The sequence below is a fragment of the Pogonomyrmex barbatus genome, unplaced genomic scaffold (assembly GCF_055798465.1).
Source record: "Pogonomyrmex barbatus isolate J1 unplaced genomic scaffold, ASM5579846v1 scaffold17, whole genome shotgun sequence".
Classification (NCBI taxonomy): domain Eukaryota; kingdom Metazoa; phylum Arthropoda; class Insecta; order Hymenoptera; family Formicidae; genus Pogonomyrmex; species Pogonomyrmex barbatus.
The window spans coordinates 7,067,303-7,169,877 of NW_028297113.1; the positions used below are offsets into that span (position 1 = coordinate 7,067,303).

The 102,575-nt window shown below is 37.0% G+C and overlaps 17 protein-coding genes and 2 long non-coding RNA genes across 43 annotated transcripts; 10 read left to right on the forward strand and 9 right to left on the reverse strand.

The window, feature by feature from the left end:
• Positions 1 to 16,812: 16,812 nt before the first annotated feature.
• LOC105431150 (putative glutathione-specific gamma-glutamylcyclotransferase 2) lies at positions 16,813 to 22,375 on the reverse strand. Of its 2 annotated transcripts, XM_025219161.2 has the most exons (5): positions 21,974 to 22,375; positions 21,180 to 21,854; positions 18,661 to 18,696; positions 18,295 to 18,557; positions 16,813 to 18,169 (listed from the first exon to the last, which is right to left on the reverse strand). In XM_025219161.2, the coding sequence occupies exons 2-5, from the start codon at positions 21,336 to 21,338 to the stop codon at positions 17,908 to 17,910; spliced, it is 720 nt and encodes a 239-aa protein (XP_025074946.2). In that variant the 5' UTR covers positions 21,339 to 21,854; positions 21,974 to 22,375; the 3' UTR covers positions 16,813 to 17,907. The 2 variants fall into 2 exon arrangements, with proteins under 2 accessions (XP_025074946.2, XP_011643471.2); XM_011645169.3 differs by having other exon boundaries at positions 21,180 to 22,375.
• A 297-nt stretch (positions 22,376 to 22,672) lies between these two features.
• Positions 22,673 to 24,400, reverse strand: LOC105431157 (hsp70-binding protein 1). Its single transcript, XM_011645182.3, has 5 exons — positions 24,209 to 24,400; positions 23,891 to 24,125; positions 23,414 to 23,816; positions 23,106 to 23,343; positions 22,673 to 23,023 (listed from the first exon to the last, which is right to left on the reverse strand). Exons 1-5 carry the CDS (start codon positions 24,250 to 24,252, stop codon positions 22,813 to 22,815), a joined length of 1,131 nt encoding a protein of 376 aa, XP_011643484.2. The 5' UTR covers positions 24,253 to 24,400; the 3' UTR covers positions 22,673 to 22,812.
• Positions 24,401 to 24,903: 503 nt separating this feature from the next.
• LOC105431163 (transcription initiation factor TFIID subunit 10) lies at positions 24,904 to 25,922 on the reverse strand. Its single transcript, XM_011645195.2, has 3 exons — positions 25,786 to 25,922; positions 25,599 to 25,663; positions 24,904 to 25,477 (listed from the first exon to the last, which is right to left on the reverse strand). The coding sequence occupies exons 1-3, from the start codon at positions 25,900 to 25,902 to the stop codon at positions 25,276 to 25,278; spliced, it is 384 nt and encodes a 127-aa protein (XP_011643497.1). The 5' UTR covers positions 25,903 to 25,922; the 3' UTR covers positions 24,904 to 25,275.
• Positions 25,923 to 25,997: 75 nt separating this feature from the next.
• LOC105422578 (histone acetyltransferase KAT2A-like) lies at positions 25,998 to 29,550 on the forward strand. Of its 4 annotated transcripts, none has more exons than XM_089074272.1 (5): positions 25,998 to 26,139; positions 26,516 to 27,487; positions 27,573 to 28,136; positions 28,225 to 28,946; positions 29,104 to 29,550. In XM_089074272.1, the coding sequence occupies exons 2-5, from the start codon at positions 26,517 to 26,519 to the stop codon at positions 29,295 to 29,297; spliced, it is 2,451 nt and encodes an 816-aa protein (XP_088930398.1). In that variant the 5' UTR covers positions 25,998 to 26,139; position 26,516; the 3' UTR covers positions 29,298 to 29,550. The 4 variants fall into 4 exon arrangements, with proteins under 4 accessions (XP_088930398.1, XP_088930397.1, XP_088930399.1 ...); XM_089074271.1 differs by having other exon boundaries at positions 26,117 to 26,256; XM_089074273.1 differs by lacking the exon at positions 25,998 to 26,139 and adding an exon at positions 26,270 to 26,473 and having other exon boundaries at positions 26,563 to 27,487.
• LOC148937099 (uncharacterized) lies at positions 29,338 to 38,603 on the reverse strand. Of its 7 annotated transcripts, none has more exons than XM_089074287.1 (5): positions 37,825 to 38,603; positions 30,544 to 30,965; positions 30,345 to 30,380; positions 30,107 to 30,283; positions 29,338 to 29,779 (listed from the first exon to the last, which is right to left on the reverse strand). In XM_089074287.1, the coding sequence occupies exons 2-5, from the start codon at positions 30,961 to 30,963 to the stop codon at positions 29,639 to 29,641; spliced, it is 774 nt and encodes a 257-aa protein (XP_088930413.1). In that variant the 5' UTR covers positions 30,964 to 30,965; positions 37,825 to 38,603; the 3' UTR covers positions 29,338 to 29,638. The 7 variants fall into 7 exon arrangements, 3 of the variants coding, with proteins under 3 accessions (XP_088930413.1, XP_088930412.1, XP_088930411.1); XM_089074286.1 differs by having other exon boundaries at positions 37,729 to 38,603; XM_089074285.1 differs by lacking the exon at positions 37,825 to 38,603 and adding an exon at positions 31,556 to 31,892.
• On the forward strand, positions 32,149 to 35,658 carry LOC105430936 (farnesyl pyrophosphate synthase-like). Its single transcript, XM_089074280.1, has 7 exons — positions 32,149 to 32,804; positions 33,858 to 34,017; positions 34,100 to 34,240; positions 34,423 to 34,620; positions 34,712 to 34,873; positions 34,952 to 35,155; positions 35,245 to 35,658. The coding sequence occupies exons 1-7, from the start codon at positions 32,656 to 32,658 to the stop codon at positions 35,443 to 35,445; spliced, it is 1,215 nt and encodes a 404-aa protein (XP_088930406.1). The 5' UTR covers positions 32,149 to 32,655; the 3' UTR covers positions 35,446 to 35,658.
• A 210-nt stretch (positions 38,604 to 38,813) lies between the features above and the next one.
• Positions 38,814 to 43,977, forward strand: LOC105433826 (histone acetyltransferase KAT2A-like). The gene is made up of 5 exons (XM_025220020.2): positions 38,814 to 39,164; positions 39,273 to 40,244; positions 40,342 to 40,902; positions 40,985 to 41,709; positions 41,833 to 43,977. Exons 1-5 carry the CDS (start codon positions 39,151 to 39,153, stop codon positions 42,024 to 42,026), a joined length of 2,466 nt encoding a protein of 821 aa, XP_025075805.2. The 5' UTR covers positions 38,814 to 39,150; the 3' UTR covers positions 42,027 to 43,977.
• A 145-nt stretch (positions 43,978 to 44,122) lies between these two features.
• On the forward strand, positions 44,123 to 46,637 carry LOC105433827 (actin 403). The gene is made up of 4 exons (XM_011649279.3): positions 44,123 to 44,358; positions 44,445 to 44,823; positions 44,946 to 45,181; positions 45,638 to 46,637. Exons 1-4 carry the CDS (start codon positions 44,233 to 44,235, stop codon positions 46,025 to 46,027), a joined length of 1,131 nt encoding a protein of 376 aa, XP_011647581.1. The 5' UTR covers positions 44,123 to 44,232; the 3' UTR covers positions 46,028 to 46,637.
• A 1,331-nt stretch (positions 46,638 to 47,968) lies between these two features.
• LOC105433828 (uncharacterized) lies at positions 47,969 to 53,536 on the reverse strand. The gene is made up of 4 exons (XM_011649280.3): positions 51,640 to 53,536; positions 49,012 to 49,748; positions 48,716 to 48,934; positions 47,969 to 48,640 (listed from the first exon to the last, which is right to left on the reverse strand). Exons 1-4 carry the CDS (start codon positions 53,164 to 53,166, stop codon positions 48,541 to 48,543), a joined length of 2,583 nt encoding a protein of 860 aa, XP_011647582.2. The 5' UTR covers positions 53,167 to 53,536; the 3' UTR covers positions 47,969 to 48,540.
• Positions 53,537 to 53,751: 215 nt separating this feature from the next.
• Positions 53,752 to 61,479, forward strand: LOC148937100 (uncharacterized). The gene is made up of 2 exons (XR_016138696.1): positions 53,752 to 53,891; positions 61,176 to 61,479. It is a non-coding gene; the product is annotated as an uncharacterized LOC148937100 (long non-coding RNA).
• Positions 54,189 to 77,353, reverse strand: LOC105433830 (solute carrier family 2, facilitated glucose transporter member 1). Of its 4 annotated transcripts, XM_011649282.3 has the most exons (8): positions 71,534 to 71,692; positions 69,223 to 69,256; positions 68,702 to 68,761; positions 68,300 to 68,323; positions 57,761 to 57,859; positions 57,074 to 57,638; positions 56,410 to 56,810; positions 54,189 to 56,336 (listed from the first exon to the last, which is right to left on the reverse strand). In XM_011649282.3, the coding sequence occupies exons 2-8, from the start codon at positions 69,244 to 69,246 to the stop codon at positions 55,989 to 55,991; spliced, it is 1,521 nt and encodes a 506-aa protein (XP_011647584.2). In that variant the 5' UTR covers positions 69,247 to 69,256; positions 71,534 to 71,692; the 3' UTR covers positions 54,189 to 55,988. The 4 variants fall into 4 exon arrangements, with proteins under 4 accessions (XP_011647584.2, XP_025075806.2, XP_011647586.2 ...); XM_025220021.2 differs by lacking the exons at positions 68,300 to 68,323; positions 68,702 to 68,761; positions 69,223 to 69,256; positions 71,534 to 71,692 and adding exons at positions 75,703 to 75,891; positions 76,887 to 77,353; XM_011649284.3 differs by lacking the exons at positions 68,300 to 68,323; positions 68,702 to 68,761; positions 69,223 to 69,256; positions 71,534 to 71,692 and adding an exon at positions 65,132 to 66,696.
• Positions 77,354 to 78,141: 788 nt separating this feature from the next.
• LOC105433834 (GTP-binding protein 10 homolog) lies at positions 78,142 to 79,967 on the forward strand. 2 transcript variants are annotated; one of them, XM_089074283.1, is made up of 5 exons: positions 78,142 to 78,312; positions 78,375 to 78,511; positions 78,595 to 78,898; positions 78,978 to 79,196; positions 79,316 to 79,967. In XM_089074283.1, exons 2-5 carry the CDS (start codon positions 78,473 to 78,475, stop codon positions 79,918 to 79,920), a joined length of 1,167 nt encoding a protein of 388 aa, XP_088930409.1. In that variant the 5' UTR covers positions 78,142 to 78,312; positions 78,375 to 78,472; the 3' UTR covers positions 79,921 to 79,967. The 2 variants fall into 2 exon arrangements, with proteins under 2 accessions (XP_088930409.1, XP_011647595.2); XM_011649293.2 differs by lacking the exon at positions 78,142 to 78,312 and having other exon boundaries at positions 78,621 to 78,898.
• On the reverse strand, positions 79,968 to 82,256 carry Tcs4 (Threonyl-carbamoyl synthesis 4). Of its 3 annotated transcripts, none has more exons than XM_089074275.1 (6): positions 82,160 to 82,256; positions 81,557 to 81,712; positions 81,024 to 81,282; positions 80,821 to 80,949; positions 80,361 to 80,714; positions 79,968 to 80,278 (listed from the first exon to the last, which is right to left on the reverse strand). In XM_089074275.1, the coding sequence occupies exons 1-6, from the start codon at positions 82,249 to 82,251 to the stop codon at positions 79,985 to 79,987; spliced, it is 1,284 nt and encodes a 427-aa protein (XP_088930401.1). In that variant the 5' UTR covers positions 82,252 to 82,256; the 3' UTR covers positions 79,968 to 79,984. The 3 variants fall into 3 exon arrangements, with proteins under 3 accessions (XP_088930401.1, XP_025075808.2, XP_088930402.1); XM_025220023.2 differs by lacking the exon at positions 82,160 to 82,256 and adding an exon at positions 81,942 to 82,083; XM_089074276.1 differs by lacking the exons at positions 81,557 to 81,712; positions 82,160 to 82,256 and adding an exon at positions 81,942 to 82,083.
• Positions 82,257 to 82,368: 112 nt separating this feature from the next.
• On the forward strand, positions 82,369 to 85,042 carry Lkb1 (Lkb1/serine/threonine kinase 11). Of its 2 annotated transcripts, none has more exons than XM_011649285.3 (6): positions 82,369 to 82,712; positions 82,876 to 82,996; positions 83,405 to 83,590; positions 83,816 to 83,952; positions 84,028 to 84,371; positions 84,533 to 85,042. In XM_011649285.3, the coding sequence occupies exons 1-6, from the start codon at positions 82,369 to 82,371 to the stop codon at positions 84,697 to 84,699; spliced, it is 1,299 nt and encodes a 432-aa protein (XP_011647587.1). In that variant the 3' UTR covers positions 84,700 to 85,042. The 2 variants fall into 2 exon arrangements, with proteins under 2 accessions (XP_011647587.1, XP_011647588.1); XM_011649286.3 differs by having other exon boundaries at positions 84,536 to 85,042.
• A 178-nt stretch (positions 85,043 to 85,220) lies between these two features.
• Positions 85,221 to 86,383, forward strand: mRpL20 (mitochondrial ribosomal protein L20). Its single transcript, XM_011649294.3, has 3 exons — positions 85,221 to 85,785; positions 85,910 to 86,020; positions 86,117 to 86,383. The coding sequence occupies exons 1-3, from the start codon at positions 85,699 to 85,701 to the stop codon at positions 86,363 to 86,365; spliced, it is 447 nt and encodes a 148-aa protein (XP_011647596.1). The 5' UTR covers positions 85,221 to 85,698; the 3' UTR covers positions 86,366 to 86,383.
• Positions 86,384 to 86,389: 6 nt separating this feature from the next.
• On the reverse strand, positions 86,390 to 89,208 carry Tpi (triose phosphate isomerase). 2 transcript variants are annotated; one of them, XM_011649301.3, is made up of 4 exons: positions 89,085 to 89,208; positions 87,989 to 88,147; positions 87,325 to 87,578; positions 86,390 to 87,193 (listed from the first exon to the last, which is right to left on the reverse strand). In XM_011649301.3, exons 1-4 carry the CDS (start codon positions 89,176 to 89,178, stop codon positions 86,813 to 86,815), a joined length of 888 nt encoding a protein of 295 aa, XP_011647603.3. In that variant the 5' UTR covers positions 89,179 to 89,208; the 3' UTR covers positions 86,390 to 86,812. The 2 variants fall into 2 exon arrangements, with proteins under 2 accessions (XP_011647603.3, XP_011647604.1); XM_011649302.3 differs by lacking the exon at positions 89,085 to 89,208 and adding an exon at positions 88,227 to 88,406.
• On the forward strand, positions 88,666 to 90,535 carry LOC105433836 (INO80 complex subunit C). Of its 6 annotated transcripts, none has more exons than XM_089074290.1 (4): positions 88,666 to 88,903; positions 89,484 to 89,664; positions 89,871 to 89,938; positions 90,078 to 90,535. In XM_089074290.1, exons 1-4 carry the CDS (start codon positions 88,871 to 88,873, stop codon positions 90,207 to 90,209), a joined length of 414 nt encoding a protein of 137 aa, XP_088930416.1. In that variant the 5' UTR covers positions 88,666 to 88,870; the 3' UTR covers positions 90,210 to 90,535. The 6 variants fall into 6 exon arrangements, with proteins under 6 accessions (XP_088930416.1, XP_011647602.2, XP_088930420.1 ...); XM_011649300.3 differs by having other exon boundaries at positions 89,559 to 89,664; XM_089074294.1 differs by lacking the exon at positions 88,666 to 88,903 and adding an exon at positions 89,043 to 89,066.
• On the reverse strand, positions 90,533 to 92,774 carry p23 (cytosolic prostaglandin E synthase). 2 transcript variants are annotated; one of them, XM_089074289.1, is made up of 4 exons: positions 92,616 to 92,774; positions 91,142 to 91,511; positions 90,886 to 91,041; positions 90,533 to 90,821 (listed from the first exon to the last, which is right to left on the reverse strand). In XM_089074289.1, the coding sequence occupies exons 1-3, from the start codon at positions 92,759 to 92,761 to the stop codon at positions 90,916 to 90,918; spliced, it is 642 nt and encodes a 213-aa protein (XP_088930415.1). In that variant the 5' UTR covers positions 92,762 to 92,774; the 3' UTR covers positions 90,533 to 90,821; positions 90,886 to 90,915. The 2 variants fall into 2 exon arrangements, with proteins under 2 accessions (XP_088930415.1, XP_011647605.2); XM_011649303.3 differs by having other exon boundaries at positions 90,533 to 91,041.
• A 1,108-nt stretch (positions 92,775 to 93,882) lies between these two features.
• LOC148937101 (uncharacterized) lies at positions 93,883 to 99,620 on the forward strand. The gene is made up of 2 exons (XR_016138695.1): positions 93,883 to 95,147; positions 98,321 to 99,620. It is a non-coding gene; the product is annotated as an uncharacterized LOC148937101 (long non-coding RNA).
• The last annotated feature ends 2,955 nt before the right edge of the window (positions 99,621 to 102,575 follow it).

Below are 102,575 nucleotides of genomic sequence, written 5' to 3' on the forward strand. Positions count from 1 at the left end.
AAATTGAGAAAACGATGTTGCGGGAGGGAAAAAAAAAATGAAAAATGTATTGGTGAAAGGGCGATACGGAGCTTTCCGAAAAATTGTCTCCCTCACGAGCGACCTCTCGTTCGCGATGCTCGCCATTCTCCCGACGATTCAACTTAAAAGACAAAACTCCGGATATATCGTATAACGGGGAATATAAGATATTCGCGTCATCGCGAGTTAGCGTCTCGGGTCCATTTCAATCGGCGCGTGCATAATACGTCGGGATTGACGACTTCCTCGTGTCTCTCTCTGATATCATCCCGCGGCGCCTCGTCTCATCTGTTTTTACAGTTATTCGCATTACAATCTCGCATACAGTACAATAAAATCGTAATCGCGGTTTAGTCGATGTTTATTATATCCGCGACTTCTCCGTCCCCTTCCCCCCCCCCTCCCTCTCCCTCTTTCCTTCTCTCTTCTTCTCCGTTTCTTTCCGCGCGCGCGGATATTGATTTCGCGGCTTTTACCCGCGAAACGACGCAAAGTACGCGCGCTACGTCCGCTAATCCCGCCGTTATCGAAATTACTTCTATAAATTAACATAATCCCCACGGCCGTTGGGAATCGCGCGTGCTGTTACGGGGTCGCGGCTCCCGGGACCTCTCGCGCCGCCACCGCTTTTTCCGAAGCGAGAAACCAGCCCCGACCCGACGAGATGTGGTACTTCGCTACCTTCTGACCTCTCTATACCTCCGCCGTGCGCGAGAAGGAAAGTCGATTTTCCTCCTGCCTCTCCTTGTCCGCTTCGTTTCGTACGTCTCGCGAGCACAAGCGGTTATTAAGTTTAGATTCCCGTATATGCGCCTACCTGCACGAAGAAATCATGGGTACGAAGGCAAAACTCACATTCTCCAACTTTTTACAAATATCCCTCTTGCTGGTTGAAAGAAGCAGTCCCATTCTATACTATCCACGTGTACTTATTAATTAGATGGAAGTATATAATTCAAATTTTGCATTATTAGCCGTTTTTAATTTGCAAATAAAATTATAAATAATAATTAAAGTGATATTTACGTCGTCTGTTAATAATAATCGTTACGCGGCATATCGAAGACGAACATGTGGTGTTTGAAACAGGGAGGAATGAATCTTTTTTACCCTTTGTGATATAACGGGAAACGATAATCTATTAATAATTCCCCTTTTATACAACTAATAGTATAAGAAGTGGACAAAGAGTGGACCGATACATTACGCTCGTAATATCTTCTTTGTGTTATTCGTATCCGTATAATTTATAAAATAGTTGTATACCTAGCCGGAAATTAGATTTTTCCTCGAGCCGAGGATTTACATCGCGGAATATACTACGCAACTTCCGCGGGGCTATCGTCGCGAATATATCTTCTCTCGTTTATCTGGGTTCCCCGTTAATTAATGTCGACGACACGCGCGAAGTTTCTCTCGCGCGCGATGCTTCTCTCGGATCGGATCAGGAAGAAAGACCGCAGCATCTTCCCCGTCGACAGAGGCCGAGGGTATATACGGGTATACGAAACGGTACGGCACGGTACGTTCACCAATGACCGAGTGGCACGGATCCTCTCCCGCATCCTTTTCTCTCCTCTCTCCCCCCCCTCTCTCTCTCTCTCTCTCTCATCTCCGCAAGTCGTGCACGTGAGATGGGACGTGTGTTGTACGCGCGTGTACGCGTGTGTACACTTGTGCGAATGCACGACGAAAGACGCGCGTCCGCAGGTTCCGTGTATACCGGGTACAGCAGGAGCTTATCCCAACGTTAGGAATCGCCGCCGTCGCCGTCGTCGTCGTCGGACGATATATTTATTAATAGTCGTCGCTTTGACGACGAGATTCTCTTTATCGGACCGACGATGGGAGTCGGGCTCGTCTCTCAGTGACGATGATCGAGGGTGAATTATGTGGACGCTCAGTGGACGTAAAGTGTTCGAGATATACAGGTACAGGTTCTTTCTTTGTGCACCGAAAAAAAAAGAGGACGGTAATTTTGATTGATCCAATATCGTACCGTTATATTATTCGCCTTATATTTGTACTTATCAGACAAGTTTTTCTAGAATATAATTTAAATTCCAAGAGTTTTAAGAGGCAGAATAAAGATGTGGTAAAAATAGTCATAAAAGTATAAAAGCATGCCTTTCGGCGGATCAATTCTCCAAGACACATGTCAGAAGTTGAAATATATATATAGATTTCCAAACGTAGATCTAAAAGAACATTACGATCATTTAGTCGGTAATATATTTGTTTGTTCCTTATTTAGAAACATAAAGAAATTTAATCTTTATTATCCGAGATCTGGACCTCGTACGTTTTTATGTGTGTCTTAAAAGAACTGAGAAAGAAAATTTTGGAGAATCCCTTCTAACGCAGCGAAGGAAGAGAAATATAAAAGGGTTAACGAAACAAGGACGGGAAGTACGTGGTCGGGAACGTAAACAGGGATGACTAGGTCAGGGCCTAATCGGAATACCATGGCCCATCTGTCCCATCGATTCCGGAAGTGTCAGTCGGCACATCACGACCTCTTTTAACTGCTGATTATCTTTTAGAATCGGTCGATCGCATACTTAAATTATATTGTGGTTCGAAGATGACATAAGATGACTAAATTTAAAGAGAGAAACTAAACTTGTGTAGATAACGTAAGTAAATAAGGAGGTGTATGATGACAAATGTTAAAGGATAAAGAAGGAATTTAGAATTTTTACAGTAGCGACTGATCGACTTATTTTTTTTCTTCTGTCGCGCGTTTCCGTATAGAGGTCTTTATATATATATATCCATTCTCAATTTCTTTATGTATGAAACGATATTACCGATATCTTAAGCTAACTGAGCGTAGGAAGATGATCCGGATGATCGCTTGTATGGTGTCGAGTAGCTGATATCGTCAGAGGTTTAATTATTAAGACGCCTCATTGCTTTATCGCATTTACCTTATCGCGTTATCGCTTCTTGATGTTTACAATGACTCGTTGAGACAAGTTTCGTTTACTAAATTTATTGATTTTAACAATATATTTTATGTTATGTGGAACAGCCTCCGATATCTGTTAAATTTTTGAGATCGAAATAGTTGCAGATTATTTGTTTAAAAATATATACAGCGGCTCTTTGTGGAACAATTCTCTAAACTTGGAAAATTATATTTCATTAAATTTTGTAATCCATTCGATATCTTTCAAAAAAATAATTAAATTTCAATGTTTAACGATTTGTCTTGCGTGTACATAAGATATAAGTAAAAAAAAAGAATATATGAAGTCTATACGGAACGTAATACAAGTTTCCTTCTGTTCATTCTGTTTTATTCATTGAGATGGATATTTCGTATAAATGGCGATGCGATTCACAGTAGAGTCGCATTCGCGGAAACCAAACGGAATTCCACTTGCATTGCGTTACGCCGCATTCTCTTTGATCGGAGCCTCCTTGTACTTTCTAATTATGCTCTCGCTTCTTGGGCGCGCGTAGGTGCTCCGGTAACGAATCGCCGGCGATAACACGGCCCATGATTTTTTTCGTAACGCCATTCTCTCCAAAGTCCGCTTTTTTTTCAACGCCACTTTCGCATTTACGATCTCATTACAGTTCCCGCGAATGCAGCCACCCCCCCCCCCCCCACTTCGCTTATCATGACTCATTAATCCCGTGATTCCACCGAGATCTCCGTGAGTACCTACCTTCATCGCGGTATTATTAAGTTATTCGTAAGTAATATTACGTTATTCGAAAGTACGTTACGTCGAAATTATATGTCGTGAAATATTCTAGGCGCATGTAAAAATCCTTCATATTCCTTCGCAAAATCAACTAGATGTTAGAAACTGAAAAGAGAAATAGTCGCTATTCGAACCTGACGATTCGAACTGAAATTCAAGACCGTAAATAAAAATTTCTTATTATTAAAATTTTACGTGTAGCAATCTCTAATGATATAACAATGGAGATTAAGATTATATCAAGGTTGTTTTACCACGGTCTTCAGTTTATTGCTATAGTCCGAGTGTCCATCGCGCCGGAACTGGTTGCGGAATCGGCCATGCCTGTTACATGAATAAACTATCGTCACGTCGCTGCGTTACGTAAGAAACGCGCAGTCGCCAATGCATAGGACGCGCGGGATCGTCGTGCAGGGCACGTCGATGACTATTTCAAAGACAGTGACGACGATGATGATGATGATGCAGCGACGGTGAAGGTGAGACGAGATGACTACGTTGCCTTAACAGGATCCGTGAAATAAACCGAAAAATCACGCATTACATTACCTCGAGTCGCAATTAAGTTACCTTACGACTCATCTCGTGACATCATTATAAATTATTTCTCTCAAGTCTGCAAAGTGCGGCTTATTAATTTTTTTTTTTTTTTTTTTTTAATTGACTCCTTCATAGTTTCATCTTTCGCTTTTGCTTAAGCTTAAGACCAAATCCCCGATTCGATTACGATTTCCGTGGATATTAATTCCGATTTTCGATTGTGAATCGAGATTTGGATTCGAAGTGACGACTCGAACGAGTCTAGTCGTCGACGCCGATGCCGAGGGTGGGCGCGCGCGAGGAACTCGCTGCCACGTCGTAACTCTCCACCTTCGACAGCGCCGTTATTGTTCGCGACTTTGCCTCCCGATCGATTCCTCGTGCAGAGTAATCGTCCGATTGTGACGACAACGAGCGGGCGACGATTCATCTATCACGAGTCCTCTCTCTCTCGTGAATTCACGCCGCACATATCTCAACTTTATGTTTCGCACGAATTATACGTTAGCTTTAGAAAAATGTGTGTTACTTACTCTCGTTTAAAGAAATTTAAGAAAATTCTAATGCTTAAACGAATTAGAGAATTATAAGCCTAAAGAGAATTCACTCTCGCACTTCTTGTCGAAGACAACTTTATTCCAAATGACCATATGACCGATAAATCCCATCCCGGCCATCAATCTTCCGTAAAGAATATTTCGCTCATCTCGTAGGCTTTTCCATTAGTCGCAGCGCCGTAAATCTCGTTTGCGAAATCATTAGCATGCGTATATGTAAGAGATTCGATCTATCCGCTCAGGGACAACAATCGATTTTTATCTTCGATCTCCGCCGAGTCGCCTCGCGGTTTTTCCTCTCACGGTGGAAATCGATGATACGTAAAGGCGCGTCCTTCGCCGTAAATGCGAACAATATCGCGGGTGACGTCGCCAGTATCTCTCTCTCTCTCTCTCTCTCTCTCTCTCTCTCTCTCTCTCTCTCTCTCTCTCTCTCTCTCTCTCTCTCTCTCTCTCTCTCTCTCTCTCTCTCTCTCTCTCTCTCTCTCTCTCTCTCTCTTCCCGCGTTCTCCCGCCTGCATTAAAGACTACGCTCATATTTATCCCACTCTCATTGTGTCCGCACGTTGCAATTTTCTTTCTCCCCACGGCGATTTTCCTTTTTGCCATCCACTGTCGCGTAAGCACAAGCGCGACGAGTTCATCCGGCTATTTTCCTTGGAAAACGCCGCGAGCGAATTTCTTCGCTACGCCGCGTATCTCCACTTCGGTCTTCTTGCCGTAATTTTATTTGTCCGTTCGTTTCATATCTTTTTACAGCTGTTGGAAATTACGGAGCGAAATAAGCGTAAACACGATTATCCATTCCACTTGTCATTTTATCTTGGATATTAGAAAGCGGAATACTCGCAAACTCCCAGGACCGAGTGGAGAATAATAATAATAATAATAATGATTATCAGCAGCTCGTCGATTCACGGTTCCCACTCGGATTGATTCAACGGCACTCCGAGTGGGCAGCGGAAAAATGCGGGTGCTTTATGTAACTCTTTATTAAACGAGGCACTGTCTCGCGGCGGCAAGACCTCCCATTAAACGGTCTCTATTAATAAATAACGGGCAACGTTTTCCCTTGATAATTCGCTTCGTCGCGAATTAACACGGTTAAATTTCGCCAATCGCCAGGCATCACCGATCTACCGTCTCTCTTTCTCCCTCGTTCTCGCTCTCGATCTGGTGAAATCTCGGCTGGTAGCCGTCTCTCGACGGCCGTCTCTCGAACAAAGTAATCCGGAGGTTGTCTGCTTTGAAACAGAAGAATTCATCTGACTAACTCTGTGACCCCCCGCGCTGTAGAGAGAGAGCAGACCCGGATTTCCCATTAGGCTAATCATTAGGCTCCACGGGCGCACGATCCTAGAGCATACATCTAATCTTCGTGAATACGTCGATTAAAGACGAAATTGCCCGTCCCGCGAGACACGACCGGGTTTTTATTCTAACGAAAATCTGTATCCCAGAACGGGAGCGCGTCACGCGTGACAATTTCATTCCGCACTTAGCGCTAGCTCCTGCGCGTCTCCTTTTTCACGCCCTTAAAATAAAATCACATCCTGGAACAGATCTTGGAAAAAACGAAAGTGTTGAAAAAAATTGTAGACCGCGGCAGCCTACTACAAGCGGGAAGCGCCTCGCCGCTTATTTTGTTGTTGCCCCGAGATTTCGCGCGCTTCGGCATCCGAGATTCACCTGTTTACCGAGAAACATCTGTTTGGCCCTTTCGGGCGCGAAGGGATCCCAACACCCGTCCGTCCGTCCGTCCGTCCGTCCGTCCATCCGACTGTGCATGCGAAATCACGTATCGAGGGGAAGCATCTACTTTGCGTAAGAAGAAAAATGAGGAATCAGGGGCACGGAGATCCCGCCGGTGCGGGATTCCTAATATAATAATTGGTGATGCGTGTATAGGGCACTTCGCCTCTCGTCCGCCTCTCATGTATAGCGAGGGACGTCTATCAGACGCCGAGAGAATTTAAACGCCGGAAGAAGAAGGAGGAGTATATCCCATATAGCCGCTTAGATTTAATCGCACCAATTGGGAGAAAACCTGGAACCTGATTCTGCGCGACTCCTCGAATCCTGCATTCTCGCAGAAGTGGAGGTCATTGGTTCAAAAGGCGGACGGGCATCCGGTTAATCGAGAGAGATATTTATCAACTGTAGCTGTACAGATTTTCAATAATAGGAATTCTTCACAAAATCACAGAAACAATCAAATCTGTCTGATAAATCTGTTTATAAAACATTTAGAGACGCGCACAATTTTATTTACGCGGACAAATATTTTACTTTTCTTCGCTGTTATTTTTGTCCACTTACGATTTGTATATTTCAAGAAAAAAATCTACATCGAGCAAGAAAGTCTTTATTCGACGAAAGTCTCTCTCACACGCGATCGTTTACCTTCCCCGTCTGTCCTTCTATCCCTATTTAAGAAATATCTTCATCGATCGAAGGAAGGGATTCGAAAGGATTAAGGAGATATAATAGTCGTAAATTCTCGCTCCCCTTGCCGATTTCGACGCTGTCGCAATAACATTTCGATACGAATGAGCTCGTCGTCGTCGTCGTCGTCGTCGTCGTCGTCGCGTGAAAGTTGTTCACTTCCTTCTCAACTATCGTTCTCCAACACCGACATCGCCGTCGCGTATTCACCACTACGTTCGCACGAAACGAGAGTATCGGTCGCACGAAGCGACCGCGTTATCCCTGCATTAGACTCCTTCGATTTGCCAAAGGCCGGAATAGAACTACCACCGGCACCGATCAACGGCCGACACGACCGTGCTTAGAAAGCCCGGCTGCAGATCCAAGCCGTAACCTTAGGGCCTAGGCCAATCCGTGACCATGTCACCTCTGTCTTGCGCCGCTCACGTTAATCTTCCCATCTGTGGTCGTCTTTTTCAAGAAAGATCGCACCTTGATCTCTTCTTAGACGAGCGGTTTAGCGGTTATTTGCGGATACATAGCCGGTATATATATTTATTTCCAATGTCGCAATATTTATCCAATAAACAGCTTATAATGAAACGTTTTTATGACGAATCGCATCAAATGGAATTATATTTTTTAATTGTGTTACATTTAAAAGAATTTTATCATGTACAATTGTACATGTTAGGTCACGATTGATTATTTAAAAATAATATAATATTTTGATAAGAGAATTTATCGCATCCTTCCAAGCATCCTTCCAAGTTTTCCTGGGAAAGAAGCTTAATTAGCAGAATCGTCGGGTGTGCTCGCGGGCGATCGGACACGAGTGCCATCCTCTGGAGTTTCGGAAAAACGGCGGACACTCGGAACGGTACCGGAGACGCGAACACCACGCGCGGCAGGTGAATGACGCAAGCAAGGATGACTCTTCTCATGGTTATTCCCTCTTGGCCTCGCCTTTTCTTCCCGAGGAGGAACGCAGCTGACACTCATCTCTGTCTATTCGCCACTTGACGATTCGCGCGTCTATGGATGTGAGATTGAGAGAAAACACGCATCAAACATACAGAATACAAATAAATTTATGCGATAGTAGAAATGAAATAATTCTGTTACCAATTATGCGGAATCTAGGAAACGGGAGAGATTCGAGAGAAACGTAATATACAATATTTAATAATACTTTTAGGATTCATCCGCGGAAGCATCAATTTTTTGTCGCGATGCCGAGAACGCGAATACAATTATCTGAAATATAAAATTTATCAAGATCGAAATCATCGGGTATTACGGGTAGACACCTACAAGTGGGTTCGAACATCAACACGGTAACATCGGTCGTACATCTGATTTTGACTTACCTGTCTGACGGTACGCCAATACGGTTACAAGGTACGATGTTTATTTCTAGAACATGGCGCATAGATAATGCGCCGTTCGGCACGCACGCGAGGCGAAACGCTAACGCGAAACGATTGCCAATTAACATTAATACGGCTTTACGTGCCCGGGAAGGTTACCTATATAGCCAATAAAAATGCAGAAACTAATAAAACTCAATAATACCGATCGGAGAAATAAACCGTGCAATTATCTATTATTTTTTTCAAGACGTTTTATTTTCGTCGAGGATCGATTCGAGAGATCGTCGAGTTGTTAAATATTTAGGAGAATTTACAAGAATATATTTTTTAATTTCGCCAAGGTCACCGCTATCCGTGAACAAATTAGAGGCGGGTAAAATTGTATCCGCGAGAAGAGGTCGTCCGCGTCGAGAGGTTTTTAACTAATTGGATAAGCCGAGACACGCCGCAAATTATCGACGATTTCACATTGGAATACTGTCGCATTAAGGAATACACACACATTACGCGCAAACGCGCCCACGGAGTGAGGCGTGCACGATTCACTTTGATAATCACATAGCGTGTAAAGTGATATCAAAGGGATAGCGTTTCACGAAGGTAGCAAGTGATAAGTAAAGTAAGAGCCTCGATCCCGTGGATTTATATGCGAGCCCCGTGACGCAAATTCCCACCCATCCGAGTATTCGCCCGCGTGAAATGCGCATGAGAAAATCATGTATTTTTAGCTTTTCTTTTATTTCTTCCCGTCGACGCGACGATCTAGACTCCCTATTTCCTTCGCTATTTACGTTAGCACGCCGATCCAATTCACATACACACGCGCGTCGGCTTTTAACGCCACCCTTGCCGCCTTGCCCCTTTCGCGTCTTTTATAACGGTGACCCCTTTCGGCCTCGCCGATCGCCATTCGCCGATACGGAAACGGGCTTTGCTCTAGTTTTCAGATATGATTATGGATATGAATAGCCCTCCAACGCGCCATTAGCTCATTCGGGCGGTGCACATGTCGATCAATGGTGTCATTGGGTGCAGCACACGAATCCTTGGAAGAAGTTTACGCGATTGCTCCGATGATTCATGTACTTGTTCCAATTTAATATGTAATTTCCTAATTACAAGTAAATTATCATACGAAAAGGTTAAATAATAAAAAGTTGATAATATTCGTTGACAATGAAATAAACATAGAGAACGATGACGACATTCCTATACTTTTCTTTTTTTTTTTTTTTCTAAGATGCTTTCTTTATTTTATTTAACTTTAAATTGTAAAAATTTATCTTTCAAAACTGTACGAGATTTCGCTTAAAAATCTTTTTCAAAATTAAAAAATATAGAAAATAATTTACGCACAAACGTTATATGCGGAATGAAAAATGCGGGATAGTTGCGCTCGTAGATAAATCATTCTCGAAAACGAGTAAATTGAGAAGATTATCAGTGGTAGATACTCCTGCAAATTTCACGGTATCAATGGGGCATACCGAACAAGAATATATTATTTTGCCCAAGGGATTTGCTCGCGCGCCTCGACACAGAAATCTCTCTCTCTCTCTCTCTCTCTCTCTCTCTCTCTCTCTCTCTCTCTCTCTCTCTCTCTCGCTCTCTGTCTCATTTTCTTCTCTCTTTCTCTGTGCTATCTCTGTTATATGCGTGCACGTACAAAGCCAAGTACGGGAGAAGCACGAATGCAGTTAATTGATGCACCGCCGCCGTAATGGCCGCCGCTAAATGATCGACGAGGTGCACCGCAGTCGCGGGATAATGACGCCGCAGCGGAGGATTTCAGTTAAATTAGGCGCCTTTGTGCGACTGTGCCGAGAGAACGATCTTTCTTTCTCCTTAGCGTTACATCGAAACGCGTCCGCGCGTTCGCGTTTTCACGGCGTGACATTGAATTATTAATTAAGCCGTAGCGCGGATATGATAAATGCAACGTTAAACGCTCGTGCGTGCGTACCCTCGCGGATCTCGCGGAAGATCTCGCGGGAGGGATCGGGCGGAATCACGAGTCCGATTAATCGATGCGCGCCATTGCGCAACGGATAAGCGCATAAAATGATACAAAAGGTACCAACGGGCGGTGCGTTAATTATGCACGCCGCGCCGGACGGGGGGGAGGGGGGGGGGATTTGCACGCCTCATTTGTGCGGCCTGCATTAACGGGGACAAATAATTACGCGAGACGTCATATTAACGCGACTGCCGCGTTTCGTGCCTATATCGTGGAAATTAATTTCGACAAATGGGTCAACAATGGACGGCCCATTTCCATTTTCGCGTATTACCCAGCGCGATGATTCATTCGCGCATCGTTTGTAAAAACTCGAGAAACGTTATTCGATAATTACGATATGATTCGACCGTTTGGAAAAAGTATGGCGACGCGTGAAAAATTATTATACCACACTTTCTGTTTCGACGATAATCGTTGATCTCTTCTATCTCGTTTGTTTCTTTCATCTCGTCGAAATCGGATATGGCAGGGAAATGCATGAGAAAAAGTGTCGCGAGTAATGCGCGCTCGTGGAAATTGGCAGGAAATAAAAATGCCTACGCAGCGAAAGTTTTTCGACGTGTAATAATAAAGAAACGCGTATAATTGCAGCAAGATGTATGTTAATGCACAGTTTGATTCGTACATTTACGGTCCACGGGAACTACTATATTGTCTCTCGGTTGCACGTTTCTCACAGAAATTTCTCTGAGACGCTTGTAACGCGTGTATATTTTATATTAATGCGTTATATTTACAAAGCAGATTGTTGCGATTAATTGCGATCACAATGCGGCGGAATTCCCCGCGTTTAACATCGCGTTATATTACAGTCTTGTTGCAATTAATCTATTTAAAAATGTATTTCTTGTTAAAGCCTTGAATTTAAAGATTACCTTTGATATTATCTCTCTTTTACATATGTATATGTTTCTTAATTCTGGTTTTATAATTATCCAACTATTTTTATAATTACGCATAAATTTAATTTACTTATTAACAAAAATAAAAAAATAAATTATTATAAGGAAAAGGATAGGAAAAATAACACTTGGATTTATAATAAATAAGTCAGAAAAATTTTATATTACAATATATTATTGTGTAATATAATATATATTATATATTATTCATAATTATAAGTAAACACACACATTTAAGTTTACCTAAATTATTGTTTCTAAAAAATACAAGTGACAAGTTTTATGTTAAATAAGTTAGTTTTGAACGAATAGGAACGCAAGAGGAAGAAAAATTACATAATTATTTGTTATCAAATTTCTTTTACATCTAAGACGCGGAAAGACACTTTTCTGGTCATAACAGTGATGAAAATCAACGATGAAAATCGTCACGTTGCATAGTGTAACGTACCACATTTTACGCTCTTTGAATTGCCGCGTGGCCTTAACGAAGTTTTTATCGCTGTTGCCTATGCATTTTCATGCGCTGGCGCGATCGGCATTGCCGGATCGTTGCTTTGTCAATCGTTAACAGGCCAAACCGGCATATAAAACCGATTAGTTCTACGTGTAGGACATTTCTTGCGCGAGCTGAGCAATACTCGTAGCCCTTGAAGAGACACCGTGGGTGTCAACGTCGCCTGTGTCATTTAATGCCGCGGTAATCGGCCCAGAGATGCGAACTTGGATAATTTTCCAGAATAATATTTGCTAATTAAAAATGTAGTATCGGATCGAGAAAAGTCGATGAACGCGACGAACGCGTGGCTTCTTGCAAGATTCAATTTTCTGAATTGCATCTCTCTTAATTCCGTGCGCTCCGAGTTTCATCCGCGCTACCGTCGTATCTGCGCGGAGTTTTTTGTAATTTTGGGTGAAAATGTAAAGGAAAGGAGAGCAAGAAATTCCTGCTTACACCGTGACGACACGGGCCAGGTCTGGGGATCTTCGTTATTATTTCAGCGAAACGAAGCGTATACTCCGTACACGCTCGAGTTGGCTCGTGTGCGAGTTGTTAACTTCTTCAGGCCGGCCATATCCAATTTGTTGCATGCAGCAGCGTCTTCATTCGCTTTTCACAGTAAATATCATTGTAACAAGAAGACCGCTGGCCGCACGGCACGTCGTTACGTAAATTTCCACGCGGTACACCGGACACTTTTGGGGGGCAGGAAAAAACGGTCGTCGTACTTTCGTTGTACGATAATGACGAACGACTCCGTCGTATTCTCATCGGTCGCGAATATTTCATACACTTGACATATTTCATTCGTGACACTTTACTACACGTGTAATTATCATTTTGTTATACAAAATTTTACACAAGTATTGTAAATACTAGTGTACAAATTTAATATTTTATATTTAATTAAGCTTAAATGTTGAAAATAAAATTTGACGATTCCAATACTTTTTCTATCGGAGACTCAACTTTTTCGGTTTTGAAAAAAAAGATTAGTAATTTTTGCGTTATTATTTATTTTTGCGTAAAGAGATTTTGATCGATTTGTACTTTGGTGTCTTTTTAATGGCAATTACAGGATGCACAGTAGATGCACTGTGCTACCGAGTAACGTTATCCCTGAGATACTTGGCTGGTTCTAACGTTACGATGCGTGACGGACGCCGGTGTATGTCCATTCTGTAAAGATCGTGCGGGTAAGTCGTTATTATTTGTTTGAGTCGGCTCGAAACGGCTTCAACAGTGCAGTCGGATTTCTCTTTATCGTAAGAAATCGACATCCATAACTGAAACAATGTTCGGTCTGACGTAACGCCGAAGAATCGGATTATAGATTGCCGTAACGCTCCCTCCCCGTAAGAATTAGGTGAATTAAAATCCTTTCGAAAACAATTTATCACTATCGGAATCAAATACTAATGTGCTCATCCGATTTCTACATCTGACTTCGGGTAATAAATCTTACATTATGTCTGCTGAGACTGATAAGAGAGAGAGAGAGAGAGAGAGAGAGAGAGAGAGAAATTATTCGCGTGATCGCTTCAATGATGAGCGTATAAATTCGACACACTGCGTGAAATTGCTGTTTACATTTACGATCATTGATCGATCGATGAAGAAAGATGCGTGAGAAACTGAAAGACGAACGTGTCGCGTAAGTCCTTTTTTGCGTTACGGAGACGGGCTCCGTGAGATATCTTTCCTTTTATTTTTATTCTAGTGTCGCGCGATTAATGTCTAACATAAACCCGTCCTAAGCCTGACTCGCGCCTGTGAATGCGTGACTTTGAGTTACATGAGAGACTTAAATCGAGACCGTGGCGTGCAACTGCATCGCGAATACGACGATCGGGGCGCGTCCAAAATATCTTTCTTTTTCCGCGAACGATCCGTTACGATCATTTAGATTAGAAAAGCCGGTTCCTCGTAAAAAATTACCAGGTAATTTAATACGAGCCAATCTTTTTTTTTTTTTTTTTTTTGAAAGAAGCGATATCAAACAATCAACTGTTCAAGGACAACTTTCTTCTTATGTTTTTGATTAAAAATTAAAAATAAAATATTTCTTTGTTGCATTATTTAATATTTTATTTACATTTCTAAGATATCATTTTTATGTTATTCAAACACACGCTAATTACATTAATTAATTATCACAGATGGAATTGCGCGAGCAGTCTTTTTCCACTTTGGCGGCTCGTCTTCTCAATTGTTAACAAAATGCATATCATTCCGACAGGACTTAAATTGATAATTATTGGCATAATATCGCTAATAGAACGACACGGGCCGGACATGGACAACGAAATGTTCCGTTAGAGTACTGTTATCGAGTATGTTCTCCAGGAAATCTTTTTCTAAAACTTGAACGTTCGAATTATTACGTAAAATAATGGTAGCTAAAATGCAGCGCAACGTTCCGTTGGATAGTCAGTCTAATATTCATGGAGAGTCTAAGCGGCTGGATGAATGGCTGTTCCATATTACGATATACCGTTCATAAAATTTTTTGGAATTGAATGCGCTTTGAAAAATCCAAAATGTAAATGTAACCTATGCGATCGCGTGAGAGACCAACATCGCTCTGGAGTACCGGTCGTGGGGATTCGAAAGAATACATGTATATGTGTATATTGTAATATATATATATGTGTATCATTGTATTGTTGACGTGTTATTCTAAATACGTTATTTGCGATAAATGTCATCACATGCCTCGGTAGTCGAAGGGATAAGTTGCCTGCCCCGTAAGCAGGAGATCCAGGTTCGATTCCTGGCTGAGGTGTGGTATTTTTTCGTAAGATAATTACGAATTTTCACGACTGGTTTCGTGGTCGGGCCTCGTTGTGACGCACACCCTCTCTTCTTATTTGGGCAATATTTGAAAAATATTGGAATGATGGCGCGTCTGCCATCGTATTCTTCATTAAAAAGAAGAAATTTTCTAAATTTCCTCAATCTTTTTCCTTCCCGTATTTTTGGAAGATATTTCCTATGTCTTTCATTTAAACGAAGCTGCTCCGGATGAGCAGCCGCGTTTCTCATATCTTTGAAATAATCCAAATTGTGGCTCAAATTTTCTTCACTCAGGCCTTGTAATTTTTTTAATTTCAGACAAAACGTCTCCCATTCTTTCTTGTCTCTTATTGATAAAGAGTTAGAATATTTTTCTTTTATTCTATGAAGGAGTACGTGATTGATTTCCTTGTCTTTAAATTGTGTATCTTGAAAAATTATTCGAATAATTGTTTTTTTTATATGGAAAGCACATTCTCCCATAAGAATGAGTGCGTATCCTCCTCTAATTAAATGATTATTATTTGAAAGATATCTATTAGATTCGGAAAAAATTAACGGAGATCGACCGGATTTGAACTCGGGATCCCTCGTTTACCAATCCGACACTTAGTCTGCATGATCACGACGGCTCCCCTCTATTAGCTGTTTATATTCCGAATCTCGTCCATGACCGCTTACGGCTGTCTAATTCTTACATATTTTTATAATCTAAATTTAATTTTTCAGGAGTTCTTTTTTTAGAAAAAGATCTGGACCCTAAATGGATTGTATTTGAGACTCTCAACAGTCGGAGAACATCCATTCCTGTAAAAAAATTTATATATTAATAAAAATAAAATTTATATATTAATAAAAATATGTTGACGACAACGACGACGTCGATCAATACCACCACCACCAATTTTTATCTGAATTAGATTTAAGATAAAATTTTAGATTTAGATCGAACTTAGATATAGATTTAGGATTACGATTTTTCTATTTCGACAGTTTGTAGGCAAATGGTAATGTAGTCATAATATATGTAATCATTTATGTAGTCATAATTATATTATCATTTATATTATGTATATTACTCTACAAACTATCGAAATAGAAAGATCGTGATCCTAAATCTATATTTAAGTTCGATCTAAATCTAATTCTATCTTAAATCTAAATCTAATCGACTTGTGTCATTAAATGGAAAGCACCCATTATTGTTAAATATGTGATTTATTAATAATGAATTATTAATCTTTTAATGTGTGCGTGCGTGCGTGCGCGTGTGTGTGTGTGTGTGTGTGTGTGTGTGTGTGTGTGTGGTTGTGTGTGTGTGGTGTGTGTGTGTGTGTGTGTGTGTGTGTGTGTGTGTGTGTGTGTGTGCGTGTGCGTGCGTGTGTGTGTGTGTGTGTGTGTGTGTGTGTGCGTGTGCGTGCGTGTGCGTGTGCGTGCGTGTGCGTGTGTGTGCGCGCGCGCGCGCGCGCGCACAGGCAGGAATGATGCTGCTGCGCTCGGCGCGCGGCTGCTACACACACACACACACACACACACACACACACACACACGCGCGCGCGCACGAAGCGCGTATGCCCGACCCTTTTCTCTTTTATACCCGCCTAATGTAGGCGACGTAAAAGTTCCCGTTCGCGATCATATAGATAAAATATTATCAACATTAATTTGATATAAGTTTTTAACAATTTCAAGGAGATAATCAGAAAAATTGTTTTATAGTGAAATATAAATTGCATTACATGTTTGTAAAAACATTTGAACATAATTATCAAAAATAATTTCAAAAAAGATAACAATCTTACCGATAGCAGGTTTGACACATAAAGATCACTAGTTATCACTTGATGGTCAGCAACAATTTTTCTACTTTGTTGACATATGTTAATAAAGAAATTCGAGTATTTTATATCTTATACATGAGAGTGTTAAAAAGTGAGTATTAAAAAAAAGTTTAAAAGTTTTACTTAAAAGTTTATATTCATGAATTATAATGTATAAATTAATATTTTTTATTTACATATTTATAGAACGTGATGTAATATTTTTTAAAAAATAATTTTTTTTTTATAACGAAAATAAATATATATACAGACATACATAGCACTTTATACATGTAATATATATACATATGTACAAAATACCACTATACGATTAGCCAATTACAACAATATGAACAAATTACAAATACGAAATATTGAAACATCTCAAAATTAAATATTTAAAAGAGAAAGAAAGTGTTTATGTATATTTATTTATAGATACCTGCAAATGTTTTTCACTTTTTTTTTTACGTGTTTCATATTAAAGAATTTTGATAACTTTAAAAAAAATAATTTCGTTATCATTATCCGCGTTTACGATTCTTAGAGCGTTAAAATAAAAGAAAAGTTGTCTTATATTAAAAAATAATTAAAGCAATTAAAAGCAGTTAATCTCAATAAAAAAGATAGTGAAATATTCTAGGTATATATACATGTCTAGCATGTGGCACGATAAATTCAATACAGTCTCATAGACATGCACAGCCTCTAAGGAAAGCATGTACCGGTAGTGAAATCAGATCCTCGAAGAAGAATAAAAATAGCTGTTCATTAAATTTAAATTATCTTCTCTTTATATTTTTTTTCTAATAACGTTAGTTCAAAATTTCAACATCCAAGCAATATCCTCCATGGATGTGATTTCGCTACAAGTTTACATCTTCATACATTTGCAACATTTCGTACGTGAATTGTGCGTTTTTCTCGCACTAAGAGAATAGTTGCCGCTATCACACATAAATCTGCGATCAAAGTTGAAATCTAAATAACATACTTATTTAAAAAAATATCTTAAAACGTCATAATCCAAATAACACACAAGATGTATACCAAAATCATTCAGAATATGTCCAGAGTGGCCTGAGAAGCATTTTGAAATGTTCGCGTTTCCGAACACATAAAATGATGCCGGGATGTTTGGAGTGTCATCTCAACAACATGCTGTTTGGAAAATGTTTTCTGAGAACTGAAAAAGTATTGGGAAAGTACTCGGAGCTGTGCGATTCTATTTAGCTACATCTTGACGCAACGTAAGCTCTTGGACGGAATCCGCGCACTGAATTGGAAGGAATTCTCGCGGGGTCGGGCGTTAACTTCCTCCGCGCGAACGGTCGGTTCCACGTCCTCGTCGAGGTCGATGACGAAGTCGCGATTTCCCATCAGCGTCGCCAGGCACATGCTATCCTCCTTTATTCGCGAGCGCACCAGCATTTCCAGCGTGAAGAGATGTTCGTCGTGCGCCTCCGGTATGTAACGGTGCATGAACTCCGCCAAGCTGTCATACCACACGGGAAAAAAAGACTTTTATTATCTTGTTATATAATTTGAAATGTTATGAACGTATATCGAATATAACAAATACAATAACGAATCTATCTCTCACCTAGGTATATTTCTTACCGTAAGAGATACTCGACGTTATGTCCGCTCGGACCGGAACTTTCAGTGATTTGACGTGCTATGGTCTGCAACGACGTCTCGCCGAGCCACTGCTCGTTCTTGCTGGTAGCGATGTAGATTATCACCGGGAATTGCTTGTCCCCGTCCCGGCTGTAGAACGTTGCGATCGTCGTTAGGTATCCTCCTAAAGCGCACTCGCGGTTTTCTAAATAGGACAACGCCTCGCTGTCCCGAACCTGGAACGCTCGTCCGTAAACTAGGGCCTGTAAATAAAAATAGCAAATAAAAATAGAAATCTATACTGTATGTTCATTCTTATTGGCGAAATTTGTATTGCGATTGCAACGAGTAGTAATTAAATCGTACCTCTTTGTCCTCGATCAGAGTGACAACTCGGCCAGGCTGCAACATAAGAGAAGCAACAATGTTCAATAATATTCAATTTTATGTGAGAGATTAACGAAAAATTAATATATAATAAAAATGAATATATTTGTAAATTTGTAATTTAATCATTTGAATTGCACTTGAATCTTCTTTTTTGCGCGATATCAAAATTTGTACCTAAGAATAAATTTCTCTGAAGATGCTGATGACAACACAAGTTCGATTTTCATTAAGGGATTATGTATGCGTCACGTTCACGTGCTCATACATCATCACATAATATACAATACGGATTTGTTTGTCAGCAGAAAGCGCAGATATCGCACTGTTACGAAATATAATGTGGAATGTGACACAAAGAGTAATCCACGACACTTATCTCTCTTCAAAGATATCACTTACTACAAGTTTGTAACTGGCTCTATATATATATATACAGTTTCGCGTAATTTATACGTAAGTGTAATACAAAACGCATTACTACAACATTCATTTGTTTTTCTCTCATCTTTCAGAAAAATATAACTTCCAGACATTTTATATTGGAAATTCTAGAAGACTAAGACTTCTAGAATTCTATATGCAAATACACATTTAAGTGAAAAACGATCATTTTTAATCTTGAAAGCACGACGTTTATATATGTATTCTTTTTTATTTAATATGTCATTCTATTTTGACGAAGACAATGCATATGAAATGACATTTTTGAAACACAAACTCTCGGATGTTTAAGGATTTCCCTTATGATAATTTCACAAGAGTAACTTCATATGTATTGTTATCGCAAAAATCACAAATGTTAAAGACAAAATATACATCTTTTACTTTATGGATATTTAATTTTAGGAATTTTAATTTTAGTTATTGAAAATAATTTTACAAATGCTAAATCTATATTCTTCTTATTATTTTTTTATTTAGGAAGAAGAAGGGAAAGATAAAAATATTAGAGAAAGAAAAAACAAAGAAGAACGTGACAAAGCGCGTGAGTTTCCTTGTGCGTTTGAAAACAAAGAGGGGACCAAAGTGAATTTCGAGTATACTATTTTTACTTGGTGCACGTTACGTTCGCACGGCGTCCTTCAAATTCCGGTCCGCGCGCAATTTTATCGAAATCACGTACATGTCGATGGACTCTTATCAAACTGAACAAGCGTGTATAAAATGATGAATGTCGTGAAAAATGTACGGTTGGGCCAGCGCCAGAAAAAGAATGCGCGACATACGGCGACGAAATAAAACGTAATAAAATTCAGATATTAATAGAGTTCGCAAATGAACTCAAAATAAAAATCACGTGCATAATGTATGACACGTAAAAATGTATTATAAATATCAATGAATACGTTCGCCAGAGGTTCGCGACTAAACGTTAACGTTAACAATAAGCGGAAAAGTTTTCGAGATAAACGAAAAAAGTGTAATCATCAATTATGCTTGATGCGAATTAAATAATTTATTATAATTTATTATAATTTTTTTTTATTATCTCCTGATTTCTTTTAGTTTGATCAATTTTATATTTAGTAGCTTGAATTTTCGAGAAAATGTAACTTGTTAGCATTTTTAGAATATTTTAAATAATAAATTTTTTGTATATACATTACAAAAACATTTAAACATTACGCGTTTTACATACGCACGGAATTGATATTACATGATTTCGGAATTGACTGAATTTTCAACGTGTAACTATATGGCGATGCGATGGCGAATGTAGGACGTGTCCTTTTTTGTAAGTCGATGCTTGTAACTCTAGATAATACTCAATCTTTAATAAAGAGAGTAATTAATTACGGCGAATTCTTATTCATAAAGTAAGATTTTGTTTGTTATTTTATCACATCGATAAGGTCGTTACCATAAGGATGTTTGCTTTATCCAAAGTCCGAACAGCTGCTGCGATCTTTATTATCACGTGAACCGAAGATGCGCGTTGACGTCTATCAATACGCAAAGAGCTACCGTGTAAAATAATATAACAAATAGTAACGACGTCAGTGGCGTAGATATTATTATTGTTCAAGAGACTTCGACGATTCTTAAATTTGTTGCGCAAAAAAATCCTACAATGTTTGTTTTTCGAAATTTATCGAATGATATATATACATGACGTAAATACATAACAATACGAATACATAAACCTTTGCGAGCGATCGCGTTCTTCAAGGGATACAGTTTTTTTTTCTACCGAGGGACGTGACATCCCCGAAGAAAAAAAATTCATTATCGCGGTGGTTCGTCAAGCGTAAAATTATGCATTTAGAAATCGGTTTCGGTCATTCGAGTCTCCATCGTTGGAAAAAAACGGGGAAAGATACACTATGCAGATCTCGCAAGAACGGGCCTTGTCCCTTTTGAGTCATCCGCCGAACGCGTAGGTCCTCCCGAATGCAGCCGACTGTGTAACGACGTGATCGCGTCGATGACAATTAATCGCGGAGAAAGTTAAGGAGAAATAACGAGGAGAAAAGACGAGGGGCGGTTTGCCTCACCTTTTCGACTGTTCCACGGTGCGTGGTGTTGCCCTGCCAAAATCGTCTGCTAAAACCCTTCACGTAACCGGTCGTACTTCTAATGTACGAGAAACCGGGATACCAGCAGAGCGATCCGTATCCAAACACCCAGAGTTCATTCCTTTGCGTATGATCCATGATCTCCCACAGAAAGCAGTGACACAAGCGAGCCTTTTACGTTACTTTTTTTTATTTTTCTTTTTTTTTTTCTCTTTCCTTCTCCTCTCGTCCCGTTGCTCATAAATATATCATTAATGTTCCAGGCAGGTATTTTTAAATTAAAAACTCAGCGTCGTGCGATTACGTTTATTCGTCAAGAATTCATTGTAATTTATTGCATCTGACCTTCTTGTTGTAAAATAATCACGGAATTGTCTTGTAGGTGGCCTTTTTGCATTTAAGAAGCACGGGTCACGATACACGTCTATCTAAATTGTTTATCAATTTCTTTAAAAATCCAGGCTCTATATTCAGGCTTAGTTTCCGCATCTCTCTATCCATCTCAATGCGGATAGTATTCAAATCTTTTTTTTTTTTTTTTTTTTCGTATTTAAATATGTACAATAAATTTTCTACAAAACGAAAATTTCGCTATTTTATAATTCCATTTTCTATTTGCAGGAAATTATCACTTAACTCTGCGATTCCGCGTGACTGAAAATTCCAGGTTCCAATTTCACTTTTGACACACAGAATTAATCAACGAAAAAATTCTCGACCATTGCGCTAATGCACAATGATCCACGTGTTTATAGCCTCCATGAATAACTTACGAAATTTCATATCGATGAATTTGAATTCCTGTTTCATCCTGTTATCCTGGTATTGTCTACGATGATTCCAATCCACTTAGAATCGATCCTGGATCAAATTGGTCAGCTTACCACGAAAAATCCAGAAAATTTGGCCTCTCTCCTTCGTGATCTCAGAAATGCTTGAACGTACACTCGGGCGAAGTACTTCCGTGACATTTGGTCAGAAGGTCAGATTCGGAACGGAAGGACGAGTTACCTGATTCAATGAGAACTACCGGCTGACTAGCCGGCTAACGCTAAGCTAAGCTCGACGAACTAGACCAGACCGCGCGCAAGTGGCAAAAGGAGAGAGAAAGACGTCAAGGGAGAGCAAAGCGAGCCAGGGAAGAGACAGAGTAAAAGTAGCGGTGTACACATCAGCGGAGTTGATCATGGTGGGGATGGATGATGAAACGAACCGTTCTGATTGACGCACCGCCGGATGTGCGTGAGCATTCCATTGATCGGATTAATCTGAGGAAACGCCGGTTTATACTTTCGGAGTACGCGAGAGGGGCAGCCAGCTCATACGCACGTGTGTTTAAAATACAGGAAGTCACACGTGTACGTCAATCGCGACACGACGGATTTCAAAAACAAATTTCGTCAGTTGACTAGTTCGGTCAATCGCGTGGCAGAAATTGGTCCTTTAAACGTTGGTTAAATGAAATATTCCAATCCATTTCACTTGGTATATTTATTAATTCTTTACTCGCATTTTTTTCCTTAATTATGAATATTTAAATATCGCAAATGTTACATTATAAACTAATGCTACATGCTTTATTTATAAAAGAGATTTTAGGTACACAAGTTTGTTATCTCTCTTGATTCATATCAGGCTCGGAAAACACTTTGTCCAAAAGATCGGAGCACATATCGATCTCATCCTGATTTTCCATTGGTTTTAATTCTGTCAACAATTGCTCCAAGGTGGATCTTAAACATAACTGTGATCGGCGACACTCTTGTAATGCTGGCAAAAAGTTATCGTTCACCATACCACTCAACACTCTCAACAATTGCTCCCTACAATAAAAAAATATTCACTTTATGTTTGATACAAAGAAAATAATATTATTATCAAGATCCTCCATCATAGATACATTACCTGACTGCCGGCTGCAAGTTCATTCTACCCAACAATCCTGCTGCTTGCTCTATGAATCCCATTTTTATCAATGTAGATTTTACGTCATTTGAATCATTCTTACTACATAAGCTCGAAAGCAAGAATGCGGATTTTATCTGTAACTTTTCCACCGGACTTTGCATTGCTCGTAAAAGCACTGAGTAACCATCGTTTGCATTCATATATTTTAATGATGCTGGATGTCCTCTGACTATACCTGTATTCAAAATATGATCAATGAGAAAAGTTTGAGTTTCAAAACAGATTCGTGTTGTTTTGTTACTTACACGATACCGCATACAGAGCTTTTATCCTGGCTTGTTCCGATGGATCTGTATCGATCATAGATAATAACACTGGGAATACTCCAGCTTCTAGTAGTTTATCTTGACAAAATGGATTATTTTGTGCTAATTCAGCAATGATATCGGCTATACGCCATCTGATATTACTATGTGAAGAATTCAAGCATGGTTGAAATACTGAGAAACCTCCAATTTTATAAAAATCATTGGCTATGTCGATATTGTCTACAAAATCTGCCATTCTCTCTAAAGTATTCTCATATTCTGACGAATCATCGTCTGCTCGTAAATTGACAACATTAGACAAGATCTGTATAGCTTTGTGTAATTCTTCTATTACGTTCACCGTTAATGATGACAACGCCGCATTCAAAAATGTCTTTTTCTATAATTTAAAGATATTTCGTCAGATAAACAATATGATAAATAAAGAATATAATCTTAAATGAAATTTCATACTTCTTCATCCAAAGGATAGACCGATTTATTTTCCATATCTTCAGATTGTGCCGCATCCATGGCGTACTTGAGCAATCCTTGCAAGTTTGTTGGTTGTCTTGGTTGATTTGATAATGGTTGCAACGGAGTTTGATTGACATTACTAGAGGTTGAGGGACCTTCGATAGACAACGGTCTCGCACTGCTGCCCGACTGACCTTGCTTGGCATCCTTCTTTGATTCTTTATTCTCAGAACTGAGGCAAGAAATTACGTTTATTTATATAAAATACAGGTGGTTAAATTTAGGTTAATCACGATACCAAATAATAATGAAAACCTGCTCATGTTGACGTTATGTTGTTTTGCGAACGATGCGCCCATTAATTGGATAACACCGTCTAAGAACAATCTCTTTACGATCAAGCCTCAACTACTTATCTTGAATCATAGCATTTCTTTTTATGGGATCTGATATTTACGTACATATACTCAGCGTCATGAATTTCTTGATATTCAAGATGACGCACTACGATTGCGAATAGAATCCGAATATCGTATCTAACTATTCATGCTCCATGACTTATATCTTGTGATCGGTAAAATAGCTTACATATTTTATATATAGAATCATAATGAAATTTATAATAAACATGAAAATATAATCAAATTATAATCAAATTTTTATTTTATTTTAATTAGTATCATCTTTTAGATACTTCAATTTGTCAATTTTCGGGCTTTCTGAATTTTGTGATTTAAAATTCTCTTTAAATTTTTGAAAACTTTTTTTAATTTTTCTATCTCTTTGTTAATATTCCCTATTACTTTATCATCATCGATTCTCGAATTTTATATTTTACATTTTTATTCGATTCAAAATCAAAATTGCATTTGGAATTTCAATTATATAGTCTCCTTACTGATTATATCCCCCCTAATATTTTCCATTTTGTTATATTTGTATGCATATTTGGCTCAGATATATAACAATATATATATATATATATATAAAACATTAAAAACAAATTAATATAGTATACCTATAGATATCTTTTATTATATTAAATTGGTTGTTACATTTTTACAAAAACATTAGCAATGATAGTTGCACAATGATATACTCATATATTCGTGCCATTAAATAATGTAATTATGAAACTTTACAGAAAACTTATTCATATAATAGTATCCATTCCATGCAAAATAAAGCTTACTATTTAAAACATATGAACCTTTTCTCTACCTTTTCAGAACAATTATCACTTTATGCATATAACCTTGGTCCTAGTAAAAGGTTTTTACTCAAAAACGGAATCATGTTCATTAAACATTCGCTGCGTTATTCATTAAATATTTGAAGCGACATAATGAAGAAAAGAATACATCAAATTGCAGTTTTTTGAATTAAACAAAATAATGTGGTTTCTTTACAATTATGCCATATTCTGCAACTGCTGGTGTCAGATCTTCCATAGTCAGGGTATAACGTCGGTCTTTTCCCTTTGTTTTTGTATTCTGATTAGCACCACGTGTCTTACAATGTTGCAGCGCATCGTTGGCAATTTCAGAAATAAATTTTTGTGCTGCCAAAGATACTAGGCGTACTCTAAAATAATGAGAAGTCAATACGGATCATTAGTCGACAGATTTATTTAATAGACATTAAAAGATTAATTAACAAAATACTCAACCAATAATGACATGAACAATATCATATTTATACTTACATCCTAGGGTCGGTGGTATTGAAACCAGCTGTATGCAAGTAATGCTCGGTGATAGCATCAGGTATCTAACATTAACATTACAAGACATGTGACAATGCATTATGAAGTGCATAAATAAAAAAAACTTTTATTGAAACGCGATGTTTCTTTAGAGAAATTTATTCAAGAATTAATGATAGATTAATACCGTAGGTGTATAATCCTCCAATTGCAGTAAAAAGTCCGACAAAGGTTGTCCCGCAGTTGGTTTCTTGGTTTCTTCGTTGTAGATCGGTGGAGTTTCTCTTCCGAAACCTTCTGCCATTTTTTTCGTAGCGTAAAAGATAAATAAACTGTGCTACCAACTTCTAACCTCAATCACGGAAATAAATCGTTTTGCAATTTGTCTCTTGAATCCTACGGCTTTTATTTCTTCTTTTATAAATATCTCTCTTTTCTTCTGGAGCACAGTGGTACTTTTTTAATACTGTAACACGTAAATTTCTTTATGCTCAACTCACACGCAATTCGAACGTATAAATTGTAGCATATGTGCGTAAAGGTACAAGGAAAGAACTCACATAATCCAACCTAACCCTAATTGTATTTGGGCATTGTATTTTAAATCAACGATATCAACAACCTGTGAAAAACGTGATTAAAATAGCGAAATAATAACGTATGAGCATTACAATCAATTATTTAATTCAAAATATTATTGAATATTTGTTATTCAATACATCAGCTAATAATACATTCGAGAATAAATATATAATTGACTTGGTTCGCGCCAATATTTTGTTTATATTGCAGAAGTTTTTAATATAAGTTAATGAATGCATGCGTTATTTTCTTCATAGAATCTTTCTAATTAATGATATACGCTCTACTTTTATGTAAGTAATAACTTTTAATATAAATATAATGATTTTTCTAAGGATGGCATCCAATGACATCAATTCTCACCCAATGTTGGCTTCTTCAGAAGAGACTGGACAACATGTTACTAATACTTCGCAGCAGGAAACCGGTAATAAAGATGCAAATACAACCAAGCCACAGACTCAGGTAAATCCGATGAGTAATCTTCAAAGGATACAACAACGCAAGCAACAGACATACAACTGGCCGCAGGAAAAGAAATTGTTGAAGCTTGCGAATTACAGTGCTTGTCAAACAGAGGAATGCAAATGTATAGGCTGGAAGAATGCGCAACCGATTATGAAATCGTCCAAGGGCGAGATAATACAGCCTGTTATAAGCTTTTCTGATCCATGCAAACTATGCAGTCATCCTTTAGAAAATCATATTAAACATTTATCAATCCAATCTAGTGAAGAAATCAACAGATTATTGGGAATGGCTATTGATGCAGATAATATTTTAACATGTATGCACAGAGAAGCAGATACTGACACTAAGAAAGTATACTTTTATTTATATAAATTGTTAAGGAATAGTATTTCATCTATGACAAAACCAACTGTGGAAGCCCCGCTAGGACAGCCGCCATTCGAGCGACCCAACATAGCAAAAGCTGTAATGAACTTTGTCCTATATAAATTTAACCATCTATCACAGAAAGAATGGTTAGTTTTATGCGACGTAGCAAAGATGTTTATAAACTGTTTAAACTTTTGGAATTTCGAAGCACCCAGTGCCAGACAAGCAACGATGAATGCAGACGAAGCTCCTATCTACAAACTTAATTATACCCGTTGGCTGGTCTTCTGCCATGTACCTGCATTTTGTGACTCTTTACCACGTCACGACACTCCTTTAGTTTTCGGGAAGACTCTGCTGCAAGCTGTATTCAAATCACTTTGTAGAGAACTGGTGAATAAGTGCCATAATGAAAGAGATAAAATAACGCCAGAAAAGAGAGTTCTAGTTTTAACACATTTCCCTAAGTATGTTTCCTAGCTTTTTCCTTCCTTTTTTTTATACTTTTCATAAATGTAACAGCTGCTATACACATAATCTCTTGTATTTAAGGTTTCTCTCCATGCTAGAAACTGAGGTATATTCTGATAATTCACCCATGTGGAATCCTGAGTTTAAGCAAGCACCACCATCTTATCTGCAAGCTACTTTAGACTCTAAGGCACAGCAAATAAGGAGAACAGGAGAATTCGAGAGAGTTACTGTCCCATCAAATAACACAGAAAATTACATAACAATAAATATTAGCCCTGGGATAAGAAAACTTCCTGAAAAACGTACTTATTCAGAAGGGGCTCGACCTGATGCAAAGAAACGAAAAAGTGAAGAGACTTTTGAAGATCTATCAGACGAGACTGTCGCTGAAATTGTCGCAACTATTAATGATCCCAATTATATGCGCGGGCCTGACGCGGTATTTCCACCAGATGTTCCAAGAGATGAGACCGCCAAGATTGAGGAAAGTAGAAAGATCATAGAGTTTCACGTTGTTGGAAACAATCTAACACAGCCTGTATCTAAGCAAACTATGCTTTGGCTGATAGGGTTACATAATGTATTTAGTCATCAATTAGTCAGAATGCCCAAAGAATATATATCTCAATTCGTTTTTGATCCGTAAGTATTAATTTGAAGATAGTAACAGTGTTAATGTATTATAAAAAAAACAATAATAATGTACTTTTCTTTCTCTCTTTTGTCACAGAAAGCATAAAACATTGGCTTTGATAAAGAGTGGTCGTCCAATCGGTGGTATCTGTTTTCGTATGTTTCCTACTCAGGGTTTTACTGAGATAGTGTTCTGCGCTGTTACGAGTCAGGAGCAAGTAAAAGGATACGGAACACATTTAATGAATATGCTAAAAGATTATCACATCAAAAACAACATACTGCATTTTCTGACATTTGCGGATGAGTTTGCCATTGGATATTTCAAAAAGCAAGGATTTAGCAAAGAGATAAAACTGCCGAAGCCGATATATCAAGGATATATCAAAGATTATGAAGGAGCGACATTGATGCACTGTGAACTGAATGCTAAAATAGTGTATACCGAATTTACAGCGGTTATCAGGAAGCAGAAGGAGATTGTGAAAAAGCTGATTCACCAAAGACAACAAGAGATTCAAAAAGTTCATCCAGGGTTAACGTGCTTCAAAGACGGTGTAAAAAGTATTCCCGTCGAATCCATTCCAGGAATTCGCGAAACTGGATGGAAAAGTTACTGTCAAACGAGAACAAGAGGTGTAACGAAAGGGACGCAAGGTTCAGAAGTTGGAGATTATACAGATATGTCAGAGTGTCTTTATAACTCTTTAAATAATGTTTTAAATAGTGTGAAAGTTCACAGTGCAGCTTGGCCATTTCTGGAACCTGTAGACAAAGACGAAGTTCCGGATTATTACGATCACATAAAATATCCGATGGGTGAGAAAAGAAGATACATTTTAAAATACCATGCAAAACATTTTTCAATAATAATGAAACATTAAATATAATGTTAAAATGAGAAATCAATCAAAATATAACATAAAATGAAGTATATCAATCAAAGTATAACACACGATTATGATTTATGTTGCAGATCTTAAGACTATGGAGGAACGTTTGAAATCTAAATATTATGTAACAAGAAGATTATTTATCGCAGACATGATACGAATTTTTACAAATTGTAGATTATATAACAGTCTTGATACCGATTATTATCGTTGTGCCAATGCTTTGGAAAAATATTTTCAGACGCGTATGAAAGAGATTGGTTTATGGGAGAAATAGAATTTGTGTCGTGTGATATGTAAGAATATAAAAAAGATAATGAATTGTATTCATTATTTATTCCCTTATTATCTATTTAGAATAATTATTAATATTGTCTATTAAATTTGGAAAATTTCTATCGGGAGCGTCTATGATCAGAAATTAGAATAAATTTTTCACAAGATTTTCGAGTTGTAACATAGTATAAATTGTAACACAGTATATATTGCGTGAATAAACTTAATAAAAATTCGTATATATTTAATAGAAATTTGTTTAACGAAAATTTGAATCCTTCAAATAAAAATTCAATCATACAGCAGAGATTTAGAGTGCGTTCCTTTGTTCACTCCGAATGCTCATGCTATGACGTAATGAAAGTGTATTGCTATTCCATTCCGTTTTACTTTCGTACGCTTTCTAACTGCTTCAAGATTGTAAAACGGAACACAGTTGCAGTATGTTGTCTGAAGCTCCAACTGAAATAATGGCTGGCACATCTAATATTAAAAAAAATATAATTTTATTATATATATTAAATATAATATATATATAAAATTATTAATATGTATATATACATAATGAATAATATTTATTAATATATAATTATAATAATAATATTTATTAATAAATTAATAATAATGGTAATTATACAGTTTAGACTCCTCACCTAAAATATGGATAAAATTAGACTCATTCGACGCGTTTTTGCACAAAATAAAAGAATCTGGCAGTAACACATTAGCTTTATTTCAACAAATACTACAAATTTATAAATGTGCACACTATCTCGAGCGTTTCCGGCAAGCGGATCGGTGTATACTTACAAAATACATTGCCGCGATCACTGGTAAGAGAAATGAATAATTTGACATTTTGTATTCAACAATAGAATTGTATCGATCCATCGTAAATAAATCCAGATTGAGCTCCTTGCCAGAATTAAGTTTTTCGGTATAAATTAAATAATCAGCGCATTGATGCATTATTGTCTTCCACATTATCTATCAAAATATTATATACATAATTGCTCGATTAAAAGGAAAAAAGAGATAAGATATTTACCAATGGCGTTGGAGGGTATTGCCGCTGCAATCCGACCTGCATCCATCGAGAGAATAGAACCATCATTTCTCTGGAGTACCGATCGTGGAGATTTGAGAGAATACATGTATATATGTATATTGTAATATACGTATACATGTGTATCATTGTATTGTTGACGTGTTACTCTAAATACGTTATTTGCGATAAATGTCATCACCTGCCTCGGTAGTCGAAGGGATAAGTTGCCTGCCCCGTAAGCAGGAGATCCAGGTTTGATTCCCGGCTGAGGTGTGGTATTTTTTCGTAAGATAATTACGAATTTATAATTACGAATTTTCACGACTGGTTCGTGGTCGAGCCCCGTTGTGACGCACACAGAATATTTTCCTCTAATTTTATGCAGGAGTATATGGCTTATTTGCTTGTCTTCGAATTTTGTGTCCTGAAATGTTGTTTGAACAATAGTTTTTTTTATCATAAAAGCAAGTTGTCCCATAAGGATATATCCGTATCCTTTTATTAAATCGTTCTTATCTTTGTAGTTTAAATTTAATTTAGTACTTTTTTTGGCAAAAGATCTGGATATTTGAGACTTATGGATATTTGAAACTTTTAATAGGGCTCGGAGAATGTCCATTCCTGTAAAAAGAATTTATATATTAATAAAAATAAAATTTATATATTAATAAAAATATGTTGACGACAACGACGACGTCGATCAATACCACCACCATCAATTTTCATCTGAATTAGATTTAGATTTAAGATAAAATTAGACTTAGATCGAACTTAGATATAGATTTAGGATTACGATTTTTCTATTTCGACAGTTTGTAGGCAAATGATAATGTAGTCATAATATATGTAGTCATTTATGTAGTCATAATTATATTATCATTTATATCATGTATATTATCCTAAATCTATATTTAAGTTCGATTTAAATCTAATTCTATCTTAAATCTAAATGTAATCGACTTGTGTCATTAAATGGAAAGCACCCATTATTGTTAAATATGTGATTTATTAATAATGAATTATTAATCTTTTAATGTGTGTGTGTGTGTGTGTGTGTGTGTGTGTGTGTGTGTGTTTGAACTGCAATGTGCTGTTAGCATTTGCTTCTTTTAAATTGGAGGAAAGGAACAACGGTAGTTCTTCAACAACATTTTCCTTCAACATGCATCAAGAGGGACACTTCTATACAAGGTTCTCATAAAGAAACTCACTATTTTGTAAACTATTTAATTATTCAAAAATTATTGGAATTACACTTGTCAGATTCCAATTTCAAATGATATGTATTGCTGCAATTTTATTTGTGGCGGTTCCCCGCTCACACAATTAATATTTAGCAAAGCGTGAACAAAAACAGTATGACTCGTATAGCGCAGTGGTAGCGCGCCAGCCCTCAGATATCTGAAAATCTCGGTTCGAATTTCATCGCCGCCAACATTTTTTTTTTCGCCATCAAATTCAACACATCGTGGACAACGTTCCTTACTAACGCCACAAAGTGGTGACCCGGATATGATTTGAACACGCAATGCAATTCCACCCGTCGAAATACAGATACGGCCACATAAAGCCCGCTGCTTTCGACGACGTGACTCTCCATGGCCAATCATCGGACGCATTCGCCGAAGTTCATCATTTACGTCGCCGTACGTGAAAAGTTTCACGTGAAATGTCAAGATGTAAAAAATGAAAAAGAAAAAGTGGAAAATGAAAAGTGAAAAATTTCAATTACATGAAATTTAAAAGTTACAAGATTAACCGTCAGAGGTCGAATGGACGACCGTTCCTCTTTTGATCGCTCGGCTGTCGTTACGTCAGTCATTCGTTTCTTCATCTTTTTCGTTTCTTTCCCTCTATTTTCCCCCTCACGTCACTCATTCTCTGTTCATCATTTCTGTCTTCTTTTTTCAAAAGAAGCGATCGGTTACGGAGTGTCAAGTTCCACACGTTTGTGGCGGCTTGTGTTGGAGGAGCGTTGTCCACGATATATAGTAGAATTTTTGGTGACGGAAAAAAGATGTTGGCCGCGGTGGGATTCGAACCTAGGTCCTCAAGTGTATGAGTCTCGAGCGCTACCACTGCGCCAGGCGGGCCACGGTACTTTTTCGTGTATGTTTCTACTAGGTATTAGTTGTGTGAGCGGGGGACCGCCACACGTTCTCGTCGAGCGCGTTTCCTCGTGATTTCACGTAGTGCCCGTGAATCTCGGGCTGAGAGGCAGTATTCCTATTTCCTTCGTCGCTCGCTCGCGCGTGAGCACGTGAGCAGCCTCTCGCAGGTTACGCGAGTGTGCTCCAGCGGGAACCCGGACATGTCCGTCACCCGAAACCGATTCCTGTCGACACTCGGCGTCGCACGACGCTTCGTCGCCGCCGTCGACGTCGATCATGTGCACGTTGCAGGCATGGCCGTGCGACGCACGTGCTCGCCTGCATACCGCTGGAATGCAGCGTGCTGGAGGTAAGAATGGAAGGACATAAAACTGTCTTCTAATTGATTGAACGCACATTTAGAAACATCTTTATTTTTTTCTTTGATAAAATAGAATTTGCTGCAATAAAGATCTTTTCTAAGAATGTTCTCTTTAATCGGCAGAAAAAGAGAACGGTTAAACTTAGCGAATATTTTTGAGACGAAGTAGTGCTGTTCTGTCAATAAGCTTTATACAGAGTAAATGTGTAAGATCAAAAATAACGAATTTCATGATAACATTTAGGAAAATGCAATAGAATCTACGAAATAGGAAGAAAGATCTTTTGTTTTTTGTTAATATAGGGAACAAAACAAAAATAAGAAACATTATTGACGAACAATCGCCAGGAGATTTTAAAATTCGGAGTTCTTATCTTTGCAATAAGAATTGTTTAATAGGTCTTACATCTATTTCTACCAATATAAATTACTTTCATCCCGGTTTAACTTATTTTTCATTCTTTTCTAAAACTAAAGAAAAATAAAGAGCAAATTAAAGCTATACGTAGAACTGGATATTCCGCTCTGATTAAAGATTAATTTAGAATTGTCTTCGATTTTAAAAGTATAGGTTCCTACATAAAATCCTGTATAAACATAACCTCTCTATCTCTGTATATATATATATATATATTAATTTGTGCGAAATAAATATCTTAAGATTGGAAGCAGCCTTAAAAATGTATGTATGTATGTATATATATATATATATATATATATATATATATATACGTATACATACATACATACTTATACTCCTGTATTGTTATTCTAATGTGTATAAGAAGTAAAGAATAGGAATATCTTCAGTTGCGTTTTCTCTTTACTTCACAAAGAGCTTGTTTATAGAGACATAAGGAAGAATATAGAATATAAACTCGATAAACAATATCCGCTTCATTCTAATTCTGTTTCTAATTGTTTAATGATTTTTTTCATTTATAATTTGTTACAAAATTGCGATTTTATTTGTTCACTCGTGAACATCTATTTCAATATAGTCATATTGTAATTTTTAATTAAAGGTCGTTAAATTTTTAGATTGTTGGACCATAATGTGCGAATGACTCATTCCGTAACACAATCATGGATAAGAACCAAGGATGAGTGTCAAGAAATGATGGCTCTATGGTCGGACATTGCCCACGACTTAATGGAGGGGGATGATTTTCAACGAATAGTTAAAAAATGGATGACAGAAGTAAGTTGCTATTGATTCAAATACCATGTGACAAGTCAAATCAATAAATTTTTATGAATACAAAAATATCTTTTTCATTTAGATATTACAATACAATGTACCAGGAGGAAAGAAAATTCGAGGTTTAACGGTAACTTATGTCTATAAGTTACTGGCATCAAATAATCAACTTACAGAAAATAATATTCGTCTGACACGGATTTTAGAATTGTGTATAGGAATGGTGCGTGACTTCGTTCTATACTAATATCTTTCATAAACTAGACCAAATTATTGTAGTACAAGACAATATCTTAATTTATTACATCTATTTAAATCAAAGCATATTGTGTGTGATAAATTGTTTAGATTAAATATATAATATGTCGTTATACTTTATAATATTAAGATATTACTTTCATACAGTTTCAAGCTTATTCACTCCTTCTTGATGATATACCAGGCCGATTGTTATTACGTAAATACCGGCCGGAATGGTATAGCGATGGGAGTGTAGCGTCAGTAAAAGATAGAGTAATGTTGCAACATACTGTCGGTAATGTAATGTTAGAGCACTTTTTGGAAAGCGAATGCTATTCTGACATATTAGATCTATTTGTGGAAGTGAGTGAAAATCTCATATATATGCTTGTAAATATCAGCTTATCTCTTTTTTGCTTTTAATCGAGCAATTATGTATATAATATTTTGATAGATTACGTGGAAAACAATAACATATCAAAGGTCAGTGTCAAAATTTATCAATTTCGACAAGAAGCTCAATCTGAATTTATGTACGATGGATCGATATGATTCTATTGTTCAATACAAAACATATTTGTCATTTTTTTTACCAGTGATCATAGCAATGCATTTTGTAAGTATGCCTTAGTTTTCTCACACATGAAAATACATAAATATCTTAATAATGATAATAATGACATGTTAAATATAGGCTGGAGTAAATAATGTAGACGAGTTGAGGCAAGCAAAAACTATCTTGTTAGAGATGGGACACTTGTTCCAAGTCCAAGATGATTATTTAGCTATCTTTGGAAATATAGATAAAGATAGTAGTGATATAGAAGAGGGAAAATGTACGTGGCTGATTGTGGTAGCTCTTCAACAGGCTACTCCAGAGCAACGTAAAATTTTGAAAGTGAATATCGTTTATTACAAACATTCTTTTACTAAACGTTATTATATATTAATCTTTTTCTTATTATTATTTCTTCTCTTGTCATGTAGGAATGTTATAACTCTTCGGATCCGGAGAAAGTGAGACGTGTGAAGCAGCTCTTCATCGATTTGGGATTGCCAAATACCTATTCTATATACGAAGAAGAAAAGTATAATTCACTAAATAAAGAGATACAAAAGATATCACATGGGCCTCTACATAGTTTTTTCCTGGATTTATTAGGAAAGCTTTATCGCAGAGTTGTTTAAAGCACCGTGTATATTAAAAAACTAGACTAATGCATTAATCCTTCATAAATTTGAATTTTAAGAAGAAATGTGAAACATGATGTGTTCTGTCATTGTCCGAAGGATGATGAAATGAATGTTATTTCAAAGTGAAAAATATCTAAAAACATTTTATAAAATTTTATGTACAGAGAAGGATATTTCTTTAAGTCAATAAAAAAAATTAAAACATGAGATATTATTTCCTACCAAATTTTCTACAATGCATAATAAGTTAAGTCATTAAAAATGTTAAAACAAAGCACTAGTAATTGTTAAAATATTGATTTGTCGAAAAATATTTTTATAATTAAAATAAAAATCATCGACAGATATAAAGTTGTTACAAAAAAAGCTATTGTACGAAATAATGTGTTATATTAGTACAAAGCATGATGTAAGAAGAAAGGTGAACCATTGCGCATAATAGCGGAGGTCTGAGATCTTACAAATCAGAGCTTGAGCTTTTATGCAGCGTGCTGTTTACTAAGTTAAGAGATAAAAAGATAAGATTGTCTAATGCAATTTGGATAAAAATATGTTGTACATGTTGTATATAATATTATAAAACTAATGTATAACTATATAAATTGTTGACAGTACGATTTACGCTTTTAGAATTCTTACTTATATATTAACCGAATTTTTATTGTATGTCAAAATTTTTATCTGTTAAGACGTGTCTCTTATGAGTTCCTGAGAGGTTTTTTTAACACGTTCTCATATTTAGAAGCATTCTATTCATTAATTCTTTTGTTCATACGACGCTTAATTACATATACTGAAGAAGACTCTGTGAATCGAAAACATTTTATATTGTTTATTTTTAAATAAAGATATTATTTATGAAGAATTAATGAAAACATTCTGTTAATAAATTATTGTTGTCTTTGACCTTCAATTTTATTATTTTATAATGTATAAGTATTATATAATGTACATTTATATCGGAAATGTGTGTTAAAGTACAGAGATAATTAACAGGAAATGTGATTTTGGTTTTATAAAAGATAGTAAACACTACATCGTAGTTATTTGTGACATACAAAATACGAAAAGGAAAAGATTATATTTATAAGCATTCGGAAGATAAACTTATCATAGTTGAGTTTTATATACTCTTCCTTTCATCGATACGCTTCGAGCCACAGTTTTCATAGTTCATACTTTTTGGGAAAATAATACACAATACATAAATATAATTTTCCCTGTTACTACGACCGGTTCGCCTCTTACAATTTTAAACGCAACAAACATTTTAAGAACTAATGTCACTCTGTCATTTAAAACGAAACTCAATAAGCAGCTACATTGAATTTCGCATAAAAGCTCAAAGCGGTTATTGGTAATTGGTTGACTGTCCCTCAGTACCTTTGACCTACTGCGCATCCATCGGAATGGTTCACCTTTCTTCTTACACCATGGTACAAAGATAACAATATTAAAAGATCGCGCAATTGCAACTGCATCGTGGAATTTACGAAAAAAAAAAAAATGGAATTGAAAAATAGATATTATATCATTCAACTTTTGATTGTAATTCTTTTCAATATAAACTATTTCGATAGAATGGATGTTAAAACTATAAATTTGAACGCGCATAGATAAAGAGATTTGTCTGTTGGTCTTCATGCTATGCAGATAATCTATCGCAAGATGTTATCATGTTTCTGAGGGCATACAATATGTAGGAAATATTAGGAACAGGAACAAATATTAAATTTTGGAAATGAAAATTTGAAATAAAAGTTACATGTAACGCACGATGAACGACTTATTATTTAAAATATCAAATAGAAATCAAAAATAATGTGTTAAAATTTAAGTTTTAATAATAAGCTTGTAATAATAATAAGTTGTAATAATTTAATCATTACAAATTAACTGATTCATTTTAAAATTAATTCATTCAAAACAGTTAAAAATACTGAAAAATATTAAAAATTACAGAATATATTTACAAATGCAAAGTTTAAACTGAAAATTATCTTGCAACAACAATATGTATAAATAGTAATGTATAAATAGAAATAAAATGTCTTCGAATTTTTGAAGTATATAAATAAAATTTTTTAAATATATAAATAAATAGAATTAATAAGAGTTTGTAGAAAAAGATAAAATTACAAATATTTTTCTAATTAATAAAAAGATTATAGATCATTTGTTCCCCTTACGTCACATTACGTAATACATAAAGTTTTGGAGTCAACTTTCAGGCTCAGTAAATAGGGGAGTTAGCAGTGTAGTGAATAGTATAAATACTATGTTAAAAAGCTGTGACGTTGGGGTGAGGAGCGTTGTCCATGATGTATTGAGTTTGATGATGGAAAAAGATGTTGGCCGCGGTGAGATTCGAACCTAAGTCCTCAGGGATCTAAGACTTGGCGCGCTACCACTGCGCTATGCGGGCCATGATTCATTTTGTGAATGCTTTGGTAGATATTATGTGTGTAGCGGGGGACACATTGCATGTGAAAAATTGTAGTGGTATCGTAAGGTCGTAAGCGAATTGACCAATCGATTATTTTTAGACTGTAAGGAGAATAATTGATTCTGATTGGTCAATTTGCTTATGATCTTACGGTTACGATTAAAATTTTTTCACGTGCAATGGCCTTTACAAGCGCTCCACGTGTTATCATTCTTTAGGCTGGATCCTTATGCAGACACCGGCGCTTTAACCACCAGCGTTCAAGCGCTGTTTCAAATGTTGAGCATCGACCATTGAGAGCTGTTCAATTGGGAATATTCGAAGCAGTAATTTTTATCTAATTTTATTGATTCATAGACATAGTATAGATAAACCGAACATGCTATATATCAGGCGATGGGCGACATGTGCGAGTGAGAAGAAACAACACCTGATTTTTTTTCTCTCTCTCTTTCTCTCTAGATAGAAGAAGATGGGAGAAATTAAGTGGGGATTTTCCCCACTTGGGTGTATGATCCCTATCATATACTACGTTTACACGGCGACGTTAAACCGATTAATAATCGCAGTTAGTGATTTCCTGCATTTAATTGGAGCATATTTTAGATTTAAAAGAATACACCAATCGAACGCAAGATTTCACTAACTAATCGGTTGTTACTAAACCGATTTAACGTCGCTGTGTAAATGTAGTAATAGACACAATCCCCACTTAAAGTTTCCCCCACCTTCTTCTATTAGAGAGAGAGAAAAAAAATCAGGTGTTGTTTCTTCTCACTCGCACATGTCGTTCATTGCCTGATATATAGCATGCTCGGTCTATCTATGCTATGAAAGGAACGCACCCTTAAAATCCACTTAGATGATTATACAGTAGCCAATCATCTTCCGCTATGTACTATTATTCGCAAAAAAAAAAAAAAACGTAAACTGATTGGCCACTGTATGGACATGCGAATTTCGCATCTGCATTTTCTGCAACGCAACGATATGCAGCTGGATGTAGGAGACAGTTAGGGAACAGTTCGTAGAGTTCTGATCTGTCAAAAAAATTGCGTTCTGTATATATCGACATAATAATAACGCAACGTAAGGAATCGTAGAGAATGCCATAATTATCATAATTGTTTACATCAATTAGAATATTATTATCGTACTATTGTGCACACGCCATTGAAAATATTATAATTAATTTGGCCCACGTTCAATCACACGATTTAATTTACTTGTGTTCGCGAAGGTACTTCTAATGTATGCATAATTTCACGTAAGTTTATTTAATACATTGTTGCTGTGGTTGGTAATATGATTGGATAAATCATTTATATACTTGCTAGATGTAATAATGTGTGAATGTCACGACGGTTTTTCGCAGGATGGCATCCGAAGACGTCAATTCTCATATAACAGTTTCTTCGGAAGAAACTGGACAACCTGTTACCAATACCTTGCAGCAAGAGAGTAGTAACAAGGATGCAAGTTCAGCTAAGCCACAGACTCAAGTAAATCGAACGAGCAATCTTCAAAGAATACATCAACGCAAACAGCAGACGTACAGTTGGCCGCAAGAAAAAAAATTGTTGAAACTTGCAAATTATAGCGCCTGTCAGGCAGAGTGTATGCGTAAGTGTACGGGTTGGAAAAACGCTCAGCCGATCACACGATCACCAAAGGGTGAAATTCAACAGCCTGTTATAAACTTATCCGATCCATGCAAAATGTGCGATCATTCTTTAGAAAATCATATTAAGCATCTGCCAGTTCAGTCTGACGAAGAAATCAACAGATTACTAGGAATGGCTATCGATGCTGACAATATTTTTGCATGTATGCATAGGGAAGTAGATCCCGATACTAGAAAAGTATATATTTACTTATATAGGTTATTGAGGAATTGCATCTTGTCAATGTCAAAGCCAGCTGTGGAAACTTCTATAGGACAGCCCCCATTTGAAAGACCTAACATAACGAAAGCAGTAATGAATTTTGTCTTATATAAATTTAGCCATCTATCGCAAAAAGAATGGCAAGTTATGTGTGACATGGCAAAGATGCTTATACACTGCCTGAACTTTTGGAATTTTGAAGCACCTAGTGCTAGACGGTTAACAGTTAATGCTGATGAAGCTGCTACCTATAAACTTAATTATACACGTTGGCTCGTCTTTTGTCATGTACCTGCATTCTGTGACTCCCTGCCACATTATGACACGACTTTAGTTTTTGGAAAAATTCTGTTACAAGCTGTATTTAGATCAGTTTGTAGACAATTAATGGATAAATGTAATAATGAAAGAGATAAAATAGCACCAGAGAAAAGAGTTTTAGTTTTAACACATTTTCCCAAGTATGTTTCATATTTCCTGTTTCTCATATTCATATCTTATTTTATAGATAGATCAAGATTTATAATTCATCAAGAATTATAATCTTTTATATTTAAGGTTTCTTTCATCATTGGAAGTAGAGATTTATTCAGATAATTCACCTATTTGGGATCCTGAATTTAAACAACCTCCACCTGCTCATTTTCAAACTGCCCTGGAATCAAAGGGACATCAGGCAAGGAAAACGGGAGAATTCGAAAAGGTTACCGTCACTCCAAATGAAAAAGATAATTTTACAACAATAAATATTAGTCCTGGAATTAAGAAAATGCAGGAGAAACGCTCAAACACCGAAGGACGCCTTGACGCAAAGAAGCAAAAGAACGAAGAAACTTTTGAAGATTTGCCAGATAAGACCATTGCTGAAATTGTTGCATCTATTAATGACACTAATTATATGTCTCGTTCTGATGCAGTATTCCCACCAAATGTGCCACGGGACGAAACTGCAAAAATAGAAGAAAGTAAAAAGATAATAGAGTTTCATGTAGTTGGAAATAGCCTTACACGACCGGTATCTAAGCAAACTATGCTTTGGCTGATAGGATTACAAGATGTATTCAGCCATCAATTACCAAAAACACCCAAAGAATATATTACTCAATTGGTTTTTGATCCGTAAGTAACAAAAACCTCAACGTTAAATAATTTTAATGTCAACATCAAGTTTTAAATAGAAGGATATTATTTTGTCTTATAGGAAGCATAAAACGCTAGCTTTGATAAAGGATGGTCATCCGATTGGTGGTATTTGTTTCTGCATGTTTCCAAGTCAAGGCTTCACAGAAATAGTATTCTGCGCTGTTACAAGTCATGAACAAGTAAAAGGTTACGGAACGCATTTAATGAACATGTTGAAAGATTATCACATCAAAAATAATATACTACATTTTCTTACATTCGCGGATGACTATGCTATTGGATATTTTAAAAAACAAGGATTTAGCAAAGATATAAAACTGCCGAAATCGATGCACGAGGGATATATTAAATATTATGTAGGAGCGACACTGATGCATTGCGAGCTAAACCCAAAAATTGTATACACCGAATTTACAGCAGTTATCAGAAAGCAGAAGGAGATTGTGAAAAAGCTAATTCACCAAAGACAACAGGAAATACAGAAAGTGCATCCTGGTTTGACCTGTTTCAAGGAAGGTTTGAGGGGAATTCCTATCGAGTATATCCCGGGAATTCATGAAACCGGATGGAAAAGTTGTGCTCAAACCAGAACGAGAGGTGTGACGAAAGGAATGCAGGGTCCAGAACAGTTGGACACGAATTTAGAGGTGCCAGAGTCTCTATGCAATACATTAACTAGTGTTTTGAATAGTGTGAAAAAACATAGCACAGCGTGGCCTTTCCTGAAACCCGTCGATAAAAATGAGGTTCCAGATTATTACGATCACATAAAATATCCTATGGGTAAGTTTGAAAAAAAATGTCCATATATTTGATTTATTAAAATCGTGTACATCCATACCTGTGGATATAATTGTGGAACAAACATACCGAATGTAAATGGAGATGTATTTATTTTTATTACAGATCTTGAAACGATGGAAGACCGTTTAAATTCGGGATATTATGTAACTAAGAGATTATTTATAGCAGACATGTTACGGATTTTCACTAATTGTAGATTGTATAATAGTTCCGACACTGATTACTACCGTTGTGCCAATGCCTTGGAAAAATACTTTCAAACGCGTATGAAAGAGGTCGGACTCTGGGATAAGTAAAACTTTTAAGACTGTTATAATAATGTTGGCAATTGATACTTCCTAATTTATTCTTATTAAGAAATACTATTACTTTATAAAGAAAGTCCATATCTTGAAATCATGCTGTTTTTTGCGTACAGCATTTGTATATAAAAGATAAAAACTAAAATATATATAAATATATATATATATATATGGAAATGTATGTCGCAGAATATCTACAACTAAAACAAAACAAAGTTTCCCAGTGATATTGTACGTTTTTCTTTCATTTGTTGAATTATTTTAAATCTGTTTATAATCATATTCATCGTAAATATATTAATTTATATTTTTTGTTTTTAATTAATTTCTCTATATTTTAGTTAATCTCTTTGCTATGCATCTCTCGTTAATTTAATATATTTATGAATAAATGGTATATATATATGGATGGATGTGTACATATAGCTGCGAAAAAGGTATTGCTTGTCTACTTTTAATAATGTATTTCATATATTGATTGCGCGAATGCTTTATGCATGTGGCCTTTTTGCTACGTTATATTATGCAGCATTATGATGTTAAAAATATCAAGAATGGTTTATGCAAAAACTTTAGACTGAAGTGAGTACTTAATTTCACAGCCTAATTAATATCATTAGTCGAGCAGTTAATTAATTATAATTAAGGAGCGTAATACAGCAATTATAAAAATGCTCTAGTGGGCGATCAGTCTACGGAACAGTGATTCTCTGCAATGCGCGTTGGTTTGTAAAGTATCCTTAAAGGAATAAAGCTTGTTATGTAGAAATCATGTGAATGAAATAGAATAACAGCATTCAAATTTGTGTTATATCGAAATTTATATATATATATATATATTTAATGTTATCATATATTATATTTTAACAATTCTATGATATGTGGTAAAAAATTTATCTTTAACTTTCAGAGAGATATAGTTATATTTACATTTTTCTGAAAATGATATATATATGATTGTTTTTCAAATACGTTTCATAAAATCGCAGGCGGTTCGATTATCTATTTTGAGAAAAATGCACACGTTTATAAGAGACAATTTAGAACTATTAAGGCATTTCAGCCTGTTAACCTTATGAGCTTCCCTTATTTTCTTCGTTTCTTGTTTAATTTTGTTAATCCATAACTCTGACATATATGGAGAAGAAATATTGAACGAGTAATATGATTACGTTCGTATTATAAGACCATGTCGGTTCGACTTATTTTACTTATCAGAAATCTATTTTTATATGGATTGCAATGAGAGATGGCATTTCGTTATTTTTAATTAAAATTTATTCATTTGGAAAATTTTTGCAAACGAAATTACACATTCCTCGTATTATGTCTAAGAAGATTGCTAGTCTAGTGCTAAAGAGATTTGCAGAAAGATCAATCCAGCGACTGCTGGAACGCAGGAAAACGTATGCTCTAATTATCGCGAGAACTTCATGTTTATTGAGGATAACATTATATGCAGTAACTGCCAGTTATAATTGGCATACATTAAGAAGCAATTAAATGTTTTATTAAAAAAGATGTACATATATTCTCTAAAGAATCAGAAATGCACGAAATAAAAACTATTTATTGAATTCCATTGCTTTTCATATGTGGTAAAAAATGGTAAAAAAAAAAAAAATCACGATTGTAATACATCTATTGTATTCCACATTATATCATACTTATTTTTCTTTTTCTCTCTAAGAGTGAAACATATTTTTAAATATATATTGTTATTCAAATATTACCTATGCGCATGTTATTTTTAATATTATCAAAAGCTGAATTATATATTTGCTGATTATATTCATGATATATTATTGATATATTTGTAATTCTATGTAATCGCAAATTTATAAACAGTCGATTTTATCAACTTATATAAAGTTTTCGTTTATATTTTAATAAGTAAAAAATGTTCTTTTTACATTTATTGTAAATAAAATCAGTGAACTCAAAATGTTGATGTTCGTTTCTAAAGTGACCAGTAAAAACAGATAGACGTGTGCATGGATCTGTCGGCAGAAGGAGGGGAGCTCATATAAAGCGACTCTTCTGGGAAGAAACGCAATGCTCCAGAAGTCAATGTCACGCGAGAACGTTGTAATATCTAGTCTTTTGAATTTACTCGTCGTCTCTCGGTCTACCTATTGCAAGCGTAATTTGTAATCTCGCTTTGATATCGTAGAGTATATTTTTATAAAACTATTTCAAAATGTGCGACGACGACGTGGCTGCGTTGGTGATTGACAATGGATCGGGAATGTGCAAAGCCGGATTCGCTGGGGATGATGCTCCTCGAGCTGTGTTTCCCTCCATCGTTGGAAGACCCCGATATCAGGTACAAAAATATACATATTTGATAGTATAATTTACATGAATTGGACATTGGATATTGTATTTTAATCAAAATTACTTCTTTTTCAGGGGATCATGGTCGGCATGGGACAGAAGGATAGTTATGTGGGCGATGAAGCGCAGAGTAAACGGGGAGTTCTCACTGTCAAGTATCCCATAGAGCATGGTATCGTCACCAATTGGGACGATATGGAGAAGATCTGGCATCATACATTTTACAATGAGCTGAGAGTTGCGCCGGAGGAGCATCCCGTCCTACTGACGGAGGCTCCTTTGAATCCTAAAGCCAATCGTGAGAAAATGACGCAAATCATGTTCGAAACCTTTAATACTCCAGCTATGTATGTCGCTATTCAAGCTGTCCTGTCCTTGTACGCGTCGGGACGTACAACCGGTATCGTATTGGACAGCGGCGATGGAGTGTCTCATACAGTACCAATTTATGAAGGTATTTGTCTCTTGTTGACTGTGACTGCTATCTTATGCTGATATGCCATCATTGTTGCATAATCTAAAAAAAAAAAAATTATTCATCAATTGATATCGCAATGTATTTTTCTTTGTCTTCAGGATATGCCCTGCCTCATGCAATTTTGCGTTTGGATTTGGCCGGTCGCGACTTAACAGATTATTTGATGAAAATTCTGACAGAGAGAGGCTATACCTTTACAACTACCGCTGAGCGTGAAATCGTACGTGACATCAAGGAAAAATTGTGTTATGTAGCTTTGGATTTTCAACATGAAATGGCAACAGCTGCCGCATCGACTGCATTAGAAAAGAGCTACGAATTACCCGATGGCCAGGTAACGTATTATTTGATTCGATTTCTTGAATACTACGTAATTAACGAAGGATTTCTTTTAACTAATAATCAAAATTTGTATAAAACTTGTATAAAAAAGATTGTGTGTGTGTGTGTGTGTGTGTGTGTGTGTGTGTGTGTGTGTGTAAAATCTTGAGAGAGAGAGAGAGAGAGAGAGAGAGAGAGAGAGAGAGAGAGAGAGAGAGAGAGAGAACACTAGAATTTTTTAATACGAAATTTTTTAATTAAAATACTTTATAGAACGATTTTTAAGCCAACTTAAAATTGACATAAAGAAATATATCTGCAGTCTCTAAATGTAATGACGACGATAATGGAAGGAGTGTACGTTAATTAGCATTAATCGCATTTGCGTCGAGCGAGCGTTAACTCGTCATGGGTTGTCTGGCCGCACGGTCAGTGGACGAAGACGTAACGGGTAACGGTTTGATTCCAGGTCATCACAATCGGCAACGAGCGCTTCCGTTGTCCGGAAGCGATGTTCCAGCCGAGCTTCCTGGGCATGGAATCTTGTGGCATACACGAGACAACGTACAATTCGATTATGAAGTGCGATGTTGACATTCGCAAGGATTTGTATGCTAATTCGGTGCTATCGGGCGGCACTACCATGTATCCGGGCATCGCCGATCGGATGCAAAAAGAGATAACGGCGCTCGCGCCGCCCACCATGAAGATCAAAGTGATCGCGCCACCCGAGAGGAAGTACTCGGTTTGGATCGGTGGTTCTATCCTCGCCAGTCTGAGTACGTTCCAGCAGATGTGGATCTCTAGGCAGGAATACGACGAGTTAGGACCCTTCATTGTGCATAGAAAATGTTTTTAGGTATCTTGATGTTTTTAAAACGCCATCATCGCTTTCCGATCGATTAGTGGGAATCCCTTATGGGATAACTGAAACAATATTTATTTCTTGAATAATAATTTTGCTTATATATTTTCTTATCCTTCGACTAAAAATAATTTTCTACTTGCCAGTAATATTTTTATTTTTTAACGCGCATAGTTTCTCATTTCTGAAGTATCAACACGTAATATTTCTGAAGTATCAACACGTGATTACTACGAATGATTGATTCGAGCATTGTCGATTCTCGTCGTATCCGCACATTTTTTGAAAATGGTTTAAAGATGAATATTTTTATTTTTTTAAACATTCGAATATTTGGGACTTTGCGTACATCAACAAAGAGCCATTAATTCAATATTTTTTTTTTATTTTTTAAAATGTATTTGATGTTATATTACATAATAGGACGTTAAGGCGAATATGACATTAGAGAGCCTAGTTTTCCCTATGTCCCTCTTCAAAATTTTCGTACAACTTTTGACACATAATACATCTTCCAATATAACAAAATTTCTTTTTTCTTTTTATATATTAGAAAATAATAGTTTATGTATTTTTTCTCAGAGCATTTGTATCACGTATATATTTATAGATGTACTAAGAACTCAATTGATAATTCCACAGCTAGAAAAGATATCATTTACAAGATTATAATTACATTCGTGGTATCATAGCAGCATCTAATGCCGTTTTTGTTCATGAAGTCATCTAATAGTTTTCACGGACGGTTAATATATTATCTTACAGAGTATATATATGTGTGTGTGTGTGTGTGTGTGTGTATATACATACACACATACATATATACGTATGTCACACACGCGCGCGCGCACACACACGCACACACACACACACACACACACACACATTTTATATATATATATATATATATATATACATACATACACACTTTAAAAAGTAGAACGTAAAAAAATTTTCTCTAAGAAAAAATATATACAATTTTCATTTTCATTCATCCAAGATAAATTATTATGGATTAGATATCTTAAAAGTTATATGATATTCAGCAGATTAAAATATGCGAAAATAATGTTATCTGCTCGAAATATCATTTATGTCAATTTCTTATAGATACAATTATAAGAACTACAATTTTTCTACAATGTGAATAAAATTGAACAAAATTATCACAAATCATCTCAGATAGAATACAATATCAAAATTAGACAGTTTTGGATTGTGACAGATCTGTAAAATAATTAATGATAGGTACGACAATACCAATATTTGAAAATCACGAACAAAAAATTTGTAAAAAAATTAATATATATACAATTTTAAATGTCCAATATATGATACGTACCAAGTTAGTATATCTAAATTTTAAACTAATTTGATTGTGCTAGAAAATACTCGACGAGTCTTGTACTTCGGATCGATGAAATTGAGTTATTAGTCACGACATCAGTGATTTTACAATCGTTTACAATGTCCGAAGTTATCCGCTTATTTTTTTCAGATTTTAGCTTTTAGCATTTAGTGTATCTGGGAGCAGGGAAATAGCGCTGTACTGATGCCGTTCATAATAATCTTATTTGTAATTCGATAGATTTATAACATTCAAATCATATAAAAAAAAGCGTTTTAGTTTAGTTTTACAGATTTCTCCGACATGATTGATTTTCTTAGTAAAGAGATCCACGAAAGTTATTTCATTAGGCCATCAAATTTTCGCGAAGCAAATTTTAATTACGTTAAAAAATCTGTTATTGAGAGGAAGCGCGTATTTTCTGTGAAATTCTATACAATAAATACATTTGTACTGTAAATTTTAGAATTAACCAAACAAAATATGTTTGCACAATGATTAACTTTTCAAGAATTTTTACCTTTTGATATTAAAACTATTGTTGAAACTATTACATAGAATTGATAAAGTACTAAAAAAGAGCTACACAAGATTTAAAAATTCATTATATTCTTTCGTTACGTAACATTGTTTTATAACATATTTTTATGAAGTATATATCATTAATACATGGTAGTTTCGTTAACGATTTTTTTTTTATACTAGGAAAGAATGTATTTAATTACAAAAATAATATAAAGGACTCCATATAGTTAGAGCAATCGAAAAGTTTTGCAAATATCAATATTGTCAACTCACTGAAAATGGAACAGAAGTTTGATCTGGAGTTGAAAAATGTTTAATATGCCAGTGGTGTCATGTGTGTACATACTCAGTTATATAAATAAAATGACCAACACCGACTACGAAATGTAGAATAGTTGTATCAAATATATATTGACGATGAATTTTACTTAAACAACAAAAATGTAGAAAAAATAGATAAACTATATTGCATATATTCAAAAAGTTAATAAAAATATCTTTGGTGCCCCTGCTTCAAAATGAAAAAGCGCTGTTTCAATTATGGCATGAGAGGGAGCAATAATATTTTCAAATGTTTAAAACTGGCGATACCAATAAAATCAGGTTTGTCCATCTTTATAAAAATTTATATCCCCTAAACTTTTCTTCTACCTGTAGATTTTCTTCTACCTGTTGAACGTTTAGGACGTCGACACTTTATTCGCGTTATACTCGACCAGGGTAAAGAGAATTCACTGGAAAGTAAAAATTATGTTAATTTTCAATGTAATGCACTTGCAAAATCTACATTTAAGAAATGCACTTCTTACCTTGGAGTAAAACTAGGAATAGGAGCGCCAAATGCAGTTACTGGCAAATGAGAATCTACTTGAAGACTTTGAATTTGTTCTATGTCAGGCCACAAGGACGTTATGGTTTCTTCCTCCAGAGATGAGGGACAAGGACCAGTATGATTAGTATTGTAACAAGTTGCTTGATGATTTTGCCGTTCCTGCCGCTGCTTTAATTTTTCTATATGTCTTTGTTCCCTAACGATACATGATTAAATTAAAAAATATAAATCAAATTATGATAAAGAAAAAAATTGCAAATGTATTTCACAAACCTTATCCTTTGTACATCCCATCGCTTTCGCCTCCTTTCATCATTCTCTAATTTCAAGTGTCTTTTATTAAAAATTTCATCATCCAAATTTTCAGTTCCCTCCATTGTATAACAACTCGTGTACACTTTCACTCTCCAATTTGGAACTTCTAACGAATGATTCGTTTCTATTGGACTGGACTGTTTCAGACTTAGGGTATAATTTGAATCTCCTACCGCTGTATAATAATGTTCTTCAGTCGTGAGAAAAGATTCTTTTTTCACAAGAGATTTCACCTTCCTGTCGCTCTTTCTGCTGCTTTCATGTAAAGTTTGACCCAAAATCTTTTCCTGTACACCATCGTTACTGACAGTAGATGAACACGAGAGGCCTCTTTTCTTTTTACTACCCGTCGACAAGGGAGTTGGATCCGATCGCCTCTTCTTCTTTTCTTCCCATTCAAATCTTGCCTCCTCTTGCTTCAATTCCACTTTAATTTGATTATCGAGCGGCTCCTGTTTCACCGTAGTGATACCGCCGCTAGTGTTTAGACGTATCTTAAAACTCTCGTGCAAAGTGTTGCCACTCTCGCATTGAACATTCCTATGTAACTCACTGGTCGAAGGTATATTTATCGAATTGATACTGGTAGGCGAGCAGGCGCCCAAGTGTTCCGAGCCCGTGGAATTTTCGCTACATTCGGATCTTAACTTCTGAAGATTCACTCGCCTTTCCATACGTTCCAGACGCAACTTCAGCTGCAACAGATCAAACAAAATCGTCGTTCCATAATCGACGCGATATTTATCGTTCTCATACGCAGAGATTAAAACGTTATTTACACTTCTCGTGTACGGCCCGTACACGGTCCTCCTCTCCTCGCAAATCATATTGCAATTAAATCGTTTTGCAAAAATCGTCTCGATGTCGTTACCCTCGCGCCCGCGGCATCAAGGAGGTTAATTCGATGGACCCGCGCGCTCCGACATTCGCGCTCCGTTAATACAAGGCGAATGTACCGCCCACCGGTCGCAATTCCGACCAGCGGACCACCGATCCGCAAGCTTATGGTTTCCCAATCGCAATACAGTCGTACTATGTCGTCGTCAAATGTCGCGACCGTAATTCTTTCTTCGATCCAACTGTCATTTTCAAACCGCGAAAACGCGCAACAACAAGACGTCGTCACTCCCGCGAAGAAAATTCACACGTCTCTCTGTCTCTCTCTCTCTCTCTGGACGCGCGATCTCAATGCGGAAGTAGCGCCACCACGTGTTGACACGGTGCAAGTTGACCTTCACGGTCAACCTGTTCCCCGCATGGTACGTTTAGGTTAGGTAAGCCGCGCGAGAAAGAGAGAGAGAGAGAGATTGACATCCGCGTGCATGTGCGCGACGCGCGTTTTTACAAAATGGTGCCAAAATCATCGATGGCGTTTCGTAGCCGGAAAAAGAGCGAGACTGGCTAGCTAGCTGGCGGGCGGGCGGGCGGGCGAAACGAACGAGCGCGCGGACAGACGGACAGACGGATGGATGGGCGGATGAGAATACGACGTTCAGGTAAGGGCGGCGCGCTCAAACCTTTTTATTTATGATCGATGACGACCGTGCGAAGTGCGAAAATGGACCGACGCTCGGAGCTACATGACATGTCCAATCTTCTCGCGATTCTCACACGGACATTGCGAGTGAATGTAGAATCGGAGTTTTTTATCGTCAGATGACAGCGGAATAGGAGACAATGCTATTTCGTGAATTCGAATCCGAATATTTCATCTCGTTATAGATTTTTTCGCATTTTGCATTTCTGCAAATGTTTCCTAACGTGGTCTCGCGATTCGAGAATAAAATCTGTCGAGTTTTATAGGAATCTCTCGACTGTGCTCCGAAATTGTCGTCTCGAAATTGTTGTCACTTACGTTTTCTATCGAGTATACATGATGCAATTATCGCGGGCGCTTACGCAAAAAGTGGATGATGGCGGGATTGAGGGACGAATCGAGTTTTTAAATCGAAAATCTTTTGCTCGATGATTCATCACGACTCATCACTTCACCTCTTATTCCGCAACATCTTTGATTTAAGGTTAAAGCAATTGCACTTTTGGAGCTTAAAAAATTCGTTGGGTTAAAGTAAATCTCCGTACAGCTGGCGAACTCACAACTTACGATAACCAAGGAATCGAATGACCGAGAATTGAATGAGGTAGATGAGTTAAAAAGAATCAAGTCTCTAAAATTAGTCTCCAAAATTGACTCCAAAAAATCGGTTTCATTTTACAAATATAAAAACTTGGGAATCAGAGACAGATTTAAATATTTTTCTGTTTGTTTATCTGATGTTGACGTCATCACAGCCATAATTAAATCACCGCGAAAAAGAGCATATGTAAAAATAGCGCGTACGATAGAAAGAACTCCATTTCAGCAGATGATAAATTTGTGATAAATCTCCGAATGAGTCTCAATTTCTCGAGATCGATCTCACACAAGTTTGCAGAATATTTTTCTTGAATTTCACAATCCGTTAGGAAAGAAGAGAAGGACAGAAAGAGGAGAGAAAGAGGAGAGAGAGAGAGAGAGAGAGAGAGAGAGAGAGAGAGTTTTTCGCCCGCGAAAATTGGAGCAAGCGCATCGTCCAGGACGCGTACCGTCTCGTTTTCCTGACGCAGCGCAGCGAGAAGCTTGTCCTTGGTGACGATCTGCTCGGACTGCTGCTGAATAAGATCGAGATGCAGCAGCAGCAGCTCCTTCAGGTGTTTGACCTCGGTGAAATCATTGTGTCGGGGTTCATTGCCGCGCAGCGGGCTAACGCCGAGAGCGACAGTCGCGGCGGCCGGCGCAGCGCCGTCGGTCATGCTGGCGTACATATGATCAAAGTCGCATGGGAAACTGAGAATACCAGCGGCAGCGGTATGGCTGGTGATGGCGGTGGTCGTGCTGGCGGTGTTTTTGTCATTGTCACCGTCCATCTCCTGGAATTCTTGATTGCGCGCGCTGGTACATCCACCGCTGCTGTTATTGTTGTTGCCGTTGGTTCCGCTTCCGATGTTGCCCATCGTCATCATTGCGGAAGGATTGTTGCCGCCGGCATTTGTGGTAGTTGTCATCATAACCGATGATACCGAGGAGGAGGAGGAGGAGGAAGAGGAGGAGGAGGAGGAGGACATCGCGACGGTATTGTTGCTGGCGCGGATGGCGTTCGCTACTGCCGGCGATGACGACGTTGTCGTCGTCGTTGCGCTAGACGGGTGCTCGTTCATCGCCGCGACCATGTTGCCGCGATTGTAGTAGCGACGGTAGTTTTCGTCGTTTTCGTCGTTCTCGTCGTCTTCGTCGTCCTCGTTGTCGTTGTCGTTATCGTCGTCGTCGTCGTCGTCGTCGTCGTCGGCGTCGTGGAACGACGGCGCGACATCAACAATGAGGACGGTGGTGGAGTTGCTGTTGTTGCCGCTTCTGCTTCTGCCGATCGTTTGAGCGTCGGTGCTACCGGCATCAAGCAGGAGCAACGGCGTCGTCGTTGTCGTCGTCGTTGCTGCTGTCGTTGTCCCGGCACTGCTCAGCGTGATGTCACGGCGGATTGTCGTCGTCGTCGTCGTCGTCGTCGTCGTCGTCGTCGTCGTCGTCGCCGTCGCTGTCGCCGTCGCCGCGACAACGTCGTCGGGCGCGTGCGTCGTCGCACCTGTCACCGAGGAGGAGAACGCGTCGACAGCGTAGATACAACAACGACAACCACCGCCGCAGGTGCGCGACACTGTCGTTTCGCGGCAGGAATTCACTGGCGTCGTGTCGCGGGCGTCGGACAACGTCACGTCGCGAGGACCGTCCGCGGCGCCACCGATGACAGCCCCGTCGGTAACAGTGGTCGTGACAGCGAGCACGCTTCTGTTCTCAGGGATGTCGATATTGTTATTATTATTCTTCTTCTTTCTATCACTAACACTAATGCAAAAACCGACACCACCACGGGAAACAAAGACACTCCCGCCGCCCACGCAGTTGCCGCCGCCTCCTCCTTCGCCGCGTCTTCCTCCGCCGCTGTTGCCGCTGACAGCGCCGGCGGCGGCGGCGGCGGCGACCGCAGCAGCAGCAGCAGCCGCAGCCGGAGCAGCAGCAGCAGCGTCGATGCTCCTCTCACCGTTCACGAGTCGCTCGGACGGCGAGCCGACATTTGACATTTTCTCGACGCGACCGCGATCGTGGCCTCGATGCCACGGCGTCTACCGCGAGCATTTGCGGTCGCTACGAGCGTCCCGCGCACTTGCCCCGCGCACATTAAGCGTCCCTGACGTGCGCGTACCGTGACAACAATAACGCAAACGCCGTCGTCGTCGTCGTCGTCGTCGTCGTCGCTGCGGCCGTCGCCGCCGCCGCCACCGCTACCACCACCACCACCACCGCAGCCGCTGCTAACCGCTGTCGGCGTCGTCGTTTTCGTTTCGGTCGCTGTACCCGCTGTCGTTCGGTCACTTTTCGAGCGGATGCGACGCGATACGAATGGACGAGAAGCACTCTTCTCCAGCCCTTAGCTTTGTAGTTCGAGGGGAATTCTCACGATGTTACGGACGACGGCGAGCGCCAGCGAGCACGCACGAGGTGTGCGAGCGCGGCGCCTCCGCTTCGTGTTTACTCCGACGGGATGGGACGATTCGCGCGCCGCGCCACGCCACGCCATGCCGTATCGCGCGTCGTGTTTCTTTTGACTTGATACAGTTGGCATTCTTTTCCATCGGAGGCCGCTATTTACAAATAGGCTAATGAAAACAAAATTATAATTGAGAAATACAATCTTTCATGTGGGGTAAAAAAATTTGCATTCGAGACGCTTCTTTTCCACGATTACGATTGATTCGCGATTGCGTCAGTTACAACGAGGTTAGGCTCTTAAAACTAACTACATATGGTAAGCAGTCAAAAGAACAATCGATAAATTTATTCCTCATAATTATCATGATTCGATGCATTATCCGTCGAGAAATCTTATTGAATAATCTTTATCAGGTCATTTAAGGAAATTATGATACATTTGAAATTATAAAGTTTCATAGAGAATAGGATGTTTTTTACGCATTCAGTTATTTTTATAATACGAACAATATAGGGATATATTCATATTTCTTGTTCTTGATATTCCAATCCTTTTTATTGGGATGATATATTGGCATTAAAAGTATTATAAAACTAACACATTTTAAAAATATTTTAACATTTAAAATATATTTTATAGATAGACATCTCAATAGGAATACCAAATTTTGAATAATTGTTATAATTATACTAACTTTTGCGTACAAATAATAGATATTACCAGTCGAATGTTGTTTCTTTTGATTGGCAAGAATTCGTAGATTTATTTATAAAAGAATTGTCTAAACCTAAATGCTAATAACTGCATTACAAGAACTTATATGATAAGTGACAATAATCGATTAAAAAGGACATATGAGAGTTTTACATTATTTACAGTTTTGCGAGAGAAATTGAATTATTTATAAACGAGTACGATATACGAATGTTTAAAAGACGCTGGATAATATACAATATATCTGGATTTTTCATCAGATTTTTTTTTAAATGACACATTTCGAACAAAATAGATAAAAATCGATGAATTATTTAACGTATTATCAGGTAAACTTAGATGCCTTTTATTTTACAATAAATCCGTAAATTGTTGTAATAATAAAGCAGTTATTACAAATGAGTATTCTTTGAAAAAGTGGTCACAGGCACGTAAAAACAAATGAAACATTATATCCATCTGCTACATCTATGAAATAATGATCAGCACAAGTTCCTGAGTTACGTTTAATATATCAATATATTTTATGTATGTTTTTTTTTTATGTATACGGTTAAAATTAATTTAAAAAGTATACCGTTAAAATAATTTAAAAAGATTGATCTTGATATATCCTTAAATATTAATCAAATCTACGTACATACAACATAAATATAATTATTTCCTACGCTATGCACAATACTAGTCTTTACATATTCCTGTATTTACAATTATCTCAACAACATTCTTTCCATTCTCATTCGGATGAAACTTGCGTTTCGGTTTACACATAATAAAATATTCTTCAAATTTCTGTTATAAATTATTTCATAAAAAGGCAAGTGATACCCTCCTCCCCCACATTTGAGAGATAATCATTCTATTTTTCTTTTTAACAATTTCAATTCCCCTACAATAACGTGATCTGATTATATTTCGATAGTGGGAACATACAAGTTTTTCATGCGCTACTATAAAACCGTTATTCTATAAAAAATATTCCAATTGTATTTCCATTATTAGTTTCTGAAGATATACGATTTTACGCGATACCGCGTTAAAAATTTGTTTAACGAAGCGGTACGGATTTACCGATGTAAAACGAATTGATAATAGAAGGTTCGATGATAAAAATAAGATTCTTCCAACATTATACTCCGTCTATAGGTCTTTTTATGACTAGAGCTGTAATCTTTCGTATCAGTATAACTAATGGCATACATTACTGTTTCTAGAGTAAGAAACAAATCATTGATCAGAAAGACTTTGTAAAAGAATTATATTTCGCGATGACTTTTTCCCTCGTTGAATGCGATATAGGAACTAAGATTAAGTTTACAACTTTAATCTAGCTGGTTTTGCGAAATTACGCGAATTTACGCGTACACGATACGAGTTGGAACGGAATTTCTGAGATAAAAAATTAAAAATAAAACGGCTAAAAATTAATTAAATAATAGAAAGTTATGATTTCCAAATTGGCACTATTGCGGATTACGTTGTAATATACGTCGCGATTGCACATGAGTATTCGTCAGATATTGCGCAGGGACAGAATGTTGGAAGCGCGTTGATAGATAGACTATAAAATAATGTGTCGCTTTTGCCAAATCGCTGAGTTTCTCGACAAAAATAGAGAAAGAAAAAGAGAGAATGAACGCACGAATGAGTGCCGATATAGATTACGTTTTCGAAAACCATTTTACCCATTTTGACATCTTATTGGTATGATATTTGTCTGAACATACTGCTGATCTCTTCCATAGTCTTGTTCTTCGTCTCTGGCACTTTCTTATATATGAAGATCGTGAAGAACAACTGCAGTACCGCAAAGATGATGAACACGTAAGCGCCTAATACCTCCTGCAGCGGCAAGAAGCCAATGCTGACGATAAAGTTTGCAGTCCAATTCACAGCGATAGCGATGGAGGTGGCAGATGGTCGGGCGGATTGATTGAACAACTCGGATACCAAGAACCAGGGGATACTTCCTGGTCCGGTAGCGAACAGGACAACGAACATGATGACAAGCACAATCGAGAAGTACGCCGCTGTCCGCGATGTTTCCTAAAATGCACAGATAAAAAGTTATGACTTCAAAATTATGCGTCTTAATTAATTAAACGGAAATTGTACTTACAGCGAATAAAAGACAAATAGCGAGTAAAACGGTATCTAGGAACATGCCGGAAAATCCGACCAGGAGCAGCGTTTTCCTGCCTGCTTTTTCTACCAACACCAAAGAGATGATAGTCATGAAGACGTTCATCGCGCCGACACCCATCGTAGCGTTCTGAGCAGCGTGCTTGTCGAGCTGCGCCATCCTGAAAATCTTCGTCGAGAAGAACATAACGGCGTTGATGCCAGACAGTTGCTGGGCAAACATTATCATGATCGAGATGAATAGCGGAATGCGAAGAACTGGATTCACAAACAGCTCGCGGAGAGTAACCTTCGGCACCATTTTCACTGATTCATATTCCGCTCGCATCTCTTCCATCTCGTCGTGGACTTCGATCGTACCTCGTAACCAGGACAATGCTATCGAAGAGAAAAAGAAAATGATATTTGTGAGAAAGACGGAAATTCAAACAAAGCTAAGAAAGCGAACAAAAGATTCGAACTTGTGATGCGTAAAACGACGGATTCAAAAAGGCGATGTATTATATCTTTGAGCAAGATGCTCAAAGATAAATCCCTTTCATTGTATTTTCTTTTATTTATGATTCATCATTATTCAATATTCATCGTTTTTTATAAGTCGCCATTTCTATGTCATTTGTATTTATCAATTTTATTCTTACCTCTTTGCGCATCCATATCTTTGCCACGGGTGAGTAACAGGTATTTTGGACTCTCCGGACAGAGAGGCAGCGTGCACATCTGGAAGAGCGCAGGTACGATTGTCAGACACAGCAGCAACGGCCATTGCTCAGCAGTGCCGAGGATTTGTTCCAGACCCAGGATTTGCGATACCAAGATTGAGATAGTGATGACCAATTGATACACCGTGCCCACGGCACCCCGCAGATGCACAGGCGAGATTTCGGCCAGGTACATCGGCGCTAGACCGGCATTCAGACCGGAATTTATACCGATCAGGAACCTGCCGATGATTATCATTTCATAGCTTCTTGCCGCCTTAGCACTACCCTCGAAGATCACAGTTAGCAGGACCAGGATGTTGTTCAGTAGTAGACCGCCCTTTCTGCCGAAGCGGTCCGCCACCCAGCCGACCAGACAACCACCTATCATTCCACCGACGCAAAATATCGATACCGCCAATGACCAGATTAACGTTACTTCCGTCTTTGTCGTTGGGATGCCCGTGCGATTCGTCTTCAGGTCTTTAATCCAATCCTCAATGAGCTGGAATATGTTAGAACATTTATTTAATAATTTTCATCATTTTCATTTTTCAGATAAATATTTTTGCGAATACTCGATGTAAGATTTTTTAAAAATGTCTTATTGTTAATTAATATCCATACCTGCTGAGGTGCGTTAACGACTCCGGTGTTATATCCATGTTGAAACGATGAGCCAAGAGCAGCTGCCGCGATTGCGAATGCTAACCGTCCGTTGAAACCCTACGGCAGAAATCGATAATCGAATTTTTATTTTAAAGTTACTTACTAGTTTTATTTAAAGTTACTACAGACTTTTATATTATTTATCTAATATCAGAACAGGGGCTATTTATTGCACATAGTCAATTTATTTAATACGTTTCTATAATAGGTTTCGTTTAATTTTTGGATATTAAAATTTAAACATATTTTCTTTGAATAGCTTCGAAATGACGTCTTTATTCCTTCCTAAAATGCAAATATCAATAAGATGTATATTAATGAAGCGATGAATATGCATCGCGCAAGTATAGTGTGATAAATATTGCCTGACATCGGAAGTCAAGTCGGAAAAATTAAGCGTACGAGTAACGAATCGCGAAACATTCTCATCAGTAATCTCTTGATTTTAAAATAGAGTCTAGTATTTATGAAAAATATTTTTTAAATTAAAAGGGAAGTTTTCCAATTTTCCAGCACACAAATTTCATTTCTTCTCTTTCCTTTTTAATTCTGGTAATAGTACTTTATCGGGAACAAGTGCGTACCGCTCTTTTCAGAGATGGTATCTCGAGGTCAGTTGATTTTATCGTCATCGTCCTGAAGACTTTTTTCGCGCACCTTCGAACAGTCTTTGATACTTCACTTTCACCGATACTTGACTTTCGATTCACGTGCGTGAGAATTGCGTGCGTCGTTTCGTCTCGCGACGTCAATGTAGGATCGTTCTTTAGTTTTCCCGGAACACGTGCTGAAGACTGCCGGGTCGGTACCCCCGCTGAACGTTCTTATACTGGAAGACGACACACACGTACGCGTACGCACGCATACACGTGTACACGCACAGTAGCACGAACACGTTTCCATCCGGAAGATTCATACACGTCGCGTGTGTGCGTATATATTCGCGTTATGCGTTATTTAATACGACGCCGCGCTACTCATTACTCAATGATCTTTTTCTTGCTGGGTTTACATAATGCAAACATGCATACATACATATTATTTCCATGGAGGACCGATACTTCGTTACGTTAACGTTAAACGCGGGAGCTTGTGTACCGAGCCAATGGCGTAAGCTACATGTGTGAATTGAATTTTATTGAAACGAATCTCTCTCTCTCTCTCTCTCTATTTGAGGAACGATATATATCGCCAAAACATTCTCTCGGGAATGAAATAAATAATAATTGACATAATCTTTCTTTTTATAAATATTACAATAACTGGATGAGGAATATAGAAAATGCATAGGTCATATTATAGCAAGAATCGCGAAGTGAAGTGCATCATCATCATCATTATGTTTCAGACGCGTGTGTTTACATATGCATAACACTTGCATATGTTTTATCGATGCATTTTTAATAATGTTGCGAGCCTTCTTTGACGTCGGCAATCCGATAATCGAGTGTACTTTGTACGCGGATGCACAACAATACTACACACACACACACACACACACACACACACACACACACACACACACACACACACACACACACACACACACACACACACACACACACACACACACACACACACACACAAAACTTCAGCACACAAATAAAATTTCTGCAAAACGTTGGATAGTGGAATTTTTTATTTTGGATAATAGAATTTCTTAAAACATTAGACTTTAAATTCTTCTTACAAAATAAATAGCATATTCATAATTTATATCGTAGCCGCTGCTTTTCACTTCATTTCTCTTTCATCTTATGTCTCAAAATTTCTGCCAGAGTATGCGTTTTTTTACTCTACTGTAAGTGGAGAAAGAGAGCAAAAAAATAAACAAATCTATTAGAACATTTACGCGACAGTAACTTTCCGCTTTACAATTTTGTCTCTGTAAGATAATCCAATTCTTAAAATTGACGCGAGGAAAATCAGGTCTTGTCGAGGAGTCAAGCTAAGTTAAAAGATGTAGTATGCAATTCGCTCGGACGCGCGTCAACTTATACGCGGTTATTATAAACATCCGATTTTGCGGCGGATTATTGTTTTTTAACGTTATACTATAAAAAGTATAACTCTCGTTATCTCGCGCCTTTTTATGCGCCGATGCAAATGAGAGATCCAAAGTTTGCACAATGCGCGATGCTAAGTTCTCGGGTCTCGTGATGCATCGATCATTGGTCACTCGTCCCACAAATTTCTCACGCAAATAACAGGGGATCTGTACTGTATAAGCAACATTTCTTCCATGAAAAAGTTGTTAAACCGCGCAACGTAAGCTGTCTCACTGTTGCATTCTCGCCGTTTCGCTCGCTGATTCGCAACTATTGTAACGTAAACAAGACAACAAAGTCCACGCGTCGCATAATAATAACGGAGAACGATACAATATCGCGATACGGTTTCGCAAATAGAAAATGCAAAGAAAGAAGCGTTACGTAAAAGCACTTACTCGGCGAGTCTCAATTGTTTGTCTTGTCAATTTTTTTCGTCGTTTAATATTTATTAGTAATGTGGATGGAAGCATACGATGCCGTATATGTTTTCAGTTGACAGAATAATCAGAGTATGATATTATGTCGAAATTCATTTCTCGTGTTCAAAAGTTATTTAATTAAAATAAATTTTATATTAATATATTTTATATATAAAATCGATATTGAAGGGAGAGAAATAGAAACAAATAAAGATATTTAATTATCATTGATCGGTTAAAAATTTTGAAATTGCATACTTAAGGATCAATATTTTGGATAAAAGGATTTTTACCGATCTTATCGATTATAATTAAATTGTTTTTTCTGTAAATATAATATTATGCCACATATATTCGTAACTATTGTGAAAATAAAAGAAAAAATGCAATCAGGCAAAAGGTATAAACAAATGTTCTAAATCTATTTTTCTCAACGTAATATTCATTTCATTATCAATGTATCATTACCAATATCGTAAACTCGATGTTGAGAGAAGAAATTATCAATGCTAAAGCGACTTGTAAATTTGTATGTAACATTTATATGTAATATTCAATCTTTAAAGATTTATAATTATCTAATTTCCATACATTATATTTGTGTAAAATATAGATGTATATATATTTAAGAAAGAAAAAGCCACAAAAAGTCAATATGAAATGAAATAATTTATATAAAATAAAAAAAATCTAAAAAATAGAATAGTAAGCAATTAAAAAACATTAATTGATTTAAACATCTAGATGAGAATCTCTAGATCTCATCTAGATGAGATAAATTAACAAAATGTTTCTCAAATGTGTTTAAATCGTTTTTTAATTCCTGTTTTTTAATAAAATTTTAATGACTGTGTTATAAGCATTGTTTAATGTTGAAAATTGATAAATAATAAATGGCCGCAGGTATGCAGACCTGCGCAAGGATGTCGACCCTTAGGCAATTGATTCCTAGTGTCTCGTAATTGGATGCACATATTTCTATGAGATTGATATTGATCGCATGCATGACGCAGACGACGGATAAAGTGATTTAGATCATGGTCAACAAATACAATCAGAAACCTTGAAGAAGAAACGACCTGAAATCATGTCGCTATATCATCTACTATTATCAAGTTTTCTCTTACTTTCTCAAATTTTGTATTACACTTTTGAATTTTGAGGTTTAAATAAGCTATTGTAATAAAGTTCTATCAATCTTTTTCAATCCAATTGTTTTATCTTTGTAACAGAAAATGCGTATTTTATTCAGACGTTATTAACTTTTAACTAATCACTGAAGAATGATAGAAGTCTGGCAGAAAGATACAACGATATTTCTGCAGGAAAATTGTTAAATTGGAAGAAAAGATGGTAAGAATTTATATCCGTGAAATTGAATTTCTAATATGACGAGGCGAGGTATTAGCTGTTAAATTGAATTTTTTCCTTTGTCTGTCGCTCTATTCTTAGTAATAATTCAAAATTGAATTCGACTTGACATTACACTTTATAATATAATTCAAGTATAAAAAGTTTATTTTTTTCCATCACCTTTGGAATACGTTATTTAATTTAAAGAAACTCGTGTTTAAATTGCAAAGGAATAATTTACGATTTCCAAGATATTTCCAAACTAATTCCTATGTATCTCGCGATACATTTCCCGCACTAGCTTTTTTTATTTTTTATTAAACATTTTGAGAATATTTTGCTCGAGCGAGTCGTTGATCGAAGGCGACGCCTATGATCCTCGCAACGGTTGACCGTTTAAGCATTAGAAATGTGTGGTACGCACAGTGTGGACCACGTACACACACTACACATCACACATCACACACACGCACACGCACGCGCGCGCGCGCGCGCGCAATCGCGGTCACGCATGAACACGCGTAAGAGGATTTTCGTCGTTCCCTACGTAACAAATTTTCAGATCACCGTGACGTCTCAAAGAACGACCTATTCGTCCATGCGTGTGTATGTACGTGCGTGTGCGCCACGAAATCCCCTCGTGGCTCACATTGGCCGTGGTGAAGGCGTGTCTCGGCACGATTGGTGCAGCGAGCGGTCGAGCCCCCCGAGAGAACGGCGACGGGAAGCTTGGATAAGCTAAAAATAGCCCGAGTGTTGGCGCGCGAGCGCGACGCTCGTCGCCGTTCGTCCGAGCGTATACGCCGCGTATACACGCCTTTTCGAGACGCCGTTGTCCTGGTTACCTCGCCAAGCTGCTAATTTCGACGTGCCACGAGACCGCCTGCGAAAAGAACGCGTGCCCCCGTACAAGGTCCGCGACTGTTCTTGCCTCTTTCGATATGAATATCTTTGTTCCCTCTCGACATACGCACAATAACCGCTCTCCTATCTCCCTACTCTCCTTTCCGCTCCTCTTTCGATTCAATGACTTTTCGATGACTTTATCTTAACGATAAACCTCGCGAGAGAAATTTGATTGAAAACGGAAGGGCTTCGTATTATCCTCTTGCTATTAGGCGATAGAAGATACCCGACCTAGTAGTCACCCTTCTGGAAAAATATCGGACAACTCAATGAACGCTTTATAAAAAAAAAAAAAAAATGTTTTCGATATTTAGAATACGGTCACCGCATCGTTATCGGGATGATGACATTACGGACGAGGTTTCAATGATCGTTTTACTGAAAAATTGAAAACGATATGTATATACGTAATATGTTAATTTTTATCGATAAGCTACACGTATAGAATTACAGTTTATCTTTATTTTTTTTTTTAGATCGAAGTTGTCTTTTTTTTTATCTTTTAATTTTATTCTCATTATCTTAACAAAAAAGGTGACATAGAAGGTCTCGGACTTTGTTCTTCGGAATGATCGAATGCTGTAGAGAAGATCGACTTTATGACACACCTATCATTAATATGGATAATTTCTTACGCAGTTATAAAACGATTGATATGATACGTAGTAAGATTTAACGATAATCGATTTTGCGCATTATAATAATCGTGCATAATCTCCTTCTTGGAATCTCACAAAGGTAATGACACACAGCGCTAATCATTTTAGCTATGTTAATCATCGAAGTGTTACGAACACCTTAAGAACGTGAAAAGTTGCGTATTTCCACTAGACAAAGGATTCAATTACCATTTGTGTCAGATTGTTCCGCATGACTAACATTTTCTAAGCCGGTGCTATTTTTTTTTTTGCAGGACTTATTAAAATTCAACGCGCGTTGATAGCGTATCGCTTCATATGTCGCGAAAATGTGTGTCTGATAACGAGGTACATTGGAGCGTTCGAATAACTCTCGTTACTCATACATCGCATTCAAGATGTACTGATGAGCCACTTCCTCCGTTTTTCATTATTATCGAATTGCGGTGAATTGCAGCGCGATGCGATAGTTACACCTTTACAGAAACACCAAACTCAAACAACTTGAATTTTCGAAGAACTTTATTTGGTATTTCATCTATAATATATTTGTAAAAAAAGATTAAACAATATATCTTATGATTCTTGGAATTGCACGATATTGGAATTGCAGAATATGAATTTATTAATTTCTTTGCAATACTTTTATGACTTGAGCAAACGACAATTTTATTTCGAGATCTGACAAGCTATACTGAATTTTAAATATAAAATTTAAAATTTGCATAACAAAAATATTATAGAAATTATTTGCCTTCAGATTACGGATAATATACACTGTCAAAAATAAAATATTTACAGAAGGAACAATCGTAATCAATATTTATCATCGTGTGTATAAGATGTGTACATATTTGGTACGATGTATAACACTTGTATTATAACTCTTGTAAATTAAGAGATCTGTCGCTTTCTTTTGGCACGTTATCTGCTTGTGCCGTCTTTACTCACTTTCTCCTAAATTCTCGGACATAAACACGTATAAACGTCTTTGTTTTCAGCCGAGTATTAAACATGTTATATTATGATTTTGATTCGATACCTAAAAGGAAATAATTTCAGAATGCATTAGATATTACTACTATTATAATTTATCTCATTTTGTATACAGATAATATGAAGACATGAAAAGAAGATATATCTTTAAAATTTCATAAATTCTTATGAGCGAAGAGTTCACTGAACTAAACAAATCGATCGTGTCGATTGGCACGTTTGAATCCATTTGACTCCGCTATACAATGTTTAAATTTATCAAATATCCTTTCAATCACGAATGTCTACAAGTGTAATGTCTGGCATATATTTTATTTTTTCAGACATGTTTTTGGACTTAAATAGAATGGCTAAGATTTTGATGGAATTTGGTGAAATCGATAGTTACGATCGTTAAGTTTTAAAATATACCATGTTCGACCTTTTCGCAAATTTTTATTTTAGGCTCTCTGGAGCAGAAAATATATATTCTCATCTGCTTTCACTCGTGTTCATTCCAGGATTAACCTTTAAGGGAACCTTGGTACATCAGACACGTTTATGACTGGCATAAATATATTTTTACTCGGCATATAAAATGGCTCGGTATCATTTCATGATGTGCATGTGATTCTTTGCATCTTTTATCAATGAAAAATGTGATGGCATTAATAGTTTCTCAATGGAAGAAAGTAAATTACTCGTAAAATGAATTTTTGATTAGTAGCGGATGAGTAACAGAATCTGGTATTTTTCTTTCAATTTTAATTGAAATTTATTTTAACAGATTTTCAATTTCGAGATTTTTAATTTTAAATGTACACGATGTCGAAACTCTCAAAATTGTACTAAAAATGTACTAAAAAAAATGTACTAAAAAAATTGTACTAAAAAAAATATTTGATTGAACAGCTATTTATATTCCAGCTTACATTACTATATTTGAACACAAAAAAACAGATATCGTCTTTTATTCGAGAATTTTACCTTGAGCTCCATGCTGTTTGAAGCAAATAATCCGTACGCCGCACACTTGATACACTTATCTTTCTCTGTCTCTTTTTAATATCTCGTTTTTTCAAAGTCGCGTTCTTCTTTTCGACTAACTTTTCGTACTATTTTTAAAGATATCAAATGCGATGAAAGTGGCGATTTCAAAAATTCAGCCTCGAGAGAAAAGCCTCGAGACGATCAAGATGACAATCCCGGCGGACGAAACTTCCGTATCACGGTCGCGCGAACGCGTGCGACTGCCGTCGATATTCGTGTGATGGCCTAACCGAAGCCGTTTTTCAAAAGACCCCGCTCTTTTCCTTCAGGTCCCCCTCTTCCTCCTGGACCGGTATGACAATAACGCGGTTGGGCGACCTCGTGACTGGATCCCGGCCCGCGTGAACCTTTCACCATCCCACGCACCCCTTCCGCGCGATAACAGAGGACTGCCCCACTAAAAAAATAAGAAATAGCGGATCACCGAACGCGATTCGAAGCACGAAAGGTATAACGTTCAATAACGCTGCGAGAACCTGTGAAAGCGCAGCAGCGAGAGCGAAAGTTTCTAATAAATCAGGCGGAATATTTTATTGCGGAATTAAGTGACTTAATTTTAAAAAATTTTTTTCGTTAATCAGTTTTGATTATACAAAAGGCATTTAAAAATTTCAAGTAAATAATTTTATTACGAAACGGTAATTTTTAATTTTGCCTGAACGGAGATGCGTTGGAAACTGTGGAGTATCGCGATCCAACTGTGCGTGTCGATTCGGGATATCAGACACGATGTAATCCCAGTCGTACTCGTATTACGAAAAAAAACTGGAGTATTTTACGATGGTCGGCGCTGATATAAATATCGCGTGATGAAAAAAACATGCATTTATTATTATTAGCGGAAATGTCAATTGTGTCAATCGCACGATACTCTTTTGAACTACGAATATCGCGCGAATATCAACAAGAAAATGAGATTTGTTATAGAATATAAAAAAGAGATGGGGAAACATTAATTAGGAAATTAACAGAAATCAATTTTTCTCACTCATTGGTATTACTCTCACAAAAATATTGTCAAAATATTTTTTTCGTCTCTTTTAGAAAAGTCCCGTTCACATAACTCGCACTAGATTTTTTTCAAACGCACGGAGCATTCCCGTAACGTCCTATCGAAAAGATTTTAATTTTCAAAGAATATTCTGAGCTCGTATTTGTAGTGTTTACGGCTCTACGAGCCTAAGCAAACGCGCACTTTGCCATCTCAGAGGAAGAAAGAATTGAAAATGCACGTAGCACTCCGATCTTTCAGCTTTGCACTTTGGCGTGAACCTTTTCGCGTTTCTTGACGAGAGCCCAACTTCTAACGGCTCCGGTACCGGAGTGCATACAATACCGGACGCGGTCCGTTAATGACGACCGGTTAGATCACGTCAGTAAGCATCAATTTTACAATTAAGCCGCATTGAATCGGACTGCTTCTGCGACTGTCCCGCGCATATGTCCCGGCGAACTGTTATGACCGACTATGAGCTTCGTCTTACCTTTGACACGGCATATATATATTGACACAAGACACCGAGAAAAGCCATCCGAGAAATTAAAAGCAACTGAATAAATAAAATGTTACACGTCTCTCTCGAAATACGTGTCTTTATTACCGTGTACGAGTCTAATTGCACCGGCACATCTCTCCGGAGATATTATTTAATCGAGAGAAAGAGATCTTTCAAATGATTCTGAGAATTTATACAAACATAGTATATATATATATATATATATATATATATATATATATATATATAATATATATAGTAATATATAATATTTTATCATTGTACATGTACACTGTACAAATATTTACGGAATTAAAACCAAACACTGATTACTTTATTATCCAGATCTTAATTCAATATAAATGTAGGATACCGTATGTGTATTTTATGTTATATAGATATTATACAAATGCTATCATACGGAAAATATTTTAAATAATTTAACGATTCAGTTACGTTTATATCGAGCAAAATTTATCGGGAAAAAAGATTATTTAAAAAAAAAACGGGAAACAAAAGTTTGGGATAAAAGTTTGTTTTATCTTCTTCGTGTTATTTTAGGTAATGGTTAAATTTAGATAATGATTAAAAGTTGCTATAAATATCGATGAAAGTAGATTTGAATTCAGGCAGATGCGATTACTCACTATTAGAAGCAATTGTCATTAATCGACGTAATACGACAGATCGAAACTGACAATGCGAGATATAATTTACATATAAATACCGATCTAAACATATGTGTCACTATTTTTATGCCATACAAGTAGGAGTCATCAAGAAAGTAAAACGTTCGACTCGAAATTTAACAGCTCTTAGTTAGACCAGACATGTCAAACAAATGTTCGACGTCAACTTGTCATTCATATTTAAAATTGAAACTATCTCACTGTTTATATGCAAGGTCAAATTTTATATCAAGATAAAAAGCTGAAAATGTTGATTTCATTTTAATTACTCTATCTAATCTATATTGTTTATCAATTATTGAATTATTACAAAATTATTAACGAACATTAATCATTCCGTTACAATAAAAAATAATATTCAAACGTAAGAAAATTTGCTGCAACATAATCTGAATTTTTCGATATTATTTTTTTTTTCCATACATTTAATGGTTTTTTTTTTTTTTAATTTTTATCGTCGGTGAGTTATAACAAGAGGTCAGTCAATATTTGACTGATATCCCCGCAAATAATCACCGAAATTTCGACATATTCCTGATAGAACATTATCTTTCATGGACTTTGTATCGCATTTATCGTGGTACAGCTCGCTTTTATAGTAGCCGTGAATATATGACAATATTACTTGTAAATTGCAATTTAGCAATTATGCTAATCACATCGTTCAATATTTTATTTCAATCATCTCTTGATTGCACGTATACGAGATATATCTCGGAACCCGCACATATCCAACGGCATTTCGCTAATGGGACGCGGAACGAGAACCTCGTGATAATTTGTGTGTCAATGACTTTGCCGAGACATCGACAGCGTTGTTCCCTTGCCATCATCACATTTTTCCTCGAGCGACGCATGTTCAATCGTAATTCACTTTCTCTTGACATATCGACACATACATGGTAACAATTGATACGTACCCAGTCCTTATCAGCCGCGGCGGTCTGCGTGCAAAAGAAAAGATACGAAGAAAAAGTTAAGATTAATTTCATAAGAAATTTCGTAAGCGAAATGTCAAAGCGTTATCGTGTTTGAAATGATTAACAAGTCGAATAAACGTTTGTTGAATGCTCCGCGTTATTGAATAATGAAGAACCTTAAAATATCGTATATTGTTGATTTACTTAATTCTCGGGTAATATGTACTTTATAGTTAATAAAAATAAAAATCAAATAAAACTCTTATTAATTTATAAACACTTAATTTAACTTTGATTAATTAAACTTCGATTTAGCAATTAAATCGGACGATATTTACATTGCTCATTTACATCAGATAAATTATTATACTCGAGATTTAATATGGGAAGCAGTTGAATTACCTTTGGTGCTGGAGTCAGGGCCGTTGGCGTTGTCGCCTGTTCCTGAATGTCATCGTTTGACTAGAGCAAAATATTTAAGTATACCAATTTCGTGACGAACGATGGAAACGTAGGTGGAAAATGGCGATGGTATCTTTAAAAGATTCGATGCAATAATACATATTTTCTTAAAAACTGCAGAAAATTAAATTTTTGTCCTCTCAATATTACATTAAACATTAATTGTTTAACTGTAAATAATTTAATTGTAAATAATTAATTGTTTAATCTTAAAATGATAGATCTTAGATTGTTGCTGTCTTTATCTTACTTTGATACAAAAATAATGTTTGATACAAAAATAAAAAATAGAATAAATATGAACTGAATAAATGAAACAATATGTAACAAAGATTATAATAATAAAATATAAGCTGATTCATTAAATTGACAACGCATGAAATCTTTGCAAACTCTGTATATAACTCTGTATTTAATTTCCGATTACGTTTCTAACATGAGAATTGCATTCAGTACGATACCTTTTCCTTTTCCACGCCCATCATATATCGGCAGCTTGAAAGAATAGGAAATGATCAGTTAGCCAGTATTAGTCAGTAAATTCTAAAAATGTAATCTTTAAATAAATACATATACGATATCTGTCTGTACAAATATGAGATTTGAAAGTCTCAATATTACTCAAAAACAAGAAAGACATTTCGTGGCGATAAAAATTATCTTCGAAGTTCGCAATAATTCGCCTTGCAAAATATCGATCGATTAAGAATGGGTAGCTGTCTGCATCGCTGCGCATGTGATGCAATATCAAACAAAACCTAACATAAGGATGATGAATGCGATACATGATGCAACGAGGTATGAGCGAGATTGTGAAAAAAATTTATCTTTGCGTTACAGTAAGAAAAATGAAGCGCAAAGACAGATTTTGCGAAACGTCGCGTTCACAAATTAATAATGGACTTATGATAAATCTATTGAAAATTTTATTATAAATTTTGTGAACTTTACTTTTTGTGTGATGAAATAGAATGTTGTATTTGTAATAATGTGGAAACATCCTTCTATTATTATTTTTATTACAAAGAAATTTAGTAAATAAAATTATCTCGATAAGAGAAAATTTGTTGGAATAGATATGATTATTTTCAAAGACTTGAATAAAAGTATCATAAATATCGATTTCCACAAAAATGTAATCCTTTATTCTTTTCATTAAGGAACAGACATTACGCGTTAAATTTAATTTATATGGTGAATTTCATTCGGAGAAATCCCATTTGTATAGGATAGAATGACGCAACCGCTCTTCTATTCTTCTATCATTCTGACATTTTTTTTCTTCGAACCATTTTATGCAAATCCAATTCGTTAGACAAAGTATTTACCAAGCACGACGGATGATCAAAATGCGTGCGTGATGAGACTACAAAAGGACTACATTAAGTCGCTTCTTTCTAAAGAGGAAAAATAATAATAATAAAAAAAGAAGTTTGTAAAGAAGCAAGAATTAAATATAAATTTATTCAAGACTTAAATAGATTTCTCCATATGAAAGTAAAGAAAATGAAGGAAATTAAGGGACATTTTATATTTGGCAATTTAATATGAATTAATCATACGATTGAGTTTACAATTAAGATAATCTCTCTTTTTTTGAAAATTTATTTGACACTTTCAATCATATAGATTCGCTCGATTAATCGATCTTTATCTTAGCGGGATTAACATATCGTTTTAATTAAATGATTAATCGATCTTTAACTTAGTGAGATTAACATATCATTTTAATTAAGTAACTTGATCATGTAATAGGATCAAATATATGCAAGAGGTTTAAATTTTATCATAATATAATATAATTACGCGATAATAGAGACTTATTGTACTTTTCTACACAAGAGAATAATCTCGTTATTACTTTTAATGTAATGGTATAGTTCAAAAAAGAATTTTTATAAGCAAACAAATTATACGATGCAAATTACTTTGTCTATTTGTGACGGCAAGATTTAACTATGTATTTCTAAATCGAATGGCACGTCACGAGGTTTGCAAAAACGCATCACGCATACCGCGTGCAGCACGACCCGATGCGAATGACATAATGGTGTCACGCAACTACAATAAAGTATTGCGAGATATCTCACGCGGAAACGGCGACCGTACGCTCAGTCTTCCGTTTACTGTTAGACCTTATCGTGCTCTTCTTTCTTTAAGAAAAATCGCGGTCGCGACCAGCTTGTCCTCTCAGCGACGTCACGGGAAAACCCGGCTGGCCGATAAGTAAAGGTCAACGGATATACCTTCCACCCTGTTTTTCCACGAATATTTACGCGATGATATCAGTAGTAGTGTAGTGGAATATGAAATGTCGATTAAAGGTTAAATTAGATTTAGAATTGAAAGCATGACTTTAATGAATCCTTTTTTTTTCCTCCAGGTTTTTAATCCAAACGAATTCAGGTGAAAGCTCGAGAGTTACCTTACATTTTTTTTTTAGTACAATCGACAATACGCCCGAATGAGTGCGAGAAATATCTTCGATGTTTCGATCCGCGGCGATTGTACGTGTGCGGTATAAGAATTTCAATTTATGTGATAGAAATCGAGTATTCGGTATTTATGCTGATCGAATACTAGATTGACGCAATTCGACGAGGTTGGACAGGGATGTCGCCAGGAAACTATCGCCTAGCACGTGCGGCAAAACGCGATACACGATAAAATTTGCTTCGTGAACGATCGTCGCGTTGTCTGCGTTATTTTCTGATGATCGATTTAAAAAAATCACGTTTTTGGAGTCACGTGAAGAAATATTCGCAAACTCACCTCGGGGACGATGTAGATGAGCAGGCAGGAAGTCGCGGGTTCGTCTACTCTGGATGCTCGATTCGATCCTCGTGTGCCTTAATACCCTCCCCCTCGCAAACGAAGGTTGATGCAGTCGGCGCGACCCCCATCGGCCGATCATACTGCGCAAACGCGCAAATGCCTCTCACCCCCTGGTGTGCCACCCACGTAACGGGAGAAACTCCCGCGCGAGGGTTGAATCGCGGGAATTGCATCATCATACGTGGATTTTAGGATCGATCGTAGGAATGATGAATTGTAGAATATTTCGAAGATGGATGAAGGGTTGTGTTTATAGAAAAATCGACTTTTTGTCTAATAAGGAAGAGAATGTTTTTTTATCTCCTTTCTCTTTTTTTATTCGCGAGTATTAAAAATTGATTTAAATTTCTCCAAACAAATCGATGTACGATATTTTTGAATGAGGGAGATTTCCTTCTTCATAAGAAATTGTTACGTTTAACGTTGTACGATAAAGAATAAAAAAAATTAAACAACGTGAAATACGAATATTAATTTCTCATTGCGACAAAATTAATCTCGATAATGTGACAGATCACTTTCAGTCTCGAAATCCGAAAAGTAATCGGTCTTGATGATAATTGTTGACGGTTCATCAAATAACCGAGTTACATAAGCAGCTTATCGATTCGCTAATAAAAATCGATGATATGTAGACGACACAAACGTCAATCCTTTTTGTTGTCGCGTCTCATTGATATGATAAAAGCTTTATTGCTTCGCCACACGATATTACATTCGTATTTACGAATACGAAGAGAGTATAAATTTCTCGAGAATATAAATAAACGGCGAGACATGTTGCATGTACGGCGCGGTATTACTCGACTCGATATCGTCGGTCGGACAATTCATTTACGAAATGATTACAACTCGAGAAAGCGTTAGAAAGGAAAGGAAAGGGAAGGAAGGAGTGCAAGGTGAACACGTACACGCACGCACATGCGTAGGGTCCCTCTCTCGATCTACGTGAAAAAACCCACGTCGCGCCGGCAGCCGATGACGTCTGCAAAACGGTCGCCGAGAGCTGGCATATTGCCCGACGTCGCTGCTGGCGATTTCACGAAAATACCGTAACACCGAGCATTCATCTTATCATCCCGGATGCGGCCGGCGCGACACTCGCAGGAAGGAAAAAACGATATGCGCCTTCTCGAACTAGCTCGTTACTAGCGGATTTCCACATTGCAAGGAAATCAAACGACCGCGTCTGATATCCTGAGAATCATCCCGAGGAATGAGTCCGTGAAGACGCGTTCAAAGAAATTTTATACAAGAAATTAATTTTTTTCTTTTTTTTTTTTTTTAATGGAAAAATCTTTCCCTTTCTACTCTTCTTCCTTTCTACCTCGTTCTACCCGATATCGATTGGACTCAACTGACGCAATTTATTATATTTATGATTCCGTGGAGATCCCGATATTCGATACGGCAGTATCGAATAATTTCCTTATCGCGTACAATCTGTCATGTTGAATGAACGACAACGAGCGGAAATATAACTGTAATTGATACGACCAATTGATACGACAATGACGCATTAATGTGTGTAATTAAAATCTTCGCGGTTGCACATAAGATCCGACAAGTGCGTAATAATTATTATAAAAGCGACTGAAGTGCTGCCTTAAGAGGAGCTTAATTCCGAAATCCTTAAAATCCTGCATATTCATTGTATTGTCTGATTTTGAGATGCTCGATTTGAATGTTATTATCACAGACAAAATTATTATATTTAAGTAGGTTCTCAATCAGGATTACTTCAAGTAGTCTTAAAGATTCAACTTTTATGATTATCTCTATAACGTGTAACAAATAAAAATAACAATATTAACTAGTAATAAAAAAAAAAAACAAAAATTAATATTGATGATGTGAAATCTTGAGAAAATTATTACATTTACAGTACATTAGATCTAATTTAATAAATTCAGTTGCATTTGTTGTGTTTATAGTTATCTTTTTTTTATAAAAAAATCATACATTTGTATTTTTTCACAAATGTAGAAACTACAAAAGGCAGAAAAATATGACAAATGAAGATTTTTCGTAGGTACCGATCGCGTGTTGACTTTATTCCGCGTGCGAAATACTTCGCTCGCGTAGCAATTTTCTATTTTTACAACAAGCGAAGATCTCGCGCGCAATTGCGACATCATACTCGTTGTAGCTTTCGTTAGATACGAATTTTTCTTGGAAAGAGAGATAGGACCGATTACCGTGCCTCCGCACACACCCACCGAACCGACCAATAGAGAGACGACTGAGCGTTTCTCCGTCGTCGTCGCAATCCCTGCGTCGATCGATACGCAAACTCGTAGACTCGCGTCGTCATAGACGCGCGATCAGAAAAAAATGTCGATCCACCTGTTGAGACAATGAACGCGACTACGTAGTTGCGTGATTGCTACACGTGCACGGCGTCACGTAGCTATTTCTATTTTCTATACGAAATTGAACGATACAACAGCCAAAACGGAAAAATGAACGAAAAAATGACGGGGTGATGATGATATCGCGCAAATGGAAGTGCGTAGTCTCGATCATGTGGTGTTTTCTTTCCTTTTTTTCGAACCATATGCATCGTTCAATTAGCCATGATTAGCCGTACCGAGGGCAAATTAATCGACTGCCTGGAATGCCATTAAATCCGCGAATCAAATGCGCGTACAGATACGCAATGCGCTCTCGTTGTGTCACTCGCAGCCTCGTCGATTCCAATAATCCAATAATCATCTATTGCCGACATTCTGGGAAAATATCCGAACGTTTTTTTATTAAAATAATTAATATCTGAGGATTAATATCTGAGGGACGTTTTTTTAGATACGTTTTTTTTTAGATTTTTTTTTTTGTTAAATAACATCGAAAGTCACTCTTCTGCTTTCGCTGAGAAAATACTTTCTTCGTTTCAATACTCGTCCACCGCTCGCACCACTTAATCAATACATACTTTCCGATTGGTTCCTGAAGAACGCCTACAGATTATGTAAGATTATATAAGAGACTTCTTTATTTAATTTTTTCAGATTTACTTTTTGCAAATAATATTGATTATTTAGACAAAGAAGAATACTCATGCTGTCTATGATAAATTTTTAAAATTCCAACTGTGCTGTTTGTAGTTTTTGTTTTTTTCGTTTTGCTTTCCAAGGGTTAATTGTAACATTTATTTCATTCCGAGTGCAAACGGTATTACGTTACATCTGCGAAAAAATATCAGTCCTGTAAAATTAAAATGTAACCGCAAAAAAATTAGGGGAGGAGACGCGTTGCATGTAAATACATGCCTCTTACGTGATACGCGATGTGTCACACGTGGATCACGAGACGCCGTCGTCACGTAAACAAGATTAAAGTGGCGATACCACGGGTCTTTTACCGCATATACGGAGTCCGCGAGGACGGCAAGAGGCGAGACATGCGTGCGTGTATGCGTGCGTGTGTGTGTGTGCATGCGTGAGCGCGCGTGTCCGCCTACCCGGCTTCGAATAACCGCGGGATTTCGACACTGTTCTACAAATAGAGTAGTTTCCCGCTGGCGCATGTTTTTCGCGCGATATACGCGAAAGACGTTCATTCCCGTTTGCACAGTTTGGTGCACCTCGGGCGTCAATGCGTCAACTATGCGTCGTCGTCGTCGTCGTCGTTATCGTCGTCTGGCGTGTCTCCCGGCGCCCATTATTACGCCCCCATTATTTAAACGGCACAACCTTGTCGCGACATCTTTTGATATAAAGAGCAAAGCATTTTTGCATCCCTCCCTCTTGGCTGAATGATACGTCAGTTCCTCAACTTTCGCTTACGCAATTTCTTGCATCATCGTCCCGAGAAGGATCGAAGTTTTTACCCTTTAGAACTTTGTCCCCTTCTTCGAGAAGAAAAACGTACGAAAGATGATTTTATCATGAAAGAATAATTATATTGTAATATAAAAATAAACAAAAATTAATATTATTTAGTAATATTATTAAATCGAGAACCGCCCCTCCCCCCCCCTCCTAGAAACTTTGACTTTCAGTTGATTGACAACTTTCAAGTTTAACTCCGACACGCGAGTTTAATTTCGCAGAATCAACCAACTTGGCACGAGGTAACAAACTTGTCTTTGTCCTTTAAAGCTTTACCTTCCTCGCCGAGAGTGGCACGGTGGTCTCCCTGGTGTATATCGGAACATCGAGATCGCTGACGCTGCTACTGATGCTGGGTGCGCGCGAGTCGGAACGTCCACCGAGCGGCACCGTGAGATGCGTTGGTCTCAACGGGTGCGACTCCGCGATGTAGCCTTCGCCGAAATCCTCGTCCTCTCGTTCCATCTGTCAGAAACACGACGGAAAAAAGGATCTTGTTGAATCTTGTTTCGAAAGGCGGGAAATAAATGCGATTGTTTCGTGCGTTCGTGCTTCTCGCATGCCGACGATTATTAACAGCAGTGCACGCGTTTGTCGCGCTATTAGAAATAGAAGTGAAGAGCGGGAAACTGATAGTTACATCGGTCACAAGACCTCGCCGTTACTGTCAATTTTCATGCAGTTTTCTGCGTCGTAAGTGGCGTACGTAAAATTAGCCCGAGTAGCGTGACAACGGGTACGCTTTCTCTGTCAAGCATTTGGCCGGTGATCAAGGCTAGTAACCCGATGTGGCATACTCCTCGCGTACATATGTGTTCTTCTCGTCCTACGTTCCATTCAGGAAACGAAAGTGACGAAAAATCTGCTTTGCCTTGAACAACTCTACGATTGATCTACGTATTCAATTCAAAATATTACCATTATATTTGTGCCTGTATTTCTCGAATTTTAAATAAACGTACAAAGATACTGATTGTTTTATCCTTAAAATAAATCTGACTTATATAAATGGAGTCACGGTCGATAAACGCGCCGCGGTAAAATCGCGCAAATTCCAATTCTCGGCTGAGAAAACATCGGAAAATTGACAGTACGTGTCCTCCTGATGACGATCGGATCGATTAGTCGGGCGGATCTGCTCGGACGGTAATTAAACGACGATATTGGCGTTTAAATCCCACGCAGTGTCCGGCTAATCTATTCTATACGGCGTCCTTATATAATCCTTTGCACGGTAAAAATGGACAATCTGTATTATCTCCGGAACTCCGCGATTATCCGCTTTGAATGTACACATTGACGACATTCCAATCTCCACTCGAATGGAAGATAACGTGTTAAGTAACGAGAGGAGCTCTACAATTACGTCGTAACTTAATGGGCATAATGAACGACAGGGGTGAAAATATCATAGTAATCCTTGAATTGTAAACTTGAATCTGTATTTGACGAAGGATTACCTCGGCTGAGATTACAGATGAGGACGGTCGAGTCTCGAGTTTTGCGCGAATTCGATCTCTCGCGAGGGACTCTCCGAACGTACGGTGGTGATTTCCGGGATTCCGGCGGGGTCCGCACGAACAGAGGGTGGTTCGCGGAGAAAGAAAAGGAGAAAGAGAGAGAAAGAACCGCGGCGAGGAATGCTAACTCGATCGATGACCGGAATGCATCCGTGCAGCCGGGGGATGCTTTTGAGACTGAGCTTGAGAGGATGCGGCGACTCATCGTCGTGGACATGATATAGCCGACGACTAGATTTAATTTTAACGCTTCGTGTACGCGCCTCCGCCGTTGGACGAGCCTCCGCGAGGTTTCATCGGGAAGAGAGAAGGCCGCCCTCGTCTCGTCCCCCTTCGATGACACCATCGATTGCTCCACCACGCGCTCCTCCTAATTGGTATCACTTGACCCCCAGGATATCCTCGCCTCGCGACTCCGATCGGCTCCTGGAGAACTGACTGCGAACTGCAACTCGATTCTCTCGCTTCCTCGAATCCAGGTCGCATCTAGGTCGAATCCAGATATCTGTTTCTCTCGTGATCTGTTTCTCTATTTTTCAGAGACATATCTGAAAAGAAAAGAAAAGAGTTAGAAAAGCTTCAATGAAATTTAGTTGATGCTTAGAAGAATAGAGGAACGCGCGCGCGCTGAAATTGTCTGGATACAATTATTTTTTTCTTCTACTATGTTTCGCAATTCTTTTCGATATAATATTGGAACATCTCTAAAATATTAGATTACGTCTTACTCTGTTTTTATCTAAATAAACATTATTGCAACTTATAGATATCATGATTGCGTCAATGAATATTTACGCTGCGACATGTGAGTAGACTTCTGTCGCGATTTATTTCGGCATTACGTGATCCGTTTCAATACAGACAACTAAATAATAAGTTATATCTATTACTCAGACAAAAGAACAAAGAACTTGTTTAAAAAATGTTCAAATGTTTACTTTAATTATTTTTAAAAATGTTTACGAAAGACTACCATAAAATGTTTTTAAGAAAAAAAAAAAACAAATTATTTCTAAATTATCTTTATATATTTTATTATATTTTAAAAACTTATAGAATATTATTATTACCGATAAAAAGCTAAAAGATGTAACTTAACATGTAAGAAATGTTAAGAAGAAACTGAAATATTTTCTATATTTAACAATGTTACTATTTGTATTATGCAACACTAAACAAACAGATGTTTGTAGAATGATATACGAGATTGACATCGCAAAATAACAAATATGATGTATGTATCGTACAAAGTATTATCTCATTATATAGCACATTTTAATCTTCCAGAAAAAAGAAGAATGAGATGCCATCTAAGGATGATCTTGTCAAGTTTTCGATAAACTTCAATATCGATTGGTACAAACAGGTAACATCATTTGATAAATACAGAGAATGCGACAGTGACGAATTTAACCTCTATTCTTTTAGCGGCATTTACATTATCTAATAAATGAATAAAGCAAATAAATAGAAAAAACAGATATAAAAAATTCTAAAAAAGTAACGAATATAAAATAAAACATACAATGGTTTTTCTGACGCGAGTTTTAGCCTATGCTAAAAATGTAAGTAAACTGTTGAGAATTAAGTATTACACAAACATTATAATTATATATATTAACTAGCAATGAAAACACTTTTCTTGCAGTACACGAGAAAATATCTACGTTCCAGATTCATTGACACCCTGCGTTTACATGTTAGGGGAGGAACAGGAGGTGCTGGTTTGTCTCGTTATGGTGGAATCGGAGGTGCAGGTGGTAATATATATGTAGTTGCAAAAGATGGGCTAACATTGGAAAGCGTTGCTCAGACCTTGAAAAGCAAACGGATCACAGCGGAACCAGGAAGTGACAGTTCTGCAAGAGGAATTATAGGTTTAGCTGGTAAAGATAAAATTATTACAGTTCCACGTGGCGTTGTAATATACAATCAGAACGAAGTATTATTAGGTAAGCATTTTTTTTTAAACTAACTTTTTATTTAAAACTATATATTTTATTATTTCTCTTCTCTTTATTGAAAATTTAGGTGAATTAAATGAAGAAGATTCAAAATTATTAGTAGCTAGAGGTGGCTTAGGTGGTTCTGAACAAACAGGCTATTGTGGTTTGAAAGGAGAATCTCAGGTTATAAAGTTGGATTTGAAATTAATTGCTGACATCGGGCTAGTTGGCTTTCCCAATGCTGGCAAGAGTACATTCTTGAAGGCAGTTTCAAATGCTAAGCCTAAAATTGCTGATTATCCTTGTAAGATATTTTATACATCTAATTATTCTCAAATATTTATCAGGTTCCGCGTAAACCTGTGTTCATCAATATAGACTTACTAAATTGTCATATTATTTTTATATTTTCTGTTCTTACAGTTACTACTATAAGGCCTAAATTAGGAATTATAAAGTACAGCGATTTGAGAGAGATCACTGTTGCGGATTTACCGGGTCTGATTGAAGGTGCACATATGAATATTGGGATGGGTCATAAATTCTTAAAGCATATTGAAAGAACAAAGCTGCTTTTGTTTATCGTAGATATACAGGGATTTCAATTGTCGTCAAAGCATGTTCGTAGATCTTGTTTGGATACAGTAGTCTTGTTAAACAAAGAGATTGAACTGTATAAACCAGATTTATTAAAAATGCCAGCTATGATTATAATTAATAAACTTGACACCGACAATGCTGACAGTATTCTTAAAGAGATTAAACCAGCACTGCAAGATTTGTCAAAATATGTATCTACATGTCCAGAGGAAATGCAGCCCGAACAAGTAGTACATTTCATTGATATTTTACCGACATCCTTAATCTCAAAAAATAAGAATAATATAGAAATGATCAAATACAGAATACGAAAAATATTAGATAAATACGAAGAACAGAAACATGCTATTGAACATGGTAATTTAGACTCTCGATTGATGGAGAGGATAAAACGAAGACTCGAAGAGCACACTCCAACCGTTGTATAAATTTATAATATATTTATAATATGTAAAATAAACATTTTGTACATAAATATTAGAGATGTATATTTTATTCAAAGTCTAATTTTACCAATCTACATTTTATGTTTGCTGCTTGCACTCTTTCAACCCAACTTTCCCCGAACGGTGCATCTTTATCGACAGTTATCTTTTCAATTTCCTTTCTATCTCGCATAATACCGACATTCGCCATCCACTTCTCCGCACCATTCCATGCTATCATTACACCGTTGTCATTGCATAAACGAGGTGGAGTTCGAACGAAATTAAAACCTCTTTTTGAGCAAACAATTTCCAAAGCCTTTGCCAGGAAATTATTGCAAGCCACTCCGCCAGATATTACCTGCATTTAAACATATATGTAAAACAAATATGTAAATGAACAAAAATCGAAAGTTAACAAACATAATTTTATATTTGCATACCAAAGTTCGCCTTTCTTGTGGTATCAAGTTCTCGTTATTAATAAATTCCATTGCCCTCTGCGTTCTGAGACATATGTGTTTTACGAGACACAACTGCACAGCAGCACATAAATTATAAACTTCGGATATTTCCGTGCTATCATTAATATCAAAATTTATTTGTTTATTAATATATTTAAAACTGTTGCTTAATAAACTCGAGAAACTGAATTGACAATCTCTGTGTTTTGTTAAGATAGGCATGAAAGTAAATTTAGTTGGATCTGTTGCTTTACTCGCCGCGCTTTCTATTGCCTGGCCACCACTCATATGCGAAAATTCCGATATATTTGCAAGTTTAAGTCTACGAGCGATCTACAAATGCCATAAAAATTTTATTGGCCAATTTTTGGTGTAAATTAAATAAAAATTTGCAATTAAAATAAACAAAAAGTATACACATACAAAATAAAAAATTTACCTTGTCCAAAATTTCACCAGGTGGATTATCTAATGTAGTACCTAATATATAAAATTTATCAACATTTTCAACAATCGCTAGTAAACTGTGGCCACCTGATACAAGCAAAACAAGAAAAGGAAAGTCTACCTATAAGATATATATGAATAATTCATATTAGTTGTAATATACATTTTATATGTATAATCACAGTTTCAACATACTTTCTGAACCATTCGTACAGTTAGTGCGTGGGCTTCCATATGATGTATCGGTATATATGGTTTGTTACCAATTCTAGAAAGATATTTGCCAAAATTATTTCCCACGGCAAGTGATAAGAAAAGACCTGGCCTAGTTGTAGTTGCGATAGCATCTATATCTCTTAATCTTAAATTTGCCAATTTTAGTGCATCCTCACAAACTGTAGTAATGTATTCTCTATGCAGGTCACTGGCAAATGTAGGTATTATACCACCATTGCTAAAAATAAGAATACGATTATTTGCCCTGAAAGAATTTGTAATAATTTTGTATATAACAGTCTACATTTGCATTCACTTTGAAGATTAAAGTTTGTAAATCTTTTTATCCAAATAAATTTGTACATTATCTAATAAATAAATGCCATAAATATATTTTATTTTAATTTAACTAGTTGATAAATTTTCTGATAATAATTGTTTAGCGTATACTGAATTCACTATATCGATTATAAAGATACATATGATTTTCAAGATACGGTAGTCATATTTACTTTAAATGAATAAGATGTTGCGAATTTATTGATTCGCTTAATATTTTTCCTGTGGTGTCTACGATTCCGCATCCTGTGTCGTCGCAGCTCGTTTCGATCCCTAAGATGACAGCCGGTTTATCGTCCGCAAATTTTCGTATCGCGTTCAATGTCTGGCTATATGTACGTAGAAATTTTGAACGTTTCAACCGACAAAGCTCGAACGACATTTTACGCGATAAAAGATACGCGCATCTGACCATTTCGTATCGAAAATATTACAGATTACCAAGCAGGTTAAGCAGATATAGGTTACAAAAAATTAAAAATATTCTGCCAAGATATGCGCGAATACGCGTTCACTTTAATTGTATAATTGGTGAATGATTTAGTTTAGCGGCCTCACGTGTTATTTAGCGTAATATATATCAATGATTTCATCATCAACAAAGCTGTTGAAATATTTAAATACGCATAATCGGACGCGCACAGCGTGCGGGTGAAATGGGAACGAATTCGTTCATTCATTCATTGTCAATCGATCGATTTATCATGATCGCGGGACCGCGACTCTCCGCGCATCCTATACGTCAGCACGAATCGTCACCAAATCGCTACTATCACCGTCCACCGTCGTCGTTGGTCGTCGCTGGTCGTCGCTGGTCGTCGCTGGTCGGCTGGTCCCTGGTTGTCGTCGCCGCTACTCCGACCGCCATCGCTATCGCCACCACTACAAGTGTTCACAACAATGATCGCGCCGGTTGTATTTTAGGTTAATTCGCTCGTGTGTGATCTCTATTCTGTAGTTTATAAACTCTCTCTACGGAGTGAAAATGGACAATAAAATAACTATATACGACCCCGACGAAGAGGAAGTAGAAAATGATATATTGCGTGATATCGAACCGGTCGTGTGGATCAATGACGATCCAAATTACGATTTGGACGAGGTTAACATGTTTTTTCACAGAGTCGATTCGGATCAAATTATATACGAGGAAAAAAGGAAAAAGTGCAAATTTATCGGTAAATATGTCATGGGTGATGTTCTCGGTGAAGGTAGTTATGGGAAAGTGAAAGAGGTACTGGATTCGCAAACGCTTTGCCGAAGAGCGGTCAAAATATTAAAGAAGAGAAAACTTAGGAGGATACCGAACGGGGAACAAAACGTTCAACGGTGCGTTCGACGAACCGTATCTCTTTACGAATGTTAAATGTGTCGATATCATGGGTGAATCTTATTATCGTTACGTGCACAAATAATGCAACGATATCATCGCGATATCTTTCTCGCGCGTTTTTCTCGCTTGCACATTTTAACAGCAACTCACATTTTACAGGGAAATAAAATTGTTAAGAATATTGAAACATAAAAATGTAATAAATCTCGTAGACGTTTTATACAGTGATGAAAAAGAAAAGATGTATCTAGTTATGGAATTCTGCGTGTGCGGATTACAGGTAAATCTTAAGGAGAATACCTTTCTTCCTATTATTTTAAATTATTAAACATGTAATATGCGTCTTATGTGCGTCATATTGTACAAAGTTGATTTCGAAAGATGACACTTTATAATGTCGATTTTGTACGATAATTACAATTAATTGAAAAATATTTTACATTTACGCGCGTTTCAAATAGTTTACTTTGAAGCGATTAAAATTACAAGCAAATAATTTGTGTTAATATCAAGTTCGATCTATCTGGCCCATATTTGCGTGATGATAGTTGCTTTGCACGTTGTAAAAACGCAATATTTTAACAAGAAGGAAAATGCTTAAATCGTTAAACTTTTAATCGCAATATCTGTAACACAGGCTTGCATGAATTAACAACAATTAGATTTCTATTTATTAGATTCTTTACAGGATATGTTGGAAAGCACACCAACCAAGAAGCTTCCACTTTGGCAGGCACACGATTATTTCTCTCAGTTGTTGGACGGTTTAGAATATCTTTACAGTAAAGGGATAGTTCACAAAGATATAAAACCTGGAAATTTGTTACTAACTCTAGATGGTACTTTGAAGATTAGCGATTTTGGTGTTGCGGAGGTATGAGGTCTTCTATAATTTCTTATCTTGGTCTACAAATCTATGCACACTTTTTATTGATATAATTATAAAGACTGATGTTTCTAATAACGAATAAAAGTTCCGAAATAGAGCGTTTTTTATTTACAAAATGTTGCGCGCGTGCGCGTGTATGTACGTACATACACATTTTGCAATCATGCGTGTTTCATTCCTATTTGTGATTACGCATCTCCACTGTGCTAGGCATTAGACATGTTTTCCAAAGACGATACATGTACGATAGGTCAAGGATCTCCAGCGTTTCAACCACCAGAAATCGCAAATGGCTGCGAAAGTTTCTCAGGTTTTAAAGTAGACATATGGAGTAGCGGAGTTACATTGTAAGTGCAAAGCTGTTGCAACAGCTACAACATTATAAAAAAGAAAAACAAGTGGTACATCTGTACATTTTACAGGTACAACATTACCACAGGTTTATATCCTTTCGAGGGAGACAACATATATAAATTATATGAAAACATTGGAAAGGGTGAATATACTGTACCGAAAGAAGTAGAGGAACCTTTAAAGTCTCTTATAGAGGGAATGTTGCAAAAAGATGCGGATAAAAGATTTACATTGCAACAGGTTAAAAGACATGCTTGGACCATATGCGAACATCCTAAAACACAACAACAAGTACCGATACCTTCTCTTAAAAGCAACGGATGCCACAGCATGACCGTCTTGCCATACTTGATGGAATATCATTACGGAGTCGATGACAATCCTATATATTATACGGAACACGAGCTGAATGGTACGTCTCTGTTGCAGGCACTTAAATATTTTTCATTTTCCGAAAAGGAATTTAAATAGATTGCAAGATGAAAAATTTCAGTGTGTGATTCACTATCTTTCTATATATTGATAATATCGCAGTGAACATAACACTCTAATGAACAATTCTTTTTTCTCTAGAAGAACGAAGACTTCAAGAACTGGATCGCATTAGCGAGGATCAGAAAACGACCACGTGTAATAGTCATCATAACAAGTGTAACACGAACAGTCAAAACAAACGTAGATGGCGTAAGCCAATTTCATGTATTAGTATTAAAAGATTTCCATCTTGTAAACCATCGTGATTGCCATTTCGCTGATTGTGTCTCGCGTACATTTTCATTCGTATCTCACTGACCATGTCAGTTACAAAGTTTCTCTGTAATGGAGTCAACTGAGAGTGAGCAAGGATACAGAGTGTACGAGACGCATGTGTAATCTAGCTACACAAATGGAAAATGCAAGACTTTTAAATCGGTTCAGAGAAGTGTCGGACGTGTAAAGATTGTGATATTAAGATTAAAATCATGTAGCGAATAATTCAGTGACATCCTCGATGATTCATTGCCTAGGAGACGCCCAATCAAAGTCACATTTCGTTCTGGTGCCATATTGACAACGCGATTAATAAAATTAATCGTCTCACAATTGTTGCATTCTTTATTGTCGAATCTCCGAATACATCCTTATCCTCCGCAAGATCTAGTTCGCACAAAATCGATTGCAGGTATTCGCAGATATCGCGCAAATCATGTTTCAATTTTATACTGTAGTAATGAATAACAGCTGAAATTGATTTGTCACGTAGTTGTTACACGCGATGGCACGAACGATTATGAAAAGAAGTTAAATTCAATTCAATTGAATGTCGCTCGTTAAGAAGCCTGTGTTTATAACTTGTTTCTATTTTATAAATATTAAGATTTCTTTGAGAATCTCAAAAAAAGGGTTCAAGGGCTTTTCTGCAAGACACTGGAGTACAGGAGTAAAGTTTGCGATGCGATGTTTACCATTTGAATTTTTTTTTTTTCAGACGTATGTTGGTATGTACGACTGTTGGTTGTTTGATTGAGATTGGAAAATGTATTATAGCATCGACAACGTGACCGATGATCCTGATGACGATTGTCGACTTGTGCTACTCACGCTGCACTCAGTTGCACTCGGTTACAGCATAACCAATATCATTCACTGCCGGCCAGCCACGGCTCTCGCATCGATTCGCTTCGGCTGTTTTTACAAAATAGAAAATCACAATTGTTTTCTGAGATAATTTAAATCGTGATCGATTCAAATAGTAAAGTATGGTTTTCTTGTCATTGAATCTTTTAGTCAGATCTCGCGGACCTGACGAGTTTTGGCGAAAACGAAAAATATTCAAGCTCGCTGCGGTAAGCGATTTATCACGATAAATATTTCTAAGTATCCCTGATAATACGAAATGTATTGAAAATCGTAATAAGATCAAATGAAAAATGTCTAACAGTTTTTTTTATGTTGTTTTCATTGCGACAGCATTACTATGGTAGGAGAAGAAATTGTTATACCGTAGCTATCAGAGGCGTACAGAAAGCTCTGATATACTGTACTCAAAGCAGGCAATTGAAAAAAGAGGATATGAAAGAGGTAAGGTGAAATTTGTGAAATAAGCTTTGCAAATCTGTGCATATTATAAAACTTTTCTTCATGATCTAACATATTCATCGTCTTTTCCATCTTTAGTTGCGGGAGCAGAGGTTAGAAGCTGCTACGAATGAACATGGTATAAATTTCTCGATTCTTAAAGAGGGATTAACAAGATGCAATATTCTATTAAATCGAAAGTCGTTGGCTGATTTGGCAATTTGGGAACCTCGCTCTTTCAAGGCCATTGCAGATATCGCGTGTGCAAGGGCAAAACAAGATCATTTCAAGGCTACCACCAATACTCAAGTACCCAATAGTGTTATTGTAAGGGGTCTAATTAAATGAATCATCTCGCAAGTCTAAGACGAGTTCTTTCTTTTTGACACATTTATTTTTTAACTTTGTCCTCTGAATCTCTAAAATTTATATTACATCATCGTTGTACCATTGGTAATAGTAGAGACAGAAATCTAAGAATGTTTAAATTTTGCTAATCTTCTACCTCCATGATACATATATCTCTGTATTGTAAAAAATTTCAAAATCGCATATTCAGCAACGATCGTCCAACATGTTGAGTCATTTTTGAAATCTTCAGCTAGATCTCATTGTAACATTGTTAATAAATTAGAATAGGTGAAGATATATGACAAATAAGGATAGAACTCTCCATTGTAATATTACATTTTGTTAAATCTTATATAATCGAACACTATATGTGACTTGTATAATCTCAACATATTTCATCTCATTATGTAGTTTTATTAAAATTACGTCTGTCTCATCGATTGTTCAACAACGAGCATTGACAATTTGTACAAAATCAGGCTTCAACGACGCACCGCCGACTAAAAATCCATCGATATCCTTCTCTTTTGCCAAGTCCTTGGCATTAGTTGCCGTCACGGAACCACCATAGATAATTCGCAAAGTTTGCGCGACGTCGCCTTTGACATTCTTGGATAACCACTCTCGTAACTTTTCGTGAACTTCTTGCGCTTGCTGTGGTGTCGCAGTTTTACCTGTACCGATCGCCCATACCGGTTCATAAGCCAAAACCACATTATCCCAAGATTTAATTTTATCCGCTATCGCCTTAGTCTGCCTATAAACTACTTCTTCCGTCTTTCCTGCCTCGCGCTCCTCCAATTTCTCACCTATACACGCGATCACCTAAAAACCATGCAAATTAATCTCCGTTTCCTTTTCTTTTATTTTTCAACCAATTATTGTAGCATAACGTTTTTCTTCCCTTCATATATAGTATTTTATAGAAATTGAATATTATTAATTCCTGTATTTACTTTCAATCCAGCCTCTAAGGCATGTGCAATTTTCTCTGCAATTAACTCGTCCGTTTCACCAAATACATTTCGACGCTCAGAGTGACCAAGTATTACCCAAGGAATGCCATTATCCAGAAGCATAGCCGGACTGATTTCACCGGTGAATGCGCCTTTGGAAACTTTGTATGCATTTTGTGCACTGACGTCAATATTGTTGGGAACGATAGAAGTCACGTACGTGAGGTATATTGAAGGAACGCCAACTACAACCTCTATAAATTACAAAAATAATTAATAATCCAAGTTGTTCGATTACAGGAAATTCATATAGAGCAAAGATTGAGAATGATGAAAAGAAAAACAATATGTTGTTACATAAGCATCAAGTGTCACTGTTAGACTCTTAATCTAAGTGTACGTAAAGAATCTGTACATAAATGCAATGGCTTGAGAAATTGTTGTTTTATCGTTTCGATTTTTTTCCTTAGATCCATTTGTCCTGTCAACGTTGATCCTCGTCTGAATTTCTCCGCGTGTGTACAATTACGCAAATGCATAATTGTGATCACACGATTCAATGAATAACGAGTTTTAGCTGTGCGATAATTGACGAGACATTCTGATCCTAGTGAGAGAAATGAGAGAGCCACATACACAGAGAATGATATCGACATTCACATACCGACGTTAGGATCGAGCGGACCGGTCTTCAGGAACGCGACGATGTCATCGATCTCGCTCTTTGTACCATTCATCTTCCAATTACCGCCAACGAAAAATTTGCGCACCATGTTTCTCGCTTGTGCCTCTCGTGACAGGTGACACCTTTGAAATGTGGGATCTGTAAGAGAGCAGCCTGGCAACTTTGTGTTTTGGTCGAACGAACTCGAAACCTCCTGCCTACTCCTGCCTACTCTGACCTTCGCGCGCGAGCCAAGGTGAACGAGTAAGACTCTCCTCTCGCACTTATCGTCCCGTACTCTCGCTTGCTTCTCACTCTCGTCGTCTCACTCCGTCCGAGATCCGAGATTCCACGATCCCCTCCTTACTTTCATTACAACTAATTCTCCCTACCATTTGACTCACCATCGGGACGCCTAAAAGAACCACCGCCGAATCTAGGATCTCCGCAGATATCCGATTTCCAACACTGCTGCGTATTTGTTATTGCGCACGTAATCATAGTAAATAAAGGGTGCTTTCCATTTAGTGACACAAGTCGACACAAGTATCGTTTTGTCCTTGTTAATTATTGAAAGTCAAGAAAGATAAAACGATATTGTTGTGTCGTGTACTTGTGTCACTAAATCGAAAGCACTCAAAGTCAAGAATAAAATAAAACAAATAGGAAAAGTACTATGCATATACACGAAATCTTATTTAATTTCTGTCAATAGCGCGCTGACGCGTGTACTTCACACCGACGCATATGCCACGGAAATATATAAAGATTTGACTGTAGTGAAGTAGATTATTTTTCAACTTTCAAGTGCAGAAAGTGCAAGAGAGCGCGGTCGAAAGAAACAAGGCAAAAGACTCCGGCTCTCAAATCAGTGAAAAATGCATGAAAACTGATTCGCATATTCGCTTTTCCTCGGTAATTTCCACAAAATTGATGCAGATAAAATTTGAAAATTCACACACTCGCGTCTTACCGCGTTTTAAAGTCGTATATAAGATACGATTTACGATCGGATCGCTAACCTCTCGCAAACGTTTCGATAACTCGTAAATTGACATTTTCTTATTAATACAATAGGGTAAATCTTTATACTTACGATGCCTGACGCCGATAGAATATCGAAACGCCAAGTTGCCGCGAGTTACATGTATATGTATAATGTTCGTCAAGATGGCCTTTATCGATGACATTGCAAAGCCTATTGAAATTTTTACATAACACAAAGGGTCAAAGTAACAATCGCCAACCTCTCATTTGAAACCACCGTTTTTGTTAGCGCGGTAACAACTGATAATTCAAGGATTCGTATAAAATAAATTTATCAATTCGATTCGATTCATTATCGATACAAGAGGCACGCGAATGATCCTTGTAACTTTGTATGCGTATTTCTCTTTATTCCGAATGGATTCTGTGACTTGACAAAAATTGTAGATCTCTAGTTTCGTTATGTCGTCCAAGATTGCGTTTGTCATTCGTAATCCGTTTGTTTTAGAACATGGCAAGCGAAGAAGTAATTGAGGCTAATAAAAAGCCACAACCTGTATTTAAGAATCGTTCGTTTCAACAGAAATTTCGGCCGACTAGTATTACTGGGAAGAAACGTACTTGGCGATCGTTGAAACAAGTTTTGGCTCAGGAGCGTTCATTGCCATGGCCAATGACGGTAAAACACTGTACGCATCGAGTGATACAACTTTTATTTCCCCTTGTTTATACATTAATTGGAAAATATTTATGTTGCAACAAGATATCTTTAAATATTTCGCACGCGAGATTAGAAGCAAAAAAAAAAAAAAAAAAAAAAAACAATTTGGAAACATGTATTATTTTAGGAGGGAGAGATTTTTCTATCGTTTTGTGATACAAATTCACATTTCAGATAGCTCCATTAATGCACCGCCGAGTTTCAAGCCTGCGAAAAAGTACTCTGATATTTCCGGATTACCGGTGAGTATAGAAATTGCCTTCACACGATCCAAGATCAACTAGTCAACTTTTTTTTTTTTTTCACATTTTCTCGCTTTTTTACGCAGCTCTATGTATCCGTAAACTGCAACGTTTGTAAACTATTTTTACGTTTTTATAGGCACGATACACGGATCCGCAAACTAAGTTATATTATGCCACTGCGGAAGAATTTGCCACGGTTCGCAGTTTACCGATGGACATAACGGCTGGATATTTGGCTTTACGCGGAGCATCTAGTATCGTTGGTTAAATGATCCAATCATCTCGACATGGGCTAACGATCGCTGTGTCGTGGTCCACACATAGTTGGACATTCGATATAACACCCAAGTTTGCAACGTTTTCGTTATACGAACATCTGTACGCATTTCGCAAGCGTTGCTACTCTTACATTTCGTTTATAGAAGAGGTATTTGGATAGGAATGGAGAATAAAATGGGACGGATTCAATCGAGAGACAGAATAAATCAAGTATCGATATTTTTTTATATCTCACAGACAACATTTATAACATTTCGTCGTGTCTGTTAATGTGCTTTGTAGAGGATTTTTCAAAATGAACAATTCCATAAATGATTTTGGTTATTTTCATTTCTTTTTATCCTTTTTTTATCTCCGTTACTTTACACAGTACATTATTAAAAAAGCTTGTCCATTATAACTTAGTATATGAACTATTAGCTAATGAGGGAGGCGGGAGGTGTGAAGGATCTTTCAGACCTGGTATTTTCCCATTTCCGTCGATTGTTGCCGCACTGTATCTTTACGGTTTCTTTTTAGTCCAGTTTGCGCGTCCCGTTTGCTACTTGCAACACGGCCATTTTAACAAATTTGCAATTGAAGATACAAACAGCAAGGCCTACTGAAATATTGCCCAGTTGTGCACTATCCTTAGGTTGCCATTTGTTTTTAATGTAATTAATTACTTAGTCGATCGATGTGATTATTTTATCGCTTTAGTCGTACAAATCGGGAAGATCTTCGTCGTCGCTATCGGCATCGTTGTCCCCTAATTCATCCAAGTCATCGAAATTTGGCTTACTGTCACCAGAACCACTTAAACCACCCATTTGTCGCATCATCTGCATAAGATTGAGGAAAGAACGGGAAGCAGGGGAGATGAATCAATTGATACTTATATTTATGAAACACTATATGATATGAGTATATACGTGTCCTTACCTCTTCTAAGTCTGGCGGGCTACCTTCATCATCGGTATCATCCTCGTCCTTCCATTTGTTGAAGTCACTCTTCAACCAATGAGCCTTTGTTTTATCTTTAATTAGCCGTGGCCAATATGGTCCCTCTTCCTTTTTAGCAAGAACCAATTCAAAAGTCCTGCCCTTCAAATTTTTCACTGTTTTGCTGGGCTCGATTTCTTTATACAAATTAATCGTAATTTCGTGCATTTTTTTATCTGTACCTCCCTCTCCTTTGAAGTATATCTTTTCTGGTTCAATTTCAATAATAGGATCTTTACAATCTTCTAAACAGATAGTAACATACAAGATATCTTTTCTTTGAGCCCACATAACTGGTGGGGGAGGTATCCTAAAAAAGATGGAAGAAAATGAAAAAATGTTAAAAATGCAAGAATAAAATTTGCAAAATTCACAGTTACCATCCATATTCTATTGTCTACTTTAAATTAAATCATTACATTATCAAATGGAGTTACCTCTGCAAATCTTTTCGTATAATAATAAATTATTATGATAAAGAATTCTTTTTCTCATTTTCGATGGATGCATATTAATGGAAACTAGATATCTCGCTATCAAAAAGCATCAATTTAGAAAAAGGGATGAGAAAAAAGGACATAAATTTGACACGAACTTGATAATTAAAATTTAAAATCTTGACGAAACTCTAGTTCTTTTCAACTTCGTGTCGCTCTCTCTTTCTATTGATAATTAGTCTGATCATTACACTTGACTGAATGAAACGGTACTTAATGATTTTCATCATTTGGTCGTCTCTCATGCGCCACTTGATTGGTTACGCAAATCGTGAAAAATCGTGCGAATAAATGAACCGATTCCCACGTGCACGGAGTGTATTCTATCCTGTAGGACCTGTTGTACCCTTATAGGTTAAGGACGAAAGCTCCTACAAACTAAAGCGGTGCCTGGCATTCGGATCGTGAATATATAGGTGAGACAAATATTAGGCAAGATATGTCGTCAATTAGGAGAGGTCGACTTTTGTCACACGCATTCGTTACGAGACGAAATCGTGACATGCGATTTTTCCAAAAAATAAGTCGTCCGTCTCCACCGTTCTCCGGCATGCCATGGCGACGTTCGCGACTGCTCGATTCGCGCGGAGAAGGCGGCGAGTCGCGCGAGAGAAGGACGGAAGGACGCATAAATTGAGGATGGCGTAGAGCGACGCGAGCTAGTATTCGCGTAGAAATTTTTGTTCGAGAGAACGATTGCCATCGCGATTATAGGTCACATCTCGTCTCTGGAAACTTCGAGAATCAATAAAACTGTCCCACCAACATGGCGCGATACTCCGTGAGGCACGGGGCGGCATTTACGCGACCGCGATAATTATTCTTGGCGGCAGGTGAAGACGCGGCCGTGGGGCCCGTTGTCGGGATTGCCGGCGTCAGTCGCCGCGCATAATTTCCGTCCACTTTGATATACTTACTGGCTTTCCTGCGTCATGTTTCCGACCGCTTCGCACGCAACGAGAATGAAACAAACACACAGCGCATGTAGCGCACTCACGTACCGCCTGCGCGCCCGCGCCAAGAACTCGATTCGAGATATCTCGTATATCGGCTCGTCTCTCATATCGGAAATATCGAAACTCGATTAGATTCGACTTTTCAAGACTCTCGATCTGCGCTGTGCACTGCGCGCAATTTTGTTCCGCAATCTACCTCACTTTTGAAATTGCTTGAGATTATGGAACATATATATATAATCAAACACAATTTTTGAAAAAGCGCGTCGCTATGTTTTTCAACACACATTTTCTCTTATTATTAGTTGATATTTACTCATTATTGATATTATTTAATGAGTAATTGAAAACATTTAACGTATATACAAGGAAATGTTTACATTACGAACGCAAGCTAACTTTCACACTATTCAGCTTTCCATGCGTAAATTTATGAATCAGAAAAGCATTTTGATTACAATGTGAATTAATATTAACTCGATTCCTTAATTGCATTTTAATTTCTCAGTTTGTATTTGCTTCACTATTGTCTACAAAAGATAAATTTCTAACTTTTCTCTTTGCCAGATTCGCTTTTTTTCATGTATTTTATTACTATATGTAGAAAGGAGATTATATTAATTCCGTTATTTAAAGTGTGATACGTTGTTAGCAAATATCTTTCGCGCACATGTTATACTCTTAGTAATTTCTTTTAGTTCAATGACACTTCGGGAAAAGCGAGAGAGAGAGAGAGAGAGAGAGAGAGAGAGAGAGAGAGAGAGAGACAGAGAGAAATTTTCTAATTTCTCTTTCTTCGGTATATTTATTACCGGTATGATGGCAAAAGAGAAAAGAGGAATTTCTTTGATCTGTACTCTCGCTACATTCAATTCCACTATTGCGAAAAACGATCATGTGCAGCAGGTCTTTTTGGCAGAGAGAAAAGGTCTTTGATTTGTAAAAATCCGAGCGATAAGAAAAGAAAAATAAAACGTCGATTTCGCATTTAAATTGACATGTTACAAACACATATATGTATATATACATATATGTATATATATATATATATATATATATATATATATATATCCGTGCATTAATAACATATGTATATCTATAAATAAATAAATACATTAAGAGGAACTAATAGAAACAAAGCTGGAGAAACAAAGTTGGAGTTTACAGATTGTAGGTCATACGTTATGGAGGGGGCACAGGGAGAGGAGACGAAATCCGGTGGGGGAATCATTCTTTTACCGCGAACTAACTGGACATGCGGACGCGGGTACAGCAGTTTCTTTCTCCCATAGGTTCGATTCAGGTGCGACTTGCAGTCCTCCACGCGCGTTTTATTCTTTCGTATAGTCCGTGCGTGCGTGCGTGCGTGCGTGCATGCGAACTTGTGTACGTGGGTGCGTGCGAGTGACACGTACGTAAGAGACCGTGGAAAGGCACATCCCTCCCGTATCGTGATCGATCGATCGATCGTACGGCGTAACGCGACGGGACGCGACGCAACACGGAGTGAAGCGAAGCGAAGCGACACATACAGCGACTTTTCGGTGTATTTGATATACGCACACGCACACGCACACACACACACACACACACACACACACACACACACACACACACACACACACACACACACACACACACCTCTTTGCGCAATACGAGCAAAATCTCACCAAGGTAGGGTTATAAGCAGCGAAGAATTATACAATAGTGCAAAATGAAAATAGATATTAGAGGAAGAATTATAAAAATAATAGAAAAATTATAAAAATATACAAAACGATATATCGCGCGCTTAAAAGAAAAAAAACATTCTTGAAAAAAATTTCCGTTTCCGTAAGTATTCACATAAGTATATTTTTAGAGAAATGTTTCATACATTTAAAATTTGTATCAGAGAGAAATAAAATCAATAATATTTAAAGACTAAACACACATACACACACACACACACACGCGCGCGCGCGCGCGCGCGCGCGCACACACACGACATGCAATATATATATATTTTATATTTTATTTTCTGTTTTATTTTATCGCTGTACATTTTATGATAATGAAGCTTTTATAATTGGTGATAAAAATTAACAGTAGTGACAACAAGTTGTGACAAGTTGTTCCTTTTTCTAAAGACGGTACGTCAAAAGATAAAGAGGTTAACGTATTATAAAGATTAAAATTTTATTATCAATTTATAACGTTCGAAAATGTGCAAAGTTCGAAAGATAAACGTGTTGAGCGCATCAAGTTAAACTCTTCACGTCTTTCTATCTTGCCATCTATACATCAATATCAATACGTCAATATCGTTATCAATATCGTCAGTGCATAGAGATGTGAGTGCGAGGAGAAGGTGCTTCCAAAGCGGAAACGGAAAGGTGTGGATGGTAATAGCGACGATGAGCAGGACGACGTGATCTTCGATTTGAAGCGGGCATCGCCACCGGTTGAAGCACCATGTCGACAAGTTCGCTCTTTTACAAGGACAAATACGCGGTAAGTGTCATGAGGCACGCGCACACGCGTGCACGCACGTGTGAACGTATATACGTTTGGCCATTTTGAATTATCATCACTCAGCATTGAATAATAAACACATTCGCGAATTGGCATGCGAATTCTTAATCAAAAGTTAGACGCGTATCTTCGCGCGATAAATATTATTACTTTTGTTTTTCTTAGAATTAATCTCTCGATCGTACGTACAAGAAAATCGGCGCGATAAATAATAATCAATTCGATATAATTTTAAATATACATATATCGGTCAGACCGAGGGAATGCGTGACAGCATCACCCATCTTACTCATGCAGTTATTCGATTGTATACGCTATATACGCTGTACGTGATGCGTATGTTCATGGATTCACGCTTCTATGAAGCGAGAAACTCCAATTGACTGCGGTAAAAGCAGTATATTTATAATGACGTGCTTTCACTCTATCCTCATGATTCCGACAAAATTACGCGCATGTGCACGCGCACATATCCAACGAATGACGTACCACGTCCAGTTCCGCATCTAGATGACAAGGATGTTCGCCGATACAAATCCAGATATAACCGGTCGTTCGATTATTATCCGCAAATGACTAAAGTCAGATAATTATGTCGCAATCGTGTCGATTCTGCACGATATACTTCGATTGCGCGCATTATTTCCGTGAATAGTGCAGCGCGAGTAATGACATCTATGTCTCCTCTTCACACAACATATACCTACCTTTCAGATTTTGTCACAATAAATTCATTGAAAAGTAATCGTCTATCGTTTAGATCGATTAGTTACGTTCTAGCCGAAAACGCACACATACATACACATACAAAAGTGCGCGCGCCCTTTTTATTTTTTGTTTTTCTGTTTTTCTCTTTGAGGAAACACGGTATAATCTCGGTTCATTATCATGTTTGCATAATCGACAGAAATTCGCAACAGGTCAGAAACGATATACACACTGTGGAAAAAACACAATAGACAATATGTTACAAGGTTGAGAGTTTCATATCTCGTTAATGCATCTACCGATATATATATATATATATATATGGAGATCGAATATATATATTTCTCGCATTCTCTCTTTCACCAAAGTAATACATATCATTGAATAATTATAAGATTCGCCTTCGCCCGCCTCGTTTCATTCAAGGTAACAAAAAATTTCAAGTTCCTTTTCCGTTTATAATGACCATCGTATTAATTAATTATTTTAGTCTGCCTATGTCGCAACGTGCTTATTCCTTCGAAAGAAGGCATACGACACGCGTTTGGATCGATTCAGTGCGATTATTACATTACTGGATTATATTAATAAAGTTGCCTGTATCGACTCGTTAATGAAATCATTTTGCCTAAATATCTAACGTTATAAATTGCAAAAAAATACTATATGTGATACCATATGTAGATTATTTTTATAGATTATTTTCTAAATAATTTACGCGCATATGTATTAATTTTAATAAATATTAAGAAATAAAACGATTATAAGTAGAATTGTAATAGAAGAACTTAATATAAAAATATAAAAAGGAACTGAATGCTATGCGATTCTGGCGAATTGTATTAAAGCGAATTGTATAGCGTATAATGATTATCGAAATTGATATTATGGAAATTATTCGGATTACCTTCGAGAGCACCTTCGATTTTGCACCTACGCATTTTGCAGACTGTTTGCTTACGCAAACTACGCGTCGTGAAATTAAGAGGATGTCTTTTTTCTCTTTCTCTCTTGAAGAGAGCACGTTCCCGGACTTTCCGTGGGAGCAGAATCTGTTCCGCTGCGTGGGTCACGCGCTCGTCCGGCATAATAAGATGTATGTCTCTGACATAAGACTTTCACCCCCGAAGGGCACTTTGCCGCGGTCGACTAGATCAGTTTATCACCGTTATTACCGTCCTTATAACCGCGAGAACCCAGCGCAACAAAATTATTCGGGGCTTCCATTATATCCGATATGTGACAAAAATCATCTCTATAATGAAGTAATATTTTACTTTTTATTCAGTTGATAACCAAATGTTACAGGAACAATAGTGCGCGCGCGCGCGCGTGTGTGTGTGTGTGTGTGTGTGTGTATGAGATTCATATATACGAATAAATGTGGGAGGATGGAGGAAGAAGAGAGAGGGAGGTGTCCGCGGGATTGTCCGCGTTTCTCAGCCTTTCTCTCTCTCCTTCCCATCTCCGATTCATCCAGAAGTCTTATTCAATATAATTATGTAATCGAATAAAATTGCCACAAAGAGAGAAACACATGGCCGCTGAACTTTACGCAGTAACTTACTATACTTACAGTTGTTACGTCTGATCTTGCGATCGGCATAAATGCAATTTTGCACGTAAGCACTTTGAAAATATCGACGACATGCAGAATGTTTAACGCATCGAATCGCGGATACGTAACATCGCACATTATACCAAACGTAATAGAAAATTCTTTTTTTTTTTTGTTTATTCAACGTATCTTTTGAGAACGATTGCTTCACCGTTGTTTAAGATTTATACTAGATCTCTACAGAGACGGTGGTTTGAATTAGAGAGAAACTATCTTATACTATCTTATTAAAATTCAAATTAAGATCGATCATGATTGATCTTGTGGCCTTGTCCTTTTTAAAATGATTTAATTGGAAATTAGATAGATTACTAAGAAGAAAACTCGAAAAACTTAGACAATAATAAAGCTAATAGGAATCAGCGCTGTAAACAGTACGCAATTACATGTTTAATTTTAACTTTGTTATTAATAAAAAATGCTAAATGTTTCGATTAGAAACATTTTTGCGTAATCTGCAGTGATACAAAAATGTGATAAGAATGTATATTGTTAATTTGATGACTCTGTAAATTTGCAAAATTAATTAGATTTGTGCATCTCAAGACTCATTATTCAAATTCGTAAATCGATAACGACGTATCTATTGACACATGATTGAATTCAAACTACAAAAGTATAGATTAGAAGCGTGAGATTGTGCACAAGATATTTCGGAAAAACTTTGATAAAGTCACGAACCGATTCGCATTGTGACATGTCAACATCGATTCTTTTTATTATCTATATGTATAATGGCCCTTAGTGAATAATAATTCCTAATCATACTCTTATCATATGCTGTATACTTAAAGTGGCACTCGTGTACTTTTTGCGTTTGTCATAGCATCTCAAGCGGATGACGCGATGAAAGAAACGCCGGTTCCGGTGGACTGTTCGCTTCCGGTTAGTCCCGACAACGGACCGACTACAGTACCGCTATACGATATCGTTGTATCGATTACCAAACGATGAAAAGTGTTCGTCTTCTGAAAGTCCACAAAAGAATCGATATGTCGAAAATAATCATATCTGTTTTCGTTTATGTTTTATGACAAAGTATGTTATTATATATACATTGCAAAAGGTTTAGTTTTTATCGCGAGATAGCTCATTTCGCGACACCAACTGGTATTTGATAAAGTTGCACGAATTATCACTATAATCGAAGATCGAACATGGTATCACCACGTAGAACGCATAATGATTCGCTTGTGTGTGATTTCTTTGCTGTTGTCAGAGAAAACGACACGGAAAACGACTTTACGTACGTGTGCTATACGTGTGCGTTTGAACAACGAAAACTTGTTAACGTTATCTATATTGATCTATATCTATATCATTATCGATAGGATGACTAACTATTGTCGTGCAATCTTTCGAAGTCTGATTACAATCTTTCTTTTTTATTTGATTCAAATTCCAAGTTTGATTTAATCTTTGTCGCGTGTTGTTTGACTTTGTTTTCTTTCTGTTTAGCGTAAATTTTTAAATAATAATCTTGTGTATGAAATTTGGTACATTAGTCTCTCTTTATATAAATATTTCTCAAAGGAGAATCGAGTCTAAAATCGAGTCCAGTAATAAAGTAGGTGATGCGAAGCGCGTCTTGCGCAAAGACGCGCAAGATTCTTTACCGAACGATGTAACGGGGCATAATTCCCTGTATAGGTTTTTACGAGAGATGTGCTTACGCACTATTTCGCGGGACGACAGGTTTATAGCGTGCGATTATTGGAGGATAATATTCTTCTTTATATTTTCCTTCTCTTTTCTATTCTTCCTTTCATCTCCGTCTTCGGAACTAAGACGAAACTAGACTGACTCGCGAGAAGAGAAGAGAAACCACATCTGGTCAGCACGGTTATCTTTTTATAATTAATCACCGTTGATCACCGTCGTTTGTTCTTTCTTTTAGTCCACAAAAGAGAGGAGGAAATTTTTCGAAGGTGTACTTTATACGTTTGAAACTTTTTCGCGGAAATGGAATAGAGAAAGCTATGTTGTAAACGATTGAATTAAAAAGATATGACTTTCATCGAAAGTCGACTCGTGCCTATGTCGAATGTAAAGTGTTAACACTGATTACCGGCGCCTAATTGATAAATAAAATTTATATGTGAAGTATATAGATATAAAAAGAAAAAGTTTCTTGCGCGCGCGCGCGTGTATGTGTGTGTGTGTGCATACATATGTATGTATGTATAAAAGAATGTATTTTTAAACCGTTCTAGAAACCAAATCAAAACCAAAACTGATTAAAATTCAGGAAAGGAAGAGCCCCGAATATCTCGAAAAAATTTGTCAAGATAGATAACGTGATGATTAATGCGATAAGCAACAACGCTTTTGTACGGACACCGCATTATCATCAGTCAATTTTTATCTTTAGCTCGCGTAAAACGCCCAACGTTTTTCAATGGCTCTTCAATGGATTCGCAATATTGCTCCGTCGATCGAAATCATTGAACTACGTCAGCAAAGAGATCATCGCTTAGAAATTACGTGTTTCAATTGTTAATAATGTGACCTAATAATATGATATAATACCTTGGGGATCGGAGAATTAAACTTCCAAGTATAGAAATATAGAGAAAGGAATATATTCGCGCGCACAAGTAGAATCGAATGAATTGAAAAAGGCCGGTCGTTTTACATTTTTGTACCTTTTTACGACAATTATCATTGCAATTACCGTACATAGACAAGTTACGTTACATAGCAACGTTACATCGGCTTAACGTTAGAATGTTTCCGGCCTCACGTCATTGGTTCGCCGATTGGATTCGTCCCAAGGCCTCGTCAAACTCCCACGTGAGTATTCAAGTACGTACAATGTGGTTGGTGTAAGAAAATTGCATACTGAAAATGCGCACTGTTATTAACGGTATACTTTCGGCTTCTCCTCTCGATATGCCGGATACGCGACACATGTTCGAAATCTGCTACGTTGAAAGTGCGTCATCTGACTACGAAAAAGTATGCGCGTACACACATTTATTCGAATTTCCAGAGTCTCTCGCGCGTGTCTTTCAATGCGTATTCTGCGTGCGAACATGGTGAACAACAATTGTGAATGCAATTTCATTTTCAATTTAAAGTTACTTTAGATCTTATACAATTTTCACTTAATTTTGCGATCTGATCGACAAGAGATTTTTATGCAAAATTGAAACTGTCCCTTTCAAGTTTCTTCTAACTGATATAGAGCAATTTTACGGTCGATTTCTTAATTTACGCTTTGTCTTGGCGCTTTGAGTGATTTGTCACTTGTAAAGTAGAGAGAGAGAGAGAGAGAGAGAGAGAGAGAGAGAGAGAGAGAGAGAGAGAGAGAGAGAGAGAGAGAGAGAGAGAGAGAGAATTATAGTGCGCTGTAAGACGGAATACCAAGATTTCGCGAGAAAGTAGCCCGTGGTAAATGTAGAGGAACGTAGAAGGAGATCAGTAGGATGATTCGATGAATTTGTTCAAGTTTTATCTTCGTACCACTTCCTCGGGTAGAATTGTCTCCCGTGCATTTCGCAGTTTCGCGTTAAATTTACGCTGACGCAGCTTTAGCTGTGGCGGAACGTTATTCGATAAATTATAATTACGCGGGATTACATTTTATTGACTCATTCGCCCCGCTCATCGGAGTTGTGTCACCAATGTGGTATCACGATGACGCTTTCATCGCGATGATCTCTAAATTGATTAACATACAAATATTTTACAACGGATTAAGCAGAGGTGCGGATTAAGCAATTTTCATCCTTTATATAAGTAAACTTTTATCTATTTTACGATATAACTTTTGTTAAAATTTGCTCGAGTTTGCCCGACCTTAAAATAGAAACATTGATACGTCGAATGATGTTTCTCAAACGTCTTGTCAAATATATTTATTTCAAGCAAAATCAAATAGTACGTTTGTCGAAAAATACTTTCTTATAAATTCAACCGTTATGTAAAGAAGGGGAGTGGTGTACGAGCGAAAATGCGTACGTCATACAGATGATAAGAACGACGTTGTAGATGGCATGTACATGGCATTATTTCGACAGCGTCGTAATCTAAGCGGTGCAAAATCATTATCATTAAAAGCCACATTTATTCAGAGTGACAGTTAATGAGAGTTATACTTATATTGTGCGAATAATTTCCCATCGAATCGAAGTACAAATAGATGATATTTATGGAGACAACGACAATTTTTTCTATCGATAAACCATGTAGTAAACCTTAAGATTTTTGTAAGATTACAAACCCGATTGTATATTGATAATTAATGACTGAAACGGAAAGAATGAGTGAATAGAAAAAGTTGATTACTATTAATTTTATATAAATGCTTTTCCTGGATCACTTTTTCACGTATCTTTTGCACGATTTTGTCGTGCAATCTGATACACTTTTTTCAAACACCTGTCTCACGTGTGCATTCTCTGCTCAATATACGTATCTTTTTTGAAATCGTGTTCGCATTACGCGTAACGCTAATTATTAATATTATTGTATTTTCTTCATTGCTTCATGATATTGAGATAATATCATAATGTTATTTCCGACAACGTTATTTCCACTACCGTTACTATCGTGATACATCCATGTTTCGCTCGTTGACTCGTATACTAAGAAAATCATAAAAAGATACATTTTTTGACGAATTCAAATATACGCATGTCTCTTGGATTGCACTCTAACGATCAGTCAATAGCAGCTTGTAATTTTACAAAAAATCAATATGACTTGGTAAAGCATTTATGTACACGTGGAAGTGCATGAAGTCATTAGAGTTTCAATGTTTTCCATCGTCACACACACGACCCTGTGTCGTGACTCTTATCGTAAGATGTACGTCTATGTCTTTGACTTTATGCTAATGACGCTTATTTAAAATCGTTAGCATAAAGTAACGCGATGCTTGATCTATTCTGGTTACTTGTAGCGTGTATATATAATAATAACTTAAAAAAGAAGTGTATCTTTACACCAAAGTGTATATTCTTTTTCTAACGATATCATTCCTAAATGCTCTCATACCCATTAACACGTTTGCAACGATTTTGTATATAATTAATCTCACTTATTCGAGATGAAATCAAATGTGCATTTGATTAGAA

Bases quoted from the DNA above. Each gene is read 5' to 3' on its own strand.
- LOC105433828 (XM_011649280.3), bottom strand. From the start codon at position 53,166: ATGTCAAATGTCGGCTCGCCGTCCGAGCGACTCGTGAACGGTGAGAGG. The intron at 49,749-51,639 runs GTACGCGTCCTG...GATCTGTTGCAG, and splicing joins TGCGTCAGGAAAACGAGACG to CTGAAGTTGCGTCTGGAACG. The intron at 48,641-48,715 runs GTAAGAAGTGCA...TTTACTTTCCAG, and splicing joins ATTCCTAGTTTTACTCCAAG to TGAATTCTCTTTACCCTGGT.
- LOC105430936 (XM_089074280.1), top strand. From the start codon at position 32,656: ATGTCCGTCACCCGAAACCGATTCCTGTCGACACTCGGCGTCGCACGA. The intron at 32,805-33,857 runs GTAAGAATGGAA...TTAAATTTTTAG, and splicing joins TGGAATGCAGCGTGCTGGAG to ATTGTTGGACCATAATGTGC. The intron at 34,018-34,099 runs GTAAGTTGCTAT...TTTTTCATTTAG, and splicing joins TTAAAAAATGGATGACAGAA to ATATTACAATACAATGTACC.
- LOC105433834 (XM_089074283.1), top strand. From the start codon at position 78,473: ATGGTTTTTCTGACGCGAGTTTTAGCCTATGCTAAAAAT. The intron at 78,512-78,594 runs GTAAGTAAACTG...CTTTTCTTGCAG, and splicing joins TTTTAGCCTATGCTAAAAAT to TACACGAGAAAATATCTACG. The intron at 78,899-78,977 runs GTAAGCATTTTT...TTGAAAATTTAG, and splicing joins TCAGAACGAAGTATTATTAG to GTGAATTAAATGAAGAAGAT.
- LOC148937099 (XM_089074287.1), bottom strand. From the start codon at position 30,963: ATGGACATTCTCCGAGCCCTATTAAAAGTTTCAAATATCCATAAGTCT. The intron at 30,284-30,344 runs GTAAATATCTTA...ATATTTTGATAG, and splicing joins AATACCCTCCAACGCCATTG to ATAATGTGGAAGACAATAAT. The intron at 29,780-30,106 runs GTAAGTATACAC...TTTTAATATTAG, and splicing joins TGATCGCGGCAATGTATTTT to ATGTGCCAGCCATTATTTCA.
- LOC105433836 (XM_089074290.1), top strand. From the start codon at position 88,871: ATGAAAACTGATTCGCATATTCGCTTTTCCTCG. The intron at 88,904-89,483 runs GTAATTTCCACA...CGTTTGTTTTAG, and splicing joins CGCATATTCGCTTTTCCTCG to AACATGGCAAGCGAAGAAGT. The intron at 89,939-90,077 runs GTGAGTATAGAA...ACGTTTTTATAG, and splicing joins CTGATATTTCCGGATTACCG to GCACGATACACGGATCCGCA.
- LOC105422578 (XM_089074270.1), top strand. From the start codon at position 26,502: ATGATTTTTCTAAGGATGGCATCCAATGACATCAATTCTCACCCAATG. The intron at 27,488-27,572 runs GTATGTTTCCTA...CTTGTATTTAAG, and splicing joins GTTTTAACACATTTCCCTAA to GTTTCTCTCCATGCTAGAAA. The intron at 28,137-28,224 runs GTAAGTATTAAT...CTTTTGTCACAG, and splicing joins TCTCAATTCGTTTTTGATCC to AAAGCATAAAACATTGGCTT.
- LOC105431163 (XM_011645195.2), bottom strand. From the start codon at position 25,902: ATGGCAGAAGGTTTCGGAAGAGAAACTCCACCGATCTACAACGAAGAA. The intron at 25,664-25,785 runs GTATTAATCTAT...TGTTAATGTTAG, and splicing joins TGGAGGATTATACACCTACG to ATACCTGATGCTATCACCGA. The intron at 25,478-25,598 runs GTAAGTATAAAT...TCATTATTTTAG, and splicing joins AATACCACCGACCCTAGGAT to AGTACGCCTAGTATCTTTGG.
- Tpi (XM_011649301.3), bottom strand. From the start codon at position 89,178: ATGTCATCGATAAAGGCCATCTTGACGAACATTATACATATACATGTA. The intron at 88,148-89,084 runs GTAAGTATAAAG...GCTCTCTTACAG, and splicing joins TTCTATCGGCGTCAGGCATC to ATCCCACATTTCAAAGGTGT. The intron at 87,579-87,988 runs GTATGTGAATGT...TGTAATTTATAG, and splicing joins TCCGCTCGATCCTAACGTCG to AGGTTGTAGTTGGCGTTCCT.
- LOC105431157 (XM_011645182.3), bottom strand. From the start codon at position 24,252: ATGGGCGCATCGTTCGCAAAACAACATAACGTCAACATGAGCAG. The intron at 23,817-23,890 runs GTATGAAATTTC...TTTAAATTATAG, and splicing joins TCTATCCTTTGGATGAAGAA to AAAAAGACATTTTTGAATGC. The intron at 23,344-23,413 runs GTAAGTAACAAA...TTTTGAATACAG, and splicing joins AGCTCTGTATGCGGTATCGT to GTATAGTCAGAGGACATCCA.
- LOC105433830 (XM_025220021.2), bottom strand. From the start codon at position 75,891: ATGGAACGAGAGGACGAGGATTTCGGCGAAGGCTACATCGCGGAGTCG. The intron at 57,860-75,702 runs GTAAAGCTTTAA...TTTCTGCCGTAG, and splicing joins TGCCACTCTCGGCGAGGAAG to GGTTTCAACGGACGGTTAGC. The intron at 57,639-57,760 runs GTATGGATATTA...AACATATTCCAG, and splicing joins TCGTTAACGCACCTCAGCAG to CTCATTGAGGATTGGATTAA.
- LOC105433826 (XM_025220020.2), top strand. The intron at 40,245-40,341 runs GTATGTTTCATA...TTTATATTTAAG, and splicing joins GTTTTAACACATTTTCCCAA to GTTTCTTTCATCATTGGAAG. The intron at 41,710-41,832 runs GTAAGTTTGAAA...TTTTTATTACAG, and splicing joins TCACATAAAATATCCTATGG to ATCTTGAAACGATGGAAGAC.
- LOC105433827 (XM_011649279.3), top strand. From the start codon at position 44,233: ATGTGCGACGACGACGTGGCTGCGTTGGTGATTGACAATGGATCGGGA. The intron at 44,359-44,444 runs GTACAAAAATAT...CTTCTTTTTCAG, and splicing joins TTGGAAGACCCCGATATCAG to GGGATCATGGTCGGCATGGG. The intron at 44,824-44,945 runs GTATTTGTCTCT...CTTTGTCTTCAG, and splicing joins TACAGTACCAATTTATGAAG to GATATGCCCTGCCTCATGCA.
- Lkb1 (XM_011649285.3), top strand. From the start codon at position 82,369: ATGGACAATAAAATAACTATATACGACCCCGACGAAGAGGAAGTAGAA. The intron at 82,997-83,404 runs GTAAATCTTAAG...GATTCTTTACAG, and splicing joins TCTGCGTGTGCGGATTACAG to GATATGTTGGAAAGCACACC. The intron at 84,372-84,532 runs GTACGTCTCTGT...TTTTTTCTCTAG, and splicing joins TACGGAACACGAGCTGAATG to AAGAACGAAGACTTCAAGAA.
- Tcs4 (XM_025220023.2), bottom strand. From the start codon at position 82,063: ATGAATGAACGAATTCGTTCCCATTTCACCCGCACGCTGTGCGCGTCC. The intron at 80,950-81,023 runs GTATGTTGAAAC...TATATCTTATAG, and splicing joins CTGTACGAATGGTTCAGAAA to GTAGACTTTCCTTTTCTTGT. The intron at 80,279-80,360 runs GTATGCAAATAT...GTTTAAATGCAG, and splicing joins CACAAGAAAGGCGAACTTTG to GTAATATCTGGCGGAGTGGC.
- p23 (XM_089074289.1), bottom strand. From the start codon at position 92,761: ATGAGAGACGAGCCGATATACGAGATATCTCGAATCGAGTTCTTGGCG. The intron at 91,512-92,615 runs GTAAGTATATCA...CATCTTTTTTAG, and splicing joins AACATGACGCAGGAAAGCCA to GATACCTCCCCCACCAGTTA. The intron at 91,042-91,141 runs GTAAGGACACGT...AATCTTATGCAG, and splicing joins GCCCGCCAGACTTAGAAGAG to ATGATGCGACAAATGGGTGG.
- mRpL20 (XM_011649294.3), top strand. From the start codon at position 85,699: ATGGTTTTCTTGTCATTGAATCTTTTAGTCAGATCTCGCGGACCTGAC. The intron at 85,786-85,909 runs GTAAGCGATTTA...TCATTGCGACAG, and splicing joins AAATATTCAAGCTCGCTGCG to CATTACTATGGTAGGAGAAG. The intron at 86,021-86,116 runs GTAAGGTGAAAT...TTCCATCTTTAG, and splicing joins AAAAAGAGGATATGAAAGAG to TTGCGGGAGCAGAGGTTAGA.
- LOC105431150 (XM_025219161.2), bottom strand. From the start codon at position 21,338: ATGGATCATACGCAAAGGAATGAACTCTGGGTGTTTGGATACGGATCG. The intron at 18,697-21,179 runs GTGAGGCAAACC...CTTATGTTGCAG, and splicing joins ACCGTGGAACAGTCGAAAAG to CCTGGCCGAGTTGTCACTCT. The intron at 18,170-18,294 runs GTAAGAAATATA...GTGGTATGACAG, and splicing joins AACGTCGAGTATCTCTTACG to CTTGGCGGAGTTCATGCACC.